General features: G+C 34.6%; 2 protein-coding genes across 4 annotated transcripts; one reads left to right on the forward strand and one right to left on the reverse strand.

The window, feature by feature from the left end:
• Positions 1–1,996: 1,996 nt before the first annotated feature.
• On the reverse strand, positions 1,997–84,702 carry PRCP (prolylcarboxypeptidase). Its single transcript, XM_074304565.1, has 9 exons — positions 84,429–84,702; positions 43,962–44,102; positions 39,202–39,303; positions 32,042–32,223; positions 31,626–31,783; positions 23,096–23,268; positions 13,529–13,693; positions 13,120–13,307; positions 1,997–2,844 (listed from the first exon to the last, which is right to left on the reverse strand). The coding sequence occupies exons 1-9, from the start codon at positions 84,615–84,617 to the stop codon at positions 2,640–2,642; spliced, it is 1,503 nt and encodes a 500-aa protein (XP_074160666.1). The 5' UTR covers positions 84,618–84,702; the 3' UTR covers positions 1,997–2,639.
• A 5,878-nt stretch (positions 84,703–90,580) lies between these two features.
• DDIAS (DNA damage induced apoptosis suppressor) lies at positions 90,581–119,921 on the forward strand. Of its 3 annotated transcripts, XM_074304568.1 has the most exons (7): positions 90,610–91,052; positions 91,757–91,913; positions 97,944–98,078; positions 102,845–102,971; positions 111,995–112,156; positions 114,355–114,472; positions 117,017–119,921. In XM_074304568.1, exons 4-7 carry the CDS (start codon positions 102,859–102,861, stop codon positions 119,657–119,659), a joined length of 3,036 nt encoding a protein of 1,011 aa, XP_074160669.1. In that variant the 5' UTR covers positions 90,610–91,052; positions 91,757–91,913; positions 97,944–98,078; positions 102,845–102,858; the 3' UTR covers positions 119,660–119,921. The 3 variants fall into 3 exon arrangements, with proteins under 3 accessions (XP_074160667.1, XP_074160668.1, XP_074160669.1); XM_074304566.1 differs by lacking the exon at positions 97,944–98,078 and having other exon boundaries at positions 90,581–91,052; XM_074304567.1 differs by lacking the exon at positions 97,944–98,078 and having other exon boundaries at positions 90,587–91,052; positions 102,850–102,971.
• Positions 119,922–136,988: the final 17,067 nt, after the last annotated feature.

Consider the following 136,988-nt stretch of genomic DNA (forward strand, 5'->3'; position numbering starts at 1 on the left):
TATACGTTTTTACAAAAATTAATTTAATTAAATAATTAAATAAATTTTTAAATAAATAATTAAATAATCTGTTAATACTTTGTGCATTTTGGCTAATATAATGACATACTATTTGAGTTGCTTATAATGAGATAGTAAATACTCAGTTATTACTGTTTTCCTCGGATATATTTTTAAATGAAAATGTATTTAATAAATATTTTTAAAGTCTTAAAAAAAAGAAATTATTAGAGTTTAATAATATTTATTAGGTATTAGAGTATATTAAGATTTTCAAAGTTACATGCTTCTCATAACAATTCTGTGAAATAAATGCTCAGATATTAATATCCTCATTTTATAGGTGAAAAAACAGAGAGGCTTGGCTAGGATGACTCAATTATTAAGTATCTTCTGAATCAGGATTCACAGATTCTTCCTATCTCTAAGCCCAATGCTATCCATTATGTCTAGCAGCCTCTCAAAAACACCAGGTTGAGGGAAATATTATCTAAATACTTTCTTTCCTCCACTCCTGCCAAAGGCCACTACATTAAAATAATTCTAGCTGAAATAACAATATTCTAAGGCTGGTTTTAAGTTGTGCTAGATATACACATAGGTATTTGTATGTGTATGTATGTAGAGGATTTTTAATGAAAGCTTTCTTGAACCTAATTTTCATCAAAAATCATGTGTGTGAGTATCAGACAAACAGAGAAAGAGAAAGACAGGTTGAGAAGAGAAGAGTAGAGTAAAAAATAAAAAATAAAATTCTATTAATATATGTGTACATATATGGGTGTGTGTGTGTATATATATATATGTGTGCATATATATATATACACATATACACTATATAGATTTAATTTGTAGTATAAATTGGACATTTTAATAAAAATTCCCATGAGACATTCACACAGATATAATGGGAAAACACTAATCTATAAAAATTCTCTGAATTAAATAATTATTCATGGGTAACAAAAAACATCACTTTGGTCTTAAGATCCCCATATCATAGAATTGTGCTGAATTTAAAATGAAAACAATGACTAAATGATTAAATAGGTAATTGAATGCTTTTTAAAAAAAGAAAAAAATAATTATCTCTCTATATTTCCTAGATATCTCTCCCTTTCTCTCCTTCTCCCTCTCCTTCTTCACTTCTGTCTCTCTGTCTCTCTGTCTCTCTCTCTCTCTGTCTCTCTCTCTCTCTCTGTCTCTCTCTCTCTCTCACACACACACACACACACACACACACACACACACACACACACAATTTTACCTGAGATAAAACCATAAATCAGCAAATGATTAGGCTTGAGGTACACTATTTAAAGAACAAACATTGTTCCTAAGGCAAAGCAATGGGAAGAATACTGAAGAAAGAGAACAGCAGAAATAAGAGAAAAGGTCTTTCAACAAAGTAGAAGCTGTTAAGAGTCTCTCTCTGAAAGGTTTTGATCCAGCCCTATTTGTTATCCCAAAAAAGCTCTCGGAAAGAAAGGTTTCAGTGTAAGTTCTGTGTGAAAGAAGCCAAAAGCCTGAAAATAGGAACAGCTCATCCATTTATTAATGTCAAAAATGCTGTCTCTCTGAATTGGTCAGGTGGCCTTTTTGGATACCAAACAGGAAAGTTGTGCACCTGCCCCCGTGTGCTGCAATACCCTGGACTTTCATGACATCACCCCAACCAATAGCAAAGAAAAGGAAAGGTAAATGTAACCAATTTTGAATAGTTAATCTATAATTTTAAGGTCTATATTGAAACTTATAGAGGTATCAAATTATATATAAGCAAGCCCCTCAAAAATATATTTTTAAAAAATTTTTAAACCAGCAGAACCTATCAAAAGTGTCCTAAAACTGAGCTAAGAAACAAAGAGAAACAGAGCAGAAAATAGCCAAATTTCTCTTCAACAGAACCACTGCGGCAAATATCCCAGAATTAAAAGAAGATGCCAAGAAAGAAGAAACACATAAAAAAAAAAAAAAATCACACAACCAACCAAACTAAATATGTGCTGTATTAAAAGACAGCTGGCATGTACTTTAATATAAACAAACAGGTATAAGGCCCAGCCCTATTCCTTATTTACAATGGCACAACTCAACTTATAATCTTGGTTAACAACTGCAGAACAAGAGAAATGTTTTCTATGTTCTAGTGGTAGCCTGATAAAGGCCTGTTTTGAAGATTTTCACAAGAGCAGGTATATTTTCATCATCCCTCTGCCCTTAATAACATTTCTAGCTTGTTTGTTGGTTGGTTTTTGCAAAATTCTCTGATGAGAAGTAAAAAAGTGATCTGAAAAATTGAAACAGTAAAGAATCAAAAACCCAACATTAAACAAGCTTTCCTTCAGGATAGTCACTCTTTTTTTCTAGGACAATCAGGAACCCTAATATTCAGAGTAGACTCACCACCTTAGATTTCAGGCAATTTGTAAAAACTGAAAAGAACCGCTTTATGGACACTGAGGTTGGAAGTCCAACACCTACAAAATAAAAATCGCATGGAGGAAATCTAATTACAGATATATTTTTCTCTCTGGTCCCCAATCTACTAATGGAAAAAAGAATACACAGAAAAAGTACAGAGGGTGATGGTTTGGAAAAAAAATCATGACATTATTTCGTTGCACCCATGTCACTTTTCAGTGATGACTCTGAAACTGTGTGATCCATTTCTTCATGTAATCAACTTCCATGGTTCGAGCTAATAGCACTGACTCAGGGTCATCAGCATTCCTGGCACGTAGATCTAAATGATGGGCCCCATCTGGGATGACTATTGAGACAAGAGTATCTGTGATGTTCTCATTCACTCCACCTGCATACCAAGGATCCAGTGCACCATTACTACAGGAAGAAATAGGGAAAGGTGATTAGTTTAACATAGTTTAGTTTAACATAGCATTTAACATTAGTTTAACATAGCATTAAGACCTTATTATGAAATTTGTATTGAGATTTAAGAAAATCCATTATAATAAAAACTTCATCTGGATCTTCCTTGTTGCTCAGAAATTATTTTACTCCTCACTTCAAAAGAGCTGTTGTTTTCATCCATCTTCTGCTTACTTTCCCCTATTTTTGCAGAAGAATTAGTTCTATGTCTGGTTAAGATTAATTCCTCCACTTTTCCTAGATTCTATCCCAACCCATCTTCCTTTGTCAGTTAACAAGCATTTCTTAAGCATCTCTCATGTACCAAGAACAGTGTTAGTCATTGGGGAGATAAAAGTCAAATAGTCCTTGTCTTCAAGAAGTTTACATTCCACCGTTTATGAAATTATATACAAAAGAACATGGGGAAAATTTGGAGGGAAGACACTTGCTGCTAGGAAAGAGAAATTAGGAAAGGCTTCATATAAAAGATGGCCTTTCAGCTGAATCTTGAAGGAAACAAGGTATTCTAAGAAGCAAAGAAGGAGAGTGCCCAAGAGACATGACGTTTGGTCGTAGGCAAAGCCATGGGAGGCAGAAGATGGAGTATCTATGTATGTATGAGGAAAATAAGAGGCCAGTTTGACTAAACTACAAGTAGGTGTGAAGGGAAGTAATGTGCAATAAGATGAAATAAGTAGTTTGGGACCAGGATGTGAAGGGTTTTAAAAACCAAACAGAAGATTGAATATTTTCTGTTTCTACTGTTGCATCTTCAATTCTCCTTCATAAATTCCTTGTCTATGCCTGAAAAAAATAGTATTCTCTTATCATATTTTAAAAAATCTCTTGACACCACTATACTCAAGTGATCATCCCAATTCATCTCTTTTTCTGTTAACTGTTAAACTTCCAGAGGCAAAGTTTCTACTCATTGCCTGCATTTCCTCACTATCTATACAATCCTCAGTCAGTTGGACTATAATATCTTCCTCTGATCATTCTATTGAAACTATTCTAAAATCGCTAACGATCTAATTGCCAGTTCCAGCAGATTTTTCTTAAGACTTTATTTCCCATGGATCTTTACTTTGACCAATCCCTTTCTCCTTAGTGTTCGCTCCTTCCTTGCCTGAAGAAACATGCAAGGTTTTCCATATCCTTGGCAAATGAATCTCCTTAACTTTGTATATCCTACCCTAAGGACTGAGCCATATAGATCCGTGAATTAATGAATGCAAATTCATAGTCCACTATATCTGGTCAGCATCAGCCATGCTTCAAATTTCATAAAAAAAAAAAAAAAAAACTAGCTATCTACTCTACCCCTGTTGCCATTAATATAACCTCCTCCCACCCACCTCTACTTTCCAACTCTTAAACAACTATCAAATCTACACTGCCATTTACTAGAAAAAGAATATTAGGGCAGCTAGGTGGTGCCATGGTTAGAGTACCAGCCCTGAAGTCATAAGGATCTGAGTTCAAATCTAGTCTCAGACACTTAATGCTTCCTAATTGTGTGACCCTAGGCAAGTTACTTAACCCCAATTGCCTCAGAGAAAAAAAAGAAAAGAAAAAAGAAAAAAAATGTCAATCAGTCCCAGTGTGGCTCCTTTCACTATCCCAAATACCCTTTCCATATATAGGATAGCTCATGAGTCTTAGTGCAGTTTTAAGCTTTAATAGCTTAAAAGAATACTAAAGATTTGTTTTAATAGTTTAAAACTATACCAAGACTCTTGAAATGCCCTGAATATGTGGCCTTCCTTATTAGAATAAAAGCTCTTTAAAGACAGGCTCCATCTTCCTTGTGTTCTTATATTCCCAATGATTGGCCAAGAGTTTTCCTTACTGCTTTTACAATACATTTATTTTATTCATAATTTTCCTAATTCATCACTTGTTCTTCTTTCTTTTCTGTCCCTTTAATGTAGTCATTTTTCTAAGACTTTGTTTAGTTGACTTTTCAATTTTAAATCTATTTTTACTCTATTTCTTAATGTTTGGTTTTGTAAAAATGTGCATAATCTCAAAATCATAGAATTAGAGCAGAAAGAACCTACATAATTTTATATATGAGGAAACCAAGGCTCATATTTAAACAGCCTTCACCATAAGATTTTGCCAAAAAAAAGTCCATATTTCTAAACCATTACTACACTTAGCTGCCATCTCTTCCGATGTGGCAAGAAGAAACATCAAGTATTTGCTAGCTGAGAAAGTCTCTAGAATCTTTTTGTTCTCTTCACGAAGGTGACTGAGTATATCTAAACTTCCATAGGAAAATGTTATAATCAATGTTAAAATAAAATTCATAAAACATAATTGTTATTACTCTAAATTTGATTATATAATAGTTAAAGCATGGTACAAATGTTGACATGGCAATTAATTTAATGTCAACATTAGACAGATTAACACAGCAACAATCTGTATTATACAGTCACAAACTGTGTCAAACAACCAAAATAACTACTGAAAAAAAACAAAAAATACCTATCCTCCTGAATCACATCTAGCACAATGCCTCTACACAAACCTATTTAATAAATGCTAATTGGATGATGGAATCCTTCTTAAAAAAGAATGGCAATTTTTGTACTGTGTTCTCAATTTTTTTAAAGATTATTCCCTCTTGAAAACAGACCTTCATATACAAAAATATTTATAGTAGTTCTTTTTGCAGGCAAAGAAATGGAAATTGAGAAAATACCATCAATTGAGGATGATTGGTTAAGTTGTGTTACATGATTTTGAAGGAATCCTATAAAATGATGAGTAGGCAAGATTAAAAAAAAAAAAAAAAAAAAAAAAAAACCTGGAAAAATTTACATAAACTGATGCCTAGTGAACTGAACAGAACCAGGAAAACATACACAGTGTACACAGTGACAGCAACATTGTATAATGATCAACTATGACCTATTTTGCTCTTTTCAGGACTACAATAATCCAAAACAATTCTAAGACACGCACAATGAAAAATGCTATCTACAACCAGAGAAAGAACTATGGTGTTTGAATGCAGACTTTGAAGCATATTTTATTTTGACATTTTTGGGGGTAGGGAGAAGAATTGTGGGAGGTTTTTTCCTTTTGTACTGTTTCTTCTTTCACAACATGATTAATGCAGAAATATGTTTAACATGATTGTACATTTGTAAACTATAGCAGATTGCTTGTAGCTTTGGGGAGGAAAAAAAAAAGAGGGGAGAAGAGAAAAAAAATGGAACTCAAAAATCTTATAAAAAATGAATGTTAAAAAGTATCTTTACTTGTAATTGGAAAAAATATTTTAAAAGAGATTATGCTCCTTTATGAACAGTGTTACAAACCCAAAATGAAATTTTCAAAGTCAAAGTGATAGGTAAGTAATTCCTATAATATTTATATATGTACATCTCATGACTAAAATCATGTGTTAAGTATCTAAGTTTCCCAAAGATAATTATATGTACAAAGTACACCGCCTATCCCTATAGAAGATAAACCTACATTCCTTTTAGAGATTAGATATCTGAGTTTTATTCACAATTTAATCAGAGATTCACTGTTGTCTCAAACAATTCACTTAACTTCATTATAGTTGCTTGCTATATATGGATAACAGACAAAACTAATATTATTTAGACATAATAAGCAAAAATTGACACAAATCATGTTCTGGAAATGATTTTAGATAAACACTGAGTTTCACCATTAAAAATGTAGTGTGTGGAATCATTTTATTTTCTTTACCAATAATGGTGTTCAGAATGTTATTTTCAAATTCCCTGTTAAATTATCATGTTCCCTAAAGAATGTTCACTAATAATTCAATAGTATACTAGAAAGATTCACTCCAAAAAGAGCACTGTTCTGCTTTTGTCACACACAAAAACAGAATAAAACAAAGAACAAACTGCCCCCTTCATTTACCCAAAGAGAGTTCTAAAACAAAGAGGGATGCTGGTTTTCAATTATTTTAAAAAATGGAAAAGTAAACTATACATCCACAGGCTTGGATTCTTTTAATTAACAAATAACCTTTATCATCATCCTAATTTCACAGACCCAATATAGATAGGAAACACTACATAATTTGCAAAACAAAAGAGCCATCCCCAAAGCACCATAATAAGCAAATTGCATTTGGTTTAAAAGGTCATCTGAACCAACCTAGTGGCTTAGCAACACTGTTTTGAGTTGCTGAGAGACCTAAAATGTTCATGACTTGATTTCTTGGTCCTAGTCCTATGAAAACTAAGCCAATCACTAAGAAATATACAAATGCATTTGCTTTCATGGGGGAAACTGGCTGCCCTGTGTAAAGATTCCTATCATCAGGCCAAATGGAATCACTGGCAGCAGTTACTGAGCCTGAGAAATGATGGTAAACGAGGCAGCTCAAAAAGGAACTCTTCTCTTTTATATTTAGTGAATCTACACAGGCATGAGTAGTGAACATTCCTTTTAAGTTGTGTGAAAAAAGTGTTTGGAATCCTATTAAGTTATACAACAAAAAAGGAAAATAAATAAATAAAAATACTCTGCTGTTCTCAAAGCTGAGTCAGAGAATAGGCTGTGAAATTAATGCATAGTAGTCAAAAATGGGAATTAAATGATTGTAGTTTTTCAACATGTTTTGCACTTAATACAAAAAGTATCAAAATGTTGACAAAAATAATGGGGAAACGTAAGAGCCCAAGTTCATTAGCTCTTATGCTTACACAGGATTAGATAGAACTTTGTCAATGAAATGAAACAATCAAAAAAGTGACACCTTGGTGCTTACCTAACAGAAAATCACTGCACTTACATAATTCAAGGATCTCATGATCTCATAAATGAGGAACCCTTCTTCCATGCAGATCAAAACAGTTCTAATACTTGTGTTGTAAATGGCTGTGCCCTTATAACCACTAACCACTCCTCTCTGGGAAAAAAAAAAAAAAAGAAAACCACCCTTGGGTCCAGTTTTTTGGGTCCAATCACTCTGACTGTAGCAAGGCTGACTTTTAAGTAATAGATTGTTATTAATAGATGCTTCTGAAGGAATCTCCAAAGAACTCTGAAATTTACTGCACAACATGGGAGACACTAGCAAAAGACCACCTAGCATGGTGTACCTGCATTAAAGAAGGTGATCTGTTCTATAAGCAAAGCAGAATTCAAGTAGCTCAAAAGAAATTTGCAGAAATTTTGAGAATCCTTCCCAAATGTTCATATGGACTATTTGTGTCCAACCTGTGGTAGAGCATCCTAAGCTCATACCAGTCTGATCATCCACAGCTGGATAAACTGTAACTTGGTTCTAACATAGCAAAGTCATTTTGATCCTCTTTGAGAATGCAGGGCAACAATTAACAATAAAGAGATGGATAGATAAGATGCAATGTGACAGGATGAGATGAGATGAGATGGATCACCTACTGATAAAAAGGTTTTCGAAGCCTGATCCTGATGATGGAGTGTGTATGTGCAGATATCCAGATAGAAATAGATATACATATATCTATAGATTCCTAGATGTAAATACATCTAAACACATCTCTATATAAGTATGTAGATATCTAAAAAGGCTTATATAGATATATATGTATTATATACCCAGACATATATATATTTAATCACAAAGATCATACTTAAAGCCTTCCTAGTTTAGCAGTGCCTGACAAAACTTGAGTTTTAAGAGCATAGAAACATCTTTCAAGATCCTAGGGTCATATCTACACCAAGAATAACTATTTTTTCAACAGGCTTAGTTACTATAAGTTTTTCGTAAAATATATTATCTGTGGGTTGTTTTTTTATTAACCTGAACTATTAGTTAGACCTAATAATTTCCAAGTGTATGGAAAACAAAGGAAAGTTTCAAAGTATAGTGATATTCTGTCCAGCTAGATCCTATCTAGATCCTTGTGGAAGTTATCTATTATCCTCATTATTTCTTTCTCCTAACTTTGACATATGTATTGATATTCCTTCAATCAACCTGGCCTCTCAATTCATCAATATTCTCAACTTTCATATCCTACATCATTAATTCAGTTTAGATACACACAAAAAATGTCAAGTCTTGATCTTACTATCAAAACAAAGTGTTCTACTTAAATGATCAAGAATTGTGAAATTCCTCCATAAAAACAGTATTCTATCTCCCTGTATACCTCCCTCTTAAACTTATTTATTCCTATTGGGAGCTCCAGTCCCTTACCCCTTAACACCCTTACAGATGAATTGTGCCTCTTCTACCTTTATTTTTCTCCCTTGTCATTCTTGGCCCTAGAATTAACTAGTTTACCTCATAAAACTGTCCTTTTCTCTCAAATCTACTGAACTCTTTTTCTATCTCTATTTACATATTGCCAAATCCAAATTGTGTATTGATCCACTAATAACAATTCTCTCTAGGCCTGATCCTTTTATCAATCACACATTTATATAAGTGTTATGCTCTAGAAAGCATAGTCTTAGATTTTGAAAGATTGAAGTTAAATTCTACTCTGTCATTCTACTTGGGCTGCCACTTTTATCACAAAAGAAAATTAAATTATTCTGATAGATCTTGAGTCTTTATAAGAGACATTCTGTTTGTTACCCAGTAGTTGTCTTCTTCAAGTAGTTTAAACTTTATTTTGTTATTTATTTTATTCGGTATCCCACCATCTACCTTTTCTGCTCTTCCTCACATACTTTATGGTTCTGGAGGAAAATACACAATTAGTTTGACTCCACTACAAATCTATGTTATATATGCTCATTTGGGCCCTCACTGCAATCAAGCAATCTTTTTATTTCCTCTTAATTGAGGCTCTATTACATTACACAAAGAAGCCATTCCAAACATTCTCTTTTGTTCATTCTATCAGTGGGGAAACTTCATTTTTTCAACATTAAATGTTTGCTCTCTCCTCTATTCTGCATGATGTTATGCTCCATTATTTCTTTGTCTACTTCACTGGATGATGATGAGGTGGCCCTTCTCCTTGCCAATGTCAACTTCCCTAAATTGTAGTTTTTATGTTTCCTCCAACAAATTGTCCCCATAGCCACACCATTTCTTTAATTAATCTTTATTTTGTCCCAGTTTTCTGGCTTTTTCACTACTATCTATAAAAATGCCTCGTCTTTCTTACCTTTAAAATACCCTCATTTGTCTTGACCATTTCCTCAAGCTATCATTCTATATTTTACCTTCCTTTTTACAGACAAACTTCTTTAAAAAAAAAAAAAAAAAAAAAAAAGCTTCCTCTTTCTATACTCATTGCAGCCACCCTTAATTCTTCACCTTTACAATCTGGCTTATGACTTTACATTTTACTGATGTTATTCTCTCCAGCCATGCAGTCAATAAGCATTTAAATGCTTATTATGTACAAGATATTGTGCTAAGTGCTGGAGATACAAATAATGCAAAAGATTGTCCTTGCTCCCAAGAAACTCACAGCCAAATAGAGAAGACAAGAAGCAAAGAAGCACATATAAACAAGATATATTCAGGATAAATAGGAAATAATTAAAAGAGGGAAGGCATTAGAATCAAGAAGGGTTGGCAATTAAAGTAGATATTCAAGTTACTGATTATCTCATAATTATCATATCTACTGGCCTTTTCTTGGTTTTCATCTTTATTGACCTCTCCTCAGAGGTGTATACTACTGAGCATCCTCTAGTCCTGGGTACCCCCTTTTCCCACTTTTCATACTATCTTTTAGTTCTTCCTTTGCCTTTTCAGGCACTTTTGCTTGAAAGTTATTTATGTCCAGTTTCCTAAATATAAACAGTGCTCCAAAACTGTAGGCTGGGAGTTGATCTCATGGGATCCAATGATCATGGGCTCAGTTATCATCTCTATGAATATGATTCAAATACATATATCTAGTGCCTAACCTCTTGTCCTAAGTTCAAAATCTTCATTACCAACTTTCAACTCAATATTCAAATCAGATATACCCAAAGCATCTCAAACTCAAAAGGTACAAAATAGAACACATTGTTTTACTTTGCTCCCCAAACCCTACTCCTCTTGTAAACTTCCTATGCCTATTGAAGGTACTGTCATCCTTTTAATCAAACAGTTTTGTAAGCTCAATGTAATCTTAACTGTCTCTCACCCCATACATCCAATCATTTACCAAATCTTGCCAACTCTACTTCTATACTATCTCTGACATCCATCCTCCTTGCTTCTAATCATATGGCCATCACTCTACTTCAGGTTCTCATCACCTTTCTCCTGGACTATTAGAATGGTCTTCTGATTGGTTTCCATGCTTCAAATCTCTCCATATCCCATTCATTCTACACAAAGCTGCCAAATTCTTAAAGAACATATCTGGCCATATCACTCTGTTGCTCAAAGAGCTCTAGTGGCCCCCTACCGTCTCTCAGATTAAATAAAAACTTCTCCATCTGGCATGCCAAATCTTTAACCATCTGGATTCAACATACCTTCTCAGGCTTGTTAGGTATTACTTTCCTACATGTACTCTATGATATTCAAAATGGCCTCCTTGCCATTCCTAACTCCTGCCTCTATGCTTTTAACAAGAAGCCATTTCTTATAATAGGAAGGATATTCTCATTTAATTCCACTTTTAGAATCCCTAGCCACCTTCAAAATTCTACAAAGTGAGGCCCTTCCTTGATCCCCTTTTTGGTCTCTCCCTTAATCTCATGTATTTGCTCAGAAAATATTTTATATTTGCCTCTGCACAAATGTCATTTCCTCTCATGGAATACTAGCTCCTTAAAAGCAGGATTTGTTTTACTTTTGTCTTTGTAATCCCAACACTTAGCATGTAATTGGCACATTCTAGGCATGAAGTAAATATTTGCTGACTGACTTATAAGTATCACAAGTACCACTTGCACTAAAAAAGAAAAATATCATTTGTAACACTTCCTACATAGATTCATAAGGACTTTGTATTATAGTTTTATTTCAATTCAACCATGATTTTCTTTTGATAGGCGCAAATCAAATACACCACAAAATTCACCACAGAAATCCTTGAGGAGTAATTTGAAGTGTTAGCCTGCTAGACCATTAGCTTCCTGAAGGCAGGGACCAGAGCTTTACCTCTTTGCAACTCCCTTGTAATATAGCCGATGCTTAAAAGAACTTTGGTTGAATATGAGATATTCAATTGATATTAAAATGCTGTACAACTAACTGAAAAAAATAACAATCAAACAGATGTTGTGGCAAAGGTAGGTTCTTAAAATATAAGGTGGTGACAAAGTGTTTGCCTCTGAAAGGACAAAGATGAGCTTTAGGGCTCATAGTGTTGTGTTTAAGCTCCTATTTCTTTTCTCATTCATTTGATTGTTTTCAGGCTTTTCTAGTTACAAATAATCTGGCAACGACCCCTTAAATATTCTAAAACAAGTTTATTTGCTCAATTGTCACTTTCTAAAGTTGGATTGTATAGTATAGTACTACAGAATTATAATGAAGACAAGTAACTCAATTTAAAGAAATTCAACAAGATGGAGCTGTATGTTTTCCATCAAAGTGATGCAGTTTTTATTTTGGGGTTGATACCCTGCTGAGCTAGTAACAGCAAGAGTAAAAGAAGACAGCAACTCTTTAGCAAAGCTAGCCAATGCCTCAATCTAAAACCTTGAGTAATCCTCCAATTCAAGCCAATACTTCTCACTTTTAAAGTACTTGGCTATTTGCTACCATCCAGTAGCTAATTTTGACTTTTGTTTAAAGAAATATCTAAAAGAAATGAATTTGCAATTTGAACAAAGACCCTGAATTGTAGGATCTGTGTAAGTCCTTCATAGGCATTCTTTATAAAAACAAGAAAAGAAGCCATGAGCTCTAAATGTATGGGAAAATACGCTAAACTCTTCTTATCTTTATAATGGAAAATCTTATGTTCCAGGTAATACTTAGAAATTCCAAATTCACAACATACTGTACTCACATATACATTTCACTTGATTGACTTTTAACAGAAACACATCCCAAAATGCTTAGATTCTAAAGACAAAATGGGAAGAATACATGATGCTTCAATTTGACATGACATACTGTTTGATCCTTATAAAAGCTGCCTAAGCAAATGGGATAATAAGTACAAAATATATTTATTTTCTTCTCCTTTTATCTTTCAAGGAAGAGGAAAAGTTAACTAAGTCTTCTAATCCAAACTACATATCTCAATAGTGTTTTCCAAATATTATTTCCTCTGTTGTTGTACTAACATCTTATTATATCAATATACCTTTGCACCTTATGAAGATACTCACCTGAAGATAATGTTACTATGTGAACTGATGTTTTTGCCACCAAACACAGTTGGAATCCATAAAGGTCTAGGTCTCACACCCCATTCTTGGAAACACTGGTCAGAATATGCAGCAAAGTCCCATGCCTGAGGTTCAAACATATCACTGATACCAGTGGTACATATGGGCATCACCATTTCTGTGCAGGCCTAAAAAGCAAAGACAAAAGAAACTAAACCTATTTTATCCAAATCATTACCTTAGATTTTTGTCTTGGATAAATTTTACAAACAAGCCATCAAATAAAGGTCAGAATCAGTGAAATCTTAAAAATGAAGTGGTCATTAACATAGCTTATAATATCTTTTACTGAGAATTAATAGTAGCTGACATTTAAAGAATGACCTTTTATAGAATTATATATTTTTACCTGATAGTTCCAACCTTGGATCCCGAGACTGCTTGTTGCTGTTTGTGAGGTATTCAGGCAGCTTGCTTCTCCAGAATAATTGTAATAGATATTCACCGCCTTGAAAATATTCTGTACTAACACTTTATCTGATGCATGGGAATCTGTCAAATACTTGCATACCTCCTATTTTAAAGAGATATAAAAAAGAGAACATCAGGAAATAGAAAAATATGAATATAAAATTAAATTTTGTTTAAACTATGTAAAAAACCTTCCATTGAGTCTATGGTGTCTTTTGATAATGATAAAACATATTATTATTTTTATTATTACTATTTTCTAAATTTCTCTATGGTGCTAAGGCTACTGAAATAAACAAAGTTCAGCTTCCCATTTTAACCAATAAATAAGTAGCTCCAAAGTTAACTTTATATATAAAGGAATTACCTACTAGGTATGATTTGAGGAACATTAAAGTTACCTCTCATTAAAGATCAGAAAACGAATATGAAGAATGCTTTTCTCTGCATTCTCTACATGGAAAAAATTTATATGTGCTGATAAGAAACAAAATAAACAGAATCAGGAAAATAATATACAAAATTACTATGACAATATAAAAGATACAATGAAAATATGTAATGTTATGAAATACAGTTTGATTAAAATAAACATAATAAAAAGAAAATGCATCTCTCTCATTTATTGGTGGAAAAAAAGAAAGTGTGGAATACTGAATATTCTGCCAGTTTATTTGATACATTAAGTTGGCTTACCTACAATGCAATTTTTCTCTCCTTTTTTATTTCCTATTATGAGAGATAACTCTGGAAAAGGGAGAGATAAGAGCTATAACCTGAAACTGACTTCAAAGGAAGAATATATTTAAAAATTAATGTGAAGCAAAAAACTATAAAGATCATAGAATCAGAAGAAACATTACTTCTATTAAAACATAATTGGAAAATAATATATTAAGTTATTACAATCTATGAAGATCTCAACAAGAATGTTTCTCAGCAATCTCGCCATATAGCAACTGATTAGGAAGAGCTTTCAACAAAGTGAAACAAATAATAGGGAAATTTAGAAAAGATGAAGGGAAAAGAAATAACTCCACCGTCAATTGTTTTACAAGAACACGTTAGGGAAGCAGAATAAGTAGAGAAAAAATTTGCTGAAAGGGAAAAGTAGAAAAGCACAGAAAACATGTTTTGCACACAATTGTGCCTTTCCTTACCAAAAAAAAAAAAAAAGAGCTGTTAGCCTCCCCAAATGAGATATCACTAATACTTAGGCTGAATACCCCCTGCTCATATTTAATAAATTGAGAAATTGAAGGAAGAAACACAAAAGCAGAAAAATTAAGAAAGTCCAACAAGCTAAGGGAAATTATAGGAAGGTTCCACCAACCTATTGAGGACAGGGGTTGTGTCTCATTCATTTCTGTGCCCTCAGAGTAAAGTCACTGAATTTTTAAGTGCTGTACAATGCTAAAGTAAGAAGCAGCTGTGTAGCATAGTGAATAGAGTGGTGACTGAAGTCAGGGAGACTCATCTTCCTGAGGTCAAATCCAGCCTAAGAGACTTACAGGCTGAGTGACCCTGGAAAAGTCACTTAACTTTCAGTTTCTTCACCTGTATTAAATTGAGCTGGAGAACTAAAAGATAAATCATTCCAGTATGTTTGCCAAGAAAATCCTAAATGGGATCACGAAGAAATAGACATTACTGAACAACAACAATGCTAAAAATTTTTGAAAAGAGTTGACTAAAATCAAAGTTTAACTTTGATGCTGACTTAAAATTAAAATGAAATCAAAGTTGCACAAATCCATTCAGTTCTAGAATGCAAATGATAATACAACAATGAATTAAGAACTGATGCTACAAGAAAATGAAAAAGTTAATTGCAAAGCTTTCCTTTTTCTGGAAAATCTCCTTTATCTAAAATAATACTACTAACTCCTTATATTTACACAGTGTCTTTAGAAGAAAATCTTAGCATGAAAAATACCAATCAGCATTATATACTTCAACAACAATACTATATGATGATCAATTCTGATGGACATGGCCCTCTTCAACAATGAGATGAACCAAATCAGTTCCAATAGAGCAGTAATGAATTGAACCAGCTACACCCAGCAAAAGAACTCTGGGAGTTGACTATGAACCACTACATAGAATTCCCGATACCTATATTTTTGTCTGCCTACATTTTTGATTTCCTTCACAGGCTAATTGTACACTATTTCAAAGTCCGATTCTTCTTGTGCAGCAAAATAACTGTATGGACAAGTATACATATATTGTATATATGTTAATATACTTTAATATATTTAACATGTATTGGTCTACTTGCCATCTGGGGGAGGAGGAGCCAAGGAGGGGGAAAATTGGAACAAAAGGTTTTGCAACTGTCAATCCTGAAAAATTACCTATGCATATATCTTGTAAATAAAAAGCTATAAGAAAAAAATAAGAAAAAAAAGAAGAAAGAAAAATGCCAATCAGAACTTATCAATAGCATTTTAAGGTTAGGAACTACTCACAGAAGTTATCAAATGTTTGATTACTAACTAAACTTTATACTTTTTGAATCTGAATACTAATACTTGACTCAGTCAACTCAAAATAAAGTAATTTTTAAAATATCCACCCAAGTAAGCAACATTTCCAAAATATTAGACTATTAGGAAAAGTATATCTACAATAAAGTAGATGATAGATAATACTACTATACTCTATAATCATAAGGCTGAATTTGAATAGTGTGACCAGTGCTAGGTGTGCTATTTAAGAAGGAAAACTAGAGTATCTAGAGTAAAGAACTAAAATGAACATAAATAGAGCCAGTAGAGGAAGGGACAAAGGGAGATGACAGTGGGGGACAGAGAGAGCAGCCACAGTAATGGTTGGCAGGATGATAGATAGCTCTATTTGAGAAAATTCTTTCTAATAATTAAAGCTATCCAACAATGAATAATTTTCCTCAAAAAGAAAAGAACTCCCTATACAAGTAGGTGTTCCAGAAACAAGAATATGCAATGATCAATTCTGACAGACCTGGCTTTTTTCAACAATGAGATGATTCAGGCCAATTCCAAGAGACTTGTGTTAGAGAGTCATCTGCACCCACAAAGAGGACCATGAGGACTGAATATGGATCACAACATAACATTTTCATCTTTTTGTTGTTTGCTTGCTTTTTATTTTTTCTCAATTTTTTTCCCTTTTTGATCTGATTTTTCTTGCCCAGCATGTGGAAATACATATAAAAAAATTGCACATATTTAACATATACTGGATTACTTGCTGTCTAGGGGTAGGAATGGGGAAAGGGAGAAAGAAAAAAAATTGGAACACATGGTTTTGCAAGGGTGAATGTTGAAAACTATCTTTGCATATATTTTAAAATAAAAAGCCATTATTATAAAAAAAAATAAAATTTTACAGAAATAACAAAGTATTCAAATAGACCTAGATAAAAAGGAATGTCAAAGAAAGAATGTCTAAGAAAATGGAAATAGAATACAGTTGGCAGGGTCCTTCACTCTGAATTTGAAGATCTGGGTTTAAGTCCTGATACTTTTACTTTCGAATAGTGACCTTCATCAAGTCTCTTACTCTATTCCATTGGACTTTCCTCATTCACCATAAAACAGAAATGATATTTGCACTAATTTTCCCACAGAGTTGTTATAATAATCAAATGAAATAAGTTATCTGAATGATTTGTAACAATAAAATGCTATATAAATATGAGTTGTTATTTATAACTCTTACACTGAAGTTTCTATATAGTAATATATAATTTCGTGAATAACTCAAGTGTTCCTTCAGCTACTATTGAAAGTTTTTTCATTTCTTAGATTGTTAGGTTATTTTCCTGAGTATTTTTAGGTATACTAAGGTAAGGGGGCAGTATGTTAAAAAAAAAACATAAGACATTAAAATTATGCATAACTAGAAAATGAGGCAGGTCAATTAGTTGTATAGTAAGAATGAGAGTGAAGAAGCGCTAACCAACCTTAGCCTCTCCTGTGATCCTTGAAGCATTACGAGACCCTGAGGATCTTACATTATATTCCATAGTAATTTCCAAAATGAAAGAGAATATAAATATAAGCAATTATACTATTTAAAAAAGGAAAATGGGAAGTTATGACATTCAAAATTTTGAATAGGGATGAATTCATATTCAAGTTGCAGAATGGAAAAAAATAAGGCAATTTTGATTACATACAATTTAAAAGTTTTTATCCAAACAAAACCAATGGGTCGAGAAAAAGAAAAAATTATGGATATTGAAAAATATTTGCATTACATATCTAACTATATTTACATTATATATCTATCAATATTTGCATTATATATCTAAAATTTATACTAAAATTATACAAGTATATGCTATTTGGGGCCATTACCAAATAGATAGTAAATGGTGATCAAATGTGAAGTTTTCAAAAAGAAAACATACTAATAGTCATTTGAAAAACCATTCAAAATCACTGATGATGTGAAAAACATAAATTAAAATAAGTCAGAGAGGTATCACTTTGTATTCAAATTGGAAGATGGTTTAAAAAAAGAAGGAAAAAAATCAATGATGGAGAAATTGTGGAAAGACAAGCACTATGAATATAAAACTGTGGAATTGTTCACCCTTCTAGAAAACAATTTGGAATTATGCCTCAAAAATGAATGATTTGTTCAGATCAGTACAAACATCATTTGTAAAATCAAAATCAATTACATGTCCAGTAATTGAAGAATAGCTTATTTTATCAAATTGTGATATATGATATTGTTCCATAAGAAACAATAAATTTGAAAAAATGCAAAGAATGTTGGTAAGAATTATAGGAAGTAATTCTGTATAAAGGAAGCAAGATTAAGAGAATATACAATATAACTACAGAAATATAAGTGAAGACAACTATAAATAGCAACAATACTCAGATCAAACATAATGGACAAAATGGATATCAAATAATTCTAATTAAAGTTCTTCTTTTCCATTAGCCTGTGCTAAATGAAATGTGGAAAATTATACATACCATCTAAGGAACTTTTGAAAAACTGTTTTTAAGGCATATATTTTACAAAGGAGGGAACAATTGTGTGCTTGCTAGAATGTATGTTTTTTAAACACATCGATTTAAAAAAAAATATATTGGGAGCAAAAGTTTTAACTGAAAATATTTTCTTGCCAACATACTTCAGTGGGTAACAAAATAAAATTGATAATTTAACATCAAATATAAAAAATATAAAAGAATATGAGAAATGCCTTCGGAATATTTTCATTGGACCTTTTCATGCATAGAATGCTAGCAACAAGAATCAAATAATATAACAAAGTTGTAGTGACCTATACTAGGGGGAGGGAGTACCCATATCCAAAGAGGACACAGATTCCAAGAATCAGAATATCACTGCTGGATAAACACTCAAAATAGGGAGACTCTTCCAATGGCTACTATACTAGGGAAAGAAGGAACTCTTCAACCAGAATCAGTATTTGAAGTAGCTGGACTTAAGTTGATTCTACCTAACCATTTCTATAGCACTTTATGGTTTGCAAAGTACTTTATTCGGGTGATCTTTTTTGGTTTTCTTTCCTACTACAGCTATGAAGATGGAGGAAGAAGAACATTCAAAAATATATTTTTTTAACTTCCTGATCACATGAGGAATCAAGAAAGCTGAAGGAAAGAAAAACTTTAACCTTGGGACACAATTTAATCAACTTTATACCCAAATATCAAAAGAAATAATATTTGTATAGTGCTTAGGACAGTGTATTGCATATGTTAGGTATTTAATAAATTCATATTCCCATGCCCATAAATATATAGGCTTTTATTTTTATTCCCATATAAAAGCAAGAATAAAAATTCTTTTTAAAATTTCCAATGATTCTAAGTATGAGAATAAATGTTTGAATAAGATAAAAGGATAGAAGATGGAGGGAGAAATTTGGAAATAAGAGAAGAAAAGAAGATAATTTAAAAAAAAAAAAGGCCAATTTCTTCCCATAAAATATAGCCCATCCACATTACAAAAAAGATTAAGCAGATACATTCAACTATTCTAACAGATTTTCTTTCCCCAGTCTTCAATACCCCTCACTCTCACTCAGATAATCACATTAGTTTTGTCATTAAAAGCTGTCTTTTCATAGAACGCACCTAAACCGCTTAAACCACCCAGAGAGGTCGCGTATGTTATAAAACATCAGGACAAGAGGAAGGGATTTTCCATTTTGTGTCTTATTATTTCACTATATCTATCTGTATACTCAGAAGACTAGGCTAAAAGACTTCATGAGCTGTCCATAAGAAAAAATGCAGGGAGAATAAAATCTGTACAGTGTTCCTTCCTTAAGTTGCAATTTAGCTTGACAAGAGATTCAGTATTGAAGGCATTTATGTTGATAGAACAATCAAATGACAAGGGTATTTCTATTTTGTTTTCCCATTATATTTTTAATCCATCACCCCAATCCCTGATTATTTTTAGCATGAATGGTGTAGCTTTTGTTAACAATAAACAAAAGAAAATTGAATTCCATACAAAAATGTATAAAAACAATTCAAAGGAAATTATTTGAAATTGGATGGAAAATGAAATCTGGATGCTAATCAGTGATGATTCCACGCATGTGATAACAAGTTTTAATTCCCCTATACTTTAACAATATTTAAATATGTCATCTGTAACATGCCACCTTGAAATTCTTAGTTCAAGTCACAAATCAAAAAAGAATATCTGTTTGTCAACCTTTTTAAAAGGAGGAAGTGGATCAGAGGGAGGAGGAGCTCTAAATAAATGGAACTATCCAAGTGAAAGAATAGTGACCAACTGGCTAGTGTTCCAGGGCTTAATGGAACAGAACAAGAGAAAGAAGGTGAGGAATGGAGAAACAGAATGAAAAATTGAGAGAAAGCGATCCAAAACTTTTAGAAAGCTGGAAAAAATTTCAAATATTTGAAATTTTTTCAAAAGAAATGCACAAACAAAATTGAAAATACACAAAAGCAACAAATATTTCCACACATAAGTACAAGAATAGAGTATATCATAATGCTGTTTTTTCAATTACATCAAAGGGAAGTATAGTTCAATCACTCAAGAATTCCTTCAATCTTGAAGACTTAGGATAAAGCTAGTAAAAATGAACTGAAATGAGAATAATGAAAGATCTGATTAAAAGAAGAAAAAAGCAAAAGCATATATGGAAAAGAAGAAACAAAATTTTATGACCTTGAAAAAATTAAGATCAACATAAATGAGAAAAAAAATTGTTTAAAAAGAACACTAGATTGGCAGTGGTGAGAGCCTTCTGAGAAGAGCAGATTGTAATTAATGTAATTAATTTTTGTAATTAATGCATGAATGTCTTAATTTTTAAATGAATACTTAATTACACAGATTATAAAATCGGTGAAACATAAAGTCAGTAGACTTTAATAGTCTATTTCAGTAGTCTCTTACCATAGGATATCAAGAAGCTGGACCAAATAATTCTATAAAACAATGGCTGCTAAATTTGTACTTTTTAGAAGACGAGCGTAAATTACAATAGCTCCTAGCACTTTTATAATTGTTGTCTTATCATTATATAATTCTGATGAATATACTGAGGTTTAAATATTAGTCTCATTTTATAGATGAGAAAAACTAAGGAAAAGAATTTTAAATGACTGTCCCACTACAGTGTGTTATAATGCAATGGTACTAACAACTAGTCTAATCTCACTTCCAGTAATCGATCTACTGGATTTTTTGTAAAGAGAAATACCTACTATTTAAAAAAAAAAACTAACTAGTGTAGATAGTTTTCCTTAATAATTTTGATGCCATATCTCTCACAAGACAAACTTCTTTTGCAATCTTTAACTCACTGGTGATTCTGCTTTTCAGATATAAGAAACACTGACTCTATAACAAGTTGAATAGTTGTTCCATTTACTTCTCTAAGAGTTAGAAGTGAATGGCCTCAAAGATCATGTAGTCCAAAAGATACCTAAGCAAGAATCCCTTCTACAGAACTATCAAAAACCTGGTTACATAGCTTTTGCCTGTACAGTCTTGATGAGAGAAATCCAATAACCTTTAATGCAAACCATTACACTCTGGAACTGTTCCATTTTGTGGGGAAACTTCTTCACATTAAGACTCAATCGAGACTTAAATCAACTGTTGCTGAGTGAAATGAGCAGAACCAGAAGATCACTATACACTTCAACAACAACACTGTATGAGGATGTATTCTGATAGAAGTGGAAATCTTCAACATAAAGAAGATCCAACTCACTTCCAGTTGATCAATGATGGACAGAAATAACTACACCCAGAGAAGGAACACTGGGAAGCGAATGTAAATTGTGAGCACTACTGTCTATCTACCCAGGTTACTTATACCTTTAGAAGCTAATAATTAATGTGCAACAAGAAAATGGGATTTACACACATATATTGTATCTAGGTTATATTGTAACACATGTAAAATGTATGGGATTGCCTGCCATGGGGGGAGGGAGTGGAGGGAGGGAGGGGATAATTTGGAAAAATGAATTAAAATAAATAAATAAATAAATAAATAAATAAATAAATAAATAAATAAATAAATAAATAAATAAAGACTCAATCTCCCTCTCTACATATTTCATTTATTGTTCCAATCTTTTCTCTCAGTTAACAAGCAGAAAAAAGTTTAATCCCTCTTACAGGAATTTTTGAAGATTACTATCATATAATCAATCCTACTTTCTAAGCCATCTTCTGCCTAAAAGTCTTCTCTTCTTCATATCATACATTCCCAGTTTTACCAATCAATCCTTGTATTCCAAGATCTCCTCTTTCCTCATCCTGGTAATTCCTTCTAGTCAAGCTCAAAACTGCCTGTATGCTTTCTGAAAGGGGATGGAAGTACTGAACAGAACATATCAGATGTGATTACAGCAGAACAGAATGTAGCATGACTACCATTTTCTTTGCCCTGGACACTATACAGGAAATAGAAATACTATTAAGGAAAAGAATTGGGGAGGGAAAAAAAAACCAGCAGGACTAGATCACGTATACAGAGAAGAGATCTGGATTGACAACTACACAATTCTGAGGGTATTCATAGATTGATTCTCAAAGAATATGAATAATAAGGGGCAAGATGACAAAAGCATGAAAAGAAAGATCTCGGACCTTAATACAAAATAACCAATTCATCTATATACAAAGTTTTGATGAGAACAAGCTATATTCTCTTAAAGAATGCTTGATGAGGGCTTTAAAAAGAAGCAGGCAGGTTTTTGCAAGTGATATTCCTACAGCACAATATGTATTTACCATCACACAATTGACTCAAAAGATGTGAAGAATATAAGGTCTTATTGGGCTTCTTATTTGCTGAAGTTATAAAAGCATTTAATTTTTTACTTTATAAAATTTTATAAAGTAAAATGCTACCTTAAAAGCTCTTCTTCAACAAAATGTCTTCCAAGCTAATGATGAAAGTGAAATGCATATTACACATGAAAGTATCATTACAAGTGATTCAAGAACATGTTTCTATTACCTTAATAGGCCAAGCAGGCAAAGGCATTAAAAAGTTTGAACTATATGGATAATCCACCATTGCCAGATTCACCCATGTTTCAGCTAGCCACGATTTCAACATGATTACATCCATTTGGCTTCTTAATGGATTGCACAGGTGAAATGCTTCAGAAATCCACTGCAAACCTTCACCTACAGGAATGAACATGATCATTTGCATTTATTTCACTTTACCAAGTAACTATTAGTCAACAGAAATATTTGAAAAATGGCATTTATTTCACAACACAGTGTTCCCTTAGAACTCGTTAATTGGTAGAAGGCACCATGAGATGCAAAAAAATATGAGTATTGGAGAAATTTTCCCATAAGGAGTACATCTCTGATCTGAAGCCTAACCATTCCTCTCCACCCAGTTCCCCAAAGGAGCAAGTTGGGCTTCCAATTTCAGAGAAACAAGCCAGCCCAGTCAGACTCCTCTCTTCTTGACCCAACTCACTTTCTGAGAGCAACATAAACCTTTATACTCTCTCCCCACCCCAGGCTGTCCAAGCTTCCTTAAGGGAGGCTGGGGCAGGGGGGTGGAGGTGGGGGGGGGGGGAGAAAGAGGACTAAATGTGCAAGCAAAGCCATAGTTCTGTGCTACTACTACCCAAGGCCCTGGCTGTCACCTGAGGTTCAGGGCTCCTGTCTCTACCTGGGCCATCACTGCTCCTGCTGCTTCACTTCCTGTTGAGCACCAGGCTCCTCAATGCCCCTTCCAGTACTACTCTTCTGGGAGCCAGGAGATTATATGCTGCAGCCACATTGTCCTGCAAGAACAGCCCTGTGGCCCTTCCACCAAAGCCCAATGATGAGCACAACCTTAGCATTGTGGGATCCAAGCTGGCAGTCCTGTGCACCACTGACTTGGCCAGGAAGGAGCTGCTCCCAGTCAAGGGCAATAGCAGCAGTAGTAGGGTTGGGGCATACTGCCAAGCATACTGCTTGGCCAACTTGTATTTCTACCGTTCAATCAAGACAACAGCCAAGTGCAAAAATGCTGGGAGAGCATCAAGTGCTGAAATATTTTTTTCTTGATGAAATGTGCTAAATACTGAATTTGACAAGTTTTGAAGAAAGCAAGTTCAGCCCATTGTAGCTCATGACAAATGCTGTCTCATTATAACTTCAGAGTTCCAAAGAACTTCTGAGGTGGTACAGAATGTCCCAGAAGTCTTAGTTTCGTTTTAAGCTCTAATTGCAATAATACTAGCCACTCTTTTATGTTTTGTGTACTTCAAATTTATAAAGTTGCTATTATCCTGAGCTCTCATTCTTCCTCACACAACACGTTAAATAAGTTGCCAAATATCATCATTTCTATCTCCTCAACATCTCATTTCTTTCTCCTTGTCTCTACTTACAAAAGCTATTTCTCATCGCTTCTCACTGCATCAGCCTCCTTTATTGATCCTCAAGTTTCTCTTCCCTCTAATCCTTCCTACATTCTGCCACCAAGTAATTTTCCTTAAGTGTAGTTCTGATCACACAAGTCCCCTATCCAACCAACTCCAGTGGCTTCCTATCACTGTAGAATAAAACACAAATAAAATACTTGACTTAAAGGCCTACAAAAGTTGGTTCCAACCTATCTTTCCAGCTCACTGGACGTTTCTCCTTCTGTGGAACTTCTGATCCAGCCAGACGGGATTTCTCCCTGCTCCGTGAACAAAGCCCTCCCATCTCTCTTCTCTGTGCTTTTGTATTGGTTCTCTGCTGACTGGAACATGCCCTCTGAGTCACTTTTATCTGGTTGTGTCTTTCTTCCTTTAAGATACAGCTTAATCAACATCCTCTTCTTGAATCATAATTTTCTGATCCCTAATCTCTCCCAAACTACTGTTGGGAATGTATTTAACTACTTTATGTATATTTGCATCCATTGATGTTTATTTTTTTTCTGTATTTATGTATGTAAAACATGTATAATACATGTTTGTCTCCTCTATTAGAATATAAACTCATTCTAACTAGGGATTTTTAAAAAATTCTTTGTACCTGTGTCCTCAACAGCTAGCACAGTTCCTGGAATTTAAATACTGTTGACTATAGATTGTTTAGGTTCTTTTTTTAATCCAAGTACAGAACTTTACATTCATTCCTAATATATTTCTTTTTCTCCAATTCAGAATTTTTAATGTGTTGAAATCTTTTTGGAACCAGACTCTGTCAGCCCAATAGGTATTCCTCCAAAATACATATCATCTGCAATTTGACAAGCATAGCATCTGTCCTTCTAAATCACTGATAAGAAAAATGTTGAACAGCACAAGACCAAGGGCAGATTCTGGGGTACTCCCCTAGAGAAAAACTTCCCTCAAAGTTGAATTACTACATTTTGGGTATGATCAGTGGTCCTTTTGGGGCAGTGGCAGTCTCTCTAGGCATTGTTGTTCTGCTTTTGATTATAAAATTGTTTGTTTTTTGGGAGGAAGAGAGGCTGAACCAAGGAGCAGGAGAGAGAAACCACAGTACTGTACAATAAAATTAGTATAGATTTTGTGGGTTTTTTGGAATGTGGAATTATTTATGTAAAGTCAAATTTATATCATTATAAGTCATAGATTTATAATAATAATTACAATAGCTAACTTTTACATAGCACTTGTTTATATAGCACAATGCTATATATATGTGTGTGTGTGTATATATATATATATATATATATATATATATATATATATATATATATATATATATATATATAATGTTAAGCACTTGAAGAAGAAGAAAAGGAGGAGAAGGAAGAGGAGTTACCATTTATAGAGCATCTATTATGTATCAGGTACCATGCAAATTATCATGTCATTTGATCCTCATAACAATCTTGGAGGGAGGTGCTATTACCCCCATTTCATACACAAAGAAAAGGGGGCAAACAGGATAAATGACCAGTTGTGAAACCAGCAGAACTATGTGTCTTCTGTGTACTATAAGTGCCCATGAGAAAGTTTACTTGCTCTCTCCACTGCTAAAAGAAACCTAAAAGGCTCAATTTTTCTATGTATATTTTCTTTTATTTTTGTCATGTGGCCTTATGTCAGAATATACACAAACGACAATCTATAAATCTTGCTAATTTTATAGTATTTCTTACTCCTAAAATTGTTAAAGATTTCTTTTATTATATCACTTATTATTTACAGATTTCCATGTTCGTTTACGTTTGATGTGGATAATGGATTTTAGAGGCACCAAAATCTGGGGTTTGGTCATGTGAAGAATTCACAATGACCATTCTCTTTCACAAAAAGTAGATTTAATTAGGGGAATAGGTTACAGACAAAATGAAAGGATACACCAGGAATGATAAATATGAAATAGAGTTGGGAGAGCATACTTAAGACAAATTCCTTAGTAGAATTCAGGATCACCCAGCTGGAAGGGAGAACTCCTTGAGGTTCTTAGCTGGCAGGCTAAATCCTGAAAGGGACTTAGCACCCTAAAAGAGTTAGCTATATGGAGGAAAAGTGGGGTTGAAAAGCATGGTTAGAATAGATACCGCATGGCATAGGAGAGGGATAAGGAAAAAGATACCATGAGATAGAGTGCCATGGAGAACTGAGCCAAAGGACAGCAGCAGCCATGGGATGATCTATAAGAAGATTTTATGAGGAAAACAATCCCAGGGACATAACTAGGATTTCTGATAGGAATGATCTTGACTGCTTGAGAACCCTACAGAGGGTGAATCTCAGCGATTTAACATAACTTGGATTGGAGTGACTGGAAGACCTCTCTAAAGGGTGGGAACATGAAGCTAAACTGATTTATATTAGTGCCGTTTCCTTGCTTGCCTCAGGGATCAATTCTTTAGTTTCTCTCCATGCAATACACCATTCAGTATGTTATCCATTGAGCTATGAAGCTTCCTTTATAATCTATAGGTTTGATTCCTATATCAGATTTAGAGGTTTCTCTTTGAGACAGTAACTTTTCTTCATAGAATGAATGCTTCACAGTCATCATAAATCTCTCTCTCAAAAAATGAGTCTGTATTTTGTGAGGTTCAAGTTCCAAGAACTCTAATATGTAATGCCTAATTCAAAGACCACCAATAAATTTGGGGAATAACAAAGTAGACAAGAATAACAAAAGATGCCAAGAGTCTCTTGACCAAAGCTGCAGCTTCTTCTAGCAAGCTGAGTATGAGTCCATATTTTTTTAAAGAAAAGTATTTCTCTTCAAGAAAAAAATTTAACTGACTCCTGAGTTGTCAGAATGTAGAATGTAGAAGGTAAAATCAGCAGATCATCCTTGGAGTGAATCAGACAAGCAGAGTAATAAAATTCAAGAAAAGATCCTTCCATCCCATCAAGGAGGTACAAGACTGCCTGATGTGACCTGATCAGAAGTGGTAGAAAAGTCTTCAGACAAGTCTCCTGAGTCTTTTCCTTTGGTAGAAAATGAGAGGTGCGGTATTTTCCCTTTCTTGACATAGTTTCATTTTAGAAAAGGTTTAAGGAATTTAAACATATAATTATTTCCTTTTTTAAAGAAGTTCAAGAATTAATTCAGCTGATTAAGCATTATAAACATTATAATCAGAGTATACAAGTTAATTTTGCTTCTTTTTTAGAGTAAAAAGTTCAAGAAATGAGCATCCAGTAAACTCCATTTCCTCATCTTTGTTGCTGTCATCTTCTTCATCATCATCATCATCATCATCATTCTTCCCAACCATCATTTTCAAACTATAGCCTCTGCTCTCTAGTTATCACTCCCAACTTCCCTCTCACTAGAAACCTGAACTCTTCCTCTCAAACCTCCTTGGGCTCCAAATGATGAATCTTTACCTTATTTTTGCCTAAAATCAGGTCTCCACATCACTTCCTGGAACCTTTCCAAACCAAGTGAATCTTCACTCCCAGGTTTCTCGATCCCTTTTATGCATTATCTTCCCCTTATTTAAAAATATAAAGCCATAGAGGGCAGGGACTGTCCTGCTTGCCTGCATTTTTGTCACCAGCACTTTGCATAGTATTAAGCACATAGTTAAGTTATTAATAAATGCTTTATCTACTATATATTGTTACCAATATATCCTCTACCTTTCTCAATAACAGCAGCTTTTTTCCATACTAATTCTTACCACTATGTTTGGTGACAACATTTATTGATCTTTAATAGCATTTCCTACATTTTGTGCTCATGGTTTCTCTACGTTTTTAACAATCATCCAATGACCTTCCAATTCCAATAACCTTCATATATTGTTCTACTTCACCCACATCCTGGACATTGTCATCACTGAAAACTTTTCCACTTTCATAAATATAAACTTTAAAATTTTCTCCTCAAATAACAACCATCTTACCAACGTCTTGCTCCTACCAAACCAGCTATTTGCCCTCATCATAACTTTATCTTGATCTCTACCCACTTGCTGTTTCCCAATCCAGCTTATATTCACAGCCAATTCAACTATTACTTTATCAACATCTTAAAACCTTTCACCCCTTTTATTTTGAACAATAGCACCCATCCTAACCCCAAACACACCATACAACGAGTTCTTTCTCCAACAATACTGAGGTACATGGGGGCAAAGTGACATAACATTTCTGATTAGTGCCACTATAAATTCTTGTTAACTGTTTTCAACGTGTGTATTCATCTACTCATGTTTATGCTAATGTACATAACATACCTAATTTGAGCTTCAATGAGCTAACATTTTCCACTATTCTAAAAGCACCAATGATATGCTTCCACCATCACTGTCTTCCTTCTTTAGGAGAAAGGGATAGAAAAAGGGTTTATTAGCACATACCACCTGCTATGTGCCAGAGATTATACTAAGCACTTCACAAATATTATCTCATTTGATCTTCACAGAAACCTAGGAGGTTGGTACAAGTATTCCCATTTTACAAATGAAGAAATTGAGGCAGACGAGGTTGATTTGCCAAGGCTCACACAGCTATTAAGTATCTAAAGCTGAGGCAGCTAGGTGGCACAGGGGATAGAGCACCAGCCCTGAAGTCAGGAGGACCTGAGTTCAAATCTAGCCTCAAACACTTAACATTGCCTAGCTGCGTGACCCTGGATAAGTCAATTAACTCCAACTGCCTCAGGGGAAAAAAAAGTATTTAAAGCTACATTTGTACTCAGTTCTTCTGAGCTTAGCCTTCTGTCCACTGTGCTGCCTAGCCACTTCAGATAAAAATTATCAAATACAAGATCCTTAATATTTATTTCCTTTTTTTTTCAATCCATCACCACAAAAATTTTCTGCATCTCTCCATTCATTTTCTTCTTTCCCACTTCCTCTGCCCATTGCCTTACTCTCTTGTGACTTCATATTTGATCTCATATTCCAAAAACCTTGTACCATGAAGAAGCCCTTCTTTCTGACATTTTCAATTCTGTTAGTCGGTGAGTCAATACATAATAAGCATCTCCTGTTTGCTTAATGTTAAATGCTACTGTCTTTAGCACTGAGGCCACAAAGAGATAAAAGATAGCCCCTACCAACAAGGAGCTCATAATCTAATGGCAGAGACAATATGCAAACAAATACATACAAAGCAAGCTATGTATACATTAAATAGGGAAAAAAAATAAAAGAAGAAAGGGACTAAGTTTAAAAATTAAAAGAAGGAATTACAAGAAGTTAGGAAAGTTGGTTGTTGCTTTTTCTTTTTTAATAGAAGGTTGGATTTTAGTTAGGACTTCAAAAAACCAGGAAGATCCAGTGGGTCACAAGAGAAGAGGGAAAGTATTCTAGTAGGCATGAAGGACAACCAGAGACAATATCCAGAGCTAAGAAATGTGGTGTCTTGCTTGTGGAATAGCCGTATTATTGGATTGAAGAGTATGATCCAGGTAGCAAGACAGAAAAAGAGTGGAAGAGAATGAAGGGCTCTGAAAGAGGGCTCTAAATGTCCAACATTTTCTACTTGCTCCTGGAGGCAAAAGGAACTCACTAAAGTTTACTGAAGTGACATGATCTGAATTTGCATTTTAGGAAAATCACAGGATGTTGAAGTAAGGATAAACTTAAGGCAGGCAGACCATTGCAATAATTCCTCTACACTGACTATTTATCCTTTGGCTATATAAAGATGCTCATTTTCTCTCTCATTTAAAAAAAAAATCCTTCTCTCTACCCTATTAAGCTACTGTCCCATCTCTCACTCCATTTTCACTAAAAATCTTCTTTAAATAGTCAATACTTAGCTACCTCTACCCATCTTTGCTTGTAATTATGTTCTAACAGTTGCCATTCTCCAAAGATCACCAATGACTTAATTGTCAAATTCATTGGCTTTTTTCTTTCAGGTTTCATCTTTGATTTTTCGACAGCATTTTGCCCTGAGCATCACTTCCTTGAAATATACTCCTCCCTTAACTTCTGGGGCAATATTTTGTTTTTCTTCCTATTTTTCTAATCCTTCTTGCTGCCTTCTTTCACTAGTTTCATTTCCTCTTCCTCCCTTTTCAAAGCTTTAACTGAAGACTTTCTTCCCTTACCTATATTTAAATTCTTCCTCTAAACAATTTTGTCACCTGCCAGGACTTCAACAATCATCTCTATTAAATGATTCTCAGATCTTATATCCATTACTAATTTGAGCTCCATATACACATGTCCAATTACCTATTTGACATAAGCACCTCAAAATAAACGTGGGCAAAAAAATCAAACATCCCCTATCTGAAGTGTCTTCTCCCATTCCTAATTTTAAAAATTCTATTCATCATGCTTTGTCCAATTCAAATATCAACTGTTCCTTAGAGGTTGCCTCCCTATACCATAATTTTCATGTTCTGTGTATGTCTTATCTGTATCTTACTATAATACTTCACTGTGGAATAGAGGGGATTCTAAGTTTCTGAAGACCATGCCAGCAGGGCATAATCTCAATAGGTCAGTCTGGAAAGATTCTAAATATAAATCAATAGCAGGCTACATGTCTGTTTTCTAGGTCTAGCTTAGCTCTGTTTTGAAATTGTCATCACCAAAAATTGAGCTATTAGATAAATTTTGGGGGGTCCCCAGCAACTTTTATAAGGCATCTACCAAGGCGAGTACAGAGATAAAAGACTGGGGAAATGTAGGAGAAAAACAAGTTTTGATCATCACTGGTAATGAGAACACCTAAATTGTTAAAACCTTTGAAGTTTTGAGATAAAATAAATTACTACTAAATTAAAAATCTCCTTGAGAGCAAGAACTGGGTTCTTGTTCATTGTTAAACTTCAGTATCTTGAACATAGAAAAAAATTAATAAAATCTATTGAATGGAATTGAACCTGCTTCATATGGGGCTCTTTGTCATATCTGTCCATCAGACAACCAAGTTTAATGTAAGCTGGGGATTTTAGAGAACTAGAAAAATGTACATTAATGATACAGGAAAAAACAATTATGCACAACATAATTCTATAATCCAAAATCTTTTTATCAGACTAAACCTCTGGTTCTTCACAAAAAGCAGCAAAACTGATTTGGGCACTTTTAATATTTTTTTATTTGACTTGAAAAGTCAATTTCACCTTACCTGTATATGCCAGTCTATCAATTGCTTTCCAGGAACCCTGGATGGTTTCAGAACACTTAGAGCCACTTTTCTTAAAATCATTGGTTACAATTTCAAAAAATTTTCCACAAGAGACCAAATCTGTAAATTGCCAGATGGGGGCAGAGGCTGCAAGAGCTCTGAATGATTAAAGGAAAAGAATAAAAAGTGGAAAGGAAAAAAAAGGAAGGGGGGAGAAAAGAAAAAAAAAGATTAATCGAATTCTAACTCAGATTATTTTGGCAAATGATTAAATAAGGAAAATTTATTCATTAAAGAAATTTAAACTGAGATTTACAATACAGATTAAAATATGCAATTTTTCGTGTAAAGTGTATTTATAGATTTGCATTTAAAATCTTTAAGATTATACCACTACTCAATATGTTTGCACTCACCCAATCACAATATGAGGATATTTCATTCTGAACCAGGCAGCAAGCATCCCTCCATATGAGCCTCCTATAGCAATAACAGGACTATTTTTAGCACCTGGGATTGTTTTTTTCAAGTATTCAATTAAAACTGCAAAGTCAGCCAGAGCCTGCTCTGCTGTCAGATAATTCAAGTGCTTGGAATCCTAAAGAAAAATTACAAATAGGATTATAAAATAGCACCAGGTTACAGCAAATAAAGCACAGCTTTAACTTACATAAGAAACAAAAGATCAGTTAAGTATTTCACTGATAATCTGTGCAATCAAGCCAGGATAGCAGATCAATACAATTAATATTCTTAAACAACTGCTATTGCTAAAACACCTTAGAAGTAATGAAACAGCACATCAAATGTGATTCTTAGACTCATCATCTGTTATTAATTAAGCTTCAGTTACACATCAGTGTTACTAAGTTTTAAAGTTCTAGGATACTTTACCCCACAAAGCTTTGATAGTGTTCATGATAGAAATAAAACCATATGTGTGGCAAAAGTTGATTCATTAAAAAAATCAAATAAAATTTAGAGTAACTTGAATACACAACCGGTCAAAACATTCTTATCAGATTCTGACAAATGAAAAAAATGAATATTCCAATGAGGTCAAGAAACCTATCCCACCAATTTTCACTCTCACTTAGGTCAAATTTATCCTGTTCTTAATTCATCTGTACATCTGTTTGCATCTAGTGTCCCCAATTAGATTGTGAGCTCCCTGAGGGCAAGGACTAAGCCTTTCCTTTCTTTGTATCCCCAGTAGCATTGTGCCTGGTTCACAGTAGGTATTTAACAAATGCTTATTTACTGACCCAGGACTGAAATTGACTTAAGCTGAGAAAATAAATTTTACTGTGACTGAAAAGATTACATATCATATTCATCATGATGAGGGCAAAATGATGCTCTAAGGCCCAGATGGGTCAGTCCTTCCTTTTCCTGGCTGTCTGATATTCTTTCTCTCTCTCTCTCTCTCTCTCTCTCTCTCTCTCTCTCTCTCTCTCTCTCTCTCTCTCTCTCTCTCTCTCTCTCTCTCTCTCTCTCTCTCTCTCTGACACAAGGCAGAGAAAAGCCTAGTGCAAGGAATAGAATAGAATTTTGGACAGGAATTTCTCTTAAGGATGTAAAATTCTATTAATCATTTGTGTCTCAGGTTATCTCCTTTAACCTCTTCTAAGACAGGAATTTCTCTGTTAAACATTTGTGTCTTGGGCTATCTCTTTTGACCTCTTCAATCATATCTAAAATCAAGTTTAAAATTAACAAGGAATACATAATTTTTATAAAAGCAAATATGTATATAGTTACTAACATAGTTACTGACAAATTAAGTTGCAAAGAAACACTCTAGAATATTAGACAAAAATAGCTAAACTTATGTTACTGTTGAGGTTGGGAAAGGGATCCCCAAGAGTTTGAGGTCACAGACCAGTGTCCCCAAAAGAATTTGCAGGTTTGAACCTGCATTTCCTAGTTAAAGGGCAAACTTTATAGTAATTGTAATGCCATTACAAGTGGGCTAACTTCCAAAGGAATTTATCAAAGAAACACGAGCAAGGAAACACATTTATCTAGTTCTTTTTTGGCTTAGAGTTAGGACCAAGGAGTGGCCTCTGCACTTTGGTTTTTACTAACCAACAGGTTGTCTCAGGAGTTTGGTCCTGGGACTACCCTGAGGTCAGAAGCTATCTAACAGTCAGCAAAAAAACTGAGGAGTGCGCTATTCAGAATCAGACAGATTGTTATTCTTAGATTGCATGTGGGAGGTCCCTGAGGCAGACTCCAAAGGCAGAAGATTTAGAATCACTGGCTTATTGTTTTGTTTTTTTTTGAGGCTGGGGTTAAGTGACTTGCCCAGGGTCACACAGTAGGAAGTGTTAAGTGTCTGAGACCAGATTTGAACTCGGGTCCTCCTGAGTTCAAGGCTGATGCTCTATCCACTGCGCCACCTAGCTGCCCAACACTGGTTTATTGTTAAAACTGAAGCCCCCTAAGGTCAAGGAACCTCAAAATCATTGCTCTCTCCCCTAGAAGCTATATTACCTCATAACTAGAAAAATTTCCCAAGTTACCATTTAGTTCAATGAAACAATCAAGCAACAAATATCTATTAAGGAAGAACTGAATTCTCCCACAATCTCCATTTTAGTTAGGCCCATCTCAGACACCGAGTCTCTCTGCTGATTTTTCCCTGGATTTTCTCTACTATATCCATACAGAAAACCTTCACTTTTCCCATCTCTCTTTTCAGCTTCTTTTCTCTACAGTTTTCTCCATTATAATTGATGCTTCTTAGGGCACTACCCCAACAATTTTCCACCCCACTTGTATGTGTATTCCCAGTGCTAAGCACTAAACCTTTATAACTAAAAGTCTCACCAAAGGCTCGGTGTGACTACATTTGCAAAATACTTCATCTTTCATATATTATTTTCACATAAAAAGACCTAGAGAAGGTTTCTTTTTTTTTTTTTAATTTTCTTTCTTTTTTTTTTAAATTAATTTTATAATTATATTTTTGACAGTATATATGCATGAGTAATTTTTTTTACAACATTATCTCTTGTATTCATTTTTCCAGATTTTCCCCTTCCTCCCTCTACTCCCTGCCCTAGATGACAGGCAATCTCATACATGTTAAATGTGTTACAGTATAACCTAGATACAATATATGTGTGTAAATCCAATTTTCTTTTTTTTGTTTGTTTTGTTTTTTAGCTTTTTTTTTTCAAATTATATACAGATAGTATTCAATATTCACCCCTGCAAAATCGTATGTCCTGCTTTTTTTCTCCTCCTTTCCCCTATCCCTTTCCCTAGAGAGCAAGTAACCCAATAGATGTTAAACATGTGCAATTCTTCTATACATATTTCTTTTTTTGTTTTGTTTTGTTTTTTTTCTTTTTTTGAGAAGGTTTCTAATAGACTGAGTGGATCCTTTATATCTCAATAGAAGAAAGGGGGAAAAAGTGAAGAGGACAAAAAGGTTTGGTCAATTTGCAATCTACACCAATGTAAGGGAACACTAGCATCAATGAAATCACAGATTCATTAAATATTGGCATGTTTTCATAATTTCCTAAGAAGCACAGTCTCTTGAATAAATGTCTGGATAAGGTACTTTTATTTACTTTTTTAAATTCTTAAAGATATTCCAATACCACATATCCTTTTAAATATAATTTTAATAAAACCAAATCTATTATCAAACCCTGCTTTAGAGGAATAATCAATTGATCAACAATGACAGAGAACTTTTCATTTTCATTTTTTTTAATTTTTAATTTATTTTATTTGAAAAACCCATAAGGAAAAAAAAGATACAAAAAAAAAAGCAAAACAAAAAAGAACCTAGTAATGTGCCCAGCAGAACAACAGATAGGGTTCAAAATATATAACAATAAATTACCGGATCAAGTATATTCATAAATATATATATTAGTAGAAGAAATTATATTCATAAATGTCCATTTTTTCTTTACTTCCTCATAAATTGTTCTTTGGTTCTCAGATGTTTATCTTATTTACTTTATTTTTTTCCCCTTTTCATTCCTCCACCACCCCCAAGTAAGCTTTAGTTAAGAAAGGATATATGTAGTATAAATATGTAGATATATACATTGCCTTCTATTACTTAACCTCTGCCCACCCAAGGATCCTTCCTCTTCTTCCTTCATCCTTTGCTTGCCCATCTGTCCATCCCTCCCCCCTTTTTTTTTTTTTGAGGCAACTGGGATTAAATGATTAAATGATTTGCCCAGGGTCACATAGCTAGGAAGTATGAAGTATCTAAGACCAGATTTGAACTCAGGTCCTCCTGACTTCAGGGCTGGTGCTCTATCCACTGCACCACCTAGCTGCGCGCCCCCCCCCCCCATTTCTTTATAGATTTTGGATGGTTCTATACCTTTTGTGGTGTGGGGGGGTGGGGAGGGTGTATTTATATATGATGTTTTCTACTGAACCCATTCCCAATGTGAATAGGTTTTCGGAACTACAGGCCCTCCTCCCCCCTCTAATACTTCTGTGTCTGTTTTTCCTCTGCACATCATTTCTATAATATGATTACTATTTTTACCTTACTCTGCCAATCTTTCTTTTGACCTACCCTACTGTTGCTGTGAATCTTAAATATATAGTATACGTTTCCCACATAAACAATTTGTCCTTGTTTAAACAGTTTGTTTATGTTGAATTCCTTAAAAATGATTTTTGGTATTGGCTTTTATATGTTAAATTTTCTTAAAAGTTTGGGTTCAGTTGATATAAAGTCTTGAAAACCTGAAAATTCATTGATGGTTCATTTTTTTCTCATTCAAAGTTATAGGTGGATATGATATTTTGGGCCATAGGTCTTGTTCTTTTGATTGTTGGTAGATATGACTCTAGGACCTGCAGTCTTTTATTGTAGTCGCTGATAAGTCTTATACAATTCTAATTGTAGCTCCATCATATTTGAATTGCTTTTTTCTTGTTTCTTACAAAATTTTATCTTTGATTTGGGGATTTCAAAATTTGGCAATAATATTCCTGAGTGTTTTCCACAAAGGATTTCTTTGAGGTGGTGATTAGTGAATTTTTTCTATTTCAACTTTCTCCCTATGTTCTATCACTCCAGGACAATTTTCTTAAGATTATTCCTTCCATCATTGTGTGAAGATTCTCTTCTTGGTCTCTTCTTGATCTATCTTTCTGGAGCTGTTATTTTTCTTATAAGATGCTTCACATTCTGTTCTACTTTCTAATTCTTTATAATATTTTTGTTATTTCTTAGCCTCTCATAGCTTCACTGGCTTTCCCTTGCCCAATTACAACTTTCAAAAAATTATTTTTGATAACCTTGAAACTCTGTACCTCCTTTTCTAGTTGATTAATATTTTTTCATAATCTTCTTTTCTTGGATGGTTTTTATTTATTTATTTATTTGATTTAGTTTTTTCTTAATGTTTCTCATTTGATTTTTAAATTCTTTTTTGAGTACTATAAATTCTCTCTGGGTAGGGGGCCATTTCACATTACTCTTTGGGATTGAAGCTTTTTTATTAAAGTGTCCTCCTCTGAAGATGAAACCTAGTATTCTGTGTTCCCATAATAAGTTTCAATGGTGGGGCTCTTTCCTCTTTGCCAGTTCATTTTTTTAAAATAAGATGTATTAATCTAAGTACCTCTAATAGTGGAGTGGAAGGAATAGTGCCTCAAGCTTCCCTTCAGCTCTCCCTTTGACCAGGAATCCAAATCAAGAGCTCCATCCTCCTGCAAGTGTCCATATCCAGCAGCATCCCTGACCCACTGTTTCTGCACTTACCAGGTGATGAATCCTTCTCACCCAGGTTTGCATCTTAATAGCACACCTAGGTCTGGTATTCACAATAAGCCAAGGTTCACTCAGTCTTCCCAGACTCAAACCCTGAGTAGACAAACAGTTCAGGAGGAAAAAATATTTGTAGTTCCTACTGAGGCTTCAGTCATATCCAGCTAGCCCAGTGGTCCCTTCCTGATGTTTCTGTGGAGCTAGCCTGGAAATGTTTGCACTTCAAACAGGTTAATCCCCAGCCTAGAGGCTTTCTTCAAATCTTCTTAGATTACATCAAAAGGATGCTGTTCTATCCCCAAATCTTCTTGTTCTCCCTGAGGCACAAATTTGTTCTATTTGTAGGAGAAATTGGGAAAGCATGAAAATTACCAACCTACTCTGCCATCTTCCCAGAGTCATCCTCCAGAACCCTTCATTTTCATAGGACCAACCATATCATCCAGGAAAGAGCTTAGAATCTTGGTCAAAATTTAACGGTAGCTAAATGTGTTTAGTAACTACCAAAAGGAGAAGATAACTTCAAATAGAGTGAGAGGCCAAGAAGACCTCTAGAGCAGGTACATGTAAATTGCCAGCTCAGAGTTTGGATATCCAGAGCAGGAAGGCAAATTAGAATAGGGGTTGTTAACTTTTTTGTGTCATAAACAGAGTCTGGTGAAGCCAATGAACCCTTTCTCAGAATTATTTTTTCAAATTCATAAAATAAAACCTATAGGATAATAAAGGAAGCTGATTAAATTGAAATAGCTACCAAAATGTTAAGCAAGTTCATAGATGTCAAATTAAGAACCCCTGCTTTATGACCTCATAATTACACATTTACCAACCTGGGTAACAATTTCATTCCTACTCTCTTGCTTGACTCCTATTGCTATATGGAGCTTCTTTCACAAGTTTGATGTTACCTTACTTCTAGCTTTCATCTTCACACTTTTGCTGTTACTATTTCTCCAGGATATTTGTCCTTTGTGCCACTTTCCTTAAGCAGGAGTTACATTCTTGTACATTATACATTTTACTGTTTTTATCCCTTTTAGATCACTTATTTATTCATTTGATTCTCTTCTCTTCTGAGATCCTCGTTATGGCCTAACTTCTGACCTCCAAATACCATTGTTCTTATTTTATCACTTTATGGAAACATAAAGCTATAAAATATACTTCCTAATAGGATATTATACAACTTCCCTCATTTTCCTGATACCACTAATTTTGTGATTACATGAATGATAGAGAAGGATAGCCTCTAATGACAGCATATATAATATTTTTAGAAAACCTTATAATTTTGGTAATAGAGCATATATCTTCTGAGTACATGATGCATAGAACTTTTTTTATTCAAAATGACCACAGTTTCCCAAACTGTTTTTAAGGTAATTTCCTGTCAATCAAATGATTTTATAAGTTAACAAATAAAAGGGTGGATATTTTAAATCAGTAAATAATAATTTTAATGTAATTATATAGAGATGCCTTAATTAACTAATCTTGGATATACAAGGTATAAAGCTCCTTTTGCAAACTAAATGAAACTTGTGACCAGTGATGAGCAGGTTTGAACAGAGTGGGCCTGTTACTTAGGGTCAGGAATGCATCATTTGGATTACAGCCAATTGAAGCCTCTGGATTGATAAGAGACTAATCCACCTCCTTCTGGAAGAGAGACAGGAAGGAAATGTCTTTTAACATAAGCAGTAGGAAATTAGTATCCCTCAGAAACACTAGTTATTGGCAAAACTGGGACAAGATACCAGGGCTCCAGAACTACATTAAACAGTTTCCCCAAGTTAATTAACATATACTTACACTAAATGACTGATTACCAAAGGGTAAAGATTGTCCATAGTAGCGATGTTCAGCAAACACCAACATGGCTTTCAGCTCCTCAGCCACATCCCACATGAAGCCCTAGAAATAATTTATAAATGCACAAGAAAACAATTTGTTCTAAGAAAACTGCTAAATGCATGTAAAATAGATCTAAAAAGATTTGTTTTTAAAATGTAATTCCTTAATCACTCTGAGAAATTTCTTGGCTTATGCCTGTTCCACAGATGAATAAAACCTTTGCACCTCATGTCTGGTCACTAAGTTCATATTATAATTTGATCATTTAAAATTATGATAATTATCTCAACCTCTGATTTTGGTCCAAAACAGAATTTTGGTCTACAACTAAAAGATCCAATCAAAAAATATTTTTAGATGCTTCAGAGAATCACTGAGAATGCTGAAGATAGTTCCCACTTATAGCTATTCATAACTAGAGATAGAAGAATAGACATTAAGCTATATTTGAAGTGTTATAAAAATCTTAAAATTGTATGAGGAATTATTATATTCAGTCAGGAATGTGGGCTTATTAAATTGGAAAATTTTTAAACATTCACTACTGGAAATCCAAAATAAAAGAAAAATGCAAATATAATTTATCTTTTAATATGTTTGTATGTCTTAATGAAACCTAAGACCCCTACCTTTTTTATTGAAAAAAAAATATTGGAATAGTTAAACCCATTTGGTTGAATTTAATCCATTATCTACAATTACATTCTATTATTACTTTAATGATCCCTTAGCTTCTTTGCCATTTACCTAATTACAAGCATTCACTACAAAACTGCTCTTCCTTAGCTTAGTTCAATACATACACACTTTCTCATTGAGTCACCTTCTCACATTATCTATTTACCTTATTAAGTGTGTATGTGTGTATACTTATATATATGCCCCATTTGTGCATATATATATATATATATACATATATATATATATATACATACACATATATATATATATATATATATACATACACACACACATGTATACATATGTGTGAATTGAGAACTGAAAATAAACTTGAAAATATCTTGTCCAACATTTTTTGGAAGAAAATGAGGGCCAAAGGGAGGAAATTATTTGCCCAATGCCATAGAAAGCAAAGAGGAGAGACAATATGTATACCTATATTTATAAAAATGTACACACAAGTGAAGATGTATTAAATACATATATGCATCTTTGTGTATCAGGGATGTATAATATCCTTATATATTAATGCCTATCTCTAATTAAAGGAAAGGTAAAAAGCACAGATAATTCTACATCAATAGCTCGGGATGAGGACAATTTCTTTTTTCCCAAATAAACTGATTAAAAACTTTAGAATAAAATATCCTTTTTCAGATGTAGTCAGCCATTTCCTGCCCTTTTCCATTTCTTCTTGAAAGGAAACCTTTATAAACACAAGTTCAAACATTTATATTCACTATACATAACAAAACCAGAAACCAATGTTTCCTTCATTCCAAACACAGAAACAAAGTCAAGAAGGTTAGGAGTGAACTGGCCATGTGAAAATAGTTGGTCCTATACAGGAATATCAGTATTTCAATATGACTCTGATTGAATTAGATATAGTCAATTTCCAATCATTCATACTAATTGTAAGGCTTAGAAAGTTCAAAAAACATAATATAATTAGCTTTTATAATGTGTTTTTGTACTTAACATTTGAATATGTGTGTATAGCATTATGGGATTTTGGTCTAAAAACAATCATGATGCTTAAACATGAAGAGATTTGACTGAGGAGCTGGGAAAGCATCCAATTTCCCCATCTAGGCCCCTTGGAGAGAATAAATAAATAAAATGTATTCCCTTTCATGACTGGCTCCTCCATTGCTTCATCATGGCACAGAGGTGACCCTGGGTTCTAGAATGTTTTTATAACAGAGTAAAAGCTCTGGCAGATTCTACCAAGAGAGAAAGGCATCAAATATGGGCTTGGTAAAAGACTAGTTAAAATTCTATGACGCTTATTATCAGAAGCTTAGCTTTTGAATGACAATTTTATTTGGACTTAAGAATACATCAACTCATAAGAACCACCTTCTAAAGTAGAGAAGAATTGCAATCCATATTGATGAAAAAATACCCAACCTCTAATAAATCACAGATCTTTAAAATATTTATGTGCCTGATCTAACAACCTCCTAGGAATAAAATAGGGAGTTAGCTATGAGAAATAGAATAAGTTTCTTTGTATTCAAAGAAGAGCTAATTGAGATACCAAATAGGTGATTCAAAGTCTGAAACGATTCATATTAGTACTGGTAGACCTTTAAGCCTCAGAAAAGTTGTGTTTGTTTAAGATGACTGTTGTGACAATGAAGTAGTATAATGGATAGACTATCAGCTCCAGAGTCAGGAAGAGTCAAATTCAAATCGAGTCTTAGACATCTGACATTTATTAACTATATGACCTTCGTCAAGTCACTTAATTCAATTGCCTACCCCAAAAAATAAAAAATAAATATATTAAAGACGCACAATAAAATGATGGTTGTTAACCTAAATAACTTATTAATTGACAAAAATTTAGGAGCCATGTGATGGAGGGGGAGGGTTTGCCAGAAATGTTTAAAGAGAGCTGGGGACAAATCACCACAAAATAAGCAAATCAGTCCAATCTGGGAATATATAATGTCCCTGCTTTTTATAGCTCATTCTTCCCTTTTACTACTCTCTAACCAACAAAATTCTCTAAAAGATTAGTCTTTTTCATCTGGAAATAACATATGTCCTTCTTTACCTAATAAAGAACAAATGCTTGTGGAAGAACTTGGAAAAGTATAAAGCACTTTACAAATGGAAGGTAGTATCACAATTCACAACTGTTCCCCTGGCAGTGGCAGAGAATTTTAATACTGTTGGCGTAGAGTGAGGCAAGGTTCCCCCTTACAATATAAAGTCATTTGTCAAAGGGATACTTTAAACCCAGGACTGGCTATACTATCAAGTGTGGTCAACAAACCTTAAAACTAAATTTACCAGCCATAAACTGAAATATAATCATCTGTACTCCATGTCAAAAGTCTAGTTTATAAGTGTGTTATGTATGTATTTATATCTATCTATCTATATATATATATAGAGAGAGAGAGAGAGAGATAGATATAGATATAGATATAGATATAGATATAGATATAGATATAGATATAGATATAGATATATGGAACAGGTAGGTAGTACTGTGCCCAGCATTCTGTGCATGGTTGTAGAGATGACACCAAGTCTAGCCCTCTTGCTACTAGGTCAAGATGCTGCATGGAAGTAGAAAACCACATGAGTGGATTCTTAGAGAAGACCAATAAGGTCTAAAAAGTTGCATAAAGGAGCTAAAGAAAACTTCTAGAAGAGGAAAGAACTTTTTCAAGTAATCTAACAGAACTAAATGGCTTTTCAATCAGCATAATCCCTCACATTTGATCAGAATATCATAGTTTACAAAAGTTTGCATGATTTATCTCACTGAACTGTGCAATTCCAGTGTGAGGTAAGGAGAACAGGAATTCTGTTCAAAGATAAATAGTGTTCAAAGATAAAAAGATCAAAGTGGCTGGATAATTTACCTAGGACCATAGAGTTGACAGATAAATGAAGGGAATCTCTTCAAGTATTTTTAGGGGTGGGATTTTTTTGACATTTTGATTAATTTTAGTATAATTCCTTAAATTTCTATAATTATAATAAAAACAAGAAACCAAATTCAAATTTCTGGCTCAGTACAATTACAACATATTTAGATTCACATGTCTTTCTTCAGAAAATACAGAGTTCTGTTTTTCTAAATGCTACTACGGAAGTATAAAATTCAGGCCCTTGGCAGCACCAAGGCTGTGAGCAGGTGGCAGCTAAAGCTCTTGTCTTGCCCATGCAAACCTGAGTCTAGGTTTGCAGCCATGTCTTCTGCTTTGCTTCTTTTTTGAATTTTAATGACTGAGCAGAACCCCAGAAGTAGACATTTCTGACCTAACTGGCATCTTTGTCAGTGCTCTAGAGGTCTCAGGTCCCTCAGACAGAGTAGGCAGGTAAAATTGTAGACTGGTTAGTCCTTCTAGCTCAAAATTCTATGAGCTTGTAAATTTCATTTAACAACTGTAGAATTTCTTCAAATTTTCCAACTATTCCTTGGAGATCATTGCAGATAAGAGAAGCTCCAAGCACTGCTCTAACTCACCAGAAGAAATACACTTAAGTTCCTATTTGTCCAAGGAAAGTATGAAAGGTTCTGACTATCTGGGAGACATCAAGGGAGTATGTATAGATAATGGTTAAAGGTGGAGGTTGGAGTCATTCCTGTTCCAGGACCACTGGGTTAGCAGTGGCCAGTAAGGGGATTGCTTAATCATTTTAAAACACCAAACTAATTTAGCACTGTCATACCTAGCATAGAAATTGCCATGGAAGCTCTGGCCCATTCTCTATGGGACGGTTCCATAAGCCCATTCCCACATATGCTCCCTGAAGTGCAACCCCCAATATATGTAAAATTAGACTTTTATATTATCTGATCTGTAGGTACCCTTTGAGTTCTAAGACTATAATACTACAGAATTAAGCTACTAGTTTGTTGTTAAGAAGTTGTGACCACTAAGCATATGAAGAAATTAGAAAATAGAAAACTTCAAATTAAAATGGAATCTGTACATTTCTGCCTTTGCCTAGTTCTATGAGAAAGGCAAATTTTATAAACATGACAAGTTTAATAAACTTATGCATACCGTATTTTTGCAAAACCAGGTAATGTCCCCTTCATTTCCAGTGTAGAAAAGTATTACACCATTATCATTCTTCCAGTATTGATCTGCTATTAGGTATCGTTGTTTAAATGTTAAATTAACATCAAATCCAAAATGATCAACCTGCAACCAAAATAAATAATAATTCAAAAAGTAAATTAGAGTCAAATGTAGTTAAAAAGTTAAATGGCTCTGAATCCAATTCTTCCTGTGCAACAAAAAATTCGGTTCTACACACATATATTGTATCTAGAATATACTGTAATATATTTAACATATATAAGACTGCTTGCCATCTGGGGGAGGGGGTTGGGGGAGGAAGGGAAAAAATCTGAATAGAAGTAAGTGCAAGGGATAATGTTGTAAAAAATTACCCATGCATATGTACTGTCAAAAAAATGTTATAATTATAAAATAAAATAAAAATTAAAAAAAAAAAAGAAAATTCTGTATGCTACTGATAGGATTAACAATGGAATGAATAAATGTCTTCCTTTGCAGTAAAAAAAAAAAAAAAAAGTTAAATGGCATCTTTCATTAAATTAGAATTTACAGAAAAAGATATATAAACACAATTTCTCTTAATTTTCCAAAGTGAAATTTTTTATTGTTCTTTCAAGTTTAGTTGTCCCATAAGAATATATAAAGATTCCTCCCCCCTTTCTCACACACACACATACACAGAATACTCACCCTTAGCTCATGACTATTAACACAGAATATTAACTAAAAATGTAAGATTGAGTTAAAAAGATTTTAAAAGAGTCTATTTTCTAAGCAGTTTTATCAGAATATTAAGCATCAGGAAATAGAGAGAACAACCCCTCATCCATACTAGAAATCAAATTTGCCTGAATTTCTTATTACCAAAACTATATACCTGAAATTGCTGAGACCAGCTAAAGGACCGTGTTTTCATTTTCCAATTGATTTGAAAAAAAAAAAAAAGGCCAGGGCTGAATGAGGAGAGGCTGCCCTCTGCTGGCAGATTGACTCAAGCCTATAGTTCTTCAAAACAAACAATTACAAACTTTTTCCTGATTTTGAAAAATAAACCGGTTTGATTCAAAACAGAAGTTTATATCACCTAAATACAAGCAATACAAAAGCAGCATCAAAAGAACAAAATATACTCAAATGATACTGAAAATTTTCAAATTTTATCTTTAATACTACAAAAATTAATTATTAAGAAGAATTTTGTTAAAAGAAATAAAAAAGAAAATTCAATAAACATTAAGTATCAAAATAACGCCATTCAAGTTTTACTGTGATATCTCATTAGGAAAAAGAATGAAATCCGAGTTTTTGAAGGCAATGCTAACTTATCTAGGCTGTGGCATTTCCTTCCATGTTAAAATATATTGGGAAAACAGACCTGATGATCTGAAGTCCAGCCCAAATAACTCTGGAAAAGTTCATCATCAAGATAGCTACAACTTGGTAATTAATATTTCAGCCAAACCAATTCATACAGTACACTTACAACAGAGAAGGTCTGCAATCTTCAATGTGGAGTGAAAGGTGTTTTATCTACACCAACCAAATCACAAATCCTTTAAACACTAAAGTTAAAATAACCATTTTAACTATACAACATATTGAGAATAAATTTCACAGTATATGTGGCCACGTTCATATTCAAAGTGTCATCTACACTTTGGAAGACAATCCTGTAGTCCTTGAGAAGTCTGTGATGAAGAATATCATAATACTGAAGGTTAACATCACTAACTTGTGTAAACAGGCATACCTATACATGATCTGAAGATTTCCAATAAACTATGTGAGGATCTGGTAAATTAATCTCATTTTCCATTACTTTATTGCTGTCCTTTACCAAGTCTTAAAAGTTATTCCTTAATTTCTATACATTGAAAATGAAATTCTAAATACCTCACATAGTTGTAAGATTACATCATTATTTTTAACTGAAACAGAAACACCTCTTACTGAGAAACTCCTTTATGAAAGTACCTTTTCAGAAGTCCACAGTTTTATAAGTTGTATGAGACATTTCAAGATTTTGTAGTTTGCCCAGGGACACATAGTCAGTATGTAGCAGAGGCAGGACCTTCACCCAGGGTTTCCTGGTTCTTAAACTAATGTTTTTATCTGTACTGCCTCTCTCTCACATATTTCTCTCTCTCTCTCTCTCTCTCTCTCTCTCTCTCTCTCTCTCTCTCTCTCTCTCTCTCTCTCTTTTTTTTTTTTTTTTTTTTTTGGGAGGCTGGGGTTAAGTGACTTGCCCAGGGTCACACAGCTAGGAAGTGTTAAGTGTCTAAGACCAGATTTGAACTCAGATCCTCCTGAATTCAAGGCTGGTGCTCTATCCACTGCACCACCTAGCTGGTGCCCCCTCTCACATAATTCTCAAATAATATCCTTAACATTTTCATCAGTGACTGATAAAAGCATAGATGGATTTCTTATTAAATTTGAAGAAGAAACAAAATTGGGAGGGATACACACTTGATGACAAAGGCAGGAATTAAAAGGTTTTAACAGGTTTTTTTATAAAAACTGTGCCAAATTAAATAGAATGAAATTTAATGTAAACATAAGCTAAGTCCAAAAAATGAGTCCAAAAAGTTCCATTCACAGGTATAAGGTGGGTGGGAAAACAATTTACATGAAGAAGATCTAATTTTGGTAAACTGTTCAATAAGAGTCAATGATGTGACAAGACAACCAAAAATATTAATGGGATCTGGAACTGGAGCTGCATTGAGACTCAGAAAGCAGCCAGAAATACACAAGTGATAGTACAGGACTATACTCGCCCTGGTTAGATCACTGAGGTACTGTGCTCACTGCTGAACACTATATTTTAGAAAGGGTATAATATGCTAGAGACTGTCCTGAAGAATTGCAACCAAAAATGTGAGGCCTTAATGTCATATAATAATATGGGTGCTGACTGAAAAAACTGAGAATTGGATGAGTAGCCTCTATGAGAAAAGATTCAGGATCAACATAAGCTGAGCTATCTTCAAGCATGAGAAGAGTTATGATATGGAAGAACAATTAGACTTACTCTGGTCCCACAGAATACAACTAAGAACAATGGGTGGAAATTACAAAAAGAGAGTTTTAGGCTTGATTTGACATAAGGAAAAACTTCCTAATAATTAGAGCTATCCAAAGATGAAGGAGACCCACCCAGAGAATAGTGAGTTTCCCCTCATTAGAGCCCTTCAAGCAAAGATAGCTAATTTATACTGTGTTAGATGGTTCCTTAAGTCCCTCACAATTTGGAACTTCTTGAACATGGAATTTGTATCTAAGTTTTTTGTGCTGTGGTTGTTATTAATATGATTAGGCCAGTGATTATCAGATGCTATATGCAGAACTAGAAGGGATCCAACTTCATATTTTACATTTGAGAACATTGGGCCTGTTTATCTCAGAGATCTCTAGTGCAGGGCTTCTCTTTTGTTCCCACTTGGAAATGTCTGAGCTCCCATTTCCTCATCTATAAAATGAGGCAATTAGACAAGTTTCCTTCCAGTTCTAGATCTAAAACCTCATGCACATAGTATATAATAATGTAAACAACAATAAAATAACATAAGAAGGTTTGATGAAAGCTAAATTTTATAGACTCATTTCCAGATAATGGGAAAATTTCCACAGACACAACTCTTCAAGTGTCAGGCAAATTTTGAGTATCTTTCCTGCCAAACAGAATCTGGCTATCATGTGAAAGCAAGGATCAGAATTGTTTTAAAAGACCCAGAGGACAGAAATAAGAAAAAATGATCCCTCATAGCCCAATTCTGGTAACTTAGAAGTTACAGAATTAGAGAGACCTCAGTGATCAATGCAAGTAAAAACTTCTTAATAATTGCAACCCTCTCAAACTAGAATGGACTCTTTCACAATAAATGAGCTCCCAATTACTAGATATGTTCAAAAGAAATCTGAATGACTTATTAGAGACATATTAAGGGTAATCAAGATTTAGATGAGGGTGAAATTAGACGACAGACAAGTTCCTTTCTTCTTAAGGTTTTCTGGAGATTTTCTTGTCACCCAAATAAATTTGGAAATAGAATTCTACACTTATCTCCTACTCTCTTTTCTTACCTACTCCTAAAATTAGGAACATCTCCTTTTTGCAAGAAAAGGCATTTAAATTGCAAATAAAGGAATAAACTTTTTTAAAAGTAACATAAAGAGAAAGGTTAGAGTTTCAAGTAAAGAAAAGTAATAACTTAAGAAGTGACAGAAATTTCCAGGACATAATAAGAGGCCTTATATTAACCTACAACATAAGACTTTTTTCCTGATATGAATACCTTAAAAGAAAAAAACAGCAAACATAGCACAATAGGTCTTATGCTAAATGGGCATTCAATAAATAATATTTTAATTTTAATAGTTACAATGTTCTACAATTTTCTGGATACAAGTGGACAATTTCCAAAAACAAGGAAATAGTAAGTAGAGCCAAATAGCAGCTAAGTATTTCATAATAGTTTAACTATACAATCACTTCCAAGTTTGTTTTTCACTGGAGATCTTGACAAGTAGTAGAAAATATATGGAGAAAAATAATACCCTTCATACATTAAGATCACATTTAAGCTCAATGGCCCTTCCCAAAGGCTATTACTAAATAATGTCATAATAAACATTTTGAAGCAGAGAGGCAGTGAGTATAATGGAGAAAGGATAGATCTCAGAATCTGGGTTTAAGCCTTGCTTTTAATACATACTGTCTGTGTACTTTGGGCAAGTCAATTAACCTCTCAGCAGTCTAAGGAATATAAGTTGCAGATCAAAATCTGCACTTGATAAGAGGGAGTTTCCTCACCATAAATTACTTACATCAATAAAATCATAAAGTTAACTCCTCTTTCCTCCAAAAAAAAACTCTTTTGGAAGTATCATTTATGTCAACATCCAAAGAAACAAGAGCCTAAATCTTTGATAAATTTAAATCTTCATAAGTATAGAAGAATATACAAATAACTATTTCCAATGATTTCAAGAAGCTTTAAAGCAGTAAAAATCATGAATGTTAAGTCTTCAAACCAATAAGTACAGACATAGCATATATAACAAGTGATAAAAATTAAAAGCAAAGCAAAAATATTAACGCCACAAGGGTGTGCTGTTGTACAAGCCAGCTCTTTAGATAACTAATGAAGGAAAAAAAAAAAAAAAGTTAAAATTCATTGATTTGGGGTTTTGTGGGTTGATTTTTTGTTTGATTAGGAGTTTGTTTGGGGGTTAGAAGCTTGAGTAGAGAGGTAACCTTATAAATGCTTTTTCTTTATTAGTTTAAGCCAAAGTGAGATTTATGAGATATAGTCATATAATTCAAATATGACTCAGTTCACCTGACTGAAGGGAAACTTCAATAATTAAATATATTTCTATCTAGATATAATTACATACTATACTGGAAAGTGTTCTAATATGGCCCCTTATATGCCTATTGTCCAAAGAACAGTTTTGGCTGAGTCAGAATTTCCTCATCAATTTAGCTGTAAAGTAATTAATTTTTCAGCCACAGTAACTCCTAAAAACCATTTCCTAAGTTATAGAAAAATGGTAATATATTCCATAATATATTTCGTAATGTCCTTGAAGTAGTTTAGTATATTTAGGAAGCTGTACTATACAATATTTGTATACTATAATACAATTTTATATAGAGATATATTTAGGTATAAAGTATTTAGATATTATTTATATTTCAACATATCTCATTTATAACAATACTACACATTGATATGTTAAAAATTGTGATATTTTGCATATGTATATTGCTCCAATAAAGTAAATCATAGCCCTTCTTAATTTAATCTGCAAGAGTGATTGCATGGGAAGAATTCTTTATCCCACAACCAACTTGATGACTTAGCTAGGCTGATTTACAGACAAGTACACATTAAATCACTCGGTCTATACTCAAAGACTTGTTTAGTTTAGTAAGATCTGCCAAAATATATATTCTGCTACACAGAATTAAGAGTTCAGATTCATTTCCATAATGTGATTAAGTACCACAGAAGGTCTTTTTTTTTTTTAAAGCAATTGTGGTTAAATGACTTCCCCAGAGGCATATAGCTATTAAATGTCTGATTCTGGATTTGAACTCAGGTCCTCTTGACTCCAAGACTAATGTTCTAACCACTGCATTACCTAGCTGCCCTAATATGAGGATTTTCATTCAGGGTTTTACAATAACAAAATAAATATTTTGCATACTGATCTTTTTACCAATTCTCATACAATGCCCTAAATTTAAAAATGCCAAGCTTTCTTAGCAGCTTAAAGGTTACCTCCTACTTGAAGCCTTTCTTGACCCTCCCAACTTCTAGTACCTCCCCCTCAATATTTCATATGTAGTCTCCTCTCACTCTATGGTAAACTCCCCCAGGGCAGGAACTATTTCATTTTGTATTGTATTCCCAGGACCTAACATTGGCACTTAATAAATGCCTGTTAATATGGGAGCATATGGATGGATGGATGTCTAAACAGAAATTTAGTAAAATTCTCAAAACTAAACACACTATAAACAGATGAAGTTCATAACTGGGTTTACAGTCTTATATAGTGTAACATTAAAATGGTACTAAAAATACCTACTATAGCAATAATGGATAAAAAAAATTCCTAGAAAAATCACTTTTACAAATGAATGTTTAGTATGTGATTCTGAGTTGGTGGTAAGATGGATTGGTAGGTAATATTTGTTGCAGTGATCTGTGTCTATGTTTAAATGGTGTTTGGGGAGTGAACATAAGACTAATGAGACTAGAGGAGGGAAAGAGGAATGTTTTGTTGCCCACTAAATAATGATAATAATAAGCAGGTAGAGTGAAGGACTGAGAAGTATCATTGCCAGAACATCTTTAACTCCTAGGAAACAACAGCACTCAGAGGAATAAACAGGGAAGTGTCAGAAAAAAAAAAAAAAAAAAAAAAAAAAAAAAAAGAACTACAAATAAAGAAGCAGCACATGAGGAAAGACCAAAGACAATCAATTCACGGCATCAGTATGAGGTGTGTAAGCCTAAAACAGTATGGAGGTGTGTGTATTCAGGACAAAAAAAAAACAATGCATAGGGTAGGAGTAACTACATTGGGTATGTGAAGAAGAGAAAGAATGTCTGAAGAAGACCTCTCTTGGGAGTATAGATCTTACCAGTCAAAGTCAGGTAGGACAAATAGGGAAGGGTTACAAAAAAGAAATTTTCAGCTCAATACAAGGAAGAACTATATATAACAATGAGAACTGTCTGATCATACAATGGACTACCTCCTGGAGCATGCAATTTTCACTAGAAGCACCACTTAGGTATATAATGACTTAGATATGGTGATTATTAGGCATAAACAAGGAAAAAAGAAAACTACACAGGATGGGGATGGATGATGTAAAATTAGGCTTCTAAGGTCCCCAAGGACTGACTTGATTGAGTTGAGATATGGGCATTTTTTTGTTCTAGGCAAGTTTGAAAATCAATGTTTGCAAATTTGTGATCAAAAAACTAGAGATCATTATTGATCACAAAATAAATAATTTTGCTTATATTAAGTTAAAAAGGTTTTGCACAAGCAAAACTAATGCAAACAAGATTGGAAGGGAAGCAATAAACTGGGAAAACATTTTTACAGTCAAAGATTCTGATAAAGGCCTCATTTCTAAAATATATAGAGAACTTATTCAAATTTATAAGAAATAAAGCCATTCTCCAATTGATAAATGGTCAAAGAATATGAACAGCCAATTTTCAGATGAAGAAACTGAAGCTATCTCTAGTCATATAAAAAGGTGCTCTAAATCACTATTGATCAGAGAAATGTAAATTAAGAGAACTCCGAGATACATCTCAGATTGGCTAAGATGACAGGAAAAGATAATGACAAATGCTGGAGGGGACAAGGGAAAACTGGGACACTGATGCGTTGTTGGTGGAACTGTGAACAAATCCAATAATTCTGGAGAGCAATTTGGAACTATGCTCAAAAAGTTATCAAACCATGCATACCCTTTGATCCAGCCGTGTTTCTACTGGGCTTATATCCCAAAGAGATATTAAATTAAAGGAGGGAAAGGGACCCACATCTACACAGATGTTTGTGGTAGCCCTTTTTGTAGTGTCACGAAACTGGAAACTAAGTGGATGCCCATCAGTTGGAGAATAGCTGAATAAATTGTGGTATATGAATGTTATGGAATATTATTATTCCGTAAGAAACAACCAGCAGGATGATTTTAGAGAGGCCTGGAGAGACTTACATGAACTGATGCTAATTGAAATGAGCAGAACCAGGAGATCATTATACACAGCAACAATAAGACTATATGATGATCAATTCTCATGGACATGGTCCCCTCCAACAATGAGATGATTAAACCAGTTTCAATTGTTCAGTAATGAATAGAGCCATCTACATCCAGAGGGAGGACTATGGGAAATGAGTGTGGACCACAACAAAGCATTTCCATTCTTTCTGTTATTGTTTGCTTGCATTTTTGTTTTCCTTCTTAGGTTGTTTTTTTTTCTTTCTAGATCCAATTTTTCTTTTGCAGCAAGGTAAATGTATAAATATGTATACATATATTAGGATTTAACATATTTTAACATATTTAACATGTATTGGACTACCTAACATTTAGGGAGGGGGTAGAGAAAAGAGGGGAAAATTTGGAACAGAAGGTTTTGCCAGGGTCAATGTTGAAAAATTACCCATGCATATGTTTTATAAATAAAAAACTATAATAAAATAAATTTTTAAAAAAATCAATCCTTGCTAAATCCCTATCATGTATTATTATCTCCAGGAACTTTGACGCTTCATCTTATAAATAGCTGAACCAAAGAAGTAAGAATTTTCTAACATTAAAAATGTATCATTACAAAAAAGTAATAAGAAAAATATATTTTTCACTGCATCTTCTGTGAAGTGGGACCCTAGAGAGCTACCTGCCTTTTCTATCCTCATCTTCAGGTCTGGGGAGAATTTATCTTTCTTAAAAGGCTACCTCTACCTAAAGACCCCTAATAAGACTCCAATTTTATCACAAGAGAAAGTAGTCAATAATAAAATCTTTGACCTCAAATATACATAAATGCACACAATATGGTTTTAAATTTACTAACTCATAGAATACAACAAACCTGGTCAGTCAACCAGCATTTATTAAGTGTTTACTCTATGGCAGTAGTCATCTTGCTAAAACATGGTAATAGAAATACAAGCAAAAAGACAGAGCCTACCTTCAAGGAGCCTACTTTTGCTAATGGGGGAAGACAACACATAAAAGAAAACTGAAAAGAGGCAGAGGAAAAGGGAAGGAAGAAGAGTGGTAGGTGGTGAAAAAATACAGCTTTGTAGAAAAATGAAAAGTTACATGGTCTGGGTGACCTCCTCAAATGTCTGATACAGACAATAAAAAAGACCTTGCTAGTCTAAGCAAAAGACAAGAATGGTATACACCTGTTCAACAAAAAGAACTTAAAATATGCTGATTAATACCTGAGCCATGTTAGCCTAGATGGTCTCACCAAAGAGAAGTGACATTTTTTCCCTACCCAGCTCCAATCTTGAGGCAGAGATGTCACCACAGGAAATAAGAGTTTCAGTGGACCATCATAGCAGCAAACTGCAACTACAGATGTAACAAAAGCATATGTTCCATCAAGGGAACTCAAGATCTGGGGAGATCTACAAGGGGAGGTACTAAGATGTTGTTAAGAACAGCAAAGCATGGCACTGGACTTGGGCAATGAGGTGGCACAGTGGTTAAAGGGCTGGCCCTGAAGTCAGGAAGACTCATTTTTTCTGATTTCAAGTCTATCCTAGACACTTACTAGTTGTATGACTGAACGAGTCGTTTAACCCTATTTGCCTCAGTTCCTCATTTATAAAATGAGCTGGAGAAGGAAATGGCAAAGTACTCCAGCATCTTTGCCAAGAAAATTCCAAATAAGAATCATGAGGAGTTGGACATGACTGAAAAACAATTGAAACAAACAATGTGCTGCATTTGAAGCTTTGAGAACTATAACAAAAAAAGCAAGCCAACTTCCAGGCAAGCATTAGAAGCTGTGAGCTTTCTCCTTCCCCTTTTCTGGGAGAGTGAGACTGTGGAAGATTGTATACTTATCTGTATGGGGAGTCTGGAAATTGTCACATTACTTTCTCTTATCTGTTTTGCTATCTGGCTCTAATTAAAGACCTTGATATTTGATTTATAGTTTCTGCCTGGCAATGTTGATAATAAATGCATTGAACAGGGGCTTCAATTAAATATCAACCCTCTAAATTAAAACCAAGTGGTACTGTGATTCCAGAATTGAATAAGCTACCCATTACGTGCAATAATTTTGAAAATCAAAATAATGCACAATGTAAGCAACCAAGAAGGATGCAAATGCCATATTATATAAGGTACACAGGCGAAATGACCTTGTATTATAGTATATAGTATTATAGTATATAGTTTATATTTCCTGTGTTGTTTCACTTTGGGGGCTGTTTTATTTTTTCTTTGTACTCCTAGTTGTTGGTACACAATATGCATTTAATATATGACTGTTGATTATTACAAATGCTTGAAAGAATAAACAAACAATGAGTCTAAAAAAAAAACCAAGGCCTAGATTATTTTGTATTGCTTAAAGGGATAACATATGACTCCATACATACCATATGGTTGCTTTAAAATAAATTATTGGATAAAATATAATATATACATGCCACCATTTATAAAGGCCTCTAGTACTCTGTGGGGAGGAAAAAAAGCCTTTACAGAGTTCTATTATAGAAAATGAAAAAACAAATTTCTATGGGGAATTCCACAACAGAAGTACAATTCTGAGTCCGTTGTCAAACAGTCTCAAGAGGTTTACTTATAATGTTAAAAACTCAACTTTACACCAGAAAAACACCAACTTTATTGTTTTAAATCTTCATCCTGCTTAAAGGATAAGGTCACTGTGAAAAGATACAGGAAGGGAGGAGGATATCCTCACATGAAACCAAAAAGCCCAGCACAATGGCTACAAGGTAAAGAATTAGAGAGCAGCTTCCTGTAATTACGTTCTGGTTTCTTAGCTACACGATTACTATCTTTTCAAACAACTGTTGGCTGTTCCTGAAGATAAATGAAGAATTTCTTTTAATGATTAGATTGCTCCTTAATTCCCACCAGCCATCTTATTCAAAATATCTTAAGGTCAAAAGGAATCAAAGGTGACTCCCCATATGTGACCCTGGCAGACCAGCATGACCTAGACTGAAACAGAATCCAATTCAACAAAGACAGCTTTAAGAACTAAGCCATTTAACTCAATTCTGCTTGTTTAAAAAAAAATTACATTTTTTACTCTATTATCATATCTTTATATTAGAAGTTTATTAATGAAAAGGACAAACTAATCCTGAAATTATCAAGGTATCCACAGAGTACTAGAGGCCTTTATAAATGGTGGCATGTATATATTATATTTTATCCAATAATTTATTTTAAAGCAACCATATGGTATGTATGGAGTCATATGTTATCCCTTTAAGCAATACAAAATAATCTAGGCCTTGGTTTTTTTTTTTAGACTCATTGTTTGTTTATTGCCATTGATCTGGGAAAGAATAAATATTTCTTTGACTTAAGGTACCTTTTCAATGAAGCACACTTTAAAAGAAGAATTTTAAAACATTCAAAAAATATCACCAAGATAGGTTTCAATGCAAAGAATCATTTCTTTTAAAATATCTGTCAGAAATCTTAAGGCTAGAATCTTGAATAGAACAAGTTGCCATAAAGCACTTACCCATCTCTGCAGGTATATATAAATATATATATACACACACCTGTTTTCAAGTTATGCATAAGGGCTTCTGGCAGACCATCCACCAAGCAGAGGCAAACAGGCTGGTGGGCAGTACTACTGCCCCCAAAACAATCTCCCCTCCACATACACACACATAAACACAAATTCACACACATTCCCATTCATCTAGAAATCAGTTCTTTAAGAACCGGCAGATGTCTTCTAACCATCAGCTAGTTAAAATCTAAGCTGGCTGGGGTTATTTAGTATCCTGACTGTCAATCTCAAACTATGCTTGTAGTTTTGAGTGACCCTACCAAGTTATGCTCCACCCCATGTAGTGTGAATTTTATACAATTCAGTCAGGTTCCAGAATTTTAGTCATTATCAGGACAGAGTTGTCTTCTTCCTACCTCTTAGAGAACTAATCATTAGCATGACACTTCACTGGGTCTATTCTATTGAGGAGTACATAAGAATATCTTTAAAAAATCTAATTTAGCAGAGCTGTGACATGAGAGAGCTCACAAACTTTTGGTGTCTGAGGTATCAATCTGAAACTACATGGAGTGTGGTGAAGAAATGAATAAAGAAAAGAGAGAAAACTTATTAACTATAATAAATATCAACTAAAAATAGCACGTTCTAAAGTAAATTCTTCATCATAATTATAGTATCCGTATTCCCTCAATTTACAATCATCAACTTTATGGTCTAAAAATACATGGCAGCTAGAATTATTCGCACATGATGATTTTATTGCACAACCTGGAATTTCTATTTTAGACTATTTCTTTTCAATTGTTTTATATTAATAAAGAATTTTTTAAAACTCAAGACTAATCTTCCCTTCCCAAAGCCTTAGTTTCCTCTCACCATCCAAAAGAGAAACTTTAGCAAGGAAATCTGTACCACAATGAACCACAGAAAACAACGAAAGTCAAAGGGAAGCAAGGAAATGAAAAGCTACAAGTACTATTCATGCCTGCCACTGTTCAAATAACAATTAAACACAATTTAATATAAAGATGATTAGTGTGTAACCAAAATAGCTCCAAAGGCTAGGAGAATCTGCATATAGACACTAACTTCCATTTCATAAGCAGAACTAAGCATCTACAGTAATAGAAAATATCAGGAGACCTTGAGGAAGATTTTGTTTTCTTTCCACATCATACTATCCATTTTCTTTATCTAGTTTAATGTCAGTCAAATAAAATCAAATAACAAATCACTTGTTAAAGACCTGCAACGTTCCTGAAACTCCAGGCATTGAGCTAAGTGCTGTGGATATAAATAGAAAAACAAAATACAGGTCCAGCCCTCAAGGAGCTTACTTCTAATGGAGGAAGACAACACCCACAAGGAAACTGAAAGGGGGAGGGGAAGGCAAAGTACCCAGAGTAAAGGCATGAAGGAAAGTTCCAAAGAAGTCCAAAAGCAATATAGGGGAAATGGAGAAAAAAACCATGCTAAGCTGCCTCTTCAAACAGAACCGATGGCCCTCCCCTCTAGTCAAAGGGAAAAAGGGATATGGATGAAATATGAGTACCAGGCAGATTTAATTCTATGGCATAATGAGGTTTTTCCAATGATGAGATTCCTAAATGGAAACTAGATTATCACTTAAATTAAAAAATTAAAAAATCACTTTATTAGAAGATCACTTAAAGCTCTTTTTGATCAGACAAATTCCTGATTATTCCTGACCCTCATTAGATGCATTCTATTAATCCCATTCTTGGGCCAGAAATTCAAATCACTTTCTTTGATACCATCTTCAAAACCATCTCTTCCTTTCTTTTCTGGAGTCCTATCATCTCCATTTAATAGCAGTGATTAAAAAATCACCTACCTATTTGCTTAAAGATGTTCAATGTCCTGCCCAGGACTTCTCTCTCTTACGAGACTTGCTGGGTCCCTTTTGGTGACATTATTTAGGTCCATATGAATCACTAGAAGTGGGCCTAGTCATCAAATTTCATAAGTCCTTCTATCAGATCCTGAAGAGATGGTAATAGGTCCCAGGGGAAGAGGCAGCAGTCCTTGCTGCAGGTCCCAAGATCAGCAATGTGGTCAGATACCCAGGAAAGTGAATGCTAACATGAACAAGGGCAAAAATAAGTCCAGCATAGCCTTTGTGCTTATAATATTATAGAATGTCAGCATAGCTGCTGGGGATCCCTGGACAGCGCCTTCCTAGAGAATGCTTAGATTAGTGGTACCAAACTCCAATAGAAAAGAAGGCCAACAATGGCCATCACATTTATTTTCTATTTCTATTTATTTTCTTAAACATGTCCCAATTAATCTAGTGGGCCTATGGACAACAGGCTGAGTGTTTGACACCTATGACTTAGAGCAAGGCTTCCTAAGTCTGGTTATGTATCAGGAAGGAACTAGAGCTCTTTGTGGCTTTTTCTACTTAAGAATGGACTGAACTTTTAACTCCTTGAACTAAAGTATCAAAGCTGGTTTCAATATATTAAAAATAAATACATAAGGCTTTTTCACTTGAGACCCCTTTTTGCCCAAGAAATTTTCACATGACCCCAGATATACAGGTATACAAAATATGTATACAAGTCACACATTTACTGATAATAAATCATAATTGTGTAACTCCCACATTCAGTTATATGATCCATATGGGATCACAATCCATAGTTTAAGAAGCTTTAACAGGTACTGTTGGGAAGCAGCTTGACTGCCACCAGCAATTATTAGAAATCCAAAGATGATTAGGAAATTCCTAAAAGGTAATTCTGGGCATTGACTCTGATGCAGGGACATGTTATATGTAAGGCAGGGGTTCTCAAACTACGGCCTTGGGCCAGATGCAGCCCACTGAGGACGTTTATGCGGCCCACTGGGTTATGGCAAATGGGCTGAGGAGTGGAGACAGAGTGTGAGGTTTTGTTTTTACTATAGTCCAGCCCTCCCATAGTCTGAGGGACAGTGTACTGGCCCCCTATTTAAAAAGTTTGAGGACCGCTGTGTAAGAGAGTAATGACCTTTTAGTCATAAGACTACAGGAAACCTGTGATAAGGATTGGAGAATGTACAAGAAGCAACATGCTTTTTTCCCTAGTGCTGCCCTTTTTCATGGTCACCTCTTTACATCAGGAGGCCAGCCATAAATAACAAAGATATGGGATCAACCATCACCAGGACAAAATCACTTTAGGTGTAGGGTTCAGTCCTTCAATATGGAGAGGTGAAGTTTGGGGCTCCTGGTCTTTGTCTTCCTGTATTTTGTATCAGGGGATAATTGTGCAGACAGTTTCTTTTGTTTTTGTTATATCTGAGATTTAGTTTGTCCTTCTCCAGTGCTGCCTTGGCCAGGCTTCTTGAATCCCCAAGGTCAGAGTGTCCAATAACAGTCTTAAAACCATTTAAGTGGGATAGATACTCTGAAAGTTTTAAAGCTTAGTCTCCTAGAGTTAGGATGTGGTCAGAGTAATAGCTACCACTGCTTATAAGATGGGCTAGTTTTTTTCTTAAAAAAAAAATAAATAAATAAATACTGAAACCAGCTTTGATACTTTAGCTCAGGGAATTAAAGGTTCATTCCATTCTTAAGTAGGAAATGCCCACTAAAGGCACCAGCTCCTTCCTGACACATACATAACCAGTCGACCACCATAAGCAATGGAGAGGTAGAAGAGTTGTGCTCAGCTGAATCAACAATGTCCTCAAATATCTTTGTCAAATATTCTTCTCCCAACATAGCTAAATTAATGTCAGTGTCAGACTTTTTATGAATGTTTCATTTAATTCCAATATTGAACCAAAAACTGCCAAGGAACCTTTCTTTCATACATAACAGAAAAAGATGTATATCTTCCTCCTGTTTAGATATATTTTTCTACAATTCATATGAGGTCAATTTATTTTCTAATAATCAATGAAATGCCAACCACCAGATCTCATTTCTTCCTCTAGAAATCCATTCTAGATAACCTTTCTCCAGAACCTATGTATCCTCATCACTTATTTAAAAAGAATGAGAACTTGCTTCCTCCTCAGAAGGTCCAGTTTTAACTTCTATGGCAGAGATTCTTAACCTTTTTTTTTTGTCATGATTCCCTCTGGCTGTCTGGTGAAGCCTTTGGATGTCTTCTAACAATAAATTCTTTTAATTCATATTTCAAGGAAATACTAAAATTAAATTAGAAGTCAGAGAAAATAAAGATGTAATTTTTTTTCAATAGAGAGATGCCCTAAAATTAATCCATCAACTCCCTGAGGGCCCCTGAATCTGAGGTTAAAAACTCTAGGTCTACAGAAGGAGCTTCAAAACAGTGATTCTTATTTTTCTTTTCTTTTATGGTATCTTATTGTTCTACTCTTCAGTTTTCTGACACAATTACACTTACTTTAGTTCTTTCCAGGATTTTCTTTCTTTTCCACTTACAATTCTTTTTATTTTTTTTCAAGGAACAATTAATTCTCCCTGTGGAGAAGACAAGTGGCCTTCTAATTTTTCCACCTCATCCTCTCTAGCTGGGATAGCTTGCATTTTGTTTTTTAAATTTTTTAAACTTAGTTTTATTTTTTCTTTTAAATGAATGAAAATCTATTTCTATCCTTTCTATCTCCTTATTTCTATCTTCCCATCCCAAATTTAACATAATAAAGTAAAACCCTTTTAATATTGCTCTGACTCTTACATTCCTATTAACTTCAATGATGACCAGTTTGCCACACCTATCACCATGAGGCTTTAAAATGCAACCATTCCTTTCTGTTCTCAGGTTCACTGACATTTTTTTATCCATGTGTTTTTGATCTGCCAATATTCAAAATCTTCCCTCACAGTTACCTTAGAGACATTCAGAAGAAATTCAACTTCCAGACACTTTTTACCTCTTCCTTTCCAATCTTTTTTCTAACTGCTTAAAAGACTTCAGATCTACTTAGATCTTGCTTTCTCACCAGTGGTACCCCTACTTTTTTTTTTGCTCCCTTCTTGTTATGATTCTTACAAGGTACTAAGACAGTGGAATTGATAGAGACAACAATTATTTAGTATGGTTCAGTAATGATTGATCTGATCCTATAAGGAGATGTTTTGGGCCAGAACTTGAAACAAGGTACTAAGTGGAATTGAGGAGACAATGGTTAAATCTAATTTAGCATTGATTTAATCTTACAACAAATAATAGTTTCCTAGTGATGTAATGATTGGAGTATACTCAGTGTACAATATATAAGCAAGAAGCTCTCAGGGCCAGACCCACAAGTCCACTCTTGGATGCGGAAACAGATTCATTCCATTTTCCACCTTTGTGCTGGCTGGAGGCTTTGGATTCAGAGGGAGCTAGAGGCAGAAGCTGGAAGAGACAAAGAACTAGTGACAAGAGCTCTTGGAACCAAGGAGAGAGACAGGCCTCTAAGAAAGATAACCAAGCTATTTTGAAGGAGACAATAAAGGATCTGGACTTTAACACCTGTCTGAATTTGAGGTGATTATTACACTGAACCGAAAGGAAGGCTGCCTCCAGAAGCCCCCCAAGAAACCTGCTCCCAGAGAACATTACATTTTAGAGAACATTACATCTACTACTACTACCTAAATTCAGACATAAACTTCAACATCTCCTAACTATTGTCCCTTCAATTAATAGCTCTTCCATCAAATGTATCCTATATAATACCTTCTCCCTGACTCTTTGTCTATAAAAACCCTCAAAATTCCTCAAAATTCACTCAATTTCCCTTCTTTCTTAAGATCTTCCCTGGAAGGGGCAGCTGGGTGGTGCAGTGGATAGAGCATCAGCCTTGAATTCAGGAGGACCTGAGTTCAAATCTGGTCTCAGACACTTAACACTTCCTAGCTGTGTGACCCTGGGCAAGTCACTTAACCCCAGCCTCAGGAAAAAAAAAAAAAAAAAAAAAAAGGTTGCGTTAGGGGCAGCTAGGTGGCACAGTGGATAGAACACCAGCCTTAAATTCAGGAGGACCTGAGTTCAAATCTGGTCTCAGACACTTAACACGTCCTAGCTGTGTGACCCTGGGCAAGTCACTTAACCCCAGCCTTGGGAAAAAGAAAAAAAAAAGAAAAAAAAAAAAAAAAAAAGATCTTCCCTGGGCATTTAACTCTAAATTTCTCTCACCTACAACGTATTTGCTACCTGCACTATTCATCTGGAAATCAATCTACTACTTCATGACAGTGATAATTTTACATGGCTGTTACTGATATCTGTAAAGGGCTGAAACTCTTGAGTCAATGCACTGGGGTCAGACAATCGAGCACTTGAGGCTAATTACTAGTTGGACAATAAATACTCTATAAGAATATGCTTGGAAAATGGCCCTTCCCACTATCCTGTGCCGGCTCAATCATTTGGTATATACAGAGAATTGTGGGAGGGACAAGGAGGTGCAGGGAGACTAGCCAGGGTCACTTCTGGGAGAGAGACGAGGCAGTGAGGTTGCAGAGATCCTACGTGTCCATTCTCTTCATTTCATTACTAAAGACTTAGAATAAAGACTTTTGCTTATCCTGACTCGGGATAATTCTAAGGCATCCAAGGTCCTAACGCAGCTGTCACAGACATCTTATGTTATTTAACTTTTCACAGGTTTCTCTAGGCTCTTGGACTTCTTCAGCAAATGAACTGGACTCTTTTTTTATACTTTTGGAGATCCCCTATTAAAAATGTCAGCGAAAATGAGAAAAGGAAGAAATGGTTGCTATATTAAAGCCTCATGGTGACAGGTGTGGCAAACTGGTTGCCATTGAAGTTAATAGGAAGGTAAGATTCAGAGTAATATTAAAAGGGTTTTGCTTTATTTTGTTAAATTTGGGGTGGGAAGGTGGAGATAAGGAGATAGGACAGAAATAAATTTTTTCGTTTAAAAGCAAAAAATAAAACTAAGTTAAAATAGTGTTCAGAACATTTCAGAAACTTAATAAATTATTGTTGATTTGAAGAAAGAAAATTTCTTCATAATTTCTGACCCAGCTCCAACCACTTTTAAAAAGCATGTTTTAATTTTTTTGTTATTTATTTATTTTTAAGATTTTTTTTAATTTTATAATTATAACTTTTTTTTTGATAGGGCATATGCATGGGTAATTTTTTACAATATTATCCCTTGCACTCACTTCTATTCCGATTTTTCCTTTCTTTCTCTCCACCCTTTTTCCTAGATGGCAAGCAGTCTTAATACATGTTAGATATGTTATAGCAATCCTAGATACAATATATATGTGCAGAACTGTACAGTTCTCTTATTGCACAAGAAGAATTGGATTCAGAAGGTATAAATAACCTGGGAAGAAAAACAAAAACGCAAACAGTTTACACTCATTTCCCAGTGTTCTTTCTCTGGGTGTTGCTGATTCTGTCCATCATTGATCAATTGGAACTGAATTAGATCTTCTCTTTGTTGAAGATAATTCACTTCCATCAGAATACATCCTCATAAAGTATTGTTGTTGGAGTGTATAAATGCTCATTTTACTCAGCATCAGTTCATGTAAGTCTCTCCAAACTTCTCTGTATTCATCCTGCTGGTCATTTCTTACAGAACAATAATATTTCATAACATTCCTATACCATAATTTACCCAACCATTCTCCAATTGATGGGCATCGATTCATTTTCCAGTTTCTAGCCACCACAAAAAGGGCTGCCATGAACATTTTGGCACATACAGGTCCCTTTCCGCTCTTTAGTATTTCTTTGGGATATAAGCCCAGTAGTAGCACTGCTGGGTCAAAAGGTATACACATTTTGATAACTTTTTGGGCATAATTCCAGATTGCTCTCCAGAATGGTTGGATTCTTTCACAACTCCACCAACAATGCATCAGTGTCCCAGTTTTCCCACATCCCCTCCAACATTCATCATTATTTGTTTCTGTCATCTTAGCCAATCTGACAGGTGTGTAGTGGTATCTCCGAGTTGTCTTAATTTGCATTTCTCTGATCAGTAGTGATTTGGAACACTCTTTCATATGAGTGGAAATAGTTTCAATTTCATCATCTGAGAATTGTCTGTTCATATCCTTTGACCATTTATCAATTGGAGAATGGTTTGATTTCTTATAAATTAGGGTCAGTTCTCTATATATTTTGGAAATGAGACCTTTGTCAGAACCTTTACTTTTAAAAATATTTTCCCAATTTGTTGTTTCCCTCTTAATTTTGTTTGCATTAGTTTTGTTTGTACAAAGGCCTTTTAATTTGAAGTAATCAAAATTTTATATTTTGTGATCAATAATGATCTCTAGTTCTTCTTTGGTCACAAATTCCTTCCTCCTCCACAAGTCTGAGAGGTAAACTATCTTATGTTCCTCTAATTTATTTATGATCTCATTCTTTATGCCTAAATCATGGACCCATTTTGATCTTATCTTGGTATATGGTGTTATGTGTGGGTCCATGCCTAATTTCTGCCATACTAATTTCCAGTTTTCCCAGCAGTTTTTGTCAAATAATGAATTCTTATCCCAAAAGTTGGGATCTTTAGGTTTGTCAAATACTAGATTGCTACAGTCTTCTTACAATCAGCAACCACAACAAAATGGAAAAAGTAATGAAGTTCAAATCCAAATACCTGGGTTTCAATCTTGATTTTGCTAATTACTACTTATGTAACCTTGGGCAAGTCCAGTCATTCCAGTTCTTAATTCTATGGATCTTGCCAGAATATCACTGGGTTCAGAGACTCAATAGGCATAAGAATGTGATCATCACCTCATGATAAAACTGAGTAAAAGGCTCTTGTGATGAAAATATGCTTAAGAAGTCATTAGTAAAATAACTTTTCTGTAAACAACTGAAGAATTACTAAGCAGCATATTAAGTCATATTTTCTGTGACTACCACCTCAAAGTGACAGTGTTTCATCACATGTAAGTAAAAGTAGGACAACCAAGTAGCAATAGCCAATAGAATGCTAGATTCTTAATATATACAATTTGTGGTTGTAATCATGAGGTAACTATATAATTATACAGCCCTGCCTCCTCCCTTTACAGAGTGCTGGCATCTGTTCAAAATGATCTGTCCCATTTCTTCTTGCTGGCTTTCTGATTATTTTAGCCTCTAGTAGAAATCCCAACTGTGCTGAATAAAATGAAATTTCACTTCAACATGTTGACAGAGGGCAGAAGTCCTTGACCTTTTTTTGCATCATGGGCCTCTTTGATAGTCTGGTGAAGCTTATAAATCCCTTCTCAGAATCATTTTTTAAAATTCATAATTAAAGGAAATGCTAAATTTCAGTTGAAAGTTAAAAATAAAGATACATTTCTTCCTCACTCAAGTTCATGGACCTCCTGAAACATATCCAGATCCCTTCAGGATTCATGAACTCCAGGTTTATAACATTTTTATGGCTTCTATCCAATCTGTGTATAATCACTTCAAAATCTGCTTGCTGGCTTATGCCAAATATTTTCACATTTGCATTAAATATTTTTCAATCAATCAACAAATATTTATTATGTGCTCCCCCCTATGCTATGGCACCAGGGATACAAATATAAAGTTAAAATGATCTGTACTTGCAATGATCTTATATTATGAGAGACAACATCTACATGTAAAATATATACAGTACAAACATAGTTAATAAATGTACACATATATACATATGTACACTATATATGTGATGTATATGTGCAAACTATCGAAATTCCCCCAAAAGACTAAGAGCAAGATATTGTCATTTGCTTTCTTTGTAATATCTCAGGACCTATTACAGGTTTACACACATAATAGGCAATTTCAAAAATACTTGGGTATCATATGGTTGTCCATTCACACAAATGAAATCATCAGAATTCTATCTGTTGTACATCAGCATTAAATTAAAGTATAAGATGAAGGTCAAGTTAAAAGATTTCATATGGGCCAGTATAGCCAAGTCATAGTTTCTGGAGGGGAATAAAGGATCAAAAGACTAAAAAGGTGGGAAGGGGTCAAATTATAAAGAACTTTAAATGTCATTCAGTGTTCACATTTGAATCTGAAAGTAATGGAGTCATAGGAGCTCAATGAACTACACTTTAGAAAAATCACGCTGACAGTCCAGTGGAAGATAGACTAGAGTAGGGAGAGGCTTGAAGCAAGAAGCCTATTTAAACAACTAAAAACATGTAGTCCAAGCAAGAGATAATAAGGGCATGAACAAGAGATAGTAACTTTTTGATTCAAGAAAAAGGAAAAAAAGAATACTTTACTGAATAAAGTTGAGTATAATCCTGAATGGGAAAAAAATGGACATTTGACAAATGGAAAGACTTTTAGGTATTTGTAATAACGACAGCCAAAAAAGCACTTAATAGAAAATTCAATATAAATTTCAGAAGAAATATAAGGAGAATATTAAAGACTAATTATAAGGCATTCAATAAAGTCAAACTGTTTACTAATACAGAGGAAGCAGGTAGAAATGAAGGACTGGTAATGTATGAGTTAAGAGGAATGTCTATCTGGGAGGGTGTTCTTCTGAACAAGTAGAAAAGAGGAAACTGGGGGACAGTGTGGGTAAAAGACTTTTAGAGGTTTGGGTGGATTGGGATTTGAAAGGGTGAGGGAAAGGATGGGAGGGACTTTTGGAGGAGTGGCTGAAGTGGAAAGTGGGGGTGGGGGAAGAAGAGAAGGTAACAGAGACAGGGTAAAAAGAGAGGCTGAGAAAGAAAACAGTGAATAAAAATGAGATGGAACGAAATTCACAAATTGAGGAATAGCTGAACAAGTTGCAGGACATGGTGGTGATGGAATGCTACTGTGCTATAAAATATGATGTGTTCAATGATCTTGAAAAAGCATGGAAAGATTTGCATGAAATGATGAAGAATGAACTGAGCAAAATCAAGAGAACCACTATATACAGTAACAGTAATATTTGTTATAAGAACAACTTTGAGCAACTAAGTCATTTTGACTATTATAAATACACAAATTAAAAATAAAGGACATATGAAGAAGGAAGGAAGGAAGGAAGGGAGGGAGGGAGGGAGAGAGGAAGAAGGAAGGAAGGAAGGAAGGAAGGAAGGAAGGAAGGAAGGAAGGAAGGAAGGAAGGAAGGAAGGAAGGAAGGAAGGAAGGAAGGAAGGAAGGAAGGAAGGAAGGAAGGAAGGAAGGAAGGAAGGAAGGAAGGAAGGAAGGAAGGAAGGAAGGAAGGAAGGAAGGAAAAGGAAGGGAAGGGAGGAAGGGAAAGGAGAAATGGAAAGGTTGAAGGGAGGAAGGGAAGGGAGGAAGGGAGGGAAGGAAAAGAAGGGAAAAGAAAGAAAGAAACAAAGAAACAAAGAAGGAACATATCCAAAAAAAGCGTTATGAAGGAACAATAAGACTTGACAAGAGACTGTATATATGTATATATGTGTGCATATATATGAAGAGTCCATAATAAAACTAAGGTTGTAAATAAGATTTGACTCACAGGGAGGATGGTGCTGTCCTCAATTTTACAAGGACATGTGAAAGAGGAAAGGGGGAAGGAATTGGGGAGGAGAACATAATGAGTTCTGTTATATAGATTCATGGGGGACATAAATATGGAATTTTTAGGAAGCATTTGGTGATATGAGGCTGAAACTAAGGAGAGAGATTCAAGTTAGATATAAAGATCTAGAAATCATGCATAGATCTGATAAATGAACCCATATAAGCTGAGGATTTATAAAAAGAAAGTACAGAACAAAATGAGAAGAGGGCCAAGGATAAAGCCTCAAGGATATCTAGGATTTATAAGCATGAAATGGATTAAAAATCAACAGAAAAAACAAAACAGGAACATTAGGACAAATAGAAGGAGAACCAAAACAGAACAGAACCCAAAGAAGAGACTATCTCTATATTATCCCTATAGTATTATTTCCCAATTTTCATCTTTCTTTAATGCACAGAAGCCTCTGACACCGCTGATCATGCTCCTTCTCCTCTTTAGATTTTTATACTATGCCCTTCCTATTTCTCTTCAATCTCCTTTGCTGGATCTTCATCCAAGTTATTCTCACTAATCATAAGTGTCCAAGATTCTGTACTGAGTCTTCTCTTCATATGTTATTTCACTTGGTGGTCTTATCATCTCCCAAGGATTCAATTATTATCTCTATGGTGATGATTCTCAGATCTATTTATCCAGCCCTAACCTCCCTGATGACCTCCAGTATCACATCTCACATTGCCAAATAGATCGCAACTAGATAAACTTAGACATCTTAAGATCAGCATGTCCAAAACAACTCATTATCTTTTCTCCCAAACCCTCCCCTCTCCTAAAATTCCCTATTACTTTCAGGAGTACCAACATTTCCCCCATTATCCACAACCCAACCCTCTCACATCCTCTATCTTTGCAAAATTCTTGTATTTGACCCCTTCTCTCTTCTGAAAACTCCACAACCCTAGTGCAAACCTTCTGTGCCTCATGTCTACTTACTGCAATAGTTGGCTGGTTTCCCTCACTCCAATTCATCTTTCACTCAATTACCAAAGAGATTTTCTTAAAGTAAAAGCTTAACCATGTCACCTTCCTACTCAAACCTTATTAACTCCATCATCAAATATGAAATCCTTTGTTTGGCTTTTAAAAGCCTTTGTACTGAGTGGTTGCTCATCAGTTGGGGAATGACTGAGTAAATTATGAATGTTATGGAATATTATTGTTCTATAGGAAATGATCAGCAGGATGATTTTAGAAAGATCTGGAAAGACTTACATGAACTGATGCTAAGTGAAGTGAATAGAAAAAATAAAGGCCTTTGTAATCTAGTCCCTTCCTACCTTTCCAATCCTCTTATGATTTATTCACTTCTATATACCTTATGATACAATGATATTGGGTTTCTTACTGTTCCTCCATGCTACTGATTGACTACGTTTTCACTGGCTATCCCCATTTCTGTAATGTTCTCCTTTATTGACTCTAGTGGAGATTTCTTGGTTTCTTTTAAATCTCTGTTCAAATCCTATCTTCCAAAAGCTGCCATTATTTTCTTTTCAAGAATCTCTCTAATTTACCATTTACATATCATTTGTAAATAGTTATTTGTATTATTTTCCTATTAGATTGTGAGCTCCTTAAGGACAGGAACTATTTTTGAGTTTCCCAATACTTAGCACAGAGTCTGGCACATAGAAGGTGCTTAATAAATGCTTGGTGACTACTGACTGATAGAAATGATCAACAGAGTAGAATACTACAGACGTCAAGAAGGATGAGGACCCTGAAGACAAAATTCCTTGCTGAAGGTCCTATAACTAGGAAGAGGCAGAATTTGAAGCTGGTTATCAAGAAGTCCAGATTCTGAACTCTTTCCACTCCACCACATCTGCAAAAATGAAGCTTCTATTAAGTTATTAGTGATGAAAAACTCTGACTATGTGTAGTTTACATATTCCATTTTCAAACATCAGGCTACAACACTAGGCTAACTGCAAGTGTCATAATCTCTTGCACATTTGTGTCTAAGCATTTTACAAAACTATACTTAAGTGATATCTTGAAGAGATTTTTAGGAATTCTCTTAATTCCACTGAGTAATCAAAAGCCTGAAGCATAATCAAATTCCTGTTTTTTTAAGCCCTATCTATATAACTGTGAAACTGAGAGAATAAATGATCCATTATGTCTCCCTACTTCATGCACCTAGCAATTAAAACAAAATATTCTCAATTCCAACACAATCCAACACGACATGATAAGTAAGCAGCCTTCAGATTTTAAACAAACATCATTAACCAATGGCTGGACCCAAGTTTAATATGAAAACTTTGATCAATTACAACAACTTGTGAGGGATGGACTGCAGAGGAACCCTGGAGCTACTAAAACATTTCACAAATCCCTAAACTAGTTGTTCTGATTGCTTTTAATAAACAAAGCTTCTGTCAACTAAATAATGTTTCTCCAAAACATACACAAATTTCTATTTTTCAAATGTACATAGATACTGTTATAATCAATAAAATAAAAATATATCAGGTTGCTAGATGGCTGAATGGATAGAGCACTGGCCATGGAATCAGGAGAACCTGAGATCAAATCTGGCCTTGGACACTTGACACTTACTAGCTGTGCAACCTTGGTCAAGTTACTTAAACTCAATTGCCTTAAAAAAAAAAAAAAAAAAAAGAAAAGAAACAAACAAACAAACAAAACCAATAAAAATACATTTAAAAGTGTCACTAAGTTCATACAGTGTTTTTGCCAACGTCCATTTACTCAAAGAGTACTATACTAAAAGTACAACTGGTTATAAATTTAATATTAGAGGTATTTGTATTGCAAAAATCTGGAAATCATGGAGCAACTTGAACACAATATATCCTTATCACTAAAGCTATTAAGTAATATGTTATCTTAAATGCTGTACAAAGCAAATTAAAGATATGATCCTTCCTGAAGCTTACCTTTTAGAGAAAAGAACAGTGACATTAAACATTCTAGTATGTCACTGAAAGGAAGCCACAGGACAAAGCATTCAATAGGATGTTGGAAGTGGAGTCAAGAAAATGAGAGTTCCACCATATACCAAGATAAGATCAAAATGGGTCCATGATTTAGGCATAAAGAGGGAGATAATAAATAGATTAGAGGAACAGAGGATAGTCTACCTCTCAGCCCTGTGGAGGAGGAAGGAATTTATGACCAGAGGAGAACTAGAGATCATTATTGATCACAAAATAGAAGATTTTTATTACATCAAACTAAAGAGTTTCTGTACAAACAATACTAATGTAAACAAAATTAGAAGGGAAGTAACAAATTGGGAAAATATTTTTAAAAGTAAAGGTTCTGACAAAGGTCTCATTTCCAAAATATATAGAGAACTGACCCTAATTTATAAGAAATCAAACCATTCTCCAATTGATAAATGGTCAAAGAATATGAACAGACAATTCTCAGATGATGAAATTGAAACTATTTCCACTCATATGAAAGAGTGTTCCAAATCACTACTGATCAGAGAAATGAAAATTAAGACAACTCTGAGATACCACTACACACCTGTCAGATTGGCTAAGATGACAGGAACAAATAATGATGAATGTTGGAGGGGATGTGGGAAAACTGGGACACTGATACATTGTTGGTGGAGTTGTGAAAGAATCCAACTATTCTGAAGAGCAATATGGAACTATGCCCAAAAAGTTATCAAACTGTGCATACCCTTTGACCCAGCATTGCTGCTATTGGGATTATATCCCAAAGAAATACTAAAGAGCAGAAAGAGACATATATGTGCCAAAATGTTTGTGGCAGCTCTTTTTGTTGTGGCTAGAAACTGGAAGATGAATGGATGTCCATCAATTGGAGAATGGTTGGGTAAATTATGGTATATGAAGGTTATGGAATATTATTGCTCTGTAAGAAATGACCAGCAGGATGAATTCAGAAAGGTTGGAGAGACTTACATCAACTGATGCTGAGTGAAATGAACAGAACCAGAAGATCGCTGTACACTTCAATACTGTATGAAGAGGTATTCTGATGGAAATGGATATTTTCAACATAAAGAAGATCCAACTCACTTCCAGTTGATCAATGATGGACAGAAATAACTTACACCCAGAGAAGGAACACTGGGAAGTGAATGTAAATTGTTAGCACTACTGTTTATCTACCCAGGTTACTTATACCTTCGGAATCTAATACTTAATGTGCAACAAGAAAATGGTATTTACACATATATATTGTATCTAGGTTACACTGTTTCACATGTGAAATGTATGGGATTACCTGTCATCGGGGGGAGGGAGTAGAGGGAGGGGGGGATAATTTGGAAAAATGAATACAAGGGATAATATTATAAATTTTTTTAAAATTTAAAAAAAAAGAAAGAAAATGAGAGTTCAAACAAATCCAGCTTTAAACACTTTCTATCTGTGTGACCTTAAGCAAGTCATTTAACCTGTCTGTTTATCTTCCCAGCTATAAAATGGGGATAATAATAGCATCTACTTCTCAGGGTTGTTGTGAAGATCAAATGATACATTTTCACGTCCTTTTGTTAAAAAAAAAAAAAAAAAGTATATACATATATATATATATATATATATATATATATATGCTATTCATTATCAGTCACTTAGTCAATAAACATTTATTAAATGCCTGCTAGGTGGTTTTGGATTAATTTATATGATCTCTCCCCAGAAAAGATTTACTTTCCTAATAATTTTTTCACTACGTGAAACAAGATGATAACAAAAATTATTCTGAAGTCTCTAAACAATCTCTCTCATAACAAGCAAGGTGGCCTGGAAATAAGCTAAAAGGCTGGAAGAAACTTAAAATTAAAAACTGGCCATGTGTAATCCCTGTGTAGATAACCAACAGCCTACTGCATTGAATTTATATGCAAGGCCAAAATTAATAAACTATTATTATTTTCAGCTAATCAGAAAAGAATTCCTACAGGAGTAACTTAGGACTTTTTGAATCACATAAAAGAATGAAATTGGTACCTGAAAGCCAAAGATTCTTTTAAGTAAATTTGAATCAGGGAAGTTAATGGGTTAGGTGAATGACCAAGAAAGCAAAAAGAAAGAGGTTATGTGGAAAAAAAAAAAAGTTAATGAATACTAAGAAAAAATCTTCTCTAATAGATGAGCAAGAGCCCACACAACCCACTGGCAAAAATAGTGTGTGTTCACACAAACAAATTTCTCAAACCTCTACCATAAGAGAAGCTATAAGATTAGAAATATCACCGTTCATTAAAATTTCTGACACGTAGGACAGGATTTTAATAAGGCTTTACAATGTACAGGCTTTTAAAAAAAAAAAAAGAAATTAATAGCTATTTACTGAATATCTTATAGGTTTAAAAAGTTAGTCATTTATAAAAGTTAAAATTATTTGTAAAACCAAAAAGATACATTTTAAATCTAACATGAACCTTGGCTACTCTTAAGAAGATCATTAATATTTTAAGTTAATTGTATGTAGAAAAAGGAAATACTCATTGCCAAAGGAAGAGGAATAATTTTCATTACTTTCTGTAGATACTGTACTAACTTCTCAAAGAAAGGAAGAAGTCCTCACTGTAGAGGAAGTAACCATTTCCGAGAGTTTTAAAAGGGAATGTCTGCAGTGTGACCCACAGTATACAAAGCATAAAAATAAAAATTCACTAATAAACAAGTACTTCCTCACTTTCCCATCTGCTGTGCAAGAGCCATTGTTTTGATTGTCATTCCTTGTTTAAATTAGGTTATTAAATCACAGTGATCTTTGCCAAACACTCCATCAGGAAAACATGTCAAAGTAAGCCAACTCCATGACAAATACCAACATTATATTTTTTTTAAAACTGTGATTTAACTGTCACCTAACTAGTCCCAAAGGCAGCTTTAAGTACTTTGTTTTTTCCTTCTCCTGGAGTTTACAAAACCAGTTACCTATTATTAGTGCCCTTCTCTCCATTTCTAACCCCATCCCCTCCTCCCAAAAAAAAAACTTGGCTCTGTTATTACCTATAGGACCTTCAACAAATCATTTACATCTTTCCAGGTCTACCTCATCTTATTTATAAAATGACAAATGAAAACTTGAGTATAGCTCTAGTAGGTCCAATGGGCCCTATTTCCCTTTAAACCACAGACCCTGAGCCCAAGAGCCTTAGGAATAACCGTCTTAAATAATGCCATTGAAGAAAAAGCATTACTAGTTACTTTCCTACTGCTCACTAAGGACAAGGGACTTTCCTATCTGACTTTAAGCTAAAACTATCCCCGTGATGTCTCCCCCATTACAAAGTAAACTCTTAGAAAGCAATGGCTTTAACAAGAGAAATAGGATAGTATAAAATATATGACATCACAGTCATTTAAGACAGGCCCAATAATGTATCAAAAGAGACATTCTCCAAAGGTTACACTGACAATTATGTAAGAGTTAAAATAAGGAATTGGATAACATCCCTTTTGAAAATATATAGACAAGAAACTGAAAGAATAAATTTGATTAGGTTGTAATCTGCACCAGAGAAAGGAATACCTAAAGTAATGAGATCACAAATTCACAAAGTATCATAGTTCTCAGACTAAAAATTAGTTGCCTTAAAACAGTTAAATAACCTTTTCTGAGCATCATCTTTTCAATTATGCAGTTTTTCCTATAAGTTTAAATCTTAGTTTGAACTTTTATGTTGTTTAAATACTTATGTTTAACTAGTAGATTTACATTTAATAAACTATTTCTTTCTGTCAATATTTTTAAATCTGCAGATATTAAAGCAATATATCATCATATCTCATGGGTTGCTATGACTAAAGAATTCATCACATAGTGGCCAAGCTACTAATAGGGAACTGCTGCATATTAAGTTAGGCTGGTCTTTGGATAGCAGATTTAAACTGTCATTGATAATACCTTGAAATTTCTTCTGTACTAGTATAAGCTCCTAGAACTTAACCTTCCACTGGCATGGGCTTTGAGAATCCAGGATCATTCCTATACCACAAGGAAGTAAAAGAGTAATGCATTTGTTCATATTTAAATTAATCTAAATCTAAATGCAATTACTTTATTGTATAAAGAAGACTTTCATTTAAGTGCATCTTGTATATACATGTATATATATACATGCATATAATAAATATATTTATAAAACATCTATAAAATCTTCCTGCTTCCAAACTCAATGTTCTACTACATGGTATTATTGCCTCTTAAAGGCATGAGATTAAAGGATGAGAAATTGGTTTCACTGTGTAATCAAAGATATTAAGAAATATTTTATAGGCAATATTATCTTCTCTTTCTTACACTGGTAATAATTATCATAAATAAACAGAACACTAAGAAGATAATTGTGGCCTTTGTGCACCATATATTGCAAAGGAGGAAGAAGAAAAAGGCAATGGAAAAACTTGATAAGATTCAGCAAACTATGATACTGCACCATGAAGGCAGGCATGGGGGAAGAATGAGAAAACACTGTTGGAAAATACAATAATACAATATTGGAATACAATAATAGAATGTTGGAATGATACAAGTTCAGAAAATGAAAAAAGCTAAAACCTTATAAAGTTTTCAGGTGCCTAACTCCTGTGTATCATGAAGGCTTTGGTTTCAAGAACAAATTTAGAAGGCCATGGACATGAAGAATATAAAAAATCATAATTTAAAATGAAACTGATTAAATATTAAAGGATAAAAAATGACTAGTTACAAATGTAGATACTGAAGAGGTAACAGGGAACCAAATGATGAGGTAAATACCTAATGGTGAGGTATATACCTCAATAGGATTAATTGAGGTCTAGTGGCAAGATTCGGGGTACAGGGAGTCACATGGAGCTCCCCTGCAACCCCCTTAGGATTCAGCTCAAGAATACAAAGTTAAATCAGGTCTAGTGGTGGCGAGAGTCCCCTGTAAATGAATTTACAGGCCCGAAAACCTAGATAGGTAAAAATAAGATTTATTGCCAAGGTTTGGAAACAAGGTTAAAGTCTAAAGTTAGTAAAAGGCATTAGATAGAGGAAGATATGCTTGGAAAGCAAGGGACAGAGAGTCTCTAATGCAAAGCATCTTGGCTGGCATCTTTCAACTCTCTGACAAAGGATGATTCCACCTCGGCTGTTTTATTTGCTTCAAGAAGCCTAGGGCAGTGGCCAAATTCTTGTTGGGCTTTTCAGATAAGGAGAAACTGTTTTGGGGAAACCTGAGCAGATAGTTGGGGGTTGGTTTATCTGAGCAGATCATTAGAATGGGGGCTGAAAACCCAAGCCAGCTCAGATCCGGTAGGGGGGCTGGGTACAAGCCCAAACCGGCTCAGATACAGATCTTATAAATCAAAGGTCAGTCCCAAAGGAAGTTGGAAATCAATCTGAAAGGGGCTACCACCCTCATCAGATACCACTTCAGAATCTGTTGTGTAGTCCAATCAAACTGATCTTGCAAAGTGGACAAAAATAAAGACATTTATTTTAATACCATTTCATAGAAAATTTTAATTGTTGTACAACAATAGTCACAATTCAAAAATGTTTTTAAAAAATCAAAATTATTTTAGTTAGCACACACTTGCCAAGAAAAGACTCAAGGTAGTGAAGTTAAAATAGCAAGAAGTAGTGGGAATTAAGTGAACCATACTAACTCCATCTTGTGACAATTCTGGAGCCAACTCAGTTCCCTTTTTGTTCAATTATGAGTCTCATATAATTTATGTCTTGTAAGAAAACTTTATTCAATTATGAGACTTGTGAGAAAGCTACATTGTATCATTTGAACCTATCTCTGAGTAGTTTGTAAGCTAGACCACTTCTTCCTAGTTAAAAACCCTTAAGGACCTAGGTTATGCTGACAGAAATTCAGTCATAGCAGAAAACTGATACAAGAAACTTTCTCACAATTATACTTCTCAAACAACTCTTATGTCTTATCTGAAAACTGGCCCCATACTGGTTAATCAATTATTGTTTCCAAGTTCCTTAAATTAAATACCAGCACTTGCAGGGAGTAAGACACTTCTTTTTCTGATTTCAGGAAACTATACCTACTCTCCCTTTCCCAATTTGGAAAGTCTCTAATCTTCCCTATAATTAAAAATCCGATTACCTAATCTAGTATCTTGGCAATTGTTTACTTTTAATTAGTCGTATTCGATTAATTTTTTTTAATGCATAAAAATCCATTTCTCCCCCCTCCCTTGTATTCAGGGGGAAAGTGACAAAGCTGAAAAGACCTGGTCCTGATTTGTTATTCAATTAGCATGCATTGTTTATTAAATCTATATGTTTGGAAGCCTCAATCTTTATTTCTCAATCATTTCAACTCTTACCCACCACAGTAGCCAAAAATAATACCAGTGTAGAATACCAGTTCATTTACAAATAATAACAGAGAAAAAATAATGAAATATAAACAGGATTGTGTCACAAAATAGTGTGGGACAGGTTAGGAAAAAAAGATCTTAAAGAATTTAATAGAGATGCAGGTTAACCTTACTATTCTAAAGGATGGAATAGATCAGCACTGATACTTGAACTACCATATTTGGATTCCTTCTCTCAGTAACCAATGTACTCTGTAAGGAATTTCCAGTGCAAAAAGAAAAGAGAGAGAGAGAGAAGAGAGAGAGAGAGAGAGAGAGAGAGAGAGAGAGAGAGAGAGAGAGAGAGAGAGAGAGAGAGAGAGAGAGAGAGAGAATTGACTACCTACAAAGAGGGAATAAATAAATCAGTAAGAATTATCTTGCCCAATTATATACCAGAAAAACAAATAGATTAAATGTACAAATATTTTTAAAATATATAACAGGACAGTTGGTGTGGGGAGCTCCCAGTGAAAAGCATACTTCCCTACTGCAAATTAGCACCTTCCTTGCAATTTATAGCTTTAGCTACATGTCTAGTATGCTGAGAGATTTAGTGACTTGCCCAGGACCACACAGCCAGTAAGTATGTATGTATAAGAATTAGGACAAAAATATATAATGCCCAGAGAAACAGAAAAAGAAACTTAAAATTTTAATTGTCTAGTCTCAGAAAAAGACATAGAACAAACCAAAAATGAACTTCCGAAGGGGAAAAACCCAGGACCAGATGGATTTTCAAATAAATTCTATCAAACATCCAAAAATAATGTAACTTTGCAAAAATAGGAAAAGAAGGAATCTTACAAAATTCTTTTCATAATACAAATATGATCTTGATACTTAAACCAAGGAGAGACAAAACAGAGAGAAAACTATAATATTCTAAAGAATATCAATGTTCAAATATTGACAAAAATATTTTAAAAGAAATTATGGGGGGGCAGCTAGGTGGCACAGTGTATAGAGCACCAACCCTGAAGTAAGGAGGACCTCAGTTCAAATATGACTGCAGACACTTAACACTTCCTAGCTGGGTGACTCTGGGCAAGTCACTTAACTCCAACTGCCTCAGCAAAAAAAAAAAAAAAAAAAAAAGAAGTCAGAAACATATTTAAAAATCCCATATCCTATTATTGGGTTGAATTTATATCAGAGAAACAGAACATGAATAGGCCAAATCAATATAAAACAACAAAAATCATAATTGTGTAACTATGCCAAAAAATTTTAATGCAACATTGTAATACTCGAATGGATCTATGATGTAAATTTGAGAGTTCCCTCAAAAAATGCAGAGCACAATCTATCCATATCTGATGATCCTGTGCAACTCTTGTCCGTATTCTTCCCAAAATTTGTTAACAAGAAATGCATGCAAAGTTCTCAAAGATTTTCTCCATTCCCCCCAACATCATAAAAAGAACTAATGCAAATACCTTGAAATTTTTTTCATTTTAAAATGCAATTTGCAAAGCTCTTTTAAGATAATCAAACCTATTTCAAAGATGAAAATGTAATGAGAAGTACAAGCAGAAGTTTGTGGAAAACAGGTATAGTTAACCTATCAAGTTTTCTTTAAATAACTTTTACTCTAAGAGTAAAGCAGAGAGATTCTCTCTCTGCTTGATGAGACAATTCTACTCATAAACATCCATCAATCTTCTTTGTAAGACTTTATGGGCAAGTCTCTATTCTTATTGTGTGGTGAAAGATGAAATGACAAAGAAACAATTTTCTACCAGACACTTTATTCATTAAAAAGAGTTAATCAAATAAGACCAATTAATTAAAAGGAAACAGCATTAACATCGGGTAATTTTTTTTCTATTTGGAAGAAAAATTAGGGGCTTTTAAAGTTGGGAGAGGGAGGGTGAATAGATGTAATTCCCTAGAATCAGAAAAAGAAATGTCCCACTCACCCCAGATCAGTACAAGCCAGTTTTCAGATAAGACATATGGATTGCTTGAAATGTACAATTCTGAAAATACTTTTTGCATCAATCTTTTGATCTGAGTTTCTAATTAACATAACCTAGATCCTTAGTTAAGGGTCTCTCAATAGCAGGGAAAACTAAGTTGTCTAGTTTCCCACCCATACCAGAGCTAGATTCAAATAATACAATAAGATTTTCTCCCAATTCCCACAAATGAATAAATTTTTTTCACAAGATTGAATTTGGACTAGGCCCATAATTGAATAGAAAAGGAATTGAGCTAGCTACAGAATTGAATCACAAGATTGAGCCAATATGGTTTACTCAGTTCCCACAATTAACCACTTACTGTCCTAATCCTTTCAATTTGCATCATTCTTGGATCTGAGTAACTTGAATTTCAGCATAATATAGGTCCTTGGTTAAGGGTCTCTAAACAGCAAGGAGAGGTTGGTCCTGTTTCCCAGACACATATGGCGAGGCTCAAACAATGCAATAAAGTTTTCTCCCAGTTCCCACAATTGAATAAAGTTTTCTCACAAGACAGAATTTGGACTAGACCCATAATTGAATAGAAAGGGAATTGACTCCAGAACTGAGTCACAAGATGGAGCCAGTGTAGTTCACTCAATTTTCACAATTAACCACTTGCTGTCCTAATCCCCTCAATCCATTCAACCTAGAATGGCCTTGGCAGCCATCTCTTTGCATCTGACAAATAAATCAAATGTTAACTGACTAAAGCACTCTCTGGATTATTTTGAGGTTTTTGTTTTTAAGAAGTCATTAATTTTCATTTAATTTCTATATGAAATTATTATAATCAGTATTGATATCATTTCTGTTGCCCACTTTCTATGTTTATGTTTCAATAATTGGTTTAAATAATTGAGTTAAATTTTTTTATCATGTTGCACATCTTTTTCTCATTATATTCTTCTTGTTTATTACAAATGCTAATATTGGCTCTGATGAGTCAATGGTCTGACTGTGCACAGAAAGTCAAATCAGGACTATCTCCTGTGTCAATAATATGTCTTTTCCTACCTGTTAAAATGTAGTCTTTTTCATTTTTTGTGATGTCATTTGGTGGGGGGGGGGAACCACTATTTTTTTTCTTTGAAAGAAGTGTTCATATACAACTTACAAGTCTTTGGTTTCTCTCACTTCTTTTTCCTGAACTATATTTTCCCATATATTTCTCTCCATCTTCAACCCTTTCCCATATTTGAACTCATATGATATTCTTTTTGTAAATACTTGTCAGTGGTAAAGGGGATACAAAAACAAGCCAAAATGAAAGGTGAACGGATCAACCATTCTATAACCAAAGAGGGCTCAGTCAGGAAATCTCTCAGTAGCCACCTGGACTGGTCCTTATTCATAAAGACCAACCCAGATCCAAAGACCCATCTTGATCGCAGAAAATCTAGTTACTATCCTATCAGGAGTCTGATTCCCAATTTTCATCTACTCCATAGTTTTATAAACTGTAATACTTCCTAATGTGTCTACCTGCCTCCACCTTCTCCCCATTCCAATTCATTCTTCAGACAGATGTCATATTGAAATTATAAAAGCACAGGTATTAGATCTCTGCTTAAGGAGGTCCAATAATTCCCTATTACCCTGAAAATAAATTAAATAAAATAAAATATTTATTTAGATATCATTTAAAACCATTCACAATCTTGCTTCAATCTATCTTTTGAAACTGAGTCTACAATTTGCTGTGATCACACACATATTATTTCTCTTCATATATTCTACATTCCAGTTAAACTGGCCAACTTGTTAGTTTCTATACATAACATAATATTCAATCTCTTAACTCCAAGCCTTTGCACAGGCTGGCTCCCAGACCAAAAAATATTCTTCCTCTTCCTCTGATTCTTAAATTTTTAGCTTTTTTCAAAACTCAACTTAAACACTCTCTCCTAAAGGTGACCTTTCTGATCTCCATCCTTCTTTCTAATAATTTGTATTTACTCTGTACATATGTTGTATACATTTACTTAATTAGGTACAAGCATCTTTCTAATAGAACATATAGTCCTTGAGAGCTGATTTTTCATATTTAACTATATAATATTTGTTGAAATGGAAATAAAACAAGGTAGAATTACACTAGATAATTGATAAAGCCGTTACAACTAATTACTATGATTAGCTGGGCCCAAAAATTTATGGTAAGTAAATATTTCTTTTAATATTCACATAGCATTATATACATTATCTACAGTTAAAGCATTTGCTATTCAAATTCAGTTTTGTTTTAAATTATTTCTAAGAAATGAGCACAATCTCAAGACTTAAAGGAAGTGAAAAAAAACCACTGGTACAAAATGGACAAAAAAAAAAAAAAAAAGAAAGAGAAATAAACCCCTTCGGTGACAGTTAAATAACAGTGGCAATTAAGAAGACTCAGTTTTCAGTTTCACTTGGTTTGGTACTTCCTTTTGTATGAACTAAAACAGGTCTAAGTCTAAAAATTTTAGAGGTACTCTTGCTTTAGAAGTCAAGGAGGCAGGCAGTCAGGAAGAGTTTTCATTCCATTCTTTAAGGAATCTAAGGTAAAGGGAAATTGCTATTTATTCACCATCATACTGTTAGTTAATGGCAAGCAAACAATTTGAACCTACAACTCTTGACAGTACAATGTCACGTTCACTAAACCATGAATATATAGTGGATCAAGTTACTGATCCTCAAGTTCAAAGGAGTATTTAGTCACTTAGTAATTAAAACATACTTGAGTTAAACATTTAAGCATTTACATATTTTTCTCTTTTTATGAATTGAAAGTGCTGCATGTTTCAACTAATGAGTACAGGCAAATAATTATAGATAAATAACCTTTTTAAAATGTGACAATTCACTTTATTGACTATCCAACATTTTAAATAATATATACAGATCACCTTATAAAAAAATTTGAAATGCAGATATTAACATAATATTGATGTGCTTTTTATGCTTCTTTCAACAGACACAATGGTTTAAAGAAAAATTAATAATATAAATAATATTTGCTTAAAGATCTGCACACTTAATAATAGCAAATTGAAAATTTGTTCAGAAATTAACAATTACTAACACTACAACAAATATAACAAATATGTGGACTATTTCCTCCAAAAAATAACCACCTGTAAAAATCAAAGTGGTCTGGTGGTAAGAACAGTTTATAATAACTTTAATTAATTACTGACTAATTTAGTTAATTATTGTTCTGTGTCCTAAAAAAATTTGATATCCCGTAAATATAAACCCATGAGCAAAACACAAATTGACTAAGGATTTATCTGGCACATACAATGGCTACTTCATCCATTGACCATTTAAAACTAATATAAGAGTTGCTTTGAGCAACTCTCTGCATTATAGAAGTTACTAAGATCATTTTGGGGAATTTTTGGACTGAGAACTAATAACATCTGAGAAATCACAAGCCCAATAAAAAACTAACAAACTAACAACCCTCAAGAAGTTCACAATTCTTTCATTTGCTTTGTACTTCCCTTTTTACGGTCATTTTCTATACCATAGTCCAAAATCTCCTATTCTCCTTTGATAGAATTCTTTTCATCATAAATAACCATTTTCTGAATACCCACATCACATTAACTCATCAAACAAGGACTTCAAAATCTGTTCCAAGCTACTGCTCAATTTAAAGATAAGAAAGCTGAGGGCTAGAGAAGTTATGCTACTTTGCATTCACAGAGAAGATTCCCTACTTTCTCTCTTATTTCCTCAAAAACATACCTCCAACTTAAATCACAGATTATAAGAATTGTATGTTACCTCAAAAATTATCTAGTCCAAACCCAACAATTTACAAATGAAAGTCAGGAGAAGGGAAATAACTTAACCAAAGTCACAAAGCTAATTAATGTTAAGACTGCAACTCAAACTCAATTCTCCTTTTCCTATATGGAGACGATATATAGTCTTTCCAAGGTACCATAATGATTCAAGAAAATTCCCTATTCTTATTCTAGGGATTCACTCCCCTCAATTCTGAACTGTAGAGCAGTAGGCCAAATTCAAGTAGGTCATAAAGCTTTGCTGAAGGAGGAAATGATAAAACATTCCAAAAACCCCAAATGTGGTCACTAAGAATCAGATGTGACTGGACAAAAAAACTTGGCCTTTTTTCATTCCTATCATTGTACCAAGAAGGAAATCTTATCTTGTTTCCCACACAATACCTTTACAAGCCTAAATCTTCCTAGAAATGCCTCCTCATATAGCTAAGCTAAGCATAAAATGCATTCAAGTTTTTCTTAAAACTCAAAGTTCAAATTTCATAGGAGAAATCTGTGCTCAAAGCTTCTTATCCCCACAAACAATCCTAACAAACTCCACACTGGATTTCTTTAGCTTTTATTTAAAATAGAAAGTATTTGGATAAGAGATGGAAGAAGAGAGAGCTCTTGGATTAATAAAAGGGTAATAAACTCTTTGAGGTGTAGGTAGAAATAAATGAGTTCCAACAAAGACATGTCAAACTCAAAGCCCTCAGGACACAAGCGTCCCATAAAACTGGTAAGGTCAGAACCAGATTAAAATGCAATTGGGAAATATTTAAGAAAATAAATTAAAATGTTATTGCATTGGATTTGTATTGGATAATATTAATTTGTGTTTTTCTAAGTCAGTATGTCACCTGCAGGAATTCACTTCTAGAGTTTGATATCATTGACAGGATAGGGCAGGTATTTTTTTTTCCTTAATAAAATGAAATCGGTTTATTCAGAATGAAATAAATGAATGGTTTTACTATTATAAATCATTTTACTTATATCATTGCTATTTTAAATGATTACTTTGAAACTTTTTAATAGTATTTTTTACTAATTACATTTAAAGATAGTCTTCAACACCTTTGTAAGATTTAGAGCTCCAAATTTTCCTCTCCCTTATTCCCTCCCGCATCCCTAAGGCAGCAAGCAATTTGATATGTTAAGCGTGTACAATCATGTTAAACATATTTCAACATTAACTATGTTGTACAAGAAGACTCAGAACAAAAGGGAAAAACTACAAGAAATAAAAAAAGTGACAAGTATTTTAAAGAGGAGGGAGGAGAAAAGAGTGAAGTTAGAGGGATCTCTTTAATAGAACAGGCTCCAAATTTGGTGAGGAAGATCCCTCGGAGTAAGGCAAGGATTTCTGATATGTCCCTCTGAAAATGCTAAGGAGATGAAGGAGAATTAAGCAGGGAGTTGGGGGCATTGTTAGTTGATTTAAAAAAAAAAAGATCTGAAAGAGAAAAGGAGAATAAAGAGAAAAGCTGGGTCGCGTAGCGGATAAAGTGCCATGTCTGAATCAGGAGAACCCCTAAGTTCAAACCTGGCATCAGACACTGGTGACTGGGCACCTGGACCCCGCTTGCCTCAGTTCTTCATCAAATGAGATGAAGGAAATGGCAAAACACTCCAGTATTTAAGCCAAAAACACCTCAAAGAGAGGGGCGTGACTGAAGTAACTGAACCACCACCAAACTAAGGAAGACGCCCCAAATCCCTGGAATGGGGACAGAGATGAAGGGGAGAAGGGGAGGTACAAACCATCTAGTCGGGAACAAGGGGGAGGAGGGCGAGGAGATCCAGGAAGATGCGGGGCCGGGTCACCCGGACGGAGGAAGGAGTTCAGGTCCCTAGAGCTGGGAGCGTGCCAGGGCCGGGCTGCAGCTGGGAAGCAGTGCGGCGCCCCCTTTTTGAAGCATTTAAAAGTTGAAAGAACTCTTCCAGAAGCAGACGGGTTTGGGGTATCCCCTGAGGGGGCGGGGATACGGACCCAGAGAGCTTCCAAGGGAGGTTTGGGGGTCACGGGCGGGGGAGGCGGCAGGAGGAGGAGGTTTTCTCGGAGGACCGCTCTGTCTCCAAACCGCCACGCTCTTACCTGCTGGACCAGGTAGTGGGTCTTGTAGCTGAGCCCCGCGGAGGGGGCGGGGGCGCGGCTAGACAGCCGGAGGGACTGGGCGGCCCGAGGCAGCCGGGGAGCAGCCGCCACCCCGCCCCGCAGGAGCGGGCCGATGACCACGAGGAGAAGAGCGGAGGCGGCTGCGGCGAAGGAGGCCCGGCTGCCCATGGCTCCAGACTCCAGTGAGCCTAGAAGCGCAGGGAGCCGGAGCGGGGCCGCGGTCCCGCACTTCCTGCTGCTCCGCCCCGGCCCAGCCCGGGAACCAACCCTTGCCCGGGGATGGCGTGGCCCCGCCCACTTCCCGCCCACCAGGTCCCAAGGAAGAAAGCAACCCGCCCACCGGGCACCGAGAGACCGCTTAGCCGCATCCACCAGGCTCCCAGGGACGATGCAGCCCCGCCAATCGCGCCCACAAATGAGAGAGTGGAGTTGCCACCCGACACTAAAGAATCGTTTAGCCCCGTACATCAGACTCCCAAGGTGGGAAAATGTCGGTTTACCAGGCCCCGAATTGGGAAGTTAACCTTGCCCCACCCATCCTACATCTCCCCCAACACCAGCCGTCCCCTCGGATCACCTGCCTACTCATCTGTACCCTCTGTATCATCCACTAAACCCCACCCCTATTGCAGTAAGTGTAGTGCAAGTGATGGAATTCCCCCTGAGCTATTTAACTTCCTAAAAGACGATTCACTTAAATTCCTGCAACCAATTTGCCAGCGAATTTGGAAAACAAGTATCCCCTGTATTGCGGGAAAAATTAGTTTATGTCCTCATCTTTAAAATGGCAAAGTCAAAGAATGTACAAATTGTTAAATAATTATGATCATTTCACAGACCAGCAAGGTTAAGCTTAAAATTCTGCAAGCTAGGATTCAATAATCTGTGATGCAAGAATTATCAGAAAAGCAGGCAGATTTCCAAAGAGGCAGAGGAACTAGAAACCAAATTGCCAACACAGCAAAAGCAAAGGAGTTCTAGAAAAATATCTACTTCTGCTTCATTGACTACACTAAAAAGCCTTTGAGTGTGTGGATCACAACAAAATGTGGTAAGTCTTCAAAGAGATTGGGAGCGCCAGATCATTACACTTGTCTCCTAAGGAATCTATATTTGGGCCAAAAAGCAACAGTTAGAACCAGACATGAAACAACTGATTGGTTTAAGATTGGGAAAGGAATACAAGGCTGTATGCTGATACCTTATTTATTTCATTTATATGCGAAGTACAGCATGCAAAATGATAGGCTGGACAATCAAGTCAGAATTAAGGTTGCTGGGAGAAATATCAAGAATTTTAGATATGCAGAGGGTACTATTCTGATGCAGAAAGTAAAGAGGAGTTAAGAAGTATCTTGAGGAGAGTATAAAAACTGATTTGAAGCTTAACCTTTAAAAAAAAAAAAAAAAATCCTGGCAACTAATCCCATCACTTCCTGGTAAAGAGAGGATGAAATCAGAGCAGTATCAAATGTTCTATTCTTTGGCTCAAAGATCATTGCAAACAGCTACTGAAACCATGAAATTAAAAGATGCTTGCTTCTTGGAAGAAAAAAACTACAGTAAATCTGGATAGAATACTAAAAAAGACATCATCTTCATGGAAAAAAAAGTCTGTATAGTCAAAGCTATGGTTTTCCCAATAGAAATATATGGCTATGAGAGTTGGAACATAAATAAAGCTAAACACCACAGAACTGACACTTTTAAATTGTGGTGTTAGAAAATACTTTTGAGAGTTCCTATGACAAGGAGATCAAATCAGTCAATACTTAAATATATTCAGCTATTCACTGCAAAGTCATATACTGAAGCTTAAATACTTTGGTTATATGAGAAGAAAGTGTTCATTGGAAAAAAGATCCTGCTGTGGGGAAAAATCGAAGGCAAAAGGAAAAGGGAATTGCAGAAGATGAGATGGATGGTGCCATGGAAGTAATGAACATGACCTTTCATAGATTTTGAGATATTGTGAAGGATAGAAAGTGCTGGCTTATTATGGACCATGGAAACACAAAGAGTTGGAAATGGCTGAATTATATCAACCACTCATTGTCTACAATCACCCTATTTCATTTCCTTATTGCTATCTTCAACCCTATCCATCCATGTCATTCCCTGTACTACCTGTTTCAGGTCACTTCCATATTCTAGTCTTTACTATCATCCCATATCCAATTTTTATTTTACCCTCCCCCCCAAAAAAATTTCTCTATTGTCCTCTTATTCCCATTACTTTGTATCATGCCAAAGTCTATTCTTTATTATTATTCCCAAACCCCATCCTTCCTATTATTCACTTTTTTTATATTTCTACTGTATTTCACTGTTTATACTGTATATCTTTATATAGGTACTTGTCTTCTCCATTAGAATATAAATTCTTTTTAAATGTAAATTGTTTCATTGTAGTTGAATCCACAATGCCTAGCACAATGCCTGGCTTATACAAATATGATGAATAAATATTTGTTGAATAATTGATTGACTTCCTCACATCACTCCCACACCTTAGTCTTTAATGACACTCAAAACTCCACCCCATGTCAATCTATATCCTTTTTTTTTTTTTTTTTTTTTTTTTTTTGGTCATCCCTGCCTACTCACCCAGGCATTAATTTCTATCCTGGTCTCTCAACTTTTTAATTGACCAGTTCAATGTAACACCACCCTGGACCCTTGAATCTCTTAACCTATTATCCTATCACTGCTGCTCCAGTTATACTCCAACCCTGGATTACTTCCACCATCCACTTCTCCAAATATCACAAAAACTGACTAACTAGTTCTAATATAAAATTATTAGTCAATATCAATGGGACCCTCACATGCCTACATCTCATCCTAAAGAAAAAAAAAATTTTCTCTTTACCTTCAATCTATGTATCTTTTTTTCATCTCACAGCCAAACTCCAGCAAAAGCTTTCTTTGTTTGTTGCCTGCATTATATCACCTCTCTTTTACATCTAATCTGGTTTCCATCTTTATTATTTAACTGCAACAGCTCTTTCTAAGGCCATCAATAATGACGTTTTGCTAAACCCAAATGTTTTGGGGAATCAGTCTATCAAGAATCCAACAAGAAAGTACTCTGCAGAAATAAAAATCATAGAAATAGTAGTTTCTCATAGGTAGGTAGAGCCAAAATGATAAAAATGACCATGTATTACTATGTAAATTAACTTATTTGTTTAATGGAATACTCATCAAATTACCAAATAATTACTTATAGAGCTAAAAAAATAAAACCAACAAAATTCTTACAGAGGAAGAAATCTCAAGGAAAATAATGAAAAAGTAGCAAAGAAGGGGTGGCTGTGGCAATTACTTAACAAACGATGAAGTTTGCCACATTGATTCCCTCTTCCTTTCATAAAAGATTTCTTTGTAGTATGCAACACTATTGGATAGCACTTTACCCACAGTAGAATTTCTTTCAAAATTGAAATCAATCCTCTCAAACCCTACCACTATTTTATCCACTAAGCCTATGTAATATTCTTTAATATTGTGTTCGGGGAATAGGGAGGCCCAAGAAGAAGGAGAAAGACAGGGAACAATAAATCAGTGGAGTAGTTCATAATATTTATCAGTTAAGTTTTCCATCTTATATGAATATAGTTCATAGAATCTCAGAAAAATTACAATAATGAAATCAAAGATCACAGATCATCATAATATTATACACTAATATGATCATGAAAAAGTTTGAAATATTGTCAGATTAACAACAAATATTGTCAGATTATTACTCAGAGACACAATGCAAATACATGCTGCTGGAAATGTGGTGCTCACAGATTTGCTCAGTGCAAAGTTGCCACAAACCTTCAATTTATTTAAAAAAAAAATCTGAGAAGTACAATAAAGCATAAAGCAAAGCACAACAAAACAAGGTGTGCCTGTATAAAAAGTGACATCATAAGCATACTTGAGGAGCACTGAAAAAAATAAATTCCAAATTGATGGTTAAAGGAGAAGTTCATAACCAAAGAAGGGATAGAGAAAATCATAGGAACATAAAATGGACTGTTTTAACTTTTACAATTACTTTTTGTAATTTATAAACTTTTGTACAAACAAAATAAATACAATTAATGTTAGAAATGAAAAATAACTAGGAAAATGTTGGCAGCAAGTTTCCAAAAACAAACAAAATTAATATTACCTTGCGCTTCTACTGCATAGATTGCTGCTGCATCTATTCTTCAATGTGGCTGATTTTATGCTGTTAATTTTATAATTGAGTCTATATGCATAAAGCCAACATACTAAAGTTTTGAGTTGAACTCAGCTTAGTTTTCCCTCTTAGTTTAAAGACATAATTAAAGGAAAAGTTGTTATTTCTCAAACATGTAGTCCTTGAAATATTTCCAGGTAATCAATTTGTTTTAATTTCTGTGAAATTGGGGGAGATTTTATCTTTTTTCAAGGAAGCAGCAACTCTGGTAGTTTTGATCCTCTAGCAAAGATTAGTAAAATATCAAAAAAGTAATATTTCTTGATTGCCAGATGTGAAAGAGAGGTGATATCGTGCAGGTAACAAAGAAAGCCTCACCTGAAGGCCAACCTGTTTTCTTAGTATATTCAGTTATAACATTCCACTTGACTACTATGATTCCTTCATTCATATGTATCAATAGAGATCCCCCTCTCTCCCTTCTCACTGAGGTAACTGGCTTTTTGGAGGTAGCCAATCTGAACTCCTTGTTAACAGTTATGAGTATTTAAAACTGATTTTTCTCAGAGAATGTATCTTTATAATATTTACTTGAGACACTTATTTCCAAGATTTCCAAGATCTATAAAGAACTGGTTCATATGTATAAGAATAATAGAAAGATTTATATGTATAAGAATTAATAGAAAAAATGGTAGAAGGATATGGACAGTTCTAAAAGAAAAAAAATCTTAAGTTATCAACAGCCATACCAAAAAAAAAAAAAAGTTCAAATTACAGTAATAACAGAAATATTGTAAAGCAACGCTGAAACTCACTCTCATACCCATAATTTTTTAAAAGATGACAAAACAGGAAAAAGATAAGTGATGGATAGCTGTGGGGAAATAACCACATAAATGCACAGTCGCTAATTTAGAAAGCAATTTGGAACTTTTCCCAAAAAGACACATAACCCGTACATTTCCTGCTCTTAAGTTCCTTATTTCTCTCAGGGGCACCATCAAGTTCCCAAAGTTCACAGTCTAGGAATCATTCTTTGAGCTCAATGTTACATCAGACACACATTAGCTGTGTGATCCTGTACAAGTCATTCACTCCTTTTCCTCATTTGTAAAATTGGGATCCTAGCATCCACCTCATAAGATTGTCAAAGATCAGATGATATAACATGTAAAACACTTTATAAACCAGCTGTTAGGATATATAAAATCAAATGATACAGCATATAAATGCTATCATCAGTCATAATGAAATTTTTAAAAAGGTGTCTGCTTTGTTGCTGCAATTTTCTGTCTCACTTAGAGCTGAAATATACTTGTATGTTGTCTTCCCCATCAGAATATGAGGGCTGCAAGAGCAGTCAGTTTTTGTATTTCCCTGAGCCCTTAGAAAACAATAAGAGATTAATAAATGTTCATTCATTCATTCATAAAACATTCTTCTCTCTATCTTAGTCTCCTAAAAAACAATAAGAGTTTAATAAATTTTCATTCATATAACATTCTTCTCTCTATCCCATAGTCTCCTAAAAAACAATAAGCGCTTAATAAATGTTCATTCATTCATTCATAAAACATTCTTCTCTCTATCCCATAGTCTCCACTCTTTCTTTCCCTTCTCCCATTTCTCTCCAGGCAGCCTCTTCCACCTCGTACCTCACTTTATCCCTCTTTTCCTTTCCCTTTCCCCTAAGCCTTCCCTTCTACGCTCTCCCTCTGCAATACCCACTACCCAAAAAGTCCCCCAAACTTGCACTGATTCAGAGCCCGGCATCGCCAAAACTGAGCCGGATTCTACCACTGCTCCCCCGGGGGGAGTGGAGCGGAAATTCTCTCACCCCTCGAAGAAATGGTTCATTCTCCAAAACAGTCCTCATCTTTTTTGCTGCTCTTAGCTGTGATTGGTTCCGTGGGGACCAAAGCATTTTCCGTCACTTCCGAGAAACGACTGGCGGGAGATTCTATTGGTAGAAACCGAGGAAGTAAAGCAACGGATTTCGAAGTGAGCGAATTTGTTTGGGTTCGGAGGGGGACGCGGTTGGCTTTCGCCCTGGGGCTCCCAGGCCTGTCGCACTTGACGGTCTGGACTGGAAGGACCGGATAGCAGAGGTCCCCCGGGCAGCTTGTTCCCCTCAGTCTTAGGAAGGGGAGGCCTTGTGGGCGTTCGTCTCTCAGTTTCCCCGGATAAGACGAGACGCTGGAGGGAACCGCAGGGGCGGTCTAGCTCCGGCTCCTTATTTTACACCTGGGAAACGTGAGACCCGAGAGAGACGGGTTGCCCAAGGTCGCCCTTCTAAGCGCTAGGATTTGACTTCCTTAGACAGCACAGTTTGCACTCTACCGTACGTCTCCGGGAAACCTGCTTCCACCGTAAAGGAAAATTACAAAACGCCCGTTTGCTGAGCGAGCCGTAGGCCCTAGGTGAGTTATTCTCTCTGGTAGAGGGGGAGGGAGGAGATATTTGCATTAACCACCCCCTCACTTCGCTGTTTGAGAGCCTTTTATGCCATGGACCTCTGGGATAGTCAGATAATACCGATGGGCCTTTTCTCAGAAGGATGTTTTTTAAATGCGTCAAATGAAACCCGCAGCATCGCAGAGGAAATCAGTCATGTTGAATTAGTTATCAGAGTTTTAAAGCAAGAAAAAAAAATTCACACACCCTAAGTTAAGGAAGCGTGCCTTCTGTCTCAGGAGATTTAAGGCTCCCAAGCCATCCTCTTGCAGAGCTGAGAGATCCACAAGTAGATATTACACATATTTTCAGTATTTTTCTGTGTATCCTGATTTTCTCCTCTTTTTGTCTTTAAAAATAAACTGTTACATAAAGTGGCTTTCTGGGAGGGAAGGGGAGGAGAGATGCTGGTGAAATGTGGTGATGATAAAAGCCATCAAAAATTATTTTTAAAGAATTATGAGGAAAAGTTGCATGAAAGAGAAACTCAAAATTGGGCTTTGGAAAAAAGTAGGGACTTCAATAGGAGATGGTTGTGGAATGATAATTAGAATAGAAAGAAGTTTAGTGTGACTGGAGCTATAAATATGTGAGTATGGAATTACAAAGCTGAAGAGATAGGATGTACCTTTGTTGTTAATCTTGAATAAGTTTATTATTTATTTTGTAGGAAACATAGAGTCACCAAAAATTTGTGAAATAAAGGAGTGACTTGATGAAGGCACTTTGGAAATATTTTTTGTCCAGGCTTGGAATTTTCTGGGTTAGAGAACCCATGATAAGAATTTGCAGTCCAATGTAAAGAGTCTTGCAAGAACCATCAAAAGGTATGTGACGGAAGTGAGACTTGAACCCAGCTCTTCCTGACACTGAGGCTGCCTTCTCTTGGGAAAAGTATTCCATATAAAGGATAGGTTAGAAATCGGAATACATTGCAGGCAGTTGTGCTAATTAAGAGACTTTTTGATGATCTGGGCAAGAAAATATGACCTCAGATGGTTGCAATGGAAGCAAAAAGAATGGCATGAACAGGAGAGATAATGTCAGCAATGACATTACCTGGGAACTGATTGGATATAGCTCACTTTTATACTAATTGGTTGAAAATTCAAATCCACCTCTAATACTAACCACCTGTGTGACTTTAGAAAAGGCATTGAAAAACTCTCTTGGCTTGAGTCCTCTCATCTGTAAAATTAGAATGCACTATAGCTAAGATTCTTAACCATTTTTGTTTCATGGATGCCTTTAGGAGTCTGTTGAAACCTATAGACTTGTTCATAGAATTTTTAAATTCATAGATACATAAAAATATGTATAAAAAATATTGAAATAATAATGTGACTTTTTTTTTCCTCCATTAAAATTCATGGACTTCCTGAAATCTATCTACATACCCTTTTTAATCCTTAATCTAAGATTTGATTATCTGAGATATAGCTTCTAGGTATATGGGGTGTTCAAAAGGACTAGCATCTCAGGTAAAAGGGTTTATTAAGCTCTTTTCAGCACTGCTAATCCACTTTTGGTTACACCTAATTCATCCAGATCTCACCTATGACTCCAAGAAATGGTAACATGTACAGCAGCCACACTCTAAAAACAGCAGATGATTAAACCAGGTTAAGGGTAAGTGATAGGCTTCAAATCCATTAGTGAGTTAGGGAACCGTCTGCCCCAAACATGTGATTCCACTAGCAGAATGGATGGATGAGAACAATTCATTTACAACAGTGAGGGAGATGGCTGAAATAGGTGCTGTAGAGCACTTAGAGCTTGCTTAGACATTGGAGATGCTAAGGTCATCTGTTGCATCCTATACCATTACCAGTCATCTTAACTTTTGTCCTACCACTGGACTTGAACAGCTCCCTCCTAGTGGTGGTGGTTGTCCTTTGTGCTCAAAAAAAACCAAAATCATGTCACTATGTTGAGGTACAGGTATAGTGTGACCTACTGTGATTGGTTAGACCAATGTTAGCTTGAGCTTGAAAGACTGTACCACATGTCAAGCACAAATAGTTAAAAGGAACATTTGAAGTGGAAATGTTTAAATGTGCACATTTCTAGGTTCTTTTGAGATACTGTAATTCTGCTTTGCATCTTTCTTGTTGAGGGGCCCGCCATGCTGGGTAGTTGTGCCAATTTCTTCTGTGTCTAATAATAAGTACTAAAGTTCTTCAGAGAGACCTTAAAGAGTTTCCTTGAATCATCTCCATGTGAAAGCTTGCCTTGTGTGTGTTCTCTGTAAAAATGTTTTCTTTTAAGCAAATGTACATTTGGTATTTGAATAATGGTATTGAAATTGCACTTTCTGCAATAAAGTTTGAATGCTTGGCAATTCAGCTTGAGAAAGGACTTCAATGTCCAGTACCTTATCCTGCTAAATGATCTTTAGAATCTTCCTAAGACAATTCAAATGGAAGTGATTCAGTTTCCTGGCATGGTGCTGGTATACCATTCAGATTTCTCAGGCATGGAACAATAAGGTCAGCATAGTGGCTCTGAAAACCTTCAGTTTGGTAGGCAATTTAATACCTTTTCTTTCCTATACTTTCCTTCAGAGCCTTCCAAACACTGAGCTAGCTCAACTAAGGCGGCATATATCAACTCATTATCTGTGTGAACATTCCTGGAAAGTATACTGCCAAAGTATCCAAATCATTCAGTGTCTCTCCATTTACTGTAACATATATGGATGATGTGATTCTGGATGGTGGAGAATCTCTGCTTTCTTGGTGTTTAATTATCAGATCAAAATGCACAGCTTGCAGAGAATCAATCCATACTCTATTGTGTCTCAACCCCAGAGGCTACATTGGGTGTACTATCATCCAAACAAAGTCACAGGCCAACTCTGTCTCCACTTAGTCATAGATTGTAGCCTTTTAAGGTTAAATAATTTACTCATTCTCATTGAAAGTGTCTGACAAACTGCTGAAAATCTCATGCATAAGGATTTTATAGGTGACTGGAAATGCGTGAGAGCATCACCATTATTCAGAATCCAGGTAAGCATGCCATCATGAAATTGGCATAAAATCCTGATGTACTTCACTGGACAGCCAAATTTTGATGTAATTTTCCATAAGCCTTCACGAATAACAGTATCAAAGACCTTGGTCAGATTGATGAATGTTGTACACAAATCTTCATTCTGTTCCTGGCATTTCTCCCAGAGTTGTCTAGCAGCAAATACCATATTGACCATTCCTTGGCCCTTTCTGAAGACCATACTACCTCTTAGATAGATGACCATTTTCCAGGTGAAGGAGGGCTTCACAAGAATCTTGCTAACAGTGACTAAGAGAAAGATTTTCCCTGTGATTGTCACAAGACAATCTATTTCCTTTTCCTTTTTAGAAATGGACTATAGAGTCATCCTTGAATTCCTGGGAGATAACCTTATCTTGCCATATAATCCAAAGATTTCAGTCAATTTTTGAATGAACAGTGGAATCCCTGCCTTGTAAATCTCAGCTGGAATAGAATCAATGACAGACTCTTGTCTTATAAGATGGCATTGAAAACCTGTTCTTCATTTTGGAAGTTCAGCTAGAAAGAGAATGACTTTATCCTGAAATATAAGAATCAATGACTGCAGCATTGATTGATGACAATATGAACTAAATAGTTAAGCTACACCATCAATCCTTGGCCCATAAATAGTCTTCAGGACATCATGAAAACACTTTAAATTGTTACTATTAGAGAGAAAATTTCATCTACCTTCTTACTGAACCAATTATCCTGCATCTCTCTAAGCTTTGCTTGTGCTTTATTTAAAATAAATAAATAAATTTTTATTTAGCTTAATCTGAACCTAAGAAATAAAATAAGCATTTCCATTTCATAGTATATAGGAAAAAAAATGATTGTACATGAAATCCCAAGTCTACATTTTCACTTTATTTTTGATAGAGTTAATCACAGCTTTTATAGAGTCAGATGAATTGTCCTACTAGTAAATTTTATGAAGTTCTCATTTTTCTTCGGAATTTTCCTATTATCTTCAACCAATTTTGATGTTCTGGCCCAAAGGAATAAACAATGATCAACTGTGAAAGACTTAGCTACTCTGAAGACCCATAATCCAAGGCAATTCCAAAGGACCCATGATTAAAAAAAAAAAAAAAAAAAATGCTACCTCCAGAAAGAGAACTGATTAACTCTAAGTGCAGATTGAAATATACTTTCTAAACTTATTTTTCTTGTTTTGTGTGTGTTTGTGTGTGTGTGTGTGTGTGTGTGTGTTTTCTTTTGCAGTATAGCTAATATGAAAATATGTTTTGTATGACTTCACATGTATAACTAATTCCTTGCCTTCAAATCAAGTGGTGGAGAGAGTGAGAGAGAATTTGGAATTCCAGATTTTTTTAAATGAATATTTATGAAATATTTTAATGTAATTAGGAAATATATAACAAAACATAATAAAAATTCTTAAAATATAATATTGCTACTAAGTAATGAATCTCCTAATTGCAAACCCACTTCTCTTAACCACCCTATCACACTACTTTGATAATACAAATTAATATTCTGCCGGGTGATATTCTTCAAAATCTTTATCTGTTTTCATTATTCTTTATGTGTTTTTTAAGTTCCTCCAAGGCATAAATCTTTTTTTTTTCCCTTTGGTGTCTTCTCTATATTCTATTGGCAGAGTCCACATAAAACTAGCTAATATTTAATATTTTTATAAAGTTCTTTACTTATTTCATTTGAACCACACAATATTCTTGTGAGATAGATATCACAGATATTATACTCATTTTGCTAAAGGAAACTGAAGCCCAGAAAGCTAATGAATGCTGAAATTAAAGGTGAGAGCGCATTCTACCTGCTAGGCCATCCTTTCTGTGCAGTATCATAGAGCCTAGGCAGAGTTTAGTACTTGGGACCATAGGATTAAGAACTGAAGGGGACTTTGGATGTACTAATAGTGCTATTTACCATGTTGCTAGTTGGTGATGCCTCCCAAGATCAGTTAACAAAGTCAACAAAGCTGTTAGGACAAATGTTTTCAAAAACTGGAATTAGTTGGCAATGTTTACCCTTGGAACTAATCTCTGAACATGATTAAAAACCAATTCAGATTTATTTAATGGAAGAGCTATCCTCAGAACAAGCTGAAGTCTATTAATATGTGATATAGAAAGTATAATCCAGTAGAGAGATGACATAACAGGTTTCACAGCAATACCAAACCATGAGAACTAAAGAAAATGATCTTTGTAATCCATAAACTCCAGAATTATAGATTTTCAGACCTAGAGGAGAATAGTGCTAATATTGTGCAAACAAGTACATATGGACAATGACCTGAACTCAGAACTAAATAGGAGGGTAAGCTAGATTGCATTTCAGAAATTGCTTGGTATTTTAGATGATCACAAGCTGCTTTCGAATATCTCAATTGAATAGTAGTAGTCAATTTCAGAACATGGAAGGAGCATTACTATTTCTGAAAAGCCAAGATTACAGGTAACCCACAGGGCAATGAAGAAATGCTTACTTAAGTATAAATCAGCTGCATGTTTAAATACAAACAAAAAATGCTATAAAATACATCATTACAAACATATATTACTGGGGATCAAATGTTATTACAGGAGATCAAATGTTATCTGTCTCTCTACAGAAGATTTATGGAAAAATATGAAATACACGAGATAGGAAGACATTGGTAGCTTGCAGCTCCCCCAAGGTGGAGGGAATAACCATGAGATTATGGCTGTGTTGACTGTTGAGGACCAATCTAGACCGGGGCTTTTAAAACTTTTTCTACCCCTTTTTGCTCAAGAAATTTTTACCTGATCAACATAGGTATATAAAGTAGGTATACAAATCAAATATTTGTTGATATTAAGTTATAATTTTATGACCCTCACAATTCAGTCATGTGATCCCATCTGGGCTTGAAACGTTTAAGAAACTTTGGTCTAGTCTCCTTTTGGAACAGATCAGGAAACTGAAGTTCAGGGAGATAAATTGACTTAACAAAAGTTACACCACTAATTATGTAACAGAGTCAGGACTAGAATTCAGTTTTCCTGAATTTGTTGTATCATCCAGTAATACAAAAAAGAAAATTTCAGTCTATACCAAAGGGCTTAGTCTTTGATCATTGCATCTTTACTAATAGTTTCATGTACACAAAACTTATTTTTCAAGCTCTAGAATAAGTTTCTTGAAGGAACAAGATACATAATATATTTATGTATCCTTTATTTTCCAGTAAGGTCCTCCATCAATATATTTTTTTACCCTTAGTGGGTACCCTCAGAGTTGTAGCTATAGTGTTCCTTTAGGAGTTAAATTAATTAAAACTGAACTGAGAGGGGAAAGATTGGATAATTGGAGTTCAGAGTGGTATTGGGCTGTACTAGCAAAGGGTGGATGTGGTGTGGAGACAACCCGTGATTAACTATTATGGGGACTATGGGATTCTACCCATCTCCTCCCACTTTGGCTAATCACACATCTCTTTAAGGTTATTAGGCTTTATCTCTATAATCTCATATTTCTTCTCTCATATGGTTTTAAAAATGGCATTTCAGCCATTTCAAGGACTAGATAATGTAGGACTTGGTTTTGAATTCTGGTTTTGTCAATTAATCCCTGTGTGACTGCCAATGAGTTATAACAATGGAGGTGGTATGTGATATTAGAAGAAGTTAAGTTTGGAGTCAGATCTGGGTTCAAATTCAGCTGTTTCTTATTGTATGGTTTCCAGCAAGTTCCATCTTCCTGAGCTTCAATTTCCTTATCTGTAAAATAAAAAAAGGTGAAATTAGATGGCCTCTGATGTCTCTTCCAGCTCTGCAACTCTGATTCCATTATTCTTTATTCAGTTTTTTGAAAGTAAACTTGAACGTTTTTATATGAAGATTTGGAGTCCCTGAAGTAGTGGATGGTGGTAGAGACTGGGCATTAGGAACACCTGGATTGAGGTCGCCCTCCAAATGTTAAATAGCTGTGTGCTCCAGGTAAGTCACTTCACCTCCACTCTTAAGGATGAATCCTCATCCTTATCCAGAGGGAGGAGTGATGAATGTTCCTTCTACCTGTAAAGCCTATGGCTTACTTATTCCACTAGAGGGCAGTCAAGTCTCACAGCCGGTTTTCAATTGAGCAGCAATCTCTAAATTGTTTACCAATCTGGGGCACTGCCCAGATCTGGAGGTTTTTGGGTTGTTTAACACTTCTTGGGTCTTGTTTTTGGATATTCTGATTGATGTTCCTTAGCCCTTTCTAAATTTGTTTTTGTTCCTCTAGGTGAACTAGAAACCTTTGACAATTTTCTTTTTCATTCTTCTTTGTATTCTGATTGTACCAAAGAGAGTGGTATTTGCCCAATATGGGTGATCAGTTAAATGTTTGTTGTCATTTACGAAGCCTGAAGGAAAAATCTCTTTTGTGTCCCTGAAATCTAAATAGAACTGTGGCATTATTGCTTCACAGAGTAAAACAGTCCAGTATAAATGTTAATAGTCATTATAGTTAAAACACACAATAAGAGTAATAACAGCTATGGAGTGTTTACTATGAGCCAGACATTGTACTAAGCACTTTATAGTTATCTGTATCATTTGATCTTCACAGCAATCCTGAGAAGTTGGAGCCCCCATTTTGCAGATGAGAAGACTGAGGCAGAGATTAAGTGATTTGCCCAGCATCACAGCTAATAAGTGCCTGAAGCCATATTTACACTTGGGTCTTCCTGACTCCAGGACTAAAATTCTAATTTGTATACCATCTAGCTGCCCCTACACATTTTTAAAATGCCTTACTCTCTAATTATCAGTCAAGGATTTTATACATTCTGTTAGCTCTATGTACACTGTTTGTAATACAGTATGAGAAGATTTATGGTGATATTAAATCAGAGTCTCAGCCCACATGTAGAGAAAATGTAAGCCAAAGGAAAAGCTGCTAATAAAAATAAAATAGAAACAAGCTGTTCCTAGATGCATGAGGTGAAGGAAACAGTTTACTGAAGTTTTATGTTTTGTTATTTGGGGGCTTTTTTGACAGAACTTATTGTGTAGGAAGAAAATTTCTGGAAGAGAATCAAGATATTTACCAGAAGAAGAAGGGAAGGTATTAAGAAAAAAATTGAGAAAGCGCTACAAAGAGAAATAATGGAAAGTGGAGTATCCTAAATGAATGTTTCTTAAAGGATACATTCTATAAGCTATGGAGAATCAGAAACAAGATCAGTTACTAAAATTCTAACTCTTAAATTAGTAAGCGTTTATTAAGTATGTCTCATGTAAACTAGATACCAAAACATTCCCTACCTTCAAGGACCTTATGTTTTACCAGGGACTAGACAACTTATATTTGATAACAGTATACACAAATTTGAGCAGAAGCAGTAGATGCAAAATCAGAAGAACTAAGTTCAAATATTTCCCCTGCTTATAATAGCCAGTGTAGTATTAGATAACTTGATTGCCAAGTCCTGTCAATTCTATCTCCCCATTGTCTCCTCTTGAAGCTGCTACCATCCTGGTACAGGATCTTGAAGTATTGAAGTAGCCTTCCAGTTGATCTCCCTGCTTCATCTCTCCTTGCTCTAGTCTTATCTTCTACTTAATTGTTAAATTGGTCTTCCTAAAGTAAAGGTCTGATTTAACCCTGCCCCCCCCAAAAAAAAACAAAACAAAACAACAACAAAAAAAAAACATAAATAAATTCCAGTGACTGCCAACCACCTCCAGGATCAAATATAAAAAGGTGTCATTCAAAGCCCTCCCTAATCTGATCCTCTTCTACTATTTTTCTAGTCTTCTTACACCTTAATTGTAAGTGTGCTTATATATTTATATCTTTTATTTTTATCTTCTTATACTTTGATCAATTGACAATGGCCACCTTGTTATTTCCTACACACAAAACATCTCCCAATCCTGGGCATTTTCACTGACTATCCCTCATGCTTGGGATTCTCTTCCCTTCTCATCCCAACCTTCTGACTTCTTTCAAGTCCCATTTAAAATTCCCCCTTCTAGAAGAAGTTTTTCTGAATCCCTCTTAGTGTTGTATTTTCCCTCTGTTAATCATCTCAGATTTATACTGTAAATATTTTGTTTGTATATAGCTGTGTGCATGTTGTCTCCTCCATTAGACTTGAGAGGTCCTTAAGAGCAGGAACTGTTTTTTGTCTTTTTTTATCCTCAGCACTTAGCACAATGTCTGATACATGCTAGTTAATAAATATGTATTAATTGACTGACTAGAATAATAGAGACTTCTTGAAGAAATTGACACTTGATTTGAGTCTTGCAGGGATCTAGAAGTCCCAAGAAGAGGAAGCAAGAGAAAACATTACATGTAAGACAGAGTAGTATATGGAAAAAGTTCTAGATTTGCAACCAGAAAGTTCAAATTCTGCCTCTGTCCCTAGCTATCTATGTGACCTTGAACATACTACTTAAATTCAGTCTTGAATTATTCTCACCATCCACTATCCACTGTGGGTTACCTACCCAGAGTTGGCTAGATGATAAGAGTTTTAAGATGCTTCCAATCACTACTAGTAAAATATTATGTGCGAAGAAATAGTGTAGCAAAAGAAATGTGATATACACAAATTTAGAGACATCTCCACTCCAGATGTTCTTCTGGATTATTTAGGCCCAATCTGTAGACCCTTCTAACCCATATTGGACTGATCAACCACAGTTGGACACAATGTACCTTGATCCTAACATAGTGATGTCATTTTTTGGGCCCCTTTGAGCATGAAGAACAGCTAACCAGATAGAATGAAAAGTATGATTTTCAGGAAACCCAAGTTCAAATCCAACCTCAGATATTTACTGAGTCATACTGGACAAGTCATTTAACTGCTGTGTCTCCAGTTTCCTCTACTATAAAAGAGAGATATTAATGGCACCTACCTCTGAGGATTATATCAAATGAGATCATATTTGTAAAGCATTTATTCTGGCACACAGGAAGTGGTTAATAAATGCTTATTCTTTTCCCCCTCCACTGCCCTTGCTCCTGTTCACATCCTACTGAATGAAGCTGAAGACAATCATAAAACTGCTGAATCTGCTGCATATTTGTTTTATAATCACAACTGGGACTACACTGCATCAAGGCAGTTCTTTTACACTTTCTTAGTCCATTCACAATCCCATTCACCACAGCAGCTTTTCCAGATCCTTTTATCACTTCTCAGATTTATCATAATTCCACCTTCTTCCATCCTCTCAGTTAAGATCCTTGCCTCATATGTTGCTGAAAAAAATGAGGCCATTGGAAAAGGTCTTTCTTCTTACCTCCTCTCTCATCTCACATCACTCATGCTTTCCCCTGCTATCTCCTCTCCTCCTATCTCATATGAAGAAATGATCCTTTTTTTCCAAGGAATGTACAAATTCCTTCTAGATTTGCAAGCTTTTATTCCTTCCTGTCTTCTCTAGTAGATTGCTTCCTATATCATCCCTACTCTCACTACTTGGTGATCTTTTCCTATTATATGCTTCCCTACTGCCTACAGACAGAGCGGTGTCTGATCCATCTTCAAAAAGCTGATTTCCAATATCATCATTCAATTGAAAGTGTTCTTTTCAGAACTACTATCACCTAAATGCCAAATCTAATGGCCTTTTCTCAATATTTATCCTCCTTGACCTCTCTGCAGCCATTCCTACTGTTAATCACCTTCTTCTCCTTGATATATTCTTCTAAGTTTTCTTCTACCCTTTCTTGTTCTCCTACCTACCTGACTACTCTTCCCAGTCAACTTTGCTGAATTTTTATCCTCCGAACATCTGCTAATCCAAGGCTCTGCTCTGGGCCTTCTTAACCCTCTATATTATTTCACTAAGTGATCTCATCAACTCCCAGGGATTTAATGATCATCTCTGGATGGTTCTCGAATCCACATACCTAGCCCAGATTTCTCTGCCAACCTCCAATTTAGGATCTCCAGTTAACCTACTCAGCATCTCAGATTGTCCCATAGACATCTTGAAGTCAAAATGTCCAAAACTGAACACATTTTCTTTTCCCTCTTGCTGAGTTTCCTGTTGCAATTGAGAATATCACCATTCATTCTCCTAGTCCTATAAATTTTTAACCTAGGTATCATCTTTGACTCCTTATTCTTACCACCACTACCACCAATATCTGATGTAAAGTCAAGTGAACAAAACCAGGTTATATACAGTAACAGAAATATTGTACAATGATCAGCTGAGAATAACTTAGCTATTATCAGCAATAAAGTGATTGAAGGCAATGACAAAGGGCTTATAATGAACAATGTTTTCTGCTCCAGAGAAAAAATCTAAATGTTGATCAAAGCACACTTTTTTTCTTATTTTGTTTTGCTTTGGTTTTTTTGGTCTATATTTTCTTTTGTAACATAGCTAATATGGAAATATGTTTTCCATGACTATATCTGTCTCATCTCTATAAAATTGCTTGCCTTCTCAATGAGGGGGAGAGAGAGAAGTTAGAACTCAAAATTTAAAAAAAAAACAAATATTAAAAATTGTTTTTACATCTAACTGAAAAAACAATTTTTTAAAAGATCCCTTAGGCCAGCCTCCTCATGTTAAAAGCAAGAAGACTGAAAATTTAAAGTGGTTAAAAGACTTGTCTCAGATCTCCCAGGTCATAATAGCAGGTTCAGGATTCAAATCTAGGACTTGATATGGTTTTGTTTCAAGTTTGTACAATTAGGAGGTAATTTGTCATTCACTTACAGAAGCTGGTTCTATTTTTCTCATAGAACAGAGTGAACACATGAATAGAAGAAGAAAATTTCTCATTGCCTCTATAGTTGCTATTCAAAACTCCAGTTTCATCTATCCATCATGTCAAAAGTGCTTCTCCAGAGTAATCCTGGTTTCTAAAAGGTAATTTCGGGTACATGCTCTTTAAATAATTTGGGGGATTGAATTGGGAGATGAGGGCAGTTTAAAAGTTAATAACGAAGGAATCCTAAGAATAAAAAAATATAAAATTTAAAGTTCATGTGTAGCAAAATATTTACAATGTAGAATTCACTTCAAGTGTAAGGTATTCCTTCTACTGAAAGACAAGAACTTAGACCACTTAAGTACATAAAACACAGAATATTTGAACCTTTTTAAGAAGTAATGTTTGTTGAAGTATTATAAGGTACTATACTTCTTATAGTAATCTTTTGTTTTCTGCTTTCCTTACTTGGTAAATTAATTGTAGATAATGGGAGAGGAGGGGAAATTCCTCCCTTTTATTTCTACCTCTACCTAGTCCACTTATTTTTATAGGGGAGTTCCATATGCTAGCCTCCATAGAAATACATTAAAAAACTCACACTTTTAAAGATCACTACTTCTCTAAGGATTTTTGCATGCCCTTAAGTTTTAGTGGTATCAGGCATAAAAATATGACCTAATTTTTTTCTTGTTGCTTTGGTTTTTAATTTTTGTAAAGAAACTCATACTAGTGAATCAATTTGCAGGTTCAATTCCTATATGAATCAAATAGTTTTAATTTGCTTTTGGGGCAGGCCAGACTGCAGCCAACCAATATATAGATAAATGCTCTTATTCATCAAGGAGAGAATGAAGCACTCACTACAAATCAGTCATGAGTACTTGAAAATAGAACTGATTGTTTAGTAGTATCTTTTAAAAATTTTCTCAGGGCTTGCTTTCAGATTTCTTTGTTTCCCTATTCCCCTGTACTCCCTTTTCTAGTTCTAGAAGCATAAATCTGTGCAAACTACTAATTCCACAGTAAGTTTTTGGTACCACTTGGAAGATCCTTGTGTTGAGAGGGATAAATTAGCTATACCTCTTGTACAAAAATATATACTATAATATCTGTGACAAATGGATTTATGCTTGAACACTTCAACATTACTAGCTTATGAAGTAGACCATCCCGCTATTAACCTATAATTCCTGGGAAGTTATTTCTGATGTTGAGCCAAAATCTATTTTCCTATAATTTCCCTCCATCGGTCCTACTTCTGCCCTCTGGGTTCATTTACAATAAGTTTATTCACTATTTTAGGATCATAAATATGAAAGGGATCTTAAACACTACCTAGTGAAACTCTCTCATTTTGCAGAAGAGAAAACACAGAAGTTGTGATATGCTAAAGTCACAGGTAGAAGTATTAGAGGTAAAATATAAACCCAGGTCCTTTGGCTCCAAAATTCTTTCTCTAGGCCTTGAGATAATTTCACTTAAGATAACAGAACTTGAATCTAAAAGAAGCCTTTTCTCCAAGCTAAACATGCCCAGTTTTTTCAGTTTTTCCTTCAACATAGATTCTAGGCCCTTTACCATCCTGCTCACACTCCACTGGATATAATTGATAACTATATAAATGATAACCATTCTAGGCTGAAAGACAGTTCTATTACATATCATTCAAGTTGCTTAAATCCTTGTCTTAAATCCCATATTTATAAGATCTTAGCCATTTGCACTTTACCACTTATTTCAGAATTCTTTCACAAAACCTTTATTATTAAGCACCAATTTACAGGGCATTCCGCTAGACGCTGTTCTTATGTTGATGTAAGATACTGTACCTAGTCACACTGAAATTCTAATGTAGTATAGGGTTAAGACACAAATACAGATAACTATGACAATGTTATATCATAAGTACGTTAGGAATAAGACAGTGGCATGTGATGTACAAAAGGGAAGGTTAGAGGCAGCTAAATAACACAGTCCCCTGGCATCAGGGGACCTGAGTTCAAATTCAAGGTCAGAGACTTAACACTTAATAGCTGTGTGACCTTGGGCACATCATTTAACCCTAATTGCCTAGCAAAAAAAAAAAAAAAAAAAAAAAAGGATCAGGGAGGTTAATACTAATAAAAAAGAATAGGACAGACTTCATGGATGAGGTAGACTTCATCTGGATTTTAAAGGATGGCTAGAAATTTGATTGTCCAAAAGAAAAAGGCAGACATTCCAGAATAGGGGGAAGACTAAGAAAGAAATGGAGGTTAAAAGTGATTCAGTCTGGATGGAGCTTAGATTGTCTTCAAAGGAAGGAGAGAAAAAAAAAATTGCATTTCACTTGGTAAATAAGAAGGAACTACAGAAGATTTTTCAACAGAAAAATGTCTTGACTAGATCAATGCTTAATTGATTAATCTAGATTAAAGATTAATCTAGTAACACCGTGAAGGATAGATTATATAGGAAAACTTATCACATGAGTATTGTGATAGTTCAGATAGTTGGTAATGAATACCTGCACTTGAACTTTGCAGTGGAAATAAAATAACTAATAAAGAAGATAAATATTGTGGAGATAGAATCAAAGAGATAGAACTCTTTGAAGATAACCCAAGCTATCACACAATAGGAGATTAAAAGAAATCATTAGATCTGAGGAGAGGAAGGAAGAGAGAGTTAGTTTTTGTATTATTTTGTTTTAACTTTTTTGAGCATCTAGCGGAACATCCAGGTAGAAATGTTCTCGAGGCATGTTCTGAACCTAGAGGAAATGGGAAGCTAGATACTTGGGAATTGTCTCCATGAACATGATAATTGAATCTGGGAGTGAAAGAAAAGGAACATGAAATAGAAGAAAGTCATGGGAAAATCCATGAGAAACATATTAGCGTCAATAATAAAAAGTACAGACAGAATATGTTAGGAAGTTAAGAAGAAAGCTAGGTGAATGTGATATGTATCGATCTGAGACAAATGGCTTCAGGACCTCTGGCAAAGAGGATGATATAACACCCTAAATACCTACCAAAGAGGTGGAGCCAAGACAGCAGAGTAAGAGCAGGAACTCACCCATTATTCCTTTAAATAATGACACTAGACAAATTTTAAAGTAGCAAAATACCACACACACACACACAAACAACAACAACAACCAAAAAAAAAAACCAGTCGAACATTTTCCAGCCAGAGGCAACTTAGAAACTCAGCAGAAATGGTCTGTGACACTAGGGTGAGAGTCAAGAGCACAGCTCAGGACACAGCCTGACCTTTGAATCTCTTGAGTGAGCAGCAGTGCTGCTGGCTTCCAGACCCCTCCACCCAAAGACACCAAAGGCAACCTGAATCAGCAGAAAAAGTCTGTGAAACCAGAGTGAAAGCCCAGCACACAATCCCAGGGTAGGCCAGCCCCAACAGCCTGGACCTCTTCAGCTCAGGGACATCTGGGAGGACTCGGAAGGTCAGTAGAGAAAGTAACTAGGAGTATGGTATGTAATTCTAGCACAGCCCTGTCAGCATACTAGATGGTACTTCTGAAGGGAGGACACACCTAATGGCTCCAGGGCAGGAAAAAATGCTTGTGGTCAGATTCCTAGAAGGATTTGTGAAAATACCTGCACAAAGCCCCTGAAGCTTTTGATAGTCCAGCCTCTACCCTGGAAGCAGAGCACCATGTTAGCAGAATTAAAGGCAGGGTAATAAGCTAGGAAAAAGAGCAGAAAACAAAAAAAGTTTCTGACCATGGAAAGTAATGATGACAAGAAAGATCAAAACACACACAGATGATAATAACAAAATCAAAACTCTTACATCTAAAGCTTCCAAGAAAAATAAGAATTAGGTTCAGGCCATGAAAGAGCTCAAAAGGGACTTTGAAAATCAAGTAAGAGAGAAAGAGGAGGAAATTAATGAAAGAATTGAGAGAGATGCAAAAGGAAATAAAGCTAATAAGGAAAAGAATGCTTTATAAAAGAAAATTGTGCAGTTGGGATAGAAGGTACAAAAAATAACTGAGGAAAATTATTCCTTAAGAAATAGAATTGAGGGGCAGCTAGGTGGCGCAGTGGATAGAGCACCAACCTTGAATTCAGGAGGACCCAAGTTCAAATCTGGTCTCAGACACTTAACACTTCCTAGCTGTGTGACCCTGGGCAAGTAACTTAACCCCAGCCTCAGGGGGGAAAAAAATAGAATTGAGCAAATGGAAGCTAATGACTTTATGAGATATAATAAAGCAAAACTCTTTGGAAATAACTCTTTGGAAAAACAACAGATCTGGAAAATAGATCCAGGAAAGATAATTTTAAAATTACTGATCCACCTAAAAGTCATCATCAAAAAAAGAGCCTGGACATCATCTTTCAAAAAGTATCAAGGAAAAGTGTCCTGATATTCTAGAACCAAACGGTAAAATAGAAATTGAAAAACTTCATTGATCATCTTTTGAAAGAGATCTCAAAAATGAAAACTCCCAGGAATGTTATAGCCAGATTCTGTAACTCCTAGATGGAGGAGAAAATATTACAAGCATCTAAACAGAAACAATTTAGATATAGTGGCGCCACATTCAGGATAATACAAGATTTAGCAGCTTCTACATTAAAAGTACCAGAGGGCTTGGAATATAACATTCTAGAGAGCAATGGAGCTAAGATTATAACTAAGAATCACCTACCCACCAAAACAGTATAATCCTTCAGAGAAAAAGGTAGTCATTCAGAGAATCAGGATTTTCAAATATAGGATTCTGGAGAAGCATAAGGTGGTAATCAGGAAAGTGATATCATAAGGGACATAATAAGGTTTATCTGTTTACATTCCTGCATGAGAGAGGATGATCCTTGTAACTCATTAGAATGGCATTATTATGGGAGTTAGGAGCATATATATACAGAGGGCACAAGTGTGAGTTGAATATGAAGGGATAATATCTTTTAAAAGGTGAAATTAAAGGATGAAAGAGAAATGGGGAAAAGAAAAGTAAGAAATAGAATGATGCAAAATCTGTCAAAAAAAAAAAAAAGAAAAACTTTTACAGTGGAGGGAACGAGGGTGAGTGAGGTGAATCTTATTCTCATCAGAATTGACTCAAATGAGAAATATAACATACATACTCAATAGGGATATAGGAAATCTATTTTACTCTGGAGAAAAAAAGAGGGGAATGGGATATGAGAAGGGAGGGAGAGGGTGATTTAAAAAAGGGAATACCCAAAGAGATTTTAAAGAAGGGAAAGGGATCTATGTGTGCAAGAATGTTTATGTAGCCTCTTTGTAATGGCCAGAAACTGGAAACTGAGTGGATGCCCATCAATTGGAGAATGACTGAATAAGTTACAGTATATGAATGTTATGGAATATTATTGTTCTGTAAGAAATGCCCAGCAGGATGATTTCAGAAAGTCCTGGAAAGACTTACATGAACTGATTTTAAGTAAAATGAGCAGGAACAGGAGATCATTATATACTTCAACAGCAATACTATATGATAATCAATTCTGATGGATGTGGCCCTCTTCAACAATGAGATGAAACAAATCAGTTCCAATAGAACAGTAATGAATTGAACCAGCTACACCCAGTGAAAGAACTCAGAGAAATGAGTGTGAATCATTACATAGAATTCCCAATCCCTCTATTTTTGTCCACCTGCATTTTTTTATTTCCTTCACAAGTTAATTCTACACTATTTCAAAGTCCATTTCTTCTTGTGCAGCAAAATAACTGTATAGACATGTATGTGTGTGTGTGTGTGTGTGTGTGTGTGTATATATATATATATATATTTTTTTTATTTATATATATATATATATATATATATATATATATATATATATATATATATATATATATATATATATAGTATTTAACATATACTTTTAACATATTTAACATGCATTGGTCTCCCTGCCATCTGGGGGAGGGGGGAGAGGGAAGGAAGGGAAAAATTGGAACAAAAGGTTTTGCAACTGTCAATTCTGAAAAATTACCCATGTAATCTTGTAAATAAAAAGCTATAATAAAAAGGGGGGGCATATTAGGGGAAGGAGTGGTCAGTAGCAAAATACTTGTGGAGGGACAGGATGAAAGGATAGAGAATAAATGGGGGAACATAAAATTAGCAATAGTAATTATAAAAAAATTTCAAAGCAAATTTCTCTAGAATATTTGTATTCTCTGGGAAATGATGAGCAGGATGCTCTCAGGAAATAAAAAGCCTGGAAAGTCCTCCATGAACAAAGTGAAATATACTGTATACAAAGTAATAGCAATGTTCTGGGATGACCAGCTATAAATGACTTTGCTGTTCTTAATAGTACAATCATCCACAACTAATCTGAAGGATTTATGATGAAAAATCCTACCTATACTTAGACAAGGAACTGATTGTGTCTGAATATAAATTGAAGCATTCTCTATTTCTCATTTTCTTTATTTTTAACTTAATTTTTCTTGAGGTTTTTTTATTTTCATTACAGTGGGAGATCTTTGTTTCCTTTCACAAATGTTTTACATAATTTCACATGTGGTTTCTTAATTGTGGGTGGGGATAAAGGAGAGAACCTAGAACTCAAAAGTATATTCAAAACAATATTGTTTACATTTGTTTTTAACTGGTGAAAAATATTAAATTAATTAAAATTAAATTAAATAACCCTCTATAACTATTGAAAGAACAATGAAGAAGTATTAACTAATAGAGAGATGAGATAAAAAAAACCACCATTGAGGTAATTCACACAACAAAAAAGATAATCTCCAAGGAGTACACTACAAACTCCGGATCTGAACTAATGTCAGTGAGACCCTTATTTATCCCTCCACCATTTCTGTGTAGAAATGTGGGACAAGACAAGGCTCAGAGTTCTTATCAGTTAATGACAACTCTGTAGCTACTTTCAGACTTCTATTTCCGCCCTGGAAAGTGAAATAAATTCTAACAGTTACCTAGCTAGCCAAGGAAATTTAGAAATAGCAAAGGAAGGGGTCTGCCAGCCCTAAGAGTTACTGAAAAAATGAACAAACAGAACATCAATAATCCAGAAAATGCAATCGATTAAAAGAACCTCAAGATAAAATTTTGGAGAAGAGATTAATTTTGCAATATTTTAAAAATAAAAAAACCCAGAGAATAAAGAATAGATTATCAGCAAGAACTCCATAACTTGGGGCAGCTAGGTGGCACAGTGGATAGAGAACATCAGCCCTGAAGTCAGGAGGACCTGAGTTCAAATGTGACCCGAGATATTTTAACACTTCCTAGCTGTGTGGTCCTGGGCAAGTCACTTAACCTCAATTGCCTCAGCAAAAAAGAAAGAACTTCATCACTCTAAGAAAGATTTGATGACCTATTTTTTTTTTTTAAAGCATTCAAGAAAATAAATGAAATTGTGTGCTCTTGATGAAGAACTAGGCAAGAGAATAATAACTTAGAACAAAAGTTGGCAACTTTATCAAAGTTGTAAACACTGAAAAACAGAATGGGAGGAGAACTCAAATCAAATTCAGTGAAAGAACAAAAAATCCTGGAACAAAGTCAAAACACTATTAAATCAGAGCATATGAAAGATTGGTTATCAAAAAGAATTTTCCTGATGGGGTAGTCAGCTGTTTAAATAATTTAAAAGATATCAAGGAAAATAAAGGAGTAGAGGGAACCTTTGACATTTAAGAAATCTGGTTGATTTTAGAGTGAACAAATTCAGTAGAATGGTGGGAATAATAGTGCAATAAATTGTGAGTATATTTAGTAATTAGTGAGAAAATAGAGGCATTAGTCTTTCAAGTTAATAACTTTCAAGAAGTTTAACATTGAAAAAGGAAAAAAGACTGTGGGGTAGCATCTAAGTGGACAAATAATGGTCAAGAGAAGGATTTTTATTTTTATTTATTTATTTATTTATTTATTTTTTTAAGTTCAGGAAACCTCAGTATGTATTTAGGCAAATAGGTGTGGACCAGTGGAGAGGGAAAGATTGAAAATTCATTAGAGGCAACAATCAGAACGAGGTAGTTGAAGAAGCCAAAACGTACAAGATCAAGGGCCCATATAGAGAGATGGCCCCAGTGAACAGTTGTGCCTACTTTTTTTTTTTTTTCTTTTTTCCTTTAGGGCCAGGGGAAAAGATAATGAGTGCCAATGAAGTGTAAATAGTCTTGAGAAAGAGAATAGTTGGCAGACTTCACTAAAACAGCTTTAATATTCTCAGTGAAGTAGGAAGCTGCCATTTATTCCCTTCTACATAATTAATGATTTATGTTAATATAGTTCTATGAGGAAAAAAAAATATTAAAAAACCCTGTCCATTCTCAGTATGTCAGGGATAAAATGAAAGATAAATCATTTTCCCCTATTCAAAATCACAGATTGAAAAATGAATATCAAAGCAATATATATTGTATACTGTATATAATAGCACTATGTAAATGTTTTTAATAGATGTACAGTTTTATATAATCCTCCTGTCTGTGCAAGGAAATATTTGATGTTAAGTCCATAATGAAAAAAAATTTGAATGAATACAAAACTTTGATGAACTTTTTGCAAACAATTATTAGAAGGAAAATATTATATTTAAGATAGTAATAATAATATTTAGTTCTTGGCTTCAAAAAGCTAGCAGTGTTTTATTATATAGATTTTTTAACCTAATTAATTCTCATATTCCAATTAAGTTGATAAAGGGAAATTAAGTTATTCTCATGAATAAGGAAAATAAGGAACAGTGTGTATAAAAGAATAATATAATATTAATCATTAAATTCTTGGCAGAAAAATAAAGGTTAGAATTCTGGTCTTCTGTTGGTTTGATTCTGAATTCATTATGCTGCCTCTAAAACAATAAAATGTCACTAGAATTATAAATGGTGATTTGGGTACTTCATAAATACATGCTATATAATTTTTCATTCATTTTCATTATTTCATATATGCCTTTACCTCAAAAAGTAGGTATTGGTTATTAGTAAGGTCAGTATTTCTGAAAAGACTAATTAGGTTTGAGAGTCTGAGAGGAAGCTAACCTGAATCCTAATATTTTGTTACAAGCACAAGTTTTAAAAATCTGGCATTTCAACTTCCCTTTTTTACTAGCGAGCTTTTTATTGGAGAAAGGGAAATTTATGATTTTTTAACAATGTACAAGTGAACACCATTTAATCTTGCCATTTTCTTTTTCTACTTTTCCAGGTTTGATTGCTCCAAATGTGGCTTTACTGGTGAAGTCAAGAATGTCACTTATAGATATAAACTCTCTTTAAAAGTTTCCAATGAAAACAGATTGTTTGTAATTACTGTGTTTGGAAGCTGCTTGGATGCATTTTTTGGTATCACTGCCACTTGCCTAAACAGGTAGAGATGTTTTAATGTGTAATTCCACTTGTTTCTTAATATATCACTATAATATAGATATGAGTATACTTTAAATCAGTGTATTCTGAATGGAATGTTTTAACATTCATAACATTAAAAACTTTTTAAAAAATCCTTTTGTCAAAAGTTTTTACAAGGTGATAAAAATAGGCATAAAAAGGTGAAGGATTATTATTTTCTGGATACATATAAATATGGTTATCAATAATCAGTAATTAGGTCCTATTGATTTAAATTGAAGTTACAGAGCCTGAATAAAAAGTGGAAAAGCATTAAAAAAATAGAGTATCCTGTCCAGTTGAAGGATTATGTAAATTGAAGTCAAAGTTCAAATGGCCATATTGTCTTGAGGAATAAGCTGTTTGGAAAGTTATCTGCCAAATTCTAGACCATCTTATTAAATGCTTTTCCAGTGTTTACATAGTTTGACCTGCTGCTTAAACTTTTCCAATGTATTCGGGTGCTAAAAATTCCAAGAGTATCGCAACACTAATAGCCCACATGGTTTACAAAGAATTTTCTTCAGAATAGTCATCTGAAATAAATAATGCAAAATCCTGTTACCAGTTGCTTCTAGCTCTGTCTATAGCATTTCTCATAAGTGTTCCTTCTTTTTCAATCCCACTGCTAACATCCTAATAAAAAGACTTTCATTTATTCCCACCTAGATTGTTATATCTTCTCCTTATAAGGCTTTCTACCACCAGTCAGTCCTTCATACTGATGCAGAATAATCTCTCTTACCCATACATCTGGTCATGTCACTACACACATTATCAGTGAGTCCTGTCAATTCTGAACTAAAATTCAGATTCCTTCCTCCCTCCATAGAGAACAGGGCTTCTCTGGTCCTCAGACACACACCATGCCTGACTGTCCACTGTGCCCAGGATACCTATCTCCTCTTCCCATACTCCTCCCCATCTTTTAGAGGCCTTTTTAAATGTCACATCTTCCAGAAACCTTGCTTCTGCGTACTTCTTCCTTTAGACTTCATAGTGTGCTTTGCTTTATAATTCTTGATACTCTTATAAATTGCTTTCTGTGATGATCTCTTATAGATATCCTAAAGTGTACATTTTTAAAGTACTCTGTTCCCCTCCCCCCCTTTTTTTGGTAAATTTTGGTAAAATTTTTAGTAAATTTGGTAAAATTTTGGTAAATTTTTTTGTAAATTTGATGTAGCTCCCCTAGCACTTAGCACAGTGCCCTATCCTAAATATGGGCACATATTAAATGTGTTGCAGGTATTCAGTCCCATTTTATACATGTAACATTTTCCCATGATCAGAATGTCAGTAGTAAGACCTATACCCAGTACTTTTTCTACTATACCTATTCAAATAATAGTTCACATTTAGATATAGCACTTTACATTTTAAAAATCCTTTCTTTGCACCAAATAGGTAGTATAAATATTTTTATTCTTCATTTTACACATGAGAAAAATGAGGCTCACAAAAGTTGATTTGCCCATAGTCATACAGCTAAAAAGGTCCCTTCCAGTTCTAAAGCTTTTGAACCTATAAATTATTTGTCATAGAGCCATAAATTGCTAGGATACAATTTAGTGTGTGCTGACCTAGGCTATCCAAGTGGTTGTAACTCAGTTTGATAAAAGAAACAGTAGGGAATTCCAGGGTTGCTAAGGAGAAGAGAGACTCCCGTTGGCTTTAAAGGGAGGGTCTTTAGGCTACAGTTCCATTGGTAGAGTAGTACCATCCTCAGATGTCAGGGAAACTGGTAGTGTCATTACAGTAGCTTCCTAAAATCAGGACCAATCCAAAATTCCATTTTTCATTAGATCCTAGTTATATATAGGTAACAACATATTCTCTAAATTACTTTTTTCCCCATATTTTATACTTGATTATTGTATTTCTTTAAAAAAAAGAAACCATTCTAATTATGTAAAATTAACTTCTTATCATCTATACATTGAGTCTCTAAAGAATATATTACAGGCAGATTTGCAGAAGGTAGTTTTTGTTTCAGTAATAGTGTTACAGAAGTTAAAGGTCCAGTATGAGACCAATAATTTCTAAATTCACCACAATTACATGTACAACTCAAAAGACTAATTCTGATGCTCTCAAGATAATTATTTTGTAGTTTCTCATTTTATTGTAGTATTTGAGTTTTTTATGTTCACTTTTTTAATTTCTCTTCCATTCAAGGTATATAAAAGATTCTGATCAAGTTGAAGGAACAGTGAACAGTAATTCAATACAGGATTTATTAATTCAAGCAGTCCAAGCCTGCTTTGTTGGGAGAACCTTTATTTTTGGAGTGACGGTAATTAAAACTAACACTTTATTAAAGTATTTTATTCTGTTTTTTCATATTTATTTTATTTCATTTTATTTAATTATTTCATTCACCAGATAGTTTTGAAGGGATGCCTTGTAAGGACAGGGACCTGCAGTAATACTAATATAGATTAAAATAGCAGGGTCAATAGTTTGAATGATTCAGCTGATGAAATTTGACACCTGTGGCAGCTTCCTCATTATGTATTCAGGAGGGGAGCTCTGTTAGGGTTTTCACAATTGTAAAGAACTAAATTTAATATTTCAATATTATGATCTCAGAAGTGTTGACTCTTTTGTTCTGATACTTAGTATTTTTTCCATTCCAGATTTTATTTAAATTATCCTATAAACTAAAACTTCAACCTGCTTATCTTTTTAACTGGATATATGTCTTCCTATAGTATATAAAAGATAATGAAAGAAAAACAAGGCAGAGTCTGTGTAGCTATATTATGAATTGTTGATGAGGATCTCTCTGAAGAGAGGAGAAAAAATAGTTTGAAAGAATTCTTCAGGTATAAGGCACATGAGATATATTGTGAACAAATTGAAGCTTTTCTATAATGTAGTTATTATTGTTCTGGATGATTTATCTGTAGTCCTACCTGTAAATATGTGTTGGACTTCATTAACGTAGTGTAATAGAAAAAAAATGAATTTGAAGTCAGGAGAATCCAGATCTATTCCTGACTCTGAGTTTACTAGTTGTACAGACTTGAGTGAAACACTAGACTTCACTTTGTTCCTCTCTAAATTAAAGATAGAGTGCCCACCCTATCTATGGCATGGGGTTGTTGAGAAAATCAAATGAGATAATGCATTATAAATTATAAAGTGCTACGAACATGTAAAATAGTATTTTTTAAAACTATAGCAATGATTTCCTTGGCACAGGGAATTTCCAGTATACAAACTACTTCTTCCAGTGCTAACCAACAACTTTTGGACAATTTTTTAGCCCTACTAAGTAGCTCTAAGAGGATAAGGGATCATTCCATAGATAGTGGGTCAGGATTATGGTTCCCCAATTAGTGGGGAATGACCTGAACTAAAGTTTTTGGAATGTGAGATCACCACTCTGTCTACTAGGCTTTAAAGTATCATTATTGTTATAATTCCTTTTTTTTTTTTTTTTTTTTTTAGGTTTTTATTTTTTTTATTTTAATAGTTTTTATTTACCAGATATATGCATGGGCAATTTTACAACATTGACAATTGCCAAACCTTTTGTTCTAATTTTTCTCCTCCTCCTTCCCCCCCTCCCCCTGCCCCACCCCATGGCAGGTTGACCAATACATGTTAAATATGTTAAAGTATAAATTAAATACAATATATGTATACATGTCCAAACAGTTGTTTTGCTGTACAAAAAGAATCAGACTTTGAAATAGTGTACAATTAGCCTGTGAAGGAAATCCAAAATGTAGGTGGACAAAAATATAAAGACTGGGAATTCTATGTAGTGATTCATGGTCATCTCCCAGAGTTCTTTCATTGAGTGTAGCTGGTTCCGTTCATTACTGCTCTGTTGGAACTGATTTGGTTCATCTCATTGTTGATATAATTCCTTGAAGACTAGTAAGTTGTGATTTTTAAACCATCTTAATTTTGATTTTGCAATGAAAAATGTTTATAATTTCAAGTGTTTTTTGGTTTGTTTTTTTTTTTTTGCTGAGGCAATTGGGGTTAAGTGACTTGCCCAGAGTCACACAGCAAGAAAGTGTTAAGTGTCTGAGACCAGATTTGAACTCAGGTCCTCCTGACTTCAAGGCTGGTGCTCTAACCATTGCACCACCTCACTGCCCCAATTTCAAGTGATTTTAAAGTCATTTAGTTAGTAAATACTATTGTCATTTAAGGAAAGAAAAAGCACTGGATTTTTCCCTCTTGCCTCGTGTATTTTTTCTGATACTGAATATTGACACAAATGAAGCTGAGAAAGGTGGTTATTTGATCTCATTTTAAGTTATTTCAAGAAAAGATATAAAAATTCAACTAATAATGATTAAGTAGCTTCTGTATCTCAAAAACATCTCCTCACATAGCTATCATCCTAATTCATCACCTCTCACCTGGTTGGAAGATAGCAATAACCCTCTAATTACTGATTTCCCTTCCTTATTTTTCTCTCCACTCCAAAATATCTTCCACTCAGCTGATTTTTCTAAAGTGTATGACTAACTATACATTCTCTTCATTTCCTGAGTAAACTTCAGTGACGCCTTCAAGGTCAAATATAAACTCCTTTGTTTAGCATTTAAAGCTCTTCATAATTTGTCCCATTTCTACCTTTCCAGACTTCTTACACTTTATTATCCTCTATACATAAAGAATACTACCTAAGGAAAAGCTATTTCCAAAAGATTCTTCACAATTATAATAGAAGAGGAAAAATTTGAGAATTCATATAACTCATTTTTCTATGTGAAATTGCATCTTGCTTTTAGTCTCCTAAAATTTTGCTGAATATTTGGTTAAAACTGGGAAAATTATATTACTAATGTCACCTCATTCATTTCTCCTGCAGAATTTTGAAAACCAAAGTGAACAAACTTCAGTTTCTAATAATTTCTTTAAAAAATGCCCTCACAATGACAGGCACATTAAAGAACTAATAGCCTGCCAGATTTCCCTGCCAAACTCAGATCTCACAGGGTACACCGTTATCAACTACTTTGATCACCTTTTGCAGTCTTCTAATTTCAAGAACATTCACTGTGGGCCACAGCCCCTTGAAAGCCATTTACTGGAAGGTGATTACCCTAGCACTGAGCTCAGCAGCTTAGGTAGCTCTGGCAGCAGCTCTGGTTTTGTTCAGTCAAATGACAGAGATCGTCTTTCAGGGCTTTGGCAACAGTTCCTTGGACTCACTCCAGTTGTTATACAACCAGTTGATGATGAAGATTTCTCCATTTCTGAGCAGAGTAAGGCTGATGGTGTTCTCCTACAGCAGACAGAGAAGACCCCTTCTGCTGAGGTCACCCTTGTCAGTAACCATCACAGACCTAGTCAGAATTCTCACAGCCCTCACTTGTCTCTGAGTGAGGAGAGTGAAAGGGGAAAGCCAAATGCAGAATCTGGCTTACCAGCTAGTCATCTGACTGTCATTCTTAAAAACGATCAGGAAATCGGAGCTGCCAATAATGAGAATAGTTTTCACCTTTTAAAAATGAAGCAGTCACTTGGAGAAAGCAACATAAATCTTTCCTCTGCTACTCTGGAGACAGAAGAGAAGTGTACTCAGCTTAACTTAGTTTATCACCAGAATCACAATTTAGACTTCTCTTCAAGCTTTCAGAAGAGATTATCATTTAACACAACATCATCTCCTAGCCACAAAGCAAGTGCTGGTGATACACAGGAAGAGGACCCTGAAATTTGGGATGATCTGCCATTCTCTGAAAGTCTAAATGCATTTATGGCTGTTATTGAAAATGAGAATATGACAGCTCAGGCCACAAACTGTCATAAAGGTAACAACCTCAGTCCAATGGATGGTCATTGTGGCAGAATATTAGCAAGACCACAGAAAGCTGCTGGGAATATGCCTGTATCACATGTGAAGTCAGAAGTTAAACAGAAAAACTGTGGCAAAAGTGATGTTCTTTCCAGCTGTGGCTCTAAAGTGATCTCTACTTCCCAAAAGGAAATGCAACAATTTAACATAGCCGATGGCTTTTCAACAAGTGTTAAACTAAATGCCAGTGTATCAGCCCTACCTCAGTCTTCAAAAGACTTGAGAACGTACCTTTCTCTTAAAAAAAGTAACAGTTTTCCACAATACAAAGTTGAAATTATTTCAAGTACTAATAATACTTCGGAAAATGTTCATTCTTGTGCCAATACAAAATATTCTGTGAAATGTGGGGGAAGGCAATCTTCAGAAATGAACAGAACAGCTACTTCTTTGTGTTCTGAAAATCAACATGTGTTTTCTGATACTTGTGCAAGAAATAAAGGACATTCTATTTGGCTACAGAATCAAGAAGGAACTTTTACAAAATGCAGGGAACTTGTGCAGAGCTCAAATACTTGTTATAATAAAAATGTGAGTACAAATGCATTTTCATTAATGCCAGAATTTCAAGGAACATCATCTGCATCTGTAAAAGAAAACTTGCTTCAGAATGACTCTTCTACTCATGATAGCAATTATAATGCTTCTGCTGATCTCTTTGATGTTAGTGCCAAAGAAATGGAAACTATGGCAAAATATTTTGATAAATCACAAGGCATTTTGTCAACATGGGAAACTGTTTTGACAGAAAATTATCCTTTGTTTAATTTTAGCCTTAGTCCTATAGATGATAATTGTAGCCATTTTCGAAGAAGATCATCTTCACAAAACATACTTCACAAAACAAGAACACATTCTTCACCTTATTTTCAATCAGATTCTGAGTACGATCTAGGAGGTAGCCAAGAATTTGTTCCATATTCACAGTCAACTCCTATTGCCCCAATTCCTCATAGACTTAGAGTTCATAGAATTAAAAAATCTTTCCAAAAATACCCTAGACTTTATACCAATCTGAAGTCCAAATATAAAAAATCAGCGATGACCTTTGAAGATGACATACAGCAATCTACCCCCAACTTCCTAAAAAGTGAAAACTCAGCTGGTCTGAAATCTAGGAATACTTCCATAGCTGATGATTCAGAGCAAATATTAATCAGTAGTAATCCTATTAAGTTCTTTGAAATTAATTCTGATGATTGGATGCTCCCCACTACAAAAAAAGCATGTCCTTCACCTGTACTTCCCACCTCAGAAAAACTTGGATTAAGTTTCAGGGGCCCAGGTAAATGGCCTGCTGCTTGCAGTACCCCTAATCAAACTGAGGAACCCAAAACCAAAAAGAGGCAGATGGAACAAAGTACTGATAAAGGTTTAGTTGAGAAAGAATTTCATCTAAAGAACAGAGTAACAACTAGGAAACAAATTACTCCTGAATGTGAAAATTGTGAAGACAGCAGTGGCTGTTGTTCCAGAAATATAGCTCTCAGGACTGATTCCCTCTCAAATGTTAAGTGTAGACTTTCGTTTTCTGAAAATGAGTCCTTTTCAGCTGCTGAAATTCCAAATGACTGGTCTCCTGAATTGTTCACACAAAGTCAGCCAAAACCAATTTCTAAACACTTATTAAAGATTCCAGTTTGGAAACTTTAGTATTTATCGGTACTGGAATCTAATTATTTTTAGATATTGAAAAAAACAAATTTTAGAGGTGACCTTTATTTGAGCTCAATGCTTTTTAATACCTTTTGGCATGATTAAAATATGCTCTAAATTTTATCTTGTAAATGAATGCTGGTAGAAATATTCTGGCACTTTATTTTGTGTTATAAATTGTACTATAGTCATATTAAATTTTGTTTCTTAAAACATCATAAAAATACTATCCAAAGAATAAAACTATTACTTCATTATATACAAATTGTGAGATTTATATGTAACTAAAATGCAAAATGGGAGAACATACTACATTCATGAGGTACTGTCTTAATCCAATGATGGATGTTCTTGTTCATTTAAAAAAAAAAAAAAAGAAAGAAAGAAAAAGAAAAACATTATACTTTACCAACTCCCAGAACAGCTGTGTGGCAGAATGGATAGGTCTGAAGTCAGGAAAGCATCTTCCTGAATTCAATTCTGGCCTCAGACACTTAGTAGCTGTGTAATCCTGAGCAAGTCCCTTAACTCTCTTTGTCTCTTTTTTTCCTCATCTGTAAAATAAGCTGGAGAAGGAAATGGCAAACCACTCTAGTATCTTTGCCAAGAAAAGTCCAAAAGGAGTCACAGAGAGTCAGACATGACTAAATAACAAAATTTGTCTCCCCTCTAGATTATTTTTTTTCAGCTGATTACCAGAATTCTAAGTGCTTAGGATAATTATTTTGTAAACTAAATAATAATGCATAGTATAGTGGACAGACAGCTAGCCTTGCAGCTAGGAAGACCTGAGTGCAAATCTTGCCTCCTATGAATGTTGTCATTTTTTCTCTTGGAACTCTAAGCAACTGTCAAAGACTGTATATCTATGAGAAAGGAATTAGTCTACATTAGTAGTTGCCTATCCTAAAGAAGTCATACCTGGTTTCAAAGGCTATGTAATAATAAAGCTAGCTTGTGTATAGCACTTTGAAGTTCTTAAAACATTTTACATATATTTTCTTATTTGATATTCAGCCACTCTTGTCAGGTAGATGCTATTAATTTTACACATTAAAAAATGTAAACATAGTTTAGGTGACTTGTTTAGGATCACACTACTGGTGAGTGTCTGAGGCAAGATTTAAACATGAGTCTTGAATCTTATTCTTTACTACACCAAGTAGCAAGTATATTCCAAAACTTGGAACCTACTAAGCCTTCCTTCTCTCCCAAAAGGATCACTGGTACAATTCCAATAACAAAAATATTACTTTTCATATAATTATCTCATGTGACAAATGAAAAACCCAAGATTTAATAATTTGTTAGGCTAACTAATAATACTAAATTAACAGTCAGTGGTTCCTTTTAAAAAACCAAAGCTTTCCAGTGGAGTGGAGTCACAGAGTCTTAAATACTTTGTAAAAGTATGCTTCTGACAAAATCGTCCTTGATTAGTAGACATTTAGGTCTTTAGCTCCTCTTGCTGAGAACATGCTTATAAGACTCAGCCACCTCCATCAGTCTGGACAGGGGAATCCATCTCCATCCATACCACTCGGGTTGGTATTCTTCATGAACTGAGTCACCCTAAATTCTAATGGAGAATTATAAGAATAGGCAAGTTCTTGACCCAAAGAACTAGACTGGATTCTGTTTACACATGAAACAAAAATGAGCTCCCAGTGTGGAGATCCAGCCCAAGATTATAATGCCCCCAAGGGTTATTAGGGCAGTTTCATCAATCAGATCTTTCAGAGATGGAACTTCTACAGGGGCTGGGCCCTAAATGAGTAAATAAAGGAGAAAAACCTGGATCCTCACTTAATAATAGGTTATTAAATAGTAGCTAGATAATTCTATGTAACGTAGCACACTGGGTTGAAACTTTAAAACTGCTTTGAAACTTCATATTAACATTTCCTATTTTATGTTGCACAGATTTGACTATCACAGGATTTCTCTGTTCTTTAGCTTCAATTTTTCCATTGTGTAAAAGTAGACATGCTTCTTCTTTCAATACTAAAATACAGTTAAGGTTTGTCTTGAAGACAAGTGACCCACAATATTTTAAGTTCTTTGCAGCCAAGTAGCCATGGTTACTCTTTCCCATTTCTCCATCACCTTATGTCTATTTTGATAGTGAACAGCAGATACAGGGTGCCATGGAAAGAGCCTTGTATTTATATTACAAGACCTAGTTGAATACAGATTCTCCCACTTAGCACCTGTATGATCTTGGACAAACCTAAATCTCCTATAAATAATTTCAACTATCCCTTTCAGCCATAAATCTAATCCTAAAACCTTAACTCTTATTTTTGTTAAATTTCCTTGTACAAATCTATTACAGAACCTTCCCCATAATTATTTATTCTGTCCTAAGTGTGCTATTACTATTTTGAAAAATTAATGTGTTGTGCAGAACAAAGAGCATTTTTATATTATCAGAGTTGCATCAAATTTTAGATTTTAGCAAACCTTTGTTTTATCATGTTACATCAAGACATAATCCAGCAGTATTCTGGTTGTAATGGTAGCACTAAGGAACGCATTAAAAGAAGATAATAGTTCCCACTATAAGAAAATGGAATTAAAATAAGAAAGGACCTAGAAGACTCTCAAGCCCAGCTCCCTCGTGTTACAGATAAGGGACAGCTAGATGGTGAAGTGGATAGAGCACTAACCCTGGAGTCAGGAGGACCCAAGTTCAGATCTGAGCTCAGCACACTTCCTACCTGTGTGATCCTGGGCAAGTCACTTATCCCCAATTGCAGGGGAGAGTGGTCATACAGGTACTAAATGTCTGAGGTAAGATGTAAACTCAAGGATATTTGACTGCACAGCTAATGAATCTTAATCATTGAATAGTGCAGGCTCAGTCAGACCTGTTGAAGATCTTAAGGCCAAGGCCTCCCACTGCGTTCAGGGCCAGTTCCAGTCGTTCTGATCTATATCTGGACTTCAGTGGCTCTGGAAAGGAAACTGAGGTAGGTAACCTTGCATACCTCTCCATCACTTAAATCCAATTCATTTGCATGTCAAGTCCTCTTCCAGAACAAAAAATATTTCTGCTATACAATGTTACACACCTTCAAAAACTAGGTATTAAGAAAAGCAACTGGTACAAGTTATATATGTGGTCAATACTCAAATTCCAGTCAGTCTGTGGTCAAGAGATCGTCTATCTATATACCAGATAGGGAAAAATCATCATAAAGGTAATTATATACATTGCATGGAAAGGAATGCAGCCAGACCAACTTTAAAATTGTATTTAACTAACAAAAAATAGAACTCAGTACTAGCTGAGGTACAAAGAAGCAAATAAATATTACTAGCACAATGAATTGATTTAATTTTTCTTGAAAAAGAGTCTGCCAGTATGTAGCAACTACAAAATTGTTCATATCTGTTGACCTAGTAATCTCTGTTGGAGAGTATATCTCAAAGAAATAATCAGTTGTTTTCCAGAAATATTAATGGCAATAATGTAGAAATGTCAAATACCCAACATTAGAGTAATTGTGAGGCTTGTATATTAGCATGTCAGAATACTATATATCTACTATGCTACTATGTAAGTAAATGGAATATCTTAAATTACACCAAATAAAATATTACATATATATACTGATTATTATATAAATTATGTTTCTATAAATAATATTTTAAAAATAATTTGAAATAATAAAATACAACCTTGGATGCTCTCCTGCAACAATGAATCTCATGGATTTGTTAAAATTACACAAGATTCTTTGATAAATGGAAAATATAAAAAATTACTCTGTTTACTGCCTATTAATGCCAAATGCAGTATAATATAGTGAGGTGAACATCTATAAGAATAGAAACTCTGAAAGGTAGTTAAATTATTAATTTAGAGCTCTAAGTACCTTAAAGGTCATCTAATTTCAACTCCCTTATTTTGTAAATAAGAAAGCAGAGGCCTGTCGAGGTTAAATGATTTGCTCAAAGTCGAAAGTGACAAAACCAATAATCATACTGAAGTTCTTTGACTTTCTAGCCAGTATTCTAAACTAGAAGAGGAAATTTCCTTTAGGAAGTGAGCACCTCAGTGTATTACTGGATTATTCATAAAAGATTACCCCAAGATTTCACACTGGAAAAACAAAATATATGAAAAATTACTATTTTCTAGACTATGACTTGAAGTTAGATGTCTAGTCCATTATGTTAGCACATCATATGCATGTGTGTGTGTGTGTGTATATATATACATATATATATATATGTATATATATACATGGGTGTATTTTGGACAAGCACCTCAGATAGTTCATAAGGTGAGGAAAAAATAGACTTGTAATTGGAAAAAAATACAGTGTTTTATCTCATATTTCTTATCATGTAAACCTTTTTTTTTTTTTTTTTTTCATTATAAATGCTCTCCCAGTAACTTATATGGTTATGAATCATAGAATGGAAAGGAATCAAAGTTATGGGTGATTGTACAGGTAATGGAGAGATGCCTGATTAGCACACATAAGCTACAACCTATTGTTCCCATCCTCAAGAAGGGATGCCATCAAAATGAATAGTCAGAAAAGGAAGTGGCCATTCTAGTAGCAGGAATGAGGAAGAAAAGCAGAATGGTCTGAATGCCTCACTTAGCCCATGAAATATGTAGTAAGCCCTTAAAGAAAGCTTCTTGTATGTTAGATATTCTGAGTGAGAATGTGGAATATAGACAAAAATCATACGGAATGGGAAGATACATACACATAGAAGATTATTATCATCAATGGAATAAAATATCCACTTTAATAAAAATATGGATCCAATGAAATATGAAAAAAAATTAATGTTCACTGAGTTTTTATTTTCTGTAAAGATTCTCATATACCTAATACTTAAATTAGGATTATATTCTGAATATCCCTAAATTATATTAATTAGGAGTTAGAGGTGGGAAGAATCTTTGAGATCTAGGACTAAGATTTCTTCATTTTCCAGGTGAGAATCCTAAGGCTCTTCTCTTAATTTCTGAGGGAAGTCAAATTTCTTTGATTGAAAAAACATGGGAGGAGTTTCACCCGAAGTATTCTAGTACACAAATCAGTTTCTTAACAACAGAATTAGGACTCCAAAGTGTTATGGAAGGAGAAGGAAAAGAGAGAATGTGGTTGATGGACTTTGATGGGAGTGGTAGTAGAGGAAGGGGAAGGGAGTTCTCTTAAACATCCTCCTATTTTAAGTTAACAGGAACTGCCAAGGACAAGAGAATTCACTATCCCTAGAATAGTCACCACTATTACTGTAGCAGAGAAAATGGCATCAATCCCAGGTCCCAGTTAGAATAAAAGTTATGATATTCTCTTTGTAGAAAAAAGGGGGAAGACAAGAGACATAGCTCTGTGTATGTGCTAGTCCTGATATCTAGGAAACATAGTGGCAAAGGGACCAGTATAAGTAACTAGATAGTAACAGGACTGATGTCTGGATCCCTGCTGATTAAGAAGCAATGAGACAGTTGATTTACTCACCCTCATCAACCAGAACAGCTCCATATAATATTACAGATACCCATTACATATTTGTTTCTCTATTGCTCTTAAGATCACCTGCAATTTTAATTCTCTGGAGATTGTGGTATTCCATGTTTTCTGTACTGAGTTAAAAAACCTGCTTCAATGCAACTTCTATCCATTAATCCCAATTCTGCCTTCAGACCAGAGAGATCATATTTACTCTTTCTCCCAGGTAATACACAGTCTTTCAAATATTTCAAGGCAACTTTCCTTCCTCCCCCTTCCCAAGTCTTTTTTGGTTCTGGATTAATCTTCATTAAGCTTGGGTCTTTATTTCTCATCTATTTAATAAATATATTAAATATTACATGCAATATCCTAAAAACTTATATTAGCTCTACATGACTTCCCAACAAGGCTAGAAATTGGGTAGTTCTGCTCGTGTAGTTCACTATAGAAATGTTAGTAGTGGCAAAGCACAAGAGTACTAAATATAGGCTCATTATTTGCCTCTTGGCTTCTCTTGCTCTTTAAAGCATGCAAATACAATATGCTTGATATATTCAATAACAGCAGACATTTGGGTTCATCAACCACTGACTGGCAGGTGTTGGTAGCCCATCAAATACAAATAAGTAAATTTCCATTTTTACCAAATAACTGGTTTCTGGAGGTTTGGTTTTGGGACAGTTTTGTTGTTGTTGTTTACTATTGCCCAAATGAAAAGGAAAAATGTATCTTTGAAATATAAAATTCAATACTTAGAATCCTCATGAGAAGGGCTGCAATCTCCACCAGTACAATGCCAGTCATGTTCTTCTAATGATCTTTGATAGTTTATGGAAGTCAAAAAAAAAAAAAAAGTCCATACCCCATAGTTTAGCATTCTAGACTTTCTGTAATGTGATGCTTCTCTTCTTTTTCAGTCCTCTCTTGCTACTTCTCACCATGAACTTTAAGCCAAGAAAACTGGACTTCTGTGGAGAACATTTAGTTCTTTCCGGCTCCAGGTCTTTGGCTCATGCTCATTCCCTGAGTCTGAAATGCTCTTCCTTCCCCCTTCTCCACATGTCATCTTACCTTTTCTTTCAGACCCATCTTAAAAAGCCTTCTCTGATTATTTTGTCAGAAATTATCTTTCTCTGAGCTTTGATAGCATATGGTGCTTTGAACCTCTTGTGCATTTATTATTTCCTCTTTGACCCTCCCTCTGCCTTATTCTGGGGGTAGAATAATACTGACCAAACTTTAATCTATTCAGGCATTTTTTGAGCCATTTAATTGGTTAGCAGCGATGGGAATCAAGCTTGTGGCACACAATGTAGCAAAATTTTCCCTTTCTTCAAGAATATATATGACTTTATATTCACTTCCATTCTTTCTCTCATCCTCATGAGGCTCATGAATATTGTTCTATTCTTTCCTCTCCCCCAAATATAGTCTATATTGCTTTATCATTCACATACATTAGCATTCTAATTCTCCTGACAAAGTCCCATCCAAGGTTAGGGGAGTAGATTGTCATCCTGGTATCAATTTGAATTTGCTTTATTATTAGCATCTCAATTTATCCCCCTGATTTTCCTAATTTGGGCCTTGCTAGTTCAGCATTCCTTTGGTGTTCTCAAATATTTCTCCTCTGTTCCTTATGTACATTATGTCCAGTATGAAACTTCACTCCCTGGATTCTTTTTATTATCAGAATCTGCATTTCTTGAGATAAATTATTTGTAAGTGATAAGGTAATCAATCCAAATGGTAAACTGAAATTACCAAATTTTTTTTCCAAAAATGTAGAAGCCCATCCATGAGTCTGGTCTAGCTGCTGCCCAAATATAATTTTAGAGATACTCCTGGCTTCTTCTATTTCTCTTACAAGTTAACTTGCTGACTACCGTAATGCTGTTTTAGACTATATGTATGGATGTCTAATCTCCCCCAAATGTTAGGTGGTACTAGTGAGATCAAGGTCTTCCATTTATTTTAGGAATCATTGTTAACCAAATTCAAGACCCTTGGATACCATTGAATACCATGATTCAACTTGATGCCTTGCAATGATGAAATACAAGTAAATGTTTAGTATGTAAAGATTATTTGAAAGAACTGGGGATTTATAAGCTAAAGAGGAGGAGATATAGGGAATATAAAAATGTCTTCAAATAGTTGAAAGCTTTTCATGCTCAATAGTGATTGTTTACCCTGCTTAGCCCAGGGGGTTAATTAATGAAAGTTACAAGAAGACAGATTTCAGTTTAATATTAAAAATAACTTCCTAAACATTAAATCTGTCCAAAAGTTAAATGGGTTGTCTTGGGAAACAGTGGACTCCCCATCAATGAAGACTTCATATGGAGGCTGGATGACTTCTTATAAGAGCTGTCATAAAAGATTAATGCTTCTGGTAAGAAGATCCTTTGTCTTCAAATCCAGTGGGGTTTTCTTCTACTCCAAATATTTCTTTAATTTACATTTGTTGAATTTAATTGGAAAAATCACCACTATAAGAATACCCAAAAAGTTCATATCTCTCACTGATAATCAGTATTAATCATTCTATGTAGATAGAGCATTTAGTTTATAGAATTCAAAGTTAAAGACATCTAATGTATAGCATCATAGAACATTAAAATTGGAAGAAGTTTTATAGATTATTTAGTTCAACTTAATAATTTTACAAATGAGGAAAATGAGTCCTAGAGACTCCTACTTGAAGTATAAAGTCTCTCTGCAACATATATTTATCATCATGTATCGCGGTATAAAACTCATTTGCTCTTACAAAAATTAATGAATATATGAACTCCAAGCAAAAGAAGTATTAAATATATATTCACATAAAGGTAAAGTTGTAAGAAATTTTCATTCAGTTGCTTTTTTTCAGGCTTAATTACAAGTAAACAAATCTTCATGGGCAGCTAGGTAGTAGTGCAAAGGATTGAGTGTCAGGCCTACAATCTGGAAAATTCAATTTCCTGAGTTCAAATCTAGCCGCATTCACTTACTTTGACCCTGGGCAAGTCGCTTTAGTTTATCTCAAGTTTTTTCATCTGTAATATGAGCCACTCTAGTATCTTTGTCAAGAAAATCCTTAACAGAGTCATAGAGACATGACTAAAAACGACTAAACTACAATGTCTTTAAGTAAGTACATTCATCCTTTTCACAAAATACATTTTTGTTCCATTTTATTTATTATCATCTTCCTTAATAATGAAAACTTGGACTATAACAAATCACCTCATGATTCAGCAATTTTACTATTCTTTTCAAGTAGAGAACTTATTTATTTTTCTACAATCTTCCCTCTTTGTTCCTAGCATAGGCACTTAGTAAGTACGTGTTAAATTGAACTGAAGATGGAAATGCATTACTTTTAAGGATGAAGTCAAGGTATGGGATGAATTCTATGTTTTAAAATGTCCTTCACAGGAAAGAAGGATGAGAAAGAAACTTTTGTCTCCCATGTTCTTAGGCTCATAGATAGGATTTAGAGCTAGCAGGTGAAAAAGGTGAACTTTAAAGAGGTAAGGCAACTTGCCTAATATTTACAGTTGCTAAGTACTAAAACCAGGATTTAAGAATCCACGTTCTCTAACTCTAAATCCAGCTTTATTTCCATGCTATTTTTGATAGGTTAGCCATAAATTTGATTGGTAAAGAGAACTTCTTCCTGAAATTCCATACAGAGTGACTATTTAGTCTCTATGAGATTAACCTTTCTCCTTGCTTTCCATATCTAAAATGCACTCTGAAAAGGGACCTTGAACATACCAATGGGTTGTCCATTGCTGATTGGTCCATTCAAATTGTTTTAGTTGTTTGAAATTTTTACTTGTCCTATCTGGAAGCATGGTGGAATGGAAAGAGAATTGTAACTGAAACCAAGACACGTGGGTTTGAATTGTGTCCCTGACATTCAGTAGCTGTGTGAAAATGGATAGATCATTTCACCAAGTTACTGTTTTTCTATATGTAAAATGGAGATAATAATGTTTAACACCTACTTCAGAAGGTTGTTATGAGAAATGCATTTTGTAAATTTTCAGTGCATTTAAATGTGAATTATTTTCAGCAAGATGAGTGTATTGTAAACAATGATCTCTAAGCTCCCTTGTGGCTCCAACATTCTTTATGTCCACTTATAGGATTTGAGATAGGTGTCTTCAAAGTATAACAAACAATAAAAGAATTTAATTAAGCAACTGTCTTAAAGAGGAAAAAGGCATAATTTCTATGAGAATTGGCATTCTATTACTCAAAATATGATTTTTCTATTTTTTTTCATTAATGATTCAATCTTTCACTCATTACCTTTCTACAAAATTCTTCTTGACAATTGTTTTTGAGTTACCACTCAATTGTATAACAGCCAGTCTGGTTTTTAAAAAGTTACAAAATCCATTTATGATCATAATTTATGAAGACAAAGGATAAACACTTGTCAATACCACTTAAAATCAATTCTCAAGGAGTCTTTGCTTAACTTCAAAAATCAGAGATGCTCAAAGGAGAATGAATATGTTATTTGTCATCTTGGTGACTCTTGCCCCTAGCCCAGTATTTTGCACTATTAAGTACTTGATGAATTGAAAATTTGGAATAAATCCACAATGCCCCATGCAAAATCTACTCAGCAAAATCAAGCTAGGTTTTTGTTTAAGAAATGTATTTTTACTGAAAAGGAAGGAAGGTACAGTAAAAAAAAAAAAAAAAAAAAAAAAAAAAGTTAAACGTCATCAATCTTTCTCAAACTATTTTTCTGAAGAATTTCCCCAGATAGTAAATACACAGTTTGGTATCATAGAATTTACCACATCATTATGCCAAGAACCATGTATCATTTAATTATGTAAATGGCTGAGTTTTTGACTTTTCTGATTCCCTAATTTAAAAATATTGATGAATGTCCCATTATTCCACTTACTATACTTTAAAAGATTTAAGTTTTCCTGGTATGTACTTGTTGATCTTCCTTTTAACCAACCATATAGCCATTGAAAACATCTATAAGCATTCTGCAGTTATAGACAGTAACAAGAATGAATTTAGCTATTTCATGGAAAGTGGTCTTTAATTTTATTCCACTGATATGTAATTCAGATATTCTTATTTGATATAAAACCTATCTATGTAACTCAGATAAGTAGATTCATTCATTGTTTCAAGAAACTAGTGACAGATAATCCTAATACACTTTCCTATTTTATCTTATCCTTTGTTATTCTGTAATAGAGTTTTGAATTTTGAATGTATTTATGACTCAAATTTTATATTAAAGAGCTTAGTGCAGACCTAGGAGATAGAAAGTAGCAATAATTTCATGTTGTAAATTACATTCATCCAATGTGTGAAATTCATGTATGAAACTGATTTTCTTATTTACCGATGGAAAGGTTCCCATGGAGATCAAGGCAGAAGGTCCAAAACAAATTTCAACAAGCAGAAATTTGTGATTTCCAAGGATCCAGTGCAAAGAATGATGTATGTATCTTCTTAGCAAGAGCACATAACAAATGAGGAACTCTCATGAAAATAGGAGTAGGCAAATACAGCAAACTAGACATGTTTTATGCAGTCTATTAGAAAAAAACAAACAAACAAACAAAATTAGGTGATTTATGTAGTGAAGATACCAATTGGATCCCATAGAACCAAAAAGGGCAAATGAGAAAGCTGAAGGCTCAGTGGAAAGAGCTAAGGAAACAGCTACTGGAACAGAGAAGAAAATAGCAAACCCAGTTTTGTCGGTTCTCATATTCATAGAGACCTATAGCTATCATATGACAAGATGTCAATAAGAATTAAATAGTATGTTATTGTTCTATAAGAAATGATGAGCAGGTTGAGTTCAGAAAAGCCTGGAAAGACTTATATGAACTGGTGCTGAGTGAAGTAAGCAGAATCAGGAGAACATTGTATAATGTAACAGCAAGATTATATGGTGATCAACTATGATAGACTTAGCTCTTCTTAGCAATAGATGTGGGATGGAAAATGCCGTCTGTATACAGAGAAAGAACTGTGGAGACTGAATGCAAATCGAAGCATACTATTTTCATCTTTTTTTTTCCTTTTTCTTTCTTGTGTTTGTTTCTTTTGTTTTTATTTTTCTTTCACAACATGACTAATATGGAAATATGTCTAAAATGATTGTACATATATAACCTATTATCAGACTGCCTGCAGTCTTGGGGAGAGGAAAGGTAAGGGAAGGAGGAAGAAAAGAAAATTTGGAACTTAAAACTCTTACATAATCAAATGTTGAGAGCTATCTTTACATGTAATTGGAAAAATAAAATACTATTGAATACAAATTAAAAAAAAAAAAGACTCATATTCTGCCAGCAGATATTGAAGTTGAGAGGCCTATTTTTAATGAGAAAAAATAAACAAAACCAAAAATAACTATGATTAAATAATCTTAGCATGAAAAAGACATGAAATTGTAATCACAGGTCATTAATAACACATTTCTCCAATATTTATATCAAAAAGTGAGCCTATAGAGAATTAGAGGTTGATTAGTACTTATCCTAACATTGATTATGAGGACAATGGGTTGCTTGGTATGGGGAAGAAAGGAAGAAAAGAAGGAAGGAAGGAAAAAACACTCATGCTTTAAATAATAATTTGCAACTATTATGTACTTTATCACTTAAAAATCCATTTCTTCACAACAATCCCATAAGATAAATAATATCAGGATTACAGTCTCTATCTTATATATCTAGTAACTAAGAATTTAAGAACTTATGTGACTTCTCAAGATTGCATGCCTAGTAACATGTTAGAGTCAGGTTTTGACACTCTGTCTTCAAATTCCAAATTTAGTTTACTTTCTACTACACCATGGCACTTCTCCAATTTATGATAATCATTTCCTAATCAGAGCTCCTTCCTTACTGACCTACATAAATATATTCTTAATTAAAGAATTTTTATAATGATAGCCCACATTAAAAAAAGATCTACTATAATTGTATGCTTGTTTCAATATATTTATATTTTTCTTTATTAGAGGGCAGAGCCATTAAAAAAAAAAATTACATGGGGTAGCTAGATGATGCAGTGGATAGAACACTAGCCCTGAAAGGAGAACCTGAGCTCAAATCCAGCCTCAGTCACTAAACACTAGCTGTGTGACCCTAAGTCATTTAACCCCAACTTTCTACTCCCCCCCCCAACACACACAGATTTTACAAAGTGAAAACTTGAAGGAATTTAAAAGTAGGTATTCCTAATGTTTATTTTCCATATTCTGAAGAATAATGTCATATTTTAGAAGGGGTATGTGAAAAAGGAATAAATTCATTCTGCTTGAACCCAGAAAGCAGAACTTAGGGAAAATGGAATTTGCAGAGGCAGATTTTTGCTCAGAATAAAGAAGTTCTATAATAATTGTGCCTATTCATTTTAGAGGAAATTTTTATTCAGGTATAGGTTGGCCTGGATCATTACCTCTAAAGTCCTTCCCAACTCTGAGATTCTGCTATTTTGAACTAGTTATCAAAATTTAAAATGGCTCTCCTAAGATATTGGATTCCCTATCTCTGGAGATTTTCAATTAGGATCTAGAAAAACACTTGTCAGAGATGCTTTAGAGTAAATATTTTTAACTAGGACTATAAACTAATTTCAGGAGATCTATGAATTTTTTTAAATATATATTTTAACAATTATATTTCAACATAATTGGTTCCATTGATAGTCCTTTTTACTTTACTTTATGAATTTAGAAACCTTATTCTGAGTAGGGTTTCACCAGATTGCTAAAGGCATCCATCCATGGCACAAAAGACCAAAAACCCCTACCACTGAGAAATCATAGATTTTGAGGTGAAAAAAGATATCAAAGGCCATCCAAACTCTAAATCTTAGAAATGAGGAGACCAAGTGAGCTTAAGTGACTTGCCAAAGATCACATAGGCAGTAAGAGTTGGTGACAGGATTTGAATCCAGGTACTTTGACTTCACAGCCAGGTGCCACCAAGATTTCTGCTTAAGTATGGACAGAACAAGATGATCTCTAGTAGGGAGGTCCCTTCCAACTCTGAGAATTACAGAGACTGAATAGGGAGTTTTGGTCTATAGCTACAGTTATTGTCATTGACTTTACTAGCAGAGGTTGCTCATAACTGCTTTGTCCAAAATGAGGGCTTTTCTTTGTGTTTTTATCTATGTTGAAATTCCCTTTTACATACTCAGTTCCTCATTTTCAAATCAAGTTTACTCAAATGAATGAAAATCAACTCACATGGTTTAGTTTTATATGAGAATAGAAATTCAGTGGTTACCCAAAGCTTACTGCAAGTTATAGCCAACCACCTCTTAGGCTCTATATTTCAGAACACTGGTTGGTGGGAAGAATTGCATGTGGTCAAAAGATATGTGTCCAAATATTGGACCTACCACATTTAACTATATGACCTTAGGTATCTCTTTTAAGACAGAGTTTCCTCATGGTAAAATGGAAATAATACTTTCACTACTCATTCTACAGGGTCTTGTAGGAATCAGACAAGAAACTCCATTAAAATGCTATAAATGCTATGGAGCACAATCACTTTGTGTCTTTTTTTGTGTAGTTTTAAAATATATATTTAAATTCTATCCTCAGAAAAGATTTTATTTGAAATTTCCAAATAATATCCACTATGCCATTTCCCAAAACTAGGGCTAAGTGTCTTTGTAATATTGAGCATTTAAGTCAGAACCGAGCTATTTATTTCCATTCTGACTACGCTGAAAGGACCACATCATAAGCATAGCAACTTACTCCTATCTTCCAGATGAGGAAATCACTAATAAGATATAAACAGGTCTAAAATGAAAAAAGACCTTAGTGACTGAGAACAAGTCTGTTTCATTTTACAGCTTTCATCCAGAAAAGCCAAATTACTTGCTTAGAGTAACAGTAAGTACTCATGTGGGATGGGAGGTACTTTTTTGCAGATGAAGAAAAACTTTTGAAAAAACACTGTGGTCAATAAAGAAGGTGTGAAACAGTATGCTATATTAGATATGGGAAGATATGATAATATAATTCAGTGAACAACCTGTAAGCATGTTTACTTTCAGACTGTAAGAACCTTGCTTATGTGGCAATATTTGTCATGTAATAAGTGTGTTTTATGGAAAAAGACATTGTGATATAATGGGAGGACTAGATTGGAAAGAAGAAGACCTAGATTAGAATCCCAAATCTTTTACTGACTAGTTTGTGAACTTGAACAAGTCACTTCAGCACGATAGGCCTCAGTTCCTGCCTCTGAAAATTAAGCAAGTAGGACTAAATGGTTTATAAGACCCCTTCCTTCTCCAAATATTATGATCCTATGATTTCAAGGGAAAAAAGAAACCTGGCTGGAAAATCCTAGATCTACAAGTTCTTTTGGGGCTTGAATATAAACTCTAGATTCCAATGCCAGAAATGGTCTTTAATGACCTTAGATTAAATTTTCTTCTTATCCTGTTAGTTCCTACATAAAGAGCTGTAGGACATCATCATAAAAGTTAAACCTGACAAGAAAGTGGGCACAAAATTCCCAACAAGTTTAGGAGAGTAACTTTATTGTACATCTAAGCTATATTTCATTTGAGGGATAAAATGCAAACTTTTCATTGCTTTTAAATTTTTTTCTGCTTTGTCTCTAATAGTTCTACAGATTTGTCATCTAAAAGACATATATCTGCAGAAAATTAGACTGGAAATTAAATTTTACTTGTTACAAAATCAAATATGATAAAGACTAGTTAAGTTCTTCCAGAAACAGTCTCCTCCAAATGTGTACACATACAACATGTGTAACTTGGTGTAGTAGAAAGAACATTGGATTTTGAGTCAGGAGAGACTTGGGTTCAAATTCTGGCTCCAACACTTCTTAGGCAAATATGGACAAGTCATTTAGTCTCTGTAAGGCTCTTTCCTCATGTATAAAATGAAAGTGATACTACTTATGCTGTATACATCTCAGCCTTCTGATAGAGAAAGCATTTTGTAAGCACCACAGAAATTTGAGTTGTTTGGGTTCTTTTTTCTTAATCACAACCCTATTACTAGGTACTAAATTTTTATTACTGGGTACTGAATTTTTAAGATCTATATTTAAAATCACAAGATTCTATAGAGAGAAAAAAAATTACCACATTTTCAACAGTTATTTCTCATCTTACTAGATGCACAATCACAACATTTTGAATGAGAATTTACAATCACAAAATCTCAGGATTTGAAGAGAGCTTGGAGGTTAAATCATCCAATATGGATCTGAAAAGGATTTCTTGGCAATAGTCATCCAATCTCCACTTGAAAATCTGAGCAAATATAGGCAGTTAGGTGACACAATATGAATTCAAATATAGCATCACATGAGTCCCTTAACCCAATTTCCCCTCCCCCCAAAAAAGTCAATTAATAACAAACCCACTTCCTCACATGGTAGCCCATTCTACTTTTCAGCACTTTAATTAGGAAATCCTTCTCAAATAAGCCAATATTAATCTATTACTTCTTCTATTGCTTTTAGTTCTTCCCTGTGGGGCTGAAACAAATTTTACCCTTCATTGATAGCATTTCTAGTAATTAAAAGCAACTTAATGGTCCCTTTCTAAATAGCAACATTTACTTCCAGTGAACCCTATGTAAAATAGGTTCTAGGCTCATTCAACATTCCTCTGAATGTTCTCCAATTTATCATTGTCCTTTATTGTCACTGTGATTCTCAGGCCTAAACTATTTTCCAGAGAACAGTGGAATAGCCAGAGCTCTCATTTTAGATACTATGTCTACTAATGTAACCTAGATTTCATTAACTTTCATAGCTATCAAGTCAAACTGGCAATACATATTAGATTTGTTACACTCTAAAGTCTTCATATCATTTCCACAACTTGTTGTCTGTCCATAGGTAAGACATCCTCCATTTCTACAGCTGATTTTTTTAACCCAAGTGTAGGAATTCACACTTTAAATCATTGAAATTTCTCCTATTATAGTTTGCCTTATAGTCCTAAACTGTTGAGACCTTTTGGTCATCCATATGAAGTATCCCTCCAAGCTTCATGGCATCCCAACAGTATGCTGTTTATAACTTCATCAAAGTTATCGATAAAAATTATTGAATACCATAGAGTACAGAGAGAATTTATGGGGCACTCCATTGGAGATCTCCCAATCACATTGACCCTGTCATTCAATCTGTTCCAAATATACCTGAGTACAATATAATCCAAGCAACACATTTCCATTTTAGCCATGGAAACTTTATGAGAAATTCTGCTAGCTTTGCTGAAACTTAGGTAAACCATATTTACAGTATTCCCCTGAATACTGAATTTTTTGCCTGGCACAAAATAGTCAATAAATACTTGCTGATTCATTGATAGTCTCATAGTCTAGTCAAAAGTAAATGAAATCATCCTTTCATTTTTTTAAGTGCTCCCTTCATCCAATTCACTTGACTAAGCTAACCTTGTTTTAGAAGTTGGTGGAAAGTATGTTCTTGAAATCAGAAAACCTCAAAAACCTCTGCACCTCACATCTACCCAAGAAAAAGTACTGTCAAAAAGCTTCCCAGCACTGGGAATAAGGCACTTTTATAAACCATTGCATATGACACATTGACAGTGGCATTTGTGTAGGTGAAGAGATTAGAGAGAGCAGCACCACTTCTTCAGAATCACAATATCTAACAAGCTCTTTGCCTTTTGTTTCAAAAAACTTACCTGTGGATATGGTGCAAAATAACCAGCAACAGTTTGAGTATTACCATTTTTACCATTTGGAGGGACACTGAAAAGATGGAGCAGACCTAGAGGTAGGGGGGACTAGAAATGATGGTGTATGA

Source organism: Sminthopsis crassicaudata, chromosome 3, assembly GCF_048593235.1.
Source record: "Sminthopsis crassicaudata isolate SCR6 chromosome 3, ASM4859323v1, whole genome shotgun sequence".
NCBI classification, from domain to species: domain Eukaryota; kingdom Metazoa; phylum Chordata; class Mammalia; order Dasyuromorphia; family Dasyuridae; genus Sminthopsis; species Sminthopsis crassicaudata.

Excerpts from the sequence above, each read along its gene's own strand:
- PRCP (XM_074304565.1), bottom strand. The coding sequence starts at position 84,617 with ATGGGCAGCCGGGCCTCCTTCGCCGCAGCCGCCTCCGCTCTTCTCCTC. Across the intron at positions 39,304-43,961 it reads CCTGGTTTTGCAAAAATACG|GGCTTCATGTGGGATGTGGC; the intron begins GTATGCATAAGT and ends AATTATTTCTAG. Across the intron at positions 32,224-39,201 it reads TTGGTAATCAGTCATTTAGT|GATTCCAAGCACTTGAATTA; the intron begins GTAAGTATATGT and ends ATTTTTCTTTAG.
- DDIAS (XM_074304566.1), top strand. The coding sequence starts at position 102,859 with ATGAATAGAAGAAGAAAATTTCTCATTGCCTCTATAGTTGCTATTCAA. Across the intron at positions 102,972-111,994 it reads GTAATCCTGGTTTCTAAAAG|GTTTGATTGCTCCAAATGTG; the intron begins GTAATTTCGGGT and ends CTACTTTTCCAG. Across the intron at positions 112,157-114,354 it reads ACTGCCACTTGCCTAAACAG|GTATATAAAAGATTCTGATC; the intron begins GTAGAGATGTTT and ends CTTCCATTCAAG.